Here is a 113,410-nt window from a genome sequence, read left to right on the forward strand (position 1 = left end):
TGCAGTTACATAAGGTCCTTTCATGTTGTTCCCCATTTGCTTCCCCTGTAAAAATTAGCTTGTGTCAAGTAATATAAGAAGTGATGGAGAACTGGAAAAGATTCAGTGCAATGCAGCTGAGCGTCAGAGGTGTGGATTTGGACAAAAACATCTGTGGACAAAGGCTTTGGCCTTTTAAAGAATATTTCTTCCTGCAAATGTTCTGAAGACAGTTTTTATTGTCGCTCTTTTCCAGCCAAAATGAAAAAACTTTGCAGCTTGCTCAGTGCTTCTGAAGGGAATCCCTGGGCAGGTGGGTGTCACAGAGTTAATGTCTCTCCCAGGGACACTCAGTGACCTCCCTGAGATTTATGAGGCACAAAACTAAATGAACTTTGGAGGAAAACAGAGGTGATAAGTAATGTGATATTTTAAAGGGCTATTAATAACAAGCCCTGCTGAATTGCAATGACAGTCATACCTAGGAACTGTCATGAATCACAAAAGGGACTGCTGCTTTGCAATAAACATCTTTTACCGTTAAGAAAGGAGCAGACCTTTGATCATTTACAACTAAACTGTTCACCTATCTCTGTTCAAGTCTGTTTTACATCAGAAGCAGGGAACAGGCTAGTCCCTTTGCGAATGCTCCAGGTCAGTGACAGGACCTCACTGCACAAGCATCCTTCAAACCTTACTCCCACCTGCACACACACGACTCAGCAGTGCATGTATCTGGCGTGTTCATTCTCAGCTGAAATTTGGGCCAGCCAAAACTCAATTAATTACAGCAACAAGTGCATAAAGCATCCTGGATGTGCACTTTACTCCCTTTCCTGATTCTGCCCAGTGTAGTTTCACATTGGAGGAAGACTGCTACAATTACTGGGTCCAATGCCAATTCTGCTGGCAGAAGGTTGTGTCTCCACTTTTAAGGTACGTTGATGTTCCTTCTCTTGGAAAACGTCCAGTGACACTTAGGCGTTCTCTTGTATTGCCAGTAAGCTACTGAGTAGCTGCAGATATTTCATGGCATCCAGAAGATTTTGTTATTGATATCTGAGCTGCCCTTGAATGTCATAGCAAGACTCTCTCCTGGGTACAGTGACACCAGTCTTAGGGGAACTGAGTAGTTTTCCCTAACTAACATTGCGTTAACCCTTCCTCACGTGCTGGTTCCTCAGTGACCACTTTGGAAAGCAGTTTCTGCGAAGAATAGCTGTTTGGTTCACCTTTGCTACCCAGCCAAGGGCACAGCTCAGCCTGGTGGGCTCCATCCTTCTGGACTTCTCTGTCTGCAGGGGATTCTCTCAGCAGCTCAGCAGGGCTCAGTGTGCCTGTCAGCATCTGTGCTGGTGGGACGAGGGCTGAGGGGATGGAGCAGGGCATGCCCTGGCTGCGGCACTTTCCCTCAGTACACCCTCAGTGGTACATCCCACCAACATAATGGCATGTCACTCTCGTTGCCTGAGCATACCCGAGTCTGTCTGTCAGATCACTTTAAGGTGTTTTGCAGACAGACTTTTTCAGTTTTGAGGGGATCGGAGCAGGGAGCAAGCAAGCATGCAGTTCTGCTGCTGGAGACGAGTACATGCAAATAGTGGCAGCATGGTAGCTCACCAGGGTGACATCTGTACACCAAGAACCTAAATGGGACTGTATACGGGCTCTAGCATCGTCCCACATCCACACTTCCTAATCTTTACCAGTCTCCCTGACTGCTTTGCCTGATTGCCATTGGCACAGTCCTCACGACACTCAGGTGTGTTTGGAGCAGTGGCACTGGCTGCAGGCTGTCGCAGGTGGGCAGAAGAGAAGAGATCACCCTGGCTGGGGATGGTGCAATACAGATGTAAGCCACACCGTGCCACACACCTCCAGCAAGAAAAAATGGCCCTGCCCATTTTATTTATTAGCGTGGGTGCAGCACAACATCAATTGATGCACAACGTGTAACGGCAGCCAGAGGAGCAGGGTGAACAAAGCCCGAGCTACTCTGCTAGCAAAGGCTATCTGAGCCTCCAGTGGAAGAACCATGTTGCCCTGCAGCGGCAGGTCCATGAAACAAACCATCAGCTGTGACAGCTTTACTGTGTATAATCAGTAATCTCTTCAGTTTACAGCAGTGAAACATTACCATGCCTGCTTTACAATCAGCCTTCCAAAAGATGTGTTAAGTGTTCCTGTACTCTGACCTTCCTGAGCTTTAGCAGTATGCTCGCAGGGCTGGGTGAAATGGGAATGAAGCAAAGGCTAAAATTCTGCTCTAAAATATTATGGATGCAAATGCAAGGCAGGTCTAATTCATCCATAATAATAATGCATACTGATAATTACAGCATATATAAACAACACTTTGTTACCAAACAATAGCCATGACTTTCAAAGATCTGAAAGCATCTTCTTAGTCCTGAAGGCCAAGAAACTGAGGCAGAGAGATGTAACAGGCTAGCTCTTCTGAGAGCTTAGTTTTCAGGTCTTTGAGGCTAAAATGATTTACTAGAGGTGAGCTAGGCATTTCCACTGAGGTGCCTCCTAAGGTGTTCTCCTGAAAGTCTTCTTGCATGAGTAATATTATTGTGCTGAATTTCTTCTCTTGAGTCACTCTTTCATTCATATCAGGTAGTAATGATTTTGGTGAGGCATTTTGCTGTATGTGTAGGCCTTATCGCAACTCTCTTTCCTGTGAGTATAGCAAGGACATAAGCATTTAACAGTGAGCTATAGGCATGGTGCTGCGTGCCAGAATCACAAGCTGCCATGGACCCAAGGAGGAAATACCACGTTCACAGGAAAGCCGTAGAGTCACTGCAAGCCTCCAAACGGTGAGCTGTACTCCCGCTGGGGTTCATGGCTTGAGCACTTGGGTGCAGGTATATGAGGCAGGGAGAGCCAGTCCGAGCTGTTGGTGTGAAGGTCCCCATCACTCCCCATCCCCTTTCCATGCCCAGTTCTGGCACTCGCTGGCCCTGTGCTCCATGAGTGGAGCCAACTCGCAAACTAGGTGAAGGCCGATCCTTGTAGCTGTCCTTGCAGTTTTGCCCTGCAGTAGTTGGTCACAGGGGCTCAGCAAAGGGCTGAGGAGGTGCAGAGTCAGTGCAAGGGAAGGGCCAGGACCGCATGGCTGGGAGCTGCTGCGAGGGGAAGGCTGGGACCAGGAGGGGAAAAACAGGATGTCCTCCTTGTGGTGAGATAGCTTCAGCTTTCGGCAGGGCTTCACCTCAGCTAACTTCAGCCAGGAAAATGCTGAGCATCTGGTCTGAGCCAGTTGGTCCATGCCAGTTGGTCCATGAGCATCTGGTCCATGCCAGTTGCCCAGGATGCTCCAGGTATCTCCAGATATGTATATCCAGGTGTATGGCAGGAAGTTCAGTGGTGGCTGACAGCAGAGGTCAGCACCCAGAGCTGTCAGTAGCAGTTGGAGCACCAAGCAGCATGTATTTAACCCAGATGAGGTGCTGACACATGCAGGCATGTCTGGCAAATTAACCAGGGCATGAAGTGCTGAGCTCACGGTGGGGCTGCACTGTTATGCTGACTGTGGGCATCCAGGCAGCACCTGCTCTGGTCTGACTCCTGCTGGGAGAAAGGTGCATGTCAAAAATGGTTAAGCAAGTTTGGGCTGCCCAGGAGTCTGTAGTCCACCAGTGCCTGGCATGATGGGATCTCGATTTTTCAGACCCAGCAGTGGGAGCTACATATCTAAAAGCTAGGAGCTGGCTATAGAGGGAGCCTACACACTTTGTTTTAGGCTGCTTAAGTTATTAGAAGCAACACGTGTTAGTACTTGGTATTTATTTGCACCATGAGAAAGTATTTTATAACTTAGAGAAACAAGATGTACCTTACAGTTGGCTCACGTACTAATAACATATTTTTCTTAGATGATAATCACACTATATCTGGCAAACTCCTCTAGCTTTGGATTATTTGCCTTTAGATCCAAAAGTCACAGCTTGAGCTCATTTCCTCATTGAACACTAATTACCACCTAGTATTGTGCAACCTGGGAGTAGCTCTGCCAGTGACAAAGACAACTCAGCACCCAGTACTCACTCTTTGGCGTCTGCTGCAGCATGGAACATGACGTGTTGCTGGAGTTTGCTCTCTGCACATAGCACTTCTGCACTTGTGCAGGGGCATGGCTTTTGCCAGGGCCGGAAGCGCTCCTGAGGTACTCTGCCACCAGCACTAGGGTGCACGGGCCACCCGTGGTTGGGTGGAGGGATGCTTGTGCTGCCTGTGGAGAGGGAAGCAGCCCTAGGGCGTTGTGAACCTGTGCCATGGGGTCCTGTTGCTTTGCCCTGAGTCACCAAGGAGATGGCAAGGTCACCCTGCAATGTGCTTGGGGTGTGTGCAGCCGCTCTTATCAAGTGGGGCAGTGATAGCGGGTTACTGAGGGGAGCAAAGGAGCCCAGACAGTGCTGCAACTACTGGTACAGAGTCTGGAGGGCATGCTTGGCACTGGAGGAAAAATACATGGTTGTTCTTTAGATGGTGATTTTTTTTTTTCCTCACAACTACCTGCCTATCTAGTCACACAATTTCTACACATGCCTGGAGCATGGGCTGTCTGCAGTTATCCTCATCTTTCAACCCATCCTGCCATCCACAGGACACAGGTTCTGGAGCTTCAGCCTCATGGTGAGCATCCAATTATGGCTGGAAATTACAAGTCCCTTCCCCAAAAAGCTTGCAGTCTAAGTCCCAGTTCTATTTCCCTTGTGTATGTGAACTGCTGGCACCTGCTCTAAAGGGAGCAGGACTTGGCATGAGACGAGCAGTGCAAACACTACAGGAAATATTACAAAGATAGATCCTGCACAAAAAACTTGATAAACAAGTGAGGATGGAGTGAACCTGGGGAGACAGCAACATAACATAGTTTTTTGCTGGTGGCAAAGGTAGCCTGCACCACTTGCGCTGTCAGAGGCAATGTGCTGGGTAATTGCACCCTTTGGTACACGGCATGCTGAGGCAGCATCTCTCTCACAGTTCTCAGCCTGGGCATCATTACTCCTGGGTAGTTTAAACACATTGATTCCTTCTCTCCTTCCTATAAGAAGGAAGAGGAGGGTTAAATAGGTTTCAGACAAAGCACAGCCCAAAGGAAGCATGTGAATTTGTAAGTGAAGAGAAAAAACATAGGAGAAAGCAAACAGCAGCAATGCAGCAAGTAGGTTTGCTGTCAGGAGAGACAAAAGATACATTTCTACAAGGGCTGAGAACTGGCCCTGTTCAGCAAGACTTAAATACACAGTCAATTGCAAGCATTTAATTTTGTAGTAAGTTCTCGAGTGTGTGAGTGCCTAATTAGTTCCTACATTACATATATTAGTCATGTGCTTGTCTCTGCTCAGGCAGGGTATTACAGCTGTAGAGCATGATGTGAGGCTTGGACGTGCCCCAGGCACCTCACACCAGCTCAGGGGCAAACCAGGGGGGGAAGGCTGCCCTGCCCATAGGGATCAGAGTGGGGATGCCTCCTTCCCACCGCGGGGCTCTGCTCCCAGCGCATCCCACCTCTACTTCCAGTGGCAGTGAGACCCCACCCCCTGCTTCTGGAGCTCTGCTCAGCCCAACCTCAGCATCATCACTGGAGCAACACATCCTGACCCATGGAACACAGAGAGGAACAGGAGGGCATGGGGAGAGACTGCTGCTGTCCTCCAAGACCAATTGGTCCTCTTTAGAGACCCTAACTCACCTCTCTGCCCTGCCTCAACCACTGGCAACTCCTGCAGCCCTTGTCCTGAGCATCCAGCTGAAATCCCTTGGGATCTTCAAGGCGGCAGTATACAGGAGTGCTGGGCTGTCTCGGACCCTAACAGAGAAAAAAGTGGTATAGCACTATGAGACCTGATTTTCTGAATTTCTGAATTTCTGACAACCCTGCTCCTGGCATATCACAGAGCAGCTGCTAAGGTGGCTGAAAGACTGTATTAAAAGACTTTCCAGCCTCTGATTTTTTTTTTTTTTTTTTTTTTTTTTGTGGGTGCAAAAGCAGTTCAAATACATTCTGCTATTTTGAATCTTTGGGGAAGTAAATATCAGACACACACAGCTGTGATGTAGCTTGCCAGTGTTTGTTTACAAACACAGATGCTATTAGCCCTGGTATTTGTCCCCATAAAAGGGCTTTCTGCAAAGTAGCAGATGAAGCTATTGCTTCTGTTCAAACTGCTTGTAAAACCCGCCTTTTTGGAGTTGAGAAAAGGCACATTTATAGGTGAGGTTCAGTGCTCGACTCTGGTCTGCTGCCTCTAGCACAGTATGGGTGCAAGGGAGTTGCTGTCCCTGTAGAAGGGACTGTCTAACCCTGCGTCTCATGGTAGGTGCTCTTCTGGACCTTCTTCTCTTCTGGAGACGCTGAGAGCTCCTGCTCTTTAATTTTATTTACATATCTTATCTTGTGTTGTAGGTTTTTGGGGTTTGATATCCTGTAGTTTGGCTTCACGAACATTTGGACATCCATCTGCACTTCGGGGAGATAATAAAACACACCAATGACACAGGGCCAGCTGCAACTACAAATGAGATAAGGTAAATTCAATCCCACTGGGTCTGCAAGAATAAAGAAAGCTGCCAAGGACCAATGGCCAGTAACTTAACTCCAGAAGGGACAACAGTCACTGGGCTGGATCCATCGCGAATGCAGACAGTCCTCCCTCACTTTATCCCCAGACTCCTGTAACTGCAGTGGGACTTTACTAGACTAAAGAGGCTGGTCAGAGAACTTGGGGTTGTCCAGGCTGAAGGGCAAGGGAACTTGCTAGCAGGCAGCATTGAAGGGAAATATACTGTCTGGAATAGGGCTTAGAAAATCGCAACCAATTTTGGGGGGTTTTGTACAAGTGAACTGTAAATCCACAGCGGGGCCACTCCGGGGCTGGAGTGGGTCTGCTCTCAGGCTAGGAGGACCTGGGCAGCTGAAGGCAGGGGAGCTCCCAGTGGAGCAGCCTCTTGGTGGCCTGGAGCTGAGGTGCCGAGTCAAGCACATTAGCTGAGTGACTGCGAAAGCTTGGCCTCCAAGTCAAATAAAGATAAAAGAAAGGACAAAGTGCAGGAAGTGTTCACAAAAGGAGCCACAGATTCAAGTATGGCAACAACGGTGTGTCACTGCGAGTGCATGGGAGCAGCGTGTGCACAGGGAGGATCTTGTGTTACCAAGCTGGTGGTGGACAAACAGCCGCCCCTGGCCAGCAGGCACTGACATCCGAACGCCCACATCCCTCTGGGCCCATGGTGGCTTTCCCAGGTGGAGGTGGTAAAACCAGCAGCACAGACGGTTTTACAGAGCACAAACTGTTCTGCAAAAAGGTATTTCGGACTGAGTGACCTTGTAAAATGTGTGCCCTGACAGTCCTATTGAGCAAGCCATCCATCCATCCTTTACAAGAGGTTCCCAATGACTTTCTCAATTATTGGGCTATTCCCATGGGGATTAAACACAAAAGTAGGTGGACTGTGAGTGCACCAGGAAATTAGGAGTCTGAACTCAATGTATCTCCATGAGTCCATAAGACTGGCAGTGGGTGGCCAAGGCAGTGAGTCATGCTGTGGGGAGCAACCAGGTCACTGACTGTTCACAATGATATATGTGATGAAGACTGTGTTACTACATCCTTCATGGGGTGTGGGACGGGTGGTGGGTGGGTGGGGAGGCAGCCTATAGCTACATTACAGTGATGTCAATATGTAACTACAGCTGTTCCTTGGTGGCAGCAGCAGATGCCACGATCTCAACTTTTCCTCCCGATCTCAGGGTATGTATGCCTCCACTGTGGCCTGCAGCAGAACCGAGCACACCAGTAACACCAGTGCTGGTTCCCAGGTCACACAGCACACTGTGCTGACCTGAATTGCCTCTGGGTAAACGCATGCCTCTGTTGAATTAGTGCACATGATGTAGGGTCTGTGCCAACTTTCTGCTTTTACATGGGTCTTAATGCCAGCCCCAGGATGACAGCATAACATGAGGGACATCAGCCAGAAGGTCTCTTCAATACTTTCTGGGAGAACCATTATCAGCTGAGCAAGCTCATGCCCACTCAATGTTTGGCATCAATTTTACCCAGCGATAGGAGCCTTACAACCATACTTATGAGAGCCTCCAGGTCTGCCATTGCTCCCAGCAGTGCATAAATACTCATCAGACACGTCTGGTGTCTGGGATATATGTGGCTTAAGTTCATGAGAAACATTGTTTTCTTGAACTCTACAGACATAAGAGGAATAGCAGATAGAAATACATCTATCAAGGACCAGGCAAAGTAGGAGACAGCATCTTCTTCAGTGAGTTTGGGCGGGGTAGATGCAGCTGGGTATGCAAACCTCAGCACAGAGCTGTACCTGGTTCAAAACAAATCTGACAGCTACCAAGCAGGGAAAAAATACATTGCAGGCTCCCAAACTTTGATCTTATCAAGAACTTACTGTAACAGTTGTATGTGCTCTTAGATAACTGCAGGAGGCAAGTGTTCACAGAAAAGCTTTTAAGACAGATGATAGCACACAAGAACTTTGTTTAAACTTCTGCCTTTCTGTGGTTATTTTGGGGTTTCCAGGCACAGTGAACTCTATGAAAAAATAATCTTAAAAAAAGTGCATCTAGAGCTGCTAAATAAAACTGTTGGATAGCAAGCGAGAAGCTGAAGAATGTCTGGAAAGGCCATAGGTGACTAAAAAGCTAAATGAGCTCCATGAAAATGAGCTAAGTTTCCCAAGCAGGCACTGGGGGTGGCCAGTGATATGGGCTGAGTGAGTGCAGGGAAAAACCACGTCCCTGTGGACATTTGAGGTGGTAATACCATTACTTCTGCATTAGCAGTCACAGGTGCTGTTTTTCAGCACTGACAACCCCCCCAGGAGCGAGAGCCACCTGTGAAGCAGCAGCTCCCCTCTCTCCCAGCACCCTGGCTGCCCCTGGGAGCTACCTGTGACACCTTGCCAGGGCCTGGCCTGGCCACCACCGGCTGCCACCGACAGCCACCAGTGTGGTGCCACCGAACCTCACCAAGCTTCAGCCAAAGGTGTGCACACCTCAGTGTTTTCCCCCTGGGTCAGCGACTCCTTCAGGCTGCTGCTGTCCTGCTGACGATGAGGAGGAGCACATGCAGGAGCACTGACAGCCCTTCTGCTCAACTGGCGCAGGCACGATCAAGGTGGTGCCAGCAGCTGTGCTGATGTATACGTGGAAATCATGTGGTAACACTGTTGTTTTCATTTATCAAACAAAACTGAAGTAAGCCCCTTCTGCTTTTCTTCAGCTATCATTTTGCTAAAAATGCTGTATGAACTAATCATCTAAACTGCATTTAAATAAAGTTCAAGTTTGGGCGAGGCTCCTAAATCTGAGTTTGAAGGATCTGGCTGTTAGTCCAGTAACTGCTTGCTCACCGAGGCGGTCCATCCCTGCCTCCTCATCTCAGTGCAGAGGAGCAGATGGGCAGGACTGGAAGTACTGGCTGCCCTCCAGGCCTCAGGGTGGGCCTGTCCCCAGGGAAGGCCACGTGCCATGATGGTATTGCCCCAGGGTTTCCATCACCTCGCAGGGGTCCTTCCCTGCTTCCCTATTCCACTGCAACTGGCCAGCGTGGAGCTGGGCTGGAGATGTGGTCCCAACCCTTACCCATGGCTGTTGGTGTCCCTTCACCATTTGGTAGCCCCAGCATCTGCCATCTGCATTATTTTGTCTGGTCCATCATCCAAAGGTGTAGGTGTTAGACTTTCCATCCTGTCACTGCAGGACTTTTTCATAGGAAAATGGATGGGAATGCTGCAGCTTTTCAGAAATACTCAGCTTGAACTGCCCTTTGTTTCAGCTCATCTGCTTGCTCAGTTTTTCGGGACCTCAGACCAATGTAAACAGTTCCTTTTCCGCCTTGATTTTTAATGTTTGTTGAATCAGCCTTGCTTTGGGTCTCCACACCATTCATTTACATCTTTGTATTTTTTCTTCAGTATGCTCAGAAACACTTACTAGGGAAAGGAAAATAAAATAAATCCTGTGTAATGAATGTACTGACATTTAAAAGCAAATAAGTATTAAAACAACAGAAAGTACAGAGTAATTGGAATACGCTGTGGTAGGTCCACACATCTAAAGATGCCCATTTTGAGTAGCACACAAGGTGCTGGATCATTAACAGTGAGGGTGTATGCCCAGCTAAACAGCCTGATGGAAGTGGCTTGGTCCCTCTTCCTATTAATAAAGCATGCTCATCAAGCAAGGGGTGAGAACCCCGCTGTAAAGAATTCTTTCTGGTTAGTATTGTGCAGTTAGGACAAAGGACACTGTGTTACAGGAGAGATAAACTACAAAAACAAAGTCAACTATAAATAGATTGTTACCACTAAGAGCTTCCAAAAACAACTACATGGAGATTAGAGGAAGGTGTTGAAGAATTACTTGTTCCCATCTATCCTTCCAGGATGATTCCAGCTTTTGCTGATGGAGCGCGTTGAGTCCCTGCTGCTGCTCTGAACTTACCCTGCTCAGGCAGCCTTTTGTATTTTCTGCAGGGCTGTATCTTGGGTCTTTCTCAGTGGTGGCTTTAAAAAAAAAAAAAAAAAAAGGTATCTCAAAAAAGGCAGAAACAAAGACTAAGGTTTTGTTTGTTTTGTTTGTTTTTGCTGTGTTTGTTTTCGCCTTTTGTTTTGTTTGGTTTGGTTTGTTAGTTTTCGTAAGTATGAGATGTATATTAATTCTCCTGTGTTGATTTTGATCAGCTAGATATTCAGGCTCGTTGGGTGTTTTGAAGCTCAGTTACTCTCTATACTGAGTCATGCTTCTTCTACATAACGCTGTCCATAAGATGAGCAGTGGTGATCTCTACGGAAGCGCTCTATTACCTTCCCTGAAATGTACGACTGTCAGCTTTCTGGTTACACTCACCAGCTGAGTGGTTTTCCAAGATCCTAAGTGTTCTCGGAAAGAGAGATTATGCAATAGAAAGATCACCAAAAAAAAGGCTCATTGGCAATTTTTGATAAAACTGCAACTGAGAAATGGTACAGAAGTATATTAAAAATACTAATGCTAGAAACTTTGCAAGGGTTTTTGTGCTTTTGTGTGTGTGTGTGTGTGTGAAGTTACACTTCACAAACAGCTAGAGAAGCAGGCAGCTATTGAGTGGCAGCCCTGGAAATCCAAATTACACTGACACCATCCTTGATGTAATGTAAATATCTAACCTTTATTGTCACAAAACTGGGCTGGAAACTTTCACGCACAGCCCTTTTCTTAGTATTGAGAAATACTTGCTTCCAGACTGGATGGAAACAGAATCAGAGGGGAGGGGTGTGCAACAGTAAAAAAAACACAAGCAAAAACGATGTAATTTCCCCGTCTTTCTAGGCAGGAGATGAGGCAGGGGTAGCTGAGAGAGAACAAAAACTTGTGTTTGACAGCTGTCTGATAACAGGAGGATACATTGTTTTTTTTTTTTTTTTTTTTTAAGCAGGACTTTACACCCATCTCTGGAGAAGCCCTTGTACATTCCATTGTGTAAAATAGCCTTTGTTAAACTCGGGCTGTCTTGTGACTGAAATGCTCGGTTATTCAAAGTCATTGTCAAGGGTCCTGACGAATGTCCTCTAGGATCGTGGCATATTTATCTGAACAGGAAGGTAGTGCAGCCTCTCTGCGTATCTCCAGAGTGACCGGATGAAGTGGAAAAGGACAAGGGAAGCCACTTACTGACTGTAAAAATGCATGTGCAGGAATCCCTTTTCCTCTGGCTGTACTTTCTTCCGCTGGTCACGGAGAAGCTGTGATGCTTTTTGTTCCCTCACAAAAGTAGGATTAAAGCCAGTGGTTATAGGTTCACCCTATCCATGGGCACCTGGATGCCCAGCGCCTGATCTTCTCCGGCAGGCAAAGAGGAACAGCATGCAGCCGCCCTGGCATGCCTCGTGCAGCAGGGAGGGAGCCCTTGCCACTGCCAGCAGCAGGGACGAGATCCCCTGGAGTTTTGGTACCTAAACCCCTTGGCCTCCCACCCTCTGCACCAAGGTGGCAGGAGGAAAAGCTACGGGTGTAGGAGTGAGTGCTGGCTGGGGGGTAGAGGATGGCTTCCTCCCCTGCTGTAACTTCGGTCCATATGTGCTCAAGGTGACAGAAATACAGGCTGTCTCAGTTGTGGTCACTGCTGCTCTCTCTCTCTCTTCCCCCCCTCCTGTGTGCTCCTCATCGCTTCTGTTTTGCTTTTCCCTTTACGCTTTGTTTTTTCTTTCTTGTTTGGGCTTTCCCTTTTCTCCCTGTGTCCCCATTTTTCTCTGCTGTTTCAGCTGCTGTCCTAGTGATGAGTACAGATCCCCCTGGTTGTTGTACTCTACAGTTCCTAGAACTACATTTATTTATATTTGTTCTTGGAACCAAGATGGTAAAAATAGCCTAAAGGCCATGGAAATAGTGAGGGAGGGGAGTATAGTGCGTTGTGCACTGCTTTCATGGATTGCCAAAAGGTGGAAACCCCGTTGTTTGGAACTGACTTTTCCCATGTCTCACAGTTAGCCTGAAGATAGCTAAGTTGATCCTGGAGGCCTGGGAAAGAACATACTCCATTTAATAGATTTGCACCTCTTGGAAAGAAAAAGGAAATCTTGAAGGGAAAGAATGGGGAGATAAAAGAAGGAGGTGAAAGTTTTGCACTTCAGCATGGAATAAAAATGCTTTCTGTACAGAACAGCCAGACCCATGGGATGCAGCTAGTTCTCAGAGCTGGAGGTGAACTGAGTGGACAAGAACAAAAAATGGCCCTGCCATCTTCTGCTTTGAACCAAACTTTGTCAGTAAGATCTTCTCAACATACCTTGAGCTACTACTGCCCGGTTTGTTGCGGTGGTCTCTGCTGTGGGGTCACCAGGGAGTGGAGGCTCAGACAATCCCGAAATGCAGGGTTGTGGTCCAGTAGAAAGGCAGCCCCTTCTCCTGGCATGGAGGGCTGAAGAAAGACTGGTGTAGGCAGTCTCCTGGCCCTAGGAGGATGTAACACGGACTGGTTTTCACCCCTCCTGCTTAGGACTGTCTAGCCTGTAGCAAACTTGTCTCGAAGACAAAAATTTGGTGCAAAATGAAGCAGCATCAAGCAGTCACATAACATGAAGGGTAGTAGACGACTGCACAGTCTCGCTCCCAGGCCTTCTTTTATTTAGCAAGAGGCATATGTCCGTAGGACATCTAAACTTAGGTTGTGCTTTTCTGTGTAATTTTATCATGGAAATGATGCTATAATCTTGGGTGGTGTCTGCAAATTGATTGATGTCACTGCCTCACTGTTTATGTTGTCCAAAAGAAGAACATTGAGGTTTTTAATTGTTTCTCTGAAGTACTGGTAACAATTATCCATAGTGTTGCACTAAAACTGGAACTTTCCAGGATTTGATTGGGGTAGCTCTCCAGGCTAGTATAAACAGTAGTCTACTGCCATGAGTAGACAGGGAGCGTATGTCTTCTCCTTTAGACTACGCAGTTTTCATTCTGGTTTTGGAATAGTTGTGACATTTAGGGGTCCAAAAACAGCTCCAAAGATGTTTATATTTGTAATCTAGTTGTTCTTCTATATCTCTTTCTCCTCTGCTCCCCTTTCATGGCTCCTTCTGCCTCTACTCTTTCCCTGGCTTGCTGCCTTTCCACTCTTCCCCTTCCCTCTTTCTGTTCACTTCTCTTCATCTATTTTTACTGCTTCTATCTTCTTCACCAGTCAACATCTTCCTTAGCTATTTCTTCCCTTGCTTATCTCCCAGTATCAAAGAGCATAATTTTTTACTGTACGCCTAGGATAAAATGCTTAGAATTATGGTTTGACCCCAAGATCTGTCCTCAAAAGCATTTTTTCAAGAGGCTACAGTTGCAGGCTTTGTATACAAACCCATCATCTTTCCGTTCTCAGATGTGTTCATCTCTCGCAGCACGCAAAGTTCAGCTTCCAGGAAAGCCTCAGCAAAAATGGGAGTTGCTTGCTGTAGAGTAACAGTAATACATAATCTCATGCACCTCTCACTGGGATATTTAAATTTCTTTCACAAACCAGAGTCCTGCGACACATTGATATGGTGGCAAATACTGATAAGCCGTTTTTGGAGCAAGAAATGAAAACACTAGTGAACACTACGGACTTAAGGTCACTTTGACACTGTCTATACCAGACAATTGAACTGACTTTACTGAATGAACCTTCACATCTCCCAGGAGCAATTCCAGTGGGGAATGTTAGGAACATTCCCAGATTTCCACTGCTGTGACATCAGCGCTGATCTCCCTCAGCTGCTAATTTTCTGGCAGGCTGTGGTGCACATGTCGTGCCTAACTGGAGCATAATGGGTGAGATCCATGAAATTTTGAGATCCAGCTACTAGACCATACGTACTTTGGGGAAAGAAAGTAGCTCCAGAAGCAATGCTTAAATATTGGACCAAATTCTCACCCAACTGTGTCTGGTCTAGCTCCACCGATTAACTGGAAACTGATGGTTTCTTAAACAGGTAAAAAGCTGAGCGTGGCTGTGGTGTTACATGGCTGACAGGGGACCAGCACTCGAGGTGCAGAACTGAGCCAATACCTGAGAGGGTTAAAAGCCACATTTGTTGTTGGGGAAAGGCTTGAGAAGCCATGGATGTTTGATACACCCTCAAGTGGAGCTGTGAGGGTAGTGCACAGGCTGCGCTGACACCTGCATCAGGCTCTGTCCCCATTTGTTTGTCTTTGTGGAGGTCCCTGCAGAGACGACCTCCTCCCTGGTCACTGCGAGCTGTCAGAATAAGCCACCTCACCTTTGACATCCCAGCATGATCAACCCTCAGTTGGGATAAAACAGCTTCTCCTGTTTGAAACCAGCCATCAGGCTGTGTCCCTTTTCCTTAGACACAGACCTGGACCCAACAGTGATGTGTTCATGACCTCTAAGTTTGACTGCTGCAAAACAGCATAACCAGGAGCCAAACAAAATTCCCTTGAAAGCATCTTCTGATGTAAACACAGCAGCTCTTCTCCCTACAACACACATCTTTGCCAGGCTCACACCACAGCGCTGGTCTTCATGGTGGTTACAAAATCCATGTCAGATAGTCTGTACAGTGATCAAAGCCTTCCTTAGATGGGATCTAACGGTTCTGGAAATTCTAGTTCTACCCAAAACCATAGACATCCATGGTCAAAGCTACAGGCAACAAGAGACAAGGGATTTCTGGAGATGTCTTTCATCAGTGCTGGCCCTGTGTTCCTTCCTGCAAGGGAAGAGGAGGGTTGTGGACCTTAAAATCCCGAGCAAAGTGCAAAATACCCGTTGTTGCCACTGATCTCATTCAGGGCGACAAGATGTGCCCATGAGCACACAAAATAAACCCCAGCCTTGGATCTCCTTTCCCTTCTCCCCCGACTCAAAAAAACAGCAGAACAGAAAAGTGAAATAACTTGTTTTCCATTCATTTCTGAGGGAGAGAAGGGGAAACTCATAATTTATCTTTTAAATATTTGGGAGATTTTGTGAAAATAAAATGAACGAGGTCATATAGAAGCCTTTTCTGAATAGGTGTAGCCAACTTAAAAAAATATATTCCTGTATTTTGGACAGGAGTAGTTTGTGAGCCTCGCTTTAATTACACTTTAAAAAGGAAAGACTTTCAAATTAAATCTGTGGGGGAGGTGAAGGAGTGAAGTAGAGCTCTGGCAAAGTAAATAAACATCGCCGCAGTACTTCCTTCTACTTGCCGAAGGAAAGGCTTTGTGGCTCACGTTGAGACAACTTTCCTTCTGCCCCTGCTGCCCCGCAGAGCAGCTGCATCCCTCACCGCTGCTTTCAGCAGCAGCCCCTGGACTCCTTCCCACTCAGCTCTCTGCTTTGCCCTTGCACCCGTGTACTTACCGCAGCCGGGGTGGCAGCGGGCATTAGCGCCTCACCCACCCCTAAGGAGTTAACAGGTTTTATTACACGATCTGTTTAACATGCTGGATAAAAAGGAAACGCACGCCCCTCCTCTCCTTCAATATGCTCGTGCACTTTAAATCGCGCTGCTCGCAGGCTGCCTGCGAGCCCCAGGCCGCCTGGCACGCCACGAGTGGCCGGCTGGGCGTGCTCGGGGACGTGGGCGCACCCGTGGGTGCTGCCTCACCCTGCCACGGCTCCGCTCGTGGTGCTGGGGCTGCGCACATGAGTGGCGAGGACACACGCACGGCCGTGGGGAGCCAGCACCGGCTGCCACCGCGAGGCGTGGGAGAGAGCCCTGCCACCCCTCCGGGCACGTCAGGCTGCCTCGCACCATGCCCTCATTCGACGAGGTGTTGAAGGAAGCTGGGGAATTTGGACGGTTTCAGAAAAGAGTCTTTTTCCTCCTTTGCCAGACCGGCGTCACTTTTTCCTTCCTATTCGCCAGTGTGGTTTTCCTGGGGCAGGCGCCGGGCAACTACTGGTGCAGAATCCCTGGGGCAGCCGAATTAAGTAAAAGATGCGACTGGTCACTCGAAGAGGAGCAGAACTTCACCCTGCTGCACCTGCGCCTGGCGAACGGCTCGGCCAGCGGGCAGTGCGAGCGGCTGGATATATCCTGGGACACCTCCACCAGCTGTGCCAGCCCCCTCGCCCACCGCCCCAATGTCAGCACGGGCAGCCCACGGCTCGCAGCCTGCCAGGGCAGCTGGGTGTACCACCAGCCCCACTCGTCCATTGTCAGCGAGGTAAGGAGAAGCCCTGTCCTCCCGTCAACGCCTCTGTCCCAGGGCAGGATGGAGGCAGGGGAACGGGGCTGCTGCTGTAAGGCATGGGGAAGGGTCTCTGCTTCGCGCGCTGCTGCTTTTTCTTAGCGGGTGTGCTCTGGTCCAAACCACAGACAGATGGGGAGAATGAATAAGATCAAGTGTCAGCATCAGGCTTCTAGGGAAAGGTGAGCTGAGCCTCACGGTGCCTCTCTCACTGGCTCTGCCAGCCAAACACCCCACGCAGAGATCGCCCTGTCACTGGGGGGAAGTCAGGTTAAAACTGTGATGCCCTTGCAGCTGAGGCTAATAATGAAAACTGGTGGCTGGCTACCCTTCTGAGGTCTGACAGGAGCCAGTGGAGATGGTTGTGCTTTCTGAAGAAGAAAAACACACATTTGTGCCCAAAGCCATTGCTCTGCTTTTCCTGAAACGTCTCACTCAGAGTACTGCAGGCTGCCTGTTACCACTGGCGGTAGGTGCTGGCAGACGTGATGGCTTTTTATAAGGCACCAAAAGGCCATGAAGATGCTGACCTAAGAGGTAACCAGTACAGGCTGCAATCAGGCAGTGGCTGTGCTGTGGTGTAGCTCCAGCGCATGGTCTGCTCTCCAGCAGCGCGTGCTTTAAGGTCATCCTGACAGTAACTGTGCCACAGGTGTGGTGCTGAAAAACCAGAAGTGTGTTTCGAAGGGTTGGGTCGGAAACAATCCAGGTACTCTGCAAACTGAGTCAGCACAGCCACGGGCTCCGGCTCCTGCTTGTCTCATGAGCCTCCCGCACTAGCTTTTAACTTGGTGCTTGCACTGGAGCCGTGCCCTCCAAGACACAGAGCAGGGCACAGCAGACGAAGCCCTGAGCAAACACTAAGCAGAATGCGGTGCCTGTCCCCAGGACATCCAGCCAGGACACCCCTGCTCGCAGCCTGCAGGTTCTTCAGAGCAGAAACTTCATGCCCTGAGCACTGCACCTGATCTGAGCAGCTTTTAGCAGGCTCTATGCATAAATAAGAGCAACTAGCTGGCCCTGGAGTAAAGTGCCTGCACTGGTTTTTGTGTGCCATTGCCGAAATCTGGGCTGCTCTGAGGGCTGTAAGAGTCTCGTGGGGAGCTGGTGTCAAACTTTGGTCCCTGGGAGGGCAAATGCTGGTGGGGTCATGGCGAGGAGGTTGTGCTGCTGCCTGCCAAAAACTCTGCTGGGGTCAGGGGGGTTTAGGTCCTGGTGTCTTTTACCTGGGTGAGCTGTGGTAGACATTCCCTTCACAGCTTAAAAAAAAAAAAAAAAAAGGCGATTCTTTTACTTTTTTTTTTCTTTCAATTTTTCCCCTTCAGCCTTGCTGTGGCTGGAAGCATGTAAGTTGCACCCAAAGTGTTGTGCTCACTGTCTTTTATGGCAGCTGTTCGTGCATCTAACAGTCACTGTGATTTCCCAGCAGCACTGAGCCTCTGGGTATGGCTTAGAGAAAACGAAACCAGTGCTTGTGTTGCTGTAGTGAATGGGAGTGAAGGACTGAGTGTTCACTGGATTTTGTCCAGCTGCACCTCCCTTTCCTTGTCCCAGGAGATGCTCCAGGGCCACGTGGAGGGGAGGCGAGATGCGGGGATACTTGGGGAAGTGCTCCCCACCTCTGCTCCCAAAGGGGCATGTTGGCAAAGCCAGAAAGGACCGGGCTGTGAGGGTAGGACTGCCTGTCCCCTGCACCAGGGCAGCAGGTCCCCCATCAGTGTCACTGCTGCTCCTGGAGGGGCTCTGGCTGACCGGGGTGGCAGGGACATCTCGGCCTGTGGCACTTGGGATCGTTCACAGTTGTGCAACATTTGTCAGACAAATTCCATCCCATGAGGCTCGGTTCTTTTATGTAAAAAGGAAACATGTGGCACACGCATCCCAGTTCAGTTGCTTTGAAATCAGCTATTGAAAGGAACTCAATATCTGATAATGTGTTATTAATGCAGATCTGCGCTCTGCTTAATCAGATCACCAAACTAGTCTTCTCTTTTCCCAAGTGTCTGCTCGCAAATGCATCATTTTGTCCATGTGTGTGCAGAAATGTTTCTGTTTCTTTCAATTATCTCAAGATTTCTGGCACTTTATGTCTGTCAGAATTAACAGTGCAAGTGACCAAAGAGAGAAAGGTAGAAGGAAGGATGAGTTACATGGAAATCTGAAGAGCACATGTTCAGGGAGAGAGAGGAAAAAAAAAAAAAAAAAAAGGAGGCGATACTGAAGGAGATCTTCCAGGCTTGTGGCCAGCACAGCTCTGGTGTGGATTTGCAGCACGGCAGGGGAGGCAGAGGGCAATTGCAGGCATGTGAAACCTTCACTGGAAGAAGATGTCACTTCACAGCACAGATCCTGCAGCCAAAGCACAAGCTATTGCAGTCCTGAGCTCCCCAAAGAAGCTAGATCTTATGGCTGCAGGGACAGACTTATAAGGAGATGTGAAATGAATGATATTGCAGTACCTGACGTCACTGCTCTGATTTCTGTGTAACCGGAGGATGCTGCTCACTAGCAGCTATCTCATCTTAGATGGCTATCTGTCAGCAGGTGCTTACAATACCATCATCAGAAGAGAATAGAGGAAAAAGGGGGAACATAGACTGATTAAAAAGCCCCTGCTGCTTTGTCAGCAGTACCTGAGACACCTGTGGATGCGGGGGCCCTGAGTCTTAGTGATGGGGTACAGCGGGGTGCTGGGAGCATACCAAGGCTTTCCTTCTTCCTCATTTGAGAAGAGCAAAATCTGTTAAGAAATTATTATAGGAGCATTGCTTGGCAAAGCCAGTTAGCTAGGTCTAGTGACAGGAGAGAGAGAGCAACGCTAAAGGGTTCCTCTTAAAATCCTCTGATGTCCAATGGGCCCTGAGAGCAAGTCCTTACTTCTGCACCCAGATCAGGGTGGGAGTCACCCGCTGGCACTGCAGTGCCTGAAGTAGAGTTGAGCAAACTGGAGCTTGGATGATTTAAAGGTTCTGAGATATCAGCAAAGGCTACGCTATGTGTGAAACTTGGCAGAGATCCCTCCAATGCGGTGCTGTCACTGGTGGTGGGTCTGAGCAGAAGACTGAGCCCAGTTGGCCCCCTGCTCTCATTTAACTTGGTGGGGTCTGGTGCAGCTCCCCATAAAACTAGGAGATGTCACTGCATCCATCAGTGTCCTGGTTTTGGCTGGGATAGAGTTAATTTTCTTTGTAGAGGCTGGTATGATGCAACATTTTGGGTTTTTGATGAAAATAGTGGTGATAACACCCCGATGTTTCAGCTGTTGCAGAGCTGTGCTCACACAGAGCCCAGGACTCTTCTGCTCCTGGTGCTGCCCTGCCAGCGAGGAGGCTGGGGGTGCACCAGGAGCTGGGGGGGACACGGCCAGGACAAGCTGGGCTGGCCAGAGGGATGTCCAACACCACAGGGCACCATGCTCAACAATAACAGCTGGGGCAAAGGAGGAGGAAGGGGTGAAGTTGGGAGTGATGGCGTTTGTCCCTCTGAGGAGCTGCTCGGTGTGCTGAGCCCTGCTGGCCTGGGAGCGGCCAAACCCCTGCCTGCTGATGGGAAGCAGCGAGGGGATCCCTTGCTTGGCTTTGCTTGTGAGCCCAGCTCTTGCTTTACCTGGTGGACTGTCCTCCTCTCAGCCCATGAGTTCTCGCACTTTTACCTTTCTGATCCTCTCTCCCCATCCCTCCTGGGGACAGTGAGTGAGCGGCCCAGCTCACCCCCTGACCCGATAACACCTGAAGGGTGCTTCCTGCCATCCCCTGCCAGGTGAGCCTTGTGGTGCTCGATGACGAGCATCCCCACTGCCTCAGAGAAGGTTTACTACCTTTGTGAGCTGTCATACTGTTTGGCATTCAGTGCAGCTCATTTGATCAAAACCAGCCAGTCATTGCAAGACTTGCAGTGAAAGGCCGCATGTACACAGGACACACAGAAGTCAATAAGCCTAATTCCTCCAGGAAACTGTGCTGAGTTGTTGACCTTTAATACTGCCGGGCTTTGGCACTGTGCACTTTAGTCCTAGCAGGGAATATCAAGCACTCTGCAAAAGGTAAGAGTCTGCAAAGTGGTGGGTATTTTATTCAGACGCTTTCTGGCGACGATGACTCGTGCAGGCATGCGCATGAATTACAGTCACACCTGCAGGCTGGGTTGTCTGGCTGGGCGGAAGATAGATCGGATGAGGAAAGTCTATGCGCTCATCAGCAGCTCCAGCACAGCTGGCATAGTTGGGGCTTATTAGCAGCTCGGCTGGCAGGAGCTCAGCAGAAGGGACCAATTCCAACATGCCCTGTCTGCAGCAAGTCTCCACACTGCAGATGATGTCATTTGGAGACCTGGCGATGATTTATTGCTGAAGTGTGAGGTCTGAGGTGGACAAATGATCATCCAAACATATCCTGTTGCACCTGTTGTGAATAAATCTTCTCACTTCTCTGCTTGCCAGCTGTCTCAGAAAACGACGGTCAGCCAACATTTGCAGAAGAACCTGCAAGCAGAGCAGTAATGTTTGTCTCAGAGTTCTTGCAGTCCCTCAGAGCAGGGGATACTGTGGCAGTGCTGCTCAGGGTGGATAAAGCACAGCTGGTCCTTTTGCTCTCCTCCTCTGACACAATAAACACCACAATTCACCCTCAACGCACTGATCTAGTATGATAATTGTCATTGGCAGAGCGGGACCCTGCCTTATTTCTACCGTCATGGAGGGAGTACTATTAAGCGGTAAAGGGAAGGGGAAAAGGGCAGACAGATGAGCAGAGAGAGAAGCAATTGCTAAATTCCTTATGAAACTCTAAGCTTCCGTGTATGAGAGGGGCTGGAGTAGTTCCCTGCATGGGCTACGTCAGTGGGGTCATGTTTCTGTCACTGCACTTGAGCCAGCTGAGACTGGCTGAGGGTTTGAGCCTTGAGTTTTCTTATTGTATTTTGGAGAGCTGCTGTTTGTTTAGGAGATGATACATTTCTCCACCCCCTCTTGCTTTGGCCATGGGTAGAGAAAAGGGAAAGACACAGAAGGTTTTCTGTCCTAGGAGGCTCAATGATAACAAAAAATAACAATTTGACTGCCCAGAGGATGGAAGAGATGGGAGAAAAGTTGCTCAGCAACAAATAAACTACTGTGTGCATCTCCCCAGTTTTCCTTTAACAACGAACCCTGTCATAAAATCTTTGTCACTTGGAGTGGGATGATAAACTAGCCTCTGTTTGGCCACTTGTATGGATGCCACTCAACACGTGTGGGTTTTCCCTGTGCTGTTGGAACTGGGCTGATGGATCTCTGTGGATCTCTTTATTGAATAAAGAGTTTTACCCATCATTTTGAAATTTAATTGTGACAGTTAATAAAAGCTCTTCCAAACTCCTACTCAAAGGTGCAATGTTTGAGGAGCTTTCAATGACATGTTGTCTTTTAAGGCAATGAATTTCTGCAGGCAGAGGTGTGCTGAAGTATTCTGGGACTATCTCAGTGCATAAGTCCTCTCAAGTACAAGGAATTACAAATCTGCTGTTAGTCTGTATATCAAAGTGGAATGGAAAATGTTTGCTTCCAGCTAGAACTATGGGGAAGTGAGAGGTTGCCACAGCTGCTATATTTCCTGGTCATTAGTCATGTATGAGCATTTCTTCTGTTTCATCTTAACCACTTCCCACTCCTTTTATAAATACTGCTCCACTAATGAAATGGAGAGGCCCAGTGCAAAACCTCTTCCTTCTTGCAGAGAGATCTAGCTCAGGTGGTTTGCTGCTGCTTTGGAGATCAGCAAAGTGCACCAGTGTCACTCCTTCCAGTCACACCACAGGGTGGTGTGCCCTGGGATTTCATGTTAATGCTCAGGCCTCCAGTGGCACTGGGATGTCCTTCCGAGCACTGGATGCCGAGACAAGCTGTGGGCAGTGCTGTTCTGGGTGCGAGCACTTGTGCAGTGAGGCACCTAGCTGAGAGTAGGGAAATGCTGAGGAAGGAGACGTGCCCTTAGCTGGGCTAGCTGGCCGAGCTAGCTCACCTCTTGATTGCTGTGAGGAGATGGCAAGGCTTTAACAGGCTCTAGATGTAGCCAGTGCTACAACAGGCCACCAAGTAGGCTTCAGAGCAGGGGAAAATAACCTAAATCTTCCCTTCCCTTTCCCTTTCCCTTTCCCTTTCCCTTTCCCTTTCCCTTTCCCTTTCCCTTTCCCTTTCCCTTTCCCTTTCCCTTTCCCTTTCCCTTTCCCTTTCCCTTTCCCTTTCCCTTTCCCTTTCCCTTTCCCTTTCCCTTTCCCTTTCCCTTTCCCTTCCCTTCCCTTTCCCATTGCGGTAAATGTTTTTACGATTAAATTTCAAGTCTATGGAGCTAAGGGGACTGAATGCAGTACACGGTGACATACCCTTTCTGCTGCATTGTCCTGAGTGAGCTTGAATAAGGTGGTACAGGTTAGTGTGTCATCACTAATCTCTCCAGAAAGAGCACATAGCTTCCTATAAGTTTCCTGTATTTTCCTATTTCCCAGAATATTCAAAAAATTGACTATGTTGCTAGGCAAGAGCAGGTTTCAGCTGTCGCCTAAGTCATCTGAGACTAATGTTGAGATGAAAGAGTGTTCTCCAGTAAGCACATTTTTCCCTGTATGTTTCTGGCACGTGTTCTCCCACCCTCTTTCATGACTGCTTATTCACTGCCTGTTTATAGTGACGAGGGATCAAATTATTTAAAGACTAAAAATATACTTTGAAAAAGGATCAAAAGTACATGCTTCCAACACAGCTTTTAGGTGTTAGAAGTTTTGGGCTTGAAATTAACGACAGATTTTAAGTGTTTTTCAATGTTTTTATTTATGGATTTTGATGTCCATGTAAACATCATCTCACTTTGACATTGCTTTAGCAGTTCAGTTATAACATGAGTTTTTAATTTTGTTCTCACACTCGTTTATGGGTGTTTCTGGCAAGGCAGTAATGCTCTTAATTGGTTCCCTGCTTTCTCTTTGTTTTGACTTACGAGGGTGAATCTTCTCTCATGACCATCTTTTGTAGGAGCAATCAGAAGTGTCAGAGGACTTTTTGCTCTCTCACTCAGGCAAGCCTGTGAGGGCTCTTACATCTACTCCTGTATGAAGCCCTCTCTGCCAATCTCCCAGCCTGATATTTCTCTCCAAGGTCTTGATCTGACAAGGAGCTGATAAGAGGTTTGTGAGGTGCTGGAGTGATCTTAACCTTCAGGAGAGGCTACTTGCTCCACAGGCCACGAGCTCGATCTCTCTGTTTTTCCTGAGGATTGCCAGCAGAGATGTGTGAGGACTCCTCTCTGCCTCTCTTGGGGAATGGCACTTCCAGGCTGACTCCACAGGTTTCTGCTGGAAGGAGAATAAAGTAGTGCGAAGGTTCATGTGAAATCATGTTCAGAGCTGGAGCACAGGTGCAGACTGAGGTCCCATGAGAGCAGCGGCTGCATTGTGCCAAAGCTCAGCCGAGCAGCAGCATTCAGCTGCCAGCTCAAACACATTGCTGTGCTTGAAATGCAGGCCTGGCTGGCCAGAGGAGCTGTGCCAAGGCCCTGCTGACCTGGCGATATACACACATCTTCACATGTACAACAAGTCCAGCATCTGTCCAGATGGTCCCTATGGTGTGTAGATGGCAGTGCCAGCACGGGCCCTGGCTGGGGGTCCCACACTGGGCACACATCCTGTGAGGTTTCTGGCTTGGTACAGCTAGGTCAAAGAGGTTTCCTGGAGCTCATCTGAAGCCACTCTTCCTGTTTGCCCTCTCTGCCTACTTCTTCATGTGGTCATTTCCTTCCCTGTTACACTTCAGCAGCACACTTTTGAAGCCAGCACTTACTTGTTGCTAACTTTTAACCCTCTGGTAACCTTTGCAGGTGGCCTCAGATGCTCCTCTGAGAGTCTCAACATGTGCCGTCACAGTCAATTGCATTGCTGCTTTAATTTAGTGGTTATTCTTATCAACAAACTGTTTTACAAAGCCACATCCTTTAATGCTCTTTTCTAGGACTTTCATTGTTTCCAAAAAGCAAGAGGTTAAGCAGCATTTGAAGTCTGAATGTGCTGCTCTATGTCTAGGCTATTTTAGGAAAGCATTGCAATAGCTCTTGAATATGATAACTGAGAAGAGATTTCATTTCTCCCAGAGGAAGCTGAACTTTCTGCAGCCCCTGGTCGAGATTTACAGAAGTGGAAGCCAGATGCTAATGGCCTCACTTGCTGAGAGGTGCCTAGTCAGGCTCACCAGAGCACTGAGGCTGACACCAAAGCCATGACTTTGTGTACAGTAGGTGGGGCTGGGATATCCATCGGGTTGGGAACCTGTGGGTTTCCTTGGCCCAAGTTCCTGCTAGTTGTGAGAGCCAGCTGGAAGCTGCAGTTCTCAGTCACAAACTTCCCAGATCTGTGACTTCAAGAAAAGCAGAATCCCACAAGCAAACCCACGTCCTGGACTTCCAGTAGAATCATCATAACTAAAAACAGAAATCTGTTATAGTTACTGTCAGTGACAGTGCAAACACTACATTTGGCACCAAAACTAAGCCAGATTCAGGCTCAGTGAAACCTAAATCTGAGTGCCTGGTGTGTCCTTTGTGTAGGCACGTCTGAAATCCCAGGCCCATGTAGTACTCACTGGGCACCAAAACAGGCAAATGGGCTAGGACAGAGCTGGGGCTGGCACCAGGACATTTCAGAGTCTGGAGAATTGTGGGTGACAGAAGAGGCTCTTAATCTCTCCAAACACCCCATGGCCACCCTGCCCAGGCACAGAACTTGAGCTCTGTTGTTGAGGTATGCATCTTGCTGTGTACAAACGTGACACACTGCATGTGCTCCAACATTCAGCACTTTGTTAGTGACAGAAATATTTTTTTACAGCTCACGTATGAAAGCAAAAGTGGTGGCAGCTACTATTGTCTGTCGCTTCCCTTGGCTTGAAGCTGCACTGTTCCTATAAGGTTTCCTCAGGTATGGATCGAAACCTCCCAACTCCCATATGGACTGCAGAACTTGGCAGCCAGCAGTTGCTTTCTACTTATTCTCAACAAACCTCTAAAGTAATTTCAAACAACATGTTGTCTGGACAACATTTATTTTTAGTTTCACTTTTTTTTCACTTTTTTTTTTTTCACAGTTTTTCTTCCTAGTCTCTTTGTCTTCCTCCCTCTTCCCCACATCCCCCTGCACTCCACCCCTGCCCATCCCTATCCCTGCTAATGAATTCTTCAAACACGCACCAATCTAATGTTGTGTTAAAAAGTAAAAAGTGTGTAAAGTTATGCCTACTGCAGTATAATGAATATAAAAGTCAGGGAAAGCTACACCAAAAAAGCACATATTTAATATGCCCAAACTGACTGAGATCTGCTTTCAGTTTTCTCAGCAGCCACATGTTTTTGCTTTTATCCAAGAGGCAATAAGAAAAATAATTAAACCATTTCTATAAGCTGCAGTTTTTGTTAGCTATAGCTGTGCACCCTTATTCTGCACTAAACAAAGTTGTAGCTTTGCCTTTGCCTTGGCAAGTCTTAAGAGTGTTGTGTTTGGTTTGCATAAGAGCAATATTTTTTCTCTATCTGGACAACTGATGTACGAAATACAACATCCGTTTGGCAAGGAAGAGCTTTCCCTCGATCTTAACAATAGCTTGAAGAGTGCTGAAGCTTGCTAAGGCTGCTGCACTTCCCTGGTTCACTGGCGCTTGTTGAACAAACATGTTTGAAACAGCAGAGATGACCAGAAAGGGAGACAGGAGGGAGATAGTTGGGAAGGAGAAATGTTTGTCAGATACCCTCAGCCTCCTCTTCAGGGAGCTTAGACAATAACAAACCCCCCCCATTGCACCAAACCACCCAGTTCCTACATGTGAATCCACAGTGCCCACAACTCCAGTTCCAGTGGACCCCGTCCGTCTTTCCATCCTTTCCCTTCTTGCCTGGCCCTATGCAGTTTCTATACACCTTGTTCTGGGGGTGATGAATAACCTACCTGGGGTGCTTACGCCTCTCCCTTGTTCCCACAGTATAACCTTGTGTGCGGCCGCTCCTGGATGCTAGATCTCTCACAGGCTATCCTCAATCTGGGGTTTCTGGCTGGTGCATTCACCCTCGGCTACGCGGCAGACAGGTAAAGTATAAGCACTGCTGTCCTTCAGATTTTGGGAGATGAAGTCACTTGTAGTGACTTGCAGTAAGCATGTTTGACCACTTTGGAGATTTAGTTCATTTTGGGTGAATATCCCCAGTCTGAGATAAGAAAACTCAGCTAGTAATCTTCACTTCCTATGATGGAATCATACGCCGACCATCGAGTTCATGGCTCCATACTGTCCTTAGATGTGTCAGGGCTGGATGAATGCTAAGGAAAAGATGTGGATGATGATCAGGCTTGGGCAGCAACCCACTCCAGAGCTGGGAGCCTCCACTAGCCCTACCTTGCTCTTAAAGTGAAAGAAGGAGCCTGGCTTCTGCTTTGTGTTGGTGATTACTGACAGGCAAACGATGTGTTGGTTGAGAGCACCACTGATGATTTCACTGGCAGAGCATATTTCTTCATAAAATACATTCTATCTGACTGTTCTATTTTTCCTTGGTATTTGTGGTAATGATAATAATAACTTAAAGTATGATTTCTTTGTAAGAAGGAATGCTTATAGAATTATCCAGAATGTCATCTCAGATAACAAATTTTAAACTACCAAACAAAAATACTTTAAAGGAAAACCTGATTTTTCCAAGGGATATACGAGTAAGGAATATAGGAAGGTGGAAAAGATGCCATGGCACTGGCTAACTTTAGATATCTCTGCTCAGTGTCTGGCTGTGCAGTTATGATACTGGTACCTTAAGACTGTGTAAATGGAGAGATATTGTGGCTAATTATTAAAATAAGATATTATGTCTAGGAGTACCTGTGTATTAATGATAATGTAATTACAGTACAACTACGAACATTGTACCTTGATAGTAATCAGGGAATGTGCTACAGCCAGACCATTAGACACTCCTTGACAGCACTCAACAAAATTGACCTGACGGAAAATACCCTGGTCTTTGTCCCATATCAATTCTTCTCATAAAACCTTTAGAACAAAATGAACAAACCTATTCTCACTAATACTTTTTGATATGGTAAACAGCTACACCAGTTTTCACAATTTTTCACAATTTCTTCTTAAAACGGCAACAATAACAACAGCAGAAGAGATCAAGATGGAAATTCTAGTTGTATTCCAAGGACACAGTTGCTATACAATTGCAGGAAACAGGAAAGGTTTTTTTTTTTTTTCTTTTTTTTTTTTTTCTTCTTGGATTATGGCTTACCTTCAGCTCACCTGCTTATGACACGGTTTGCTGGAAGATGAGATTCCTGAAAATGCTAGGCAGACGTGAAAAACAGGTGGTCTTAACCCAAAACAAAACACTGGAAAATCAGATAAAGTAACTAAAGAAGAAATGGCTTGTTTTAACAGAGCTGGCTATACTTAAGATTAGGAGACTAATTTATGAAAGTAGAAATCTCCAACAAAATTTTCCTTCATTCAACGGTATCAAAATTATGAACTGAAATGTATAGGCCATAGTTCAGCTACAAAAATATAAACTGTTTTCTAAAATACAATGGGCATCACCAGTTTTAAAATCAGTGATGTCAAGACAGGGATAACTACCATAGGGAAAAGAGCTTCATATCCTGGGGCAAACAGTACAAAATTTCAGGCAGCCTCTATTTGGAACCAGGCAGGTCTCAAAAATGCACCTTGGGATCTAACATTAAAATGAGATGATAAGAAAAAATCTTTATCATGATTTTCACTTTCTTTTCCTTTTCTTCAACAGATATGGCAGAATCCTCATCTATCTGCTCTCCTGCCTTGGGGATGGGATATGTGGAATCATAGTAGCATTCGCTCCAAACTTTACTGTATTTTTGATCTTCCGTTTTCTCCAAGGTGTGTTTGCCAAGGGAACCTGGATGACATGCTATGTGATCGGTGAGAGCTGTTATCTTCCTTTTTTTTTTTTTTTTTTCCTGGTTAGGAAAAGCTGGGGACTGAGGGATGGAGGACAAAGAGTTGGCTACGTCTGCTCTTGATAATAATTTTTCCTTGGAACAAAGCACTGGCCCTGGGGGCAGCAGATGATGAATAACCCAAGTTCATCCTTTTCATGCACTATCCTGCAAGACAAGGTGACTGTATACAAAATGCAACTTGGCACGATCTTTGGTCTGGGCTCATGCCAGAACTCAGTATTTGGGGAAACAGGCACTGGCCTGAGTCCAAACCATGCCAGGGACCCCTCTAGCAGCTAAACAAGGTAGTTTCCTCGCCTGGCAATGTCTGCTCATTTACTAATACAGAAGTGGCCTCTGAGAACGGCTGCAAGTGCAAACTCTTTTCAGTACTGAGTACAGGTATGAGATAGATATGAGCAGCAATGTACTTGCCTGCCTGATCTCATGAGTTCCAATGGAGAAGAGTGAGGAAGAAGTAATGCACAAGGGCAGCCCAGCAAGAGTGCCACATCCTTCAGATCTGTCTTGGTTCTGCTCTCCTGAATATGACTGTGTGCAGCCGGTAGTAGGCAATTCAGCAGCAATACAATGCTTCTGTTGATGTTATCTGAGGGCTTTTATGGCTATCTAATCTATGGACTCCAATGGGGAGGGATAGGGTATTAACAAACAATTAAGAGGTGGAGGAGTGGAATGTGTGTATATAGAGTTGTTTATTATTATTATTATTTATTACATAGAAGATCACCAAGATTATCAAAATCCATGAAGTAAGCCCAGATTCAAACAGGATGTGCAAATACAGACATGGTTAACTTTGTCAGAGTCTGAACATCTTCCATAGATGCTCAGAGGCGTTAACTGCTCTTCCACGCTTGGAGGACAGACACCTAGGTGGCTGTTCATCATCCGTTAGCTGGGAGGCTTTGCTCTGTGCCAGGCTGAACGTACTGTCTACCAGGGTAAATATTAGAATTATTACCTCCTGAAAAGGGAGAAGGAAGGGAAGCTTTTTTATAAATAGCATCAAAACAGCAGGGATCCAGACTGTTTAGTAGGTTATAGTCATGGCTTAGCAATGAAGCTCCTTCATAACAAGCTGTTCATGAGAAAAGGGTATTGTTAAGGTGTTTTGATTGACTGCCAGGTTCAGAAAGGGAGACTTTCCAGCTCCTTTGCAGAACATGAAATAAGATGGCACCAAGGAAAGCATCCTACTAGAGGTGATGCATCAGATTTACTTAAAAAGAAGACCAGCCCTTCAATAATCTATTGTGATATTCCAAAACACAGTGGAAGCATCATTATATAGCTCAAAAATGTGTACCATCACTGTAGTCTGTGAGGCCTGGGATAGTATTTTAAAATGCCTGGATGTAGTCAGTGAGTGAGAACAGAATTGCAAACAGGTATAAAGGGTTACAGTGAGACCTGGGAACATCATGGGGACATGGGTACAAACATGCTTCCACCAAGCCCCTCAGCCCTCTCACCATCTAAAGTCCAGAAACACCTAAGTTTTCTGGGCAAAGTTTCACTGTCGAGCAGCTCAGGTTCAAAGTCTGGTGAAAGGTCCAGAATTTGCTTTCCCCTTCACTTTCAAGAACATTGTATCTAATTTTAAAGTGAGCTCCTATCCTACAACATTATTAAGAGCTCTAACCAGCAAAATGTTTTATGACATTGACTTCCTTGAAAGGGTCAAGTTTTACAAGAAAGGAACATCTCTTTCTTCATTTTGCAGTATTCAGATTAGACCACCAGACTTTAGGGAAATTTTCAGCCATAAATAAAACAAGCTGTGGGCCGTACCTCAGCCCTCAGAGCAAATAAGCATGGTAGGGCTAAACTCTTTCTGACAGAAGTCTTGCCCATATTAACTGTTGGGTGCAGCCCCTGCCACAGGATCCTCTTCTCTGGGGCATGGGCCAAAATAGTGCCAGGGAGATTGTTAAGAAATTTACCACTCAGCATGATGATAATGCGGTCTCAAACCCCTGTGCTGACCCTGTTTAATTAATTAGTTAACATGCAGTCAGAGACCTCTCTGTTTGAAGACCTGTGAGTGAGTTGATGGAGAAGTATAACCCATGCTTGCCCTAGACAACTTCAGTGACACACTTAAACAACTGAATGTAAGATGCTAGGCTAGACAGATTTGTGAGTTGATACAGTATTATCCTTTCCTATGTTCCACCACTAATATTCTTCTTTTGAGTTAGGCTTGTTTCTGTGTTGTTTATTTTGGCTTTCTATCTCTTCAGTAACAGAGATCGTCGGTTCTTCCCAGCGGATCATTGGGATCGTGATACAGATATTTTTCACCCTGGGAATTATGATTCTTCCTGGAATTGCCTACTTGGTTCCCACTTGGCAGGGGATCCAGCTGGCCATTTCACTGCCCAACTTCCTTTTCCTGGTCTACTACTGGTAACATTACAATCGTTGCTCTTGTTGCTATTACTGTTGCTATTTGAGCACCTTGAGATGCCCACAGTGGTCCAAAGTCTCTAGTGTGCAAGATGTAAATTAGGAAGAAGACACCTGTATGTTGTTGATTTTGTCTTTCTAAATGTTTTTTAGTGAATCACAGACACACACTTTCCTTTTTCTGCCCAGGGTCTGTCTCTGCCATCAGCCACAGCCAGTCCTTCCAAGAACCCTGCACTGCTGCTTCTTAGCCCAGGACTGGCTGTTTCTCTGTTTAACTTGCCCAGATCTCTTTAACTTGTCTGCTTTTCCCATCAGACATTGTTTCCACCTTTACTTCTAATTATGTACTCAGTTCAATCTTGCCCTGTAGGTCCCATGATTTGGGCAGTATGGGTAATAGAAAGCAGAGCACTATGCCTAGGTGACCATTCATCCCAGGGGACTCCAGCAATCCTGTGGGCTGAATGCAAAGAAACTAAGCCTCATATCCTCTTCTTGCACATAGTACTTCTTCTTCAAACGTTGCCTGTCATTGCCATGGCACTTTTAAACTGAGAGTCATCTTAACAGTGGGCTAGCAGAGACTGAAACAGAAGGGAGGGAAGTCTTTTACACCTGAGAAGTTTTCTCCCTTTTCCAACTTTGCAGAGCATTGATACAGTCTATTTTCTCCCTTCTGATCCTCAAGGATGAAATATTGTATGGGAGACTGGCTGGAAAAGAGTTTGGTCTCCAAAAGACTGAAAAATCGATGTGTTGGGTATAAAGGCTGGAAAAAGGCAAAGGATTTTCTTTACTTAAGGTAGTAATGTATGAAACCCCTGTTAATAACTTCTGTGTTCTTACAGGTTCGTTCCTGAATCTCCACGTTGGCTCCTGACACGCAAAAAGGGAGAGAAGGCATTAAAAATCATGCATGACATTGCAAAACACAATGGGAAATATCTCTCACCACATTACTCAGAGGTACTGTCATCTGTCTGAGCTAGAGTTTTCTCTAAGCTTTCCTAATCTTTTGAAGGTTCAGTTTGATTTGTGTGGTGGGCAAAACTCTTGTAGTGTCACACCAGAACAAGATTTTCAGTCCCATACCTACATTGTTATGTGCAAGAGGGTTAAAAGCATATTGGGTGGAAAGATACAGGCTAAAAAAGGGATTTTGCAAAACAGTGAGTTGAGTCTTTCATTTGCAACACTCCTACTTTAGAAAACCTTATGGAAATATGTGAAACTAGCCTGAGGTCCAATGGTATTTCACTGCAGCTACAGTTTAAACTGACAGAGTGAGTGGAGATGGAAGGATCCACTTCTCTGGCTCCTTTGCTATAACTTTCTTCTACAACCCAAACAGAAGATCATGTAGAAAACACGACTCTAAATATCAATTTGCTTCCATCCCTATTAGGGAAAACATGCTGAAAAATTCAAAATATGGGAAGCACTGTCACTGTTTAAAAATAGGAAAGTATATGTTACAATTAGAATCCTTTGAAAAGTGGTCTTGACAGAGCTGAAAGGACTGATGCATTTCACATAACACTTTATGTCATTATAACATTTGCCTCGCTTTGTTGGGTAGCATAGCCTGTAGAAACATGTAGAACATGTTTCCCGTTGTATTGGCCCCATGGACTAATGATAACAGATGTGAATGGGGTTTTGTTCCAGAAAAAAACAGGTTTAGAGATTAACTGCTATTAACAGTAATGTTTGAAATCATTATCTATAACAGGGAAAACACCGGCAGATTACTAGCCTGAAGGCGACTAGCTAAACACGCTTTTAGAAATTATTTTCATATTGAAAAGAAACTAGTTACAGAAAATGGCCATCTTTGAGTACACAGTAGTAGCATATGCATATAGCCTACATATTTGCATATGCGTATACATTCATTCTCACACATATACAAAATTACCAAGTGTGATTTTTAATTAGAGTGTCACTTAGTCTAAAGGAAAAGACTTTGGGTTGGCAGTGTTCAGAGAGGACTGGTGTGTCCTGTCAGGAAAGGACATCATGATGTCTATGCTTTGTAGCAGGTAGTTGGCAGCCTGGGTTCCCACAGCTTCATATCTTACCTAGTTCTTTCCCATTGCTCTTCTTTATCAAGGGAGACAGTAAGAATTTAGACCAGCTTATCATAAAAAAAAAAAAAAAAGTGGAAACGCTTCACCAAAATCCTAGAATAAAATTCTGGATGAACCCCAAGCAATAACGTTTGGAACTCTCTTCTTGAAACACCAGATAGCTGTTTCCAAATGCACAGAATTTTATTTATCTGGTAAGAAGAACGCTTCATAAATCAGGCACTCAGACTAAGCAGTTCTGCTCATTCAAGAACATTCTTGCTATAAATATAGACTCTGCATGAAGTGCACACAGGAAGAGGTATATGACAACAGAAGTATTATAGAAATGGACAGCTTATTTATACCAATATTCCATTATATTTTCACTTCATGAAGTGTATGTTAATGACAGTTAATAACAGCTCTGGCAAGTTAAACTTCATACAACAGGCTCTGTAGAGAAGCTGGGCCCTGACCTATGCTATACCTCCTAAGATAGGTGAATCTGGACTAATGATTTTGTAAAGTCAAAAGTCAAAACTACAAAGATCAATGAGACGATCTGTTCAAAAACTTCAAAAATGAAGGTTTTTTTGAACGTTATGTTGTTCAGGGTAGCAGGCAAAAGTTAACGATAGGGAGGAGTTGTCAGTGAAAAAGTTATATATTACTTCTTTAGCCAAGAAATGGGATATAAAGAATAAGACTGTTGTACATTAGTGAAGCATTGTGATAGAGTGAGCTTTGATGAGGAGTAATAGGCTGGGCCAGAAATTAGAGAGCCATTTCTCCTATTAACATCAGGGCATCACTGTGATACCAGACAAGGTCAGAAAATCACCCTCAGCTGTCCCACAAAACAGAATGAGCTGTGCTAGGCACGTCCGAGTAGCCTCTGGCACAACTGGAGGACTGCAGATTGAAATCAGTAAGAGAGAAACAAACTGAAGAGACTGACTAAAGAGAGAGAAATGGCTACATCTGCTCATTGTGCTAGAGGTTCACTGAGGTTCTCCTGTCCTGGTCAGCATTACCCGGTGCCCAAGAAATGTAGTGGGAAATTTGTGCTGCTGCAGCTCTCCCTTCATGTTCATCCCTGCACTCCTGCACCTGCTGCCTCACGCTAGACGTGAGCATTTTCTGAGCCTCACATCAGAATGGAGATGTGTCTTTCACTACTTATTGCTTAAAGTCATATTTAATTTCTTTTAGAAGCGTTCCACCTCATGCCCCTAAGCCCCTCACAGCTGCAGAAGATTAACCTCCACACACCCAGATTCACACTGGATCTCTTCCCAGGACCTTTTCAATACACAATGTCTGTCATCCTTGGTGCTGTGCCCAGAGGAGAGAGAGCATCTCCAGGAAGCGTGTTAGTGGGGGATCGAGTGTATTTCTTGCCTTAAGTCACGTCAGAGTTCTCTTTCATGTTGCAGCTCCAGAATTTCAGGCAGAGAGGTGCAGGTGTGGAGGGACAGTGAGAAGAGAGAGATGTTATCCTTCAGTGCATTTTGGCTAAGATTTTCCAGTACCTCTAGAACAGTTTCATTGGCTGGCTCCCTTGCGTGGCTCTGGACATAACAGCCTTGTGTTTTTATTGGCATGCAGAAGCCACAAATGACCTTTGTATAAAAACAGATAAACATTTCTTTATTTTGCTTTCTGAGTTACAACACTGGTACAGTTCAGCTCTGTACAGAACTCATTAACTTTTTTTTTTTTTGTATTTTATAAACTGTTTTTTTTTTTTTTTCCTAGTTGCTTGTAATTATCTCTTGGTCTCTGTCCAAAAGCAGACTGAGCTGTGGCCAGCTGAGTAAGGACTGCTCCTTGAGAGAGTTGTGGATCAAAAACCCCTCTCCCTTTACACATAGATATTTCTAGTATATATATTAATGTACATGCATAAATATTACACATATACATGCATGTACTCTCCTGTGCAGAGTTAAGGATGTGCAGAATTATCTGTCTGTGCTCTGGGGAACCTTTAAAAAATATTGCAGAAAAACTGAGATGTAATTTGATGGGACATAAAAATGTCATGGAAGTTATTTACAAAACTTCCTGCAGAGTCTCCAGATAGCGTATCTTGGAAACATGGGCTCTGTCTTAGAATTCCTGGCTGCAGTGATGTGAATAGCAAAGCTCTCCTTGACTTCAAGGAACAAAAAGAGGATTTTCTTCCCAACAAATCATTGACTCCACAGTGATTTTTTTTTCTTCATGTATAAAAAATGGTCAGTCATGCTTGGGGTTATTATGACTTTATTAAGACATAAAAATATATGGTAACAGCCATGTTGAGTTTATCTTCGGTCCTTTGGAGGACTAAAACCATATTTGCACAAAGGCACAGCTGATGGCTGGCAGCCTGCTCTTATAAACAAGTCATGGAAGCTTTATAACCATATTATGAGAGAGTCCAAGAGCAGTGCAGAAACCTGGCAACCTCAGCCTGTCCTACAAAGCGCTCTGGCATGCAACAGTAGTGGCAGTGCTTTGAAGAAAACTTCTGACTCTGGCTGCAAAAGAAAAGCAAGAGGGAGTAGAAAGGAAGTTCAAACAAATGTGGCATTTCTCTGTCCACTTTTTGTCCAAGTTTTGTGGCACTTAGTTATGAAAAAGTCATGCTTAAATTCAGCCAGCCAAATCTCACTGTGCTATCTTCTGATGTGAACAACACAGAAGAGCTGTGGGCATGGCTGAGGAGCCCCTCAGGAAATTCCTTGAGCTTTGCCTGTTGTCTCATCAATGATGTGTGTGATCCCACATACCTCTCTGTCTTCTCACCCTGTCTCCCCATGGGCTGGGATTGTGTCCTAGGGCTCCTGGCATAGGTGAAGGGCAGTGGGTGCTTTGGTTGCAGAGAAGGGGTTGCTCCTCCATCTGCTTTCTTAGGGCTCCTTGCAGGAGGGGGCAACAACTGGGAGTCCCAGCAACCAGGCTGCCTGGAGTTCTCCTCAAAATGACGCATCAGTTTTAACCCCATGTTTCCCACAGCTTCTCTGAGAGCTGATGGAAACCCCAGCTGTGGCTGCCAGTTCTTGGGCAGACCCATATTGGTCTCTGCCTAAAACCACCTGTGCCTTCTCTTCCTTGTCTTCCTCACCTGCAAAGTGAACATAACCAAAGGACTGCCAGCATGTGTATTAGTATTATTATGTATTGTAAATACCTATAGTAGTTGCTTGGGAAACAAATTAAGGGCAACATCTTTGACAGGAGTAGACTGATTCTTCCCCTTGTATGTTCCCCCAGTTGCTGGCCAGCTTGGGGAACCCCTTGGTCAGGGTGTCCCTTTGACCCATCATGGTTAAAACCTGCTGGCTGGGCATAACTCCTAGGCATATGAGAACTGTTAATTCATACTTTGTGGGATTTTTAGTTGTTTAGGGTAAAAGCCTTGCTCATGATAGTGCTTTTATATTTTAAGTGCCTCTGAATTTCACCAGTTAAGTTTTGAAGCGCCCAAGCCCCTTCATAGATCTGATTTTTCTCACACTTCTCTTTACTTTCTGCTGCCCAGGTGTATTACCAGCAGCCTTCTCACAACTCACTGCTTTGCCCATCCTGTGACATTCTCTACTCCAAGTGACCATGACATTGCAAAGGCCATTTATTGTCTTTCAAGGCATTCCAGGTCAATTTCTCTCAGTTTACTCTTAGGAAATCATTTTTCTACTCTCCAGTCAAGATTTGGGATTTCTTTCCAATTTTGGCATGGTCTTTGTTAAGGAAAACCAGCAGCTGTATTCAGCTGTAAGCTATTTCCCAGAACTGCACACTGCTCTGGAGTGCTAAAAGCAGCAAACCAACTCATCAACACCTTTGCTCGCTTGACTGAAATACTGCTGAGCACTGCATTTACTTAGAAACTCTGCTCCAGCGCCTGCCTGACATCTGACATCTCACTCTGCTGCTTGTCTTTCTCCTCAGATCACTGTTAGCAACGCAGAGGTCAGCAATCCCTCCTTTCTGGATCTGGTGAGGACACCTCAGATGAGGAGAAACACGCTTATCCTGATGTATGCCTGGTGAGTGCCCACCTCAGTGCTCCTTGTTACAAGGGTGAGGTGTTATCAAGAATAACCCCCTCACGACTTTTAGGGTCTTTTCAGCTGCTTGCAGTCATTTGTTTGCCTCTCAGTATTTTTTCCCTTTGCTGTCTAGGTTCACAAGTGCCCTGATCTACCAAGGGCTTGTCATGCGCCTAGGAATTGTTGGAGGAAACCTCTACCTGGACTTCTTCATTTCAGGAGCTGTTGAGCTGCCTGCTGCTCTCCTAATTTTAGTGACAATTGATCGCTTTGGCCGGCGACTTCCCTTCGCAATAAGCAACTTTGTGGCAGGAATTGCATGTCTCATTACTGCCTTCTTGCCAGAAGGTAATTTTCAACCCTTCCCAACATCAAGATCTTTAGGTCAATGTCTTCTTCCTGACCCCTTAAGCAAGGACAGGAGGCCACACAAGACAGTAGATAGAAGTAAAAGGTGGCTGGTGATGCAAACAACACCACAGTCATGGAACAATTCCTTATTTACTTATAGACTGTCCTGGGACATGTAATGGCCAGATCTCTGATGGGCAGTGAGCAACAGATGGGTGTAGTCCTGGAAAATATGTGTATAAAGGCCCTGTATTGTTTTGAAGGCTTATGCAAGGGAAGAATATACAAACATGAGGGGAAGATATATTCCCTGACTTGGAAGACACTTAACAATGGAAGAAATCAGTGATTTAGCTGAGGCACTGTTGGCTTCTCCTCATTCACAAACGAAATGATTCCTGGAAAAAAAAACATGGCCTAACCTCTCAAGACCTTCCTCTAGTGTCATGGCTCTCCCGGCACTGTCCGTTCATTCCAGCGGCACAGCAATGCCAGGCTGCAATGTGCTCTGCTCACCTTTATTCACCCCAGACCTTCCATCCCCATCCAAACCACAAGAGGGAGTAGGGGCTGCAGCAGGCAATAAGGACAGTTTCCCTGCCCTTACCCTCCCAGGGCTTTGGGCAATTCTGAAGTGGGTAGAGAAAAGGTATGACTTTCAATTACATCAGTCTTATCTGATTTCAAGGACAACCAAAGGGTCTGATATCGCTTGAAGGTTTCCTAGTACTCCTTTCTTTTCTTTAAATTGTTTTCCCTCCTGTGTAGCTGTTTTATTGTACCATCAAGTGTGTATCCCCAGAGAAGCATTTGAAGGTGCTCTGCACCCTGTGTTACCACTTCAGTGTGCTTTGCCTCAGTGTGGCTAGGGACTGGCAGCCAAACTGGCATTAGAGAGGCTCATTCCTCCCAGGGATGTTCCTGTCAAAGCAAGTGACAATCCTGGCTAGCCTTAGAGGTTTTAGCTCCAGATTTTATCATGGGACAATAGTTTTCCTTGAGAAGAGCCACAAGGAGCCACTTCAAGGTAAGACGTGTTGACAAGACCAGGCAGGTTTGCAGTGAGTGCAAAATAAAATACTTCAGAGAGGGGTTAGCTCACCTCCCTCAGCTAAGCTTCCTTCAAAGGGTTCCTCCAAAAGTACTTAAAATTGTATTGCATGTTTGAGGAGCTTCATTGCTTCAGTAGAAGTAGAAACGATGTGACAGGGATATGGAGCAGGAAGGTCAGCGGTCTGTTGTGGTGCTGGCACTGGCGGTTGTGAGACTGCACCCTGGGATGATGCAGTGTTGTCCTCACTTATTTGAGCTCCTCAGCTAGATCACTGAAGTCTGTGAATGCTGGCTCTGCTCTGCTGATGGATTTTGCCCATGACCACTCAGGTCCCCTCTGCTGTGAGCCTCTCTGACAAGCCACCAGGCTGTGAGTGGGTGCCTGCCAGCTCACCGCCGTGGGGCACTGCGATTCAGAAACAGAGGGCCCAGTCCAGGGGACTCACAAATGGGACACCTGAGGTCCAAGTCCTGCTTTCAAGAGAAGTGTTTGCACAGATGTGAGAAGATGCAGCGGCAGCTTGTGAGGGCTTGGTCACCCAGGGGTGCTCACACAGTTCAAGTCTCCCGGCAGAGGGAGGAGCCACACATGTGTCACCCTCACCTCAGGGGTCCGACAGGCTGAAGGGGTGCCAGGGCGACAATGTGAATTTGTTTTGTTCTTTCCAGCCTTTGCTTTTCTTGCAAGTGTTTGAAAACAGAGCTTTTCAGGGCAAAGGCAGTATCACAGCATGGGATGAAATTTGTTGGGGGGTTTGTTTGATTGTTTTGGAAGGGAAAAACATCCAAGCATCCATTTTCCATTTCAGAGCAAACTGAAATGTTTTCTTGTTCCTCCTATTGGAGTCATGAGAAAACACAGCCACTGCCAGAGCCCTTTCCAGTGGCAGAGCTCCCCTTCGTGTCAGTCTCAGGCTTGCTGTTTCACTAACCTCCCGGTCTGCACAGTCATGGTTATTTCATATGGCAGACTGTCGTCTTGCAAGGGCACTGCAGCAGTCCTCATTATGTTCCTCGTGGTTCTCTTCCAGAGGCCACCAGCTCTCCAGATAGGGCTGGAGGACTGCTGAGGTGTTGCATACAGCGAGGCAGGATGACTCTGCCCTGTGGTGCAGATGTGATGGTTGCAGAGCCTGAGCAGAGCAGGGAGAGCTGGTCAGAGTGACCCAGAGCTGGTTGTGCCAGGTACAATGCCATGCTCCAGGGAAGGGAAGAGGGAGGATACCTCAAATTAACATCATTAGGTGTGTGTCTAATGTGCAATGGCTAAACAAATAGTGAATTGTAGTTGGCCTGCTCTAAGGAGAACGGTGTTATGCCCCTTGAATCATTAGGCTGGAATTTATTTCTGATTCTCCAAAGCAGTCTCTTATGATGTCGGAAAGCAATAAATGTCAATATAGATTGATATCTACAGCAGTGGTTTTTCAGTCTGACTTGCGCTGATTCAGTGTTCCTGTGTTGTGGTTTTTGCTGACGGGGCTTGGGGCTTATTCTTTTAGGAGCAGGAGAATAGAAATGGCATGGCTGAGTGAGACCCGTGGTCCATCTAGCTCCATAACCAGCCTCTGACAAGCAGGGTGCGTGGTCACTCGGGCAGGCAGGCAGAGATGACTTGTTCTCCCACCTATCCCCCCACACAGTTTTTTTTAGTTTTCTCACCTTTGCTTGTGTTTTACTGTGGTCTGCACTTCACAGACAACTGGGCAGAGGCTTTCCTTGTGCCCCTATATCTGAGAAATGCTCTGCTGCAACCAATGCAGGTACCGGAGTAAAATCCCTGTAAGTGAGAGCTGGCTGGCAGCAGGCTGCGGGTGCAGTAAAGCACGGCTCACCAGGGTTTCTTTTTGAATGGACAGATATCCCATGGTTCAAAACCACGGTGGCCACGCTGGGAAGGCTGGGCATCACAATCGCTTTTGAAATCGTCTACCTTGTGAACTCTGAGTTATACCCAACAATACTGAGGTAAGTTGAAACTTTTCCCTCAGCTTTTCACCTATTTCACTGCTTTTCAGTAAAACTCACTTTTCCCCAGTTTCCTTACTGAATAGCAAGCTGCTCATCAGTGTGGATGGCATATACTGACAAGATAATTTTGGAGTTAATCCTACATTAATTTGGAGTTAATCCTTCTCAAACTGCTGCTCATCTGTTTGCTAAGCATCTCTCAAATATCTGGCACTGTATTTTTTTTTCCAGAAACTTTGGTGTTTCCCTGTGCTCGAGTTTGTGTGACCTAGGTGGGATCATAGCCCCATTCCTGCTTTTCCGATTAGCAGCTGTTTGGTTGGAGCTACCTCTAATTATTTTCAGTAAGAATTAATTTAAAATACACTTTTTGTTAATATATTTTTCACCTAGCTGAGCTTTTTTCTTAGGGCAAAAGTGTAGTGTGGGCCTCACCTCCTGCTCAAACCAGCCCCTCTCAACCTTCATGCCTAGCAGAAGAGTCTGACCAGCAAATGGGTGAGGTGTGGGTGGTTTCACAGCACATGATGGAAGATCTCAGGCCCCTTTGGTAACTTGGTTGAAAAACCATAGAAGTTACGTGAGGTGCTTCAAGACTGAGAAACGTTGCAGCTAAGTTCTGTAATTGCAGAGAAGTAAGCTCAATCTCTGGACCATGGACGTTGATGTCCTTTAAGAAATATTTGTTGTATTTTGTTTGTTTATTTGGTTGTTTTTTTTTGGTTGGTTTGTATATATGGTTATGACTGGATGTTATATTAGCCACAACTTCTTCTTCCTCTAAAATTCTTTTCCTCAGTTTAATTTTGGAGAAATGAGCCCTATGAAGTAAGTTTGTGGGAAAAAAAGTAGATTTTTTCCAACAAGGAAGTTGAAGTCTGCAAATAAACCAGACTTAGAGGAAGTACATATGGCTGGGTAAAAAGCAAAAGAGATAGGATAGAGTAAGAAGGGAAAATGGTGCTAATGACAAATTTAGCTTGAAAACAAAAATGGAAAAACAAAAGACATTTAAAAAATTACCATTATTCCAAGAATAGATGTTTATAGAAGTACTGTGTTCACATTATCTAATGCTAAAATTCTGCAGCTGGGGAAGGACATAACATTTTGATCTCTAAGATCTCCCTTTTGGGGTAATTCAGGCTGCAAATGAATCCATAGCCCTCAGGTGGTTTTGTTTATTTGCTTGGTGGGTTGGTTGGTTTGTTATTTTGTTGTTTTGTTTGTTTAATAGGTTAAAGTAATTTAGCATGAAGGTGCTCTTACAAGCAGGGTTAATCAGAAATACCTGTTGCACTTTAAATATCTCACTTTAGCCTTAATCTGAGTAAGACTTACTCAGCTGATAAACCCTGAAAATAAGAAACATAACGTTTTTATTGCTCTTTTGTTTCTTCCATGTCCATTGTAGGTATTCTCGCGGTTGTCTGTGGGATCCTAGTAATGCTTTTACCAGAGACAAGGGGAATCTCCTTACCAGAGACAGTGGAGGATGTAGAGCAGCTTTCAAGGTATGATATGTATTTTCTTACTTTTACCTGGGTGAGGTTTCCTTAGGGTGTCCTCCTCCAACCTTGCAGCTGTAATAAATTATTGATGTGTTTTGAGTGTCAAAGTAAATTCCCTAATCAGGATGATATAATGAGCATGTGATATTTTCCTTAATAGAACTTTTTAGTACCACTAAGTCAGGTTGTTAAAAAAACAGAAAACAAAAACCATGGGGACAGGTTCTGTAAATACAGAAAAAAATTCTCATAAGGGCACAAAGTTGTGTCTGCACAAAACCTGCAGGTCTCTGGTCAAGAAAACCAGCCCTTACCTCAGTCAAAGCATCATGTGAGGAAGGACCTTTGATAATGGGAGCTTTTCCACAGTTTGTGAAGCCATTGAAAGGTCACCTATGAGATGAATTTTGTAGCTGAAAAGATATAAACAGACTTTCCCCACTCCTAGCAAACAGCAAGCCAGATTCTTCACTGCACTGCAGGCATTCAGGGAACACACTGGCTTGCTTGGCGGTATTTTTCTTGAGGAGGTAGTGGCGTAGATTAGTGTTTCACAGAGTGTTTTTGGATCCTGCATCAGCAACTTTTTCCCACTTTGATACACAAACAAAAGAAAAAGGAAACTTTCTATGCCGATAATAAATGCGCCAGTACTGTAACTTGGCCTACAACTCTGTTTTCCCTTTTCTTCCACCTTTACGCCCCTCCTCTTCTGTTTCTTCAGTCCTTATGGTAAATGTGGCAAGAAAAGGAAACATCAGGACACCAACTCTTATATATGATCTTTGAAGGATGGCACTGAAGAAAGAATCATGTTCCCACACTGGTAATTTATTCTCCACTTGCCGCCACTTTGAAGTTTGCTGCAGAGTGTGGATAAAAACACATGTTCTTCTTCTAAGTGTAATGACATTCAGAACAAGCAGTGTATTTTTCTGTAAATATGGAATAAATTTGTTTTTTCTAAGTGCTGTTTCCAGAAAGGGAATATTCTTTGGTTTAGGTAGAACAGATCTGCTTAAAAAGATGCACTATCTAGCTCAGTGAGCTCTTATTTATTTCTTTGTATATTTGAGCCATTTGTTTATTTCTATTATTAGCATATACCCTTGGGTGAGGACAGCTGGAAATGATAAGATTTGGATGACTTTGGGGAAGAGAGGATGAGTATTTGAGCCCATTCTCCTTCACCCTTGGAGAATCTGGACAGAGAAGACATGACGTCTCATGAGGGAGGGTGCTGGTCAGGGCAGCCCTTTCTCAGGTCAGGAGGGATGGGACCAGGAGATCCTCACCCCAGTCTGCTCCTCTCTCCCAGTGACACTCTGTGACAAAAGCCCTGCCCATTGAAGGTCTTTCTTAAATGTGGCAGCACTCCTCTTCCTCCTCTCCTGTTATGTAGCTGTCACAGGGCATTAGCTCTGCAGGGCAGATCATCCAACTGCCCATCACCGCCTCCTCCCAGGCCCCGCTGGGGTTTGTGTGCCAGACATGCTGATTTTTTTTTCTGTTCTAAACTCTGCCCATTTCTGAAAACCAAATCACCTCACTCTGTAAAGGGCCAAGCTGACTCGCAGAGTTGCTCTTCTCCACATCATTGGCCACCTTTCTGCCTTGGGTATAAGTTATTTGAGATGCTGACAGAGATGTTTAGCTGTCTTGGGAAAATGAGCAGGGACAAGACAAGAGGTTTGGTTGTGGAGGGAAGTGTTAACTGGACCCAGTTGTTTGAAGCTGACCTGTAGCAAAAGTGTTTGGATCTGTGGCTCTGCAAGCAGACAGCTGGCACACCCTGCCTTTGTTTTGGTCCCTGTGAGCTTCTCCACCAAGTGTTGGGGCCTGGCCAGAGCCAGACTGTCAATACACTCCTTACAGTGAAGGACTTGAGAGTGGCATCCAAATGATGTACTGTTAACAATGGAGAATTAAACCACAAAAGAAAGACATTGAGCTGTTGTAGAGGGCTTTATCAGCTCAGAACAAAATATTTGGCATAGGAAAATATGGGAATGGGTTTTAAGGCTTTATAACACAAATGAGTGATGTTAACATTAAGGTCAGTGCAGCTGAATGACTACTGCTGCAGTCTAATCATCTTAAGAGCACAAGAAGACTGCTGTGCACAGGGATTTCCTATGGTGAGGAGTATAGCAGGCATTTCAACAGTTCCTGCCTTTTCCCAGCAACTGCCCATACCACCAACCATGCTGGAGGAAAACAGGATCTATATCAGTAATCTCAAATCAAAGTTTGCATGCTTTGAACAGTTAGCAATGAAGGTCTGTCTTTCAAGGCTATTCTTAATTTCCTCTAAGGCATAGTTGGAGGTCAATAGCATGCTTAGCAAAAGTCAGTAGTGATCGGAAGGTATGAAACTAAATGCATGTGTCATAACATCTGGCAAATTGGTGATTAGCATATGACCTGAAACTGGAGTTACTGCTGCGGGCGGGAAACTCCTCCTACACCAATGTGATCATCCTCTGGCAGCTGTAAGCTCCCCAGGGCTGGCTGGCAGAGACCAGCCCCGAACTGGAAGCCATGGTCTTGCACTGCCCTGGTGCAAACCCTGGGCAAACCCACTGCTGTGTCTCAGTGTGGGGTGGGAGCACAGAGCTCAGCCCTGGCTTCTTGGCAGCCAACCAGACCCCACTGGCCCTCGGGAGGCATGGGGAGGTGCACAGATGTGATGCTGGATGAGCTAAGCCTTCCCCTTCCCTTTAATGCTTCTCCTTCATGAATTTTGTTTCATTTTTAAACAGTTTCTTAGACACTGCAGCAGTCTGGGAAGGACGGTGAAGATCATTCAAAGCTATCATTCATTGACAAAGTAATGTCAATATTATTTGCCAGCTGTTGCTGTTTGTAGATGACTGAAAGGTGCTTGAGAAGTGAGAGGGGTGAAGGCTTGTTTTCAGCCTTTTGGATTGTGCTTTGTTTTGCATAGCACCATATGTTGCTTGGAAGAGGATACAGGTAAAATATTCCTGTACGTAAACTAACTAGGAGCAGTGTCAGAAGATTAAGTTTATTTATTTTATAAAAACTCATTATGTAGAGAACATCAGAAAAAAGGCTGTGTATGTGTTCTGACTTTAATACAATAACAATGAATGGCAACAGGAGGTCTAAATTCAGGACAAGTTTATATTCAGTAATGGCTCCTGTGCTAACTCTTACCCATAACAGGTAGATTTTATAAGATGGAGAATCCTGTGTCTGTGTGAATTTGGGCTGCCCCTTGAAGGTTGTGAAAAGGGTAGTAACCTGTTAGCACGACCAGGTGATGATGGGGTTACACAGCCATGGGTGAGTGGCAAACATTGCTAGCTTTAGTTGTCTTGCATGTGCTAGACACCTCATTCTAGAGGCTCAACGAATGATGTGATCTGCATAGCCACCAACAGATCGCCTTACCAATGCCAAAGACACAAGTTCAACATAACCACAGGAATCCGGGAGCTAACTTCTTCCTGTCTGCAAAATGTTTCCTTAGACCAACAAACAGGTGAATATGCTTTTTGGTCCAAATGTGTCCCTGTCCCCAAATTTGCCTTCATCTAGTAATGAAGTAACTTCATTCATCTAGTAACTTCTACTAGTTTCTACAAATGGTTAGTAATAAGTACAATTAGTGATAAGTGGTGATATATATTGCCATTGACACTCTCATAGAAGGAAAAGGTCACAATTTACATGCTTTAAAGAGTTATCATTTAGGTGGGTTGTGTGCAGCCTCTCAGGCATGTCTGGACATTTCTAGCCAGACTATAATCTCCCATTACAGTCTACAGGGAAAAAAAAACAAAACAAAACTGCTAGAATGCAACCAATCTCCTCCATGGGCACTTGTTCTTGGGGGAAGACATGGAAAATGTGAATGCATTTCTAGGGGGCAACATGATTCACAAACAGCAGCAACTTATTGGACAACTGAAATCAGTTCTTTTTATAGCATGTTTTGGAAGAAAAATCTCTTTTTAGACAACAGAAAACAGACAATAGATGAAGAACAAAGAAAAAATAATAAATGTAAAATGAAACATAAAATCCCCATAATGGAAGGAGAGGTAACTTCTGAAATGCTTCATGGTTCAGAAATTTGTCATTGCTTGGCAGAGAGACCAGGAGGGCTTTTTCCTCTAGTGTGTGTAATTGCACATGTATATTCAGCAGATCAGCACTGAATTTTGGGGGTCTTTTCTGGTCTTTTCTTTCAAACATCATGAAGAAATTTGCCATTATAACACCACATAGAAGTAGCTGTATTTTAAGAGATGTTGGTGTATGGGCACAGATTTCATTTCCTGTAACCACAAGCCTGTGTACTTCCTTTTCTTTTAGAGAAAAAAAAATACAAGTAACGATTATACAGTAAGACAAAGTTATATAGTGAAACAGGACTGGTACTGTGGACAATGAAAGTTTATAATATGTTACATGCATTGTCATTACTTGCTGTAATGATTGACATCAGCTATTTCTCTGTCTTCACTATGGACTAACTTTGTGGTCAGGGTTTTTTTTATTCACTGTTTTATATCTCTGATGGTACAGTTGTACTTCTGCTGACACATATTTATATGTCAATAAAAAATATGAAAATACAAACCAAATGTGTTTGCTTCTTTTTCTTCCGTTCTATGTATTTAATGCTATCAGAAATATCTAATAAAACTTCACAGGCATAAAAGACAAGTACAGTGAGTTTCTTCTTTGCTTTGTGTCACTGAATTGGTAAAAGGATGAAACAACTCATAGAAAATGAGAAGTATTCTCCTTTTTTTCCCTTGCTTGAGACACGACATCTTTGGAAATTCAACCTTAGAAGAAAAAGTCATTGTAGAGTCTCATATAAGATTGAAATGCAGGTGTCCAGTTCCAGTTGATGTTGTTTTTTTGACAAGTATTTCAAAGGTGGGTAGGTCTATTGTCAGACATAGCAAACCACAGAATATATAGAAGGAGGGTAACACACCATCAGTTGGGTTTCTTGGCAATAAACATTAACTTATAGCAATTTTAAATGGATGATCATATTTATTTTAGTTTTTTAAGGAATGATTGTAGCTTTAATATTGCACTTGGAATCTTGTATTTCTAATGTGCACACTGCTTGCCAGGAGAGGGCAGTCCATACCCAGTATCAGTTGTTTTCCATTACGCTCCTAATCCAAGGAATATAATTAGAAACTCGAACATAAACTCCAGGTTTCATGGGTTGGGCACAGCCAAGGCCCCAAGAAGTGACTCCATGTTGGACAAATTTATCTTGGTCCAGACAGACTAGAGGTCCTCCACTGTCCCCCTAAACAGAGTGAGAAAGAACAGGATGAAAGACCAGTATGCAGAGTGGCACTCTCACAGGAGGCACAGAAATAGAAATATCTCTTGCATGAGAGGTCTTCACATGTTATAAGAAGGCACTGGAGCTTTAACCAGAAAGGAACTTTCTAACACATGCTGTAAAGTTATCTCTTCTTGTCAACTCTTCTTGTCAAATAAATGTCAACATTTATTTTTGAAATAAGGGGATTTGTTGAGAAGGAATCGTATTGCCCTTAGTAACTGTTAATCCGTGCTTCCTTCCTCACTCTATTCTCTGAGGTGCTTACGGCTTCACGGTCAAAGACCAAGTGAGTGCATGCATTCAAGACATATTTATTAAGACATGAATGCACATCCCTCAATGGCTTGCTTGACCATCACCGTACTTGTGTATAGGGTAGCTGTGCTGTGTTGGCAGTGGTGTTGACTTGCCTACTGAGGCAGGCAATCTGCTGGTTTTGGACTTCTTTCCAGAGTCGTCTCTAGCTTTTCAGGGAGGAAAAGTGTTCATTTTGACTCAGTATGTTAAGCATTTCTAAGCCTTTTCATGAATTTAAATAAACCGAAGAACTAAATTTCAAAACATAGAATTTCGGAGAAGCCTTCATGCTGTGCTTGTGAGATATTGTGAGCTATTGCTAACCGTATTCTTCCTTTTCAGCAAAAGGAAAGTTCAGCATGAAGATTGCTTTGCATGGAGTGACTTGTACAGGCATTGACGCTTGGTAACTAGTTGTTCCTTTGGCCTTTGGTATGCTTAAATGGCAGACTCCTGTCTACTGATCCTTTACTGCTAACTGGGATGACTCGGATTGTTAACTGAGCTAGCTTTAGTATTGGAGCTAGTCTAACTGAGACAAACAAAGTGGTCTGGAAAAAACATCAGACCATTAGTCATTCTAGGCTGGTTTCCATACACCTGGCTCAGGCTGCCATGTATTTCCATGTGCTTTGTAGTTCAGAAGTATCTGAAAAATTACCTGCCCCACTTCCTAGCAGCAGATGAAGGAGCAAGGAAAGAATAGAATCCACATGCATTTTTCAGCTCTTAAACCAGGTGGTGTGGCAACATCATGAGGCTAATTTTAAGCCTCTAAAGCACAGAAGGCAATGCACTATTTGATCTGAATTCATTTACAATAAAAACTGATACTCACAGAATTTCTTACCTGGCAACTATCTGTGCCTCCATGAATATTCCCAGCACAGAGTTCATGATTTTTGACTTTCCCATTCAAAAATTCAGGGCGGTTGCATATTTTATTCTCAATTACAGGGAAACCAGTTTCTTTTAAGTAGCCATCACCCCCAGTTCCTTTGCAAATAATATATATTAAAATAATAATAAAAAAACAGCACAATGAATGACAAAGGTAAATGAGCATCTCTGCAAAACAACTTTGTGATAGGAATAAGCAGTAAAATAAGTGTAGTGTTTATGCACTATGCACGTACTTTCCATGCATAACATAGAGTGATTCCAAAGTCAGTAAGTGTTATCAGCATCATGGCACTTACAATCCTCTACCACCCACCAAAATCCGCATTGCACTGCTTGCCCTTACTGCTCCAACAGTAAATCCGTACGGATTCAGTATGCACTCTATCTGGGGGAGTCATTCCCAAGCCATTTTATTTGTCAGTATCTGAGAATTTCTCTCTGTGGAAGAAAGCAGGTAGGAAGTAGGCAGTTGAAAATGGCATGATGGGCAGAAGCAAGGAGACAGAAGATAAGATGCTCTTCTCAGACAAGACAAAGTAGGAGGTGTGAAAATGTGAGCATGTTTATATTTGACTGAGACCTTCTGAACAAGGCTGGTTGGGAGAAAAATCACTGGAGAGAATGAGCAAACTCACTTCATGTGATTAAGAAATAGCCTAAGTCTAGAAAAACTTTCCTTCTGACTGTGTAAAAGACCACTTAGGGGAAAAGCACAGTGAACTGAGAAATAAGAGTAAATATGCCCTTAGGTCTGATTCTTCTCTTTTAGTACTGGTTTAGGGAGTTTCAATTTACATCACTCTGAGTGATTTAGGAGAATCTAAATCAGGAGACACTGGAAAGAAAAGCAGTACCTGATGAATTGTGATGAAGCATCATAGAATTATAGAATCATCTAGGTTGGAAAATATGGACACCTACAAGCTTTTTTGAGTGTTTTTGGCACACAGTGAATATATTTTGGACACAAGTATATACCAGAAATGGAGCTTTCAGGTGTGTTAATTCTCTCTCACCTTTTGTATCTCCCCAACCTGTCACATAGCACTCCTCTCTTCCTCCTAACACAGAATTTTCTTTAGGCAAGCAAACTGGGATTACATGATTATTGATGATTGCTGGGCTGAAAGAAACAAACAAAACATTCATTCAGGAGCAATCATTAGAGCATTTATACTTCATACCACCTTCAGTTTTCTAAAGAGATTTTATACAGTCAGCCTTTTTTTTCCCTTGAAATCCTAAGCTTCAGGTAAGTGTTTTGTTTTGTTTTGTTTTCTTTTTTCTGAAGTGCAAAACCACCTTTATCTTAGGCTATAATCCCACAGAACATGATACACAAAAGGAAAAGATTTGAAATGGAGAACAGTTAACTTTAGACATTAAAATAAATAAATAAATAAATAAATAAATAAATCCAAGAGAATGTGTCTATGTAGGCTAATGAATAGATAACAAAGCCTAGCTAACTCTGCCTGCATCCAATCTGACTACTTATAAGTCACTTTCAAACTGGACACTGTTAGCATAAAGCAGAGTCCGAGTCCATCTGACTTACCTTTGGGTGCAGCTTGTTTGCTAGGCTCCATTAAGAAGCCACGCTAATTGTGCTATGTTTTGGATTTGCATTACACCCATGGAAATAAAAGCACAAGCACAACATGTTCATATCAGCTTGTAGCTGTATAGGTGTATTCCTCTTGATTGCACAGCATGTTAGAGAGAGTTTCATGCCAATGGAAACATATGCAAGCAGGGCCAACCAAGGGTATTGTATTAAAAGTTCATACTACTTGCCTGCACAGAGGACAACTACTGGAAGAAATCCCCTCACTCTATCATGGAAAAAGTATGGGTTTACACATATCAACATTGCAGCTTTCAATCCTCATTACCTTACCAAAGTAGAAGTGTGTAGGGAGAGACCAGAAGTGAAAGCTCTTCTAGGCACAACCTCCTTCTACTCTGCTGCCTCCACCTTGCCTCACAACAGCTGGCACCAAGCGCATTGCCAGCCTGTGTCACCATCCCTAGCCATCCTCCCCTCCCAAAGCAGCCCCTTCCCTTTCTGAAGCCCTGCAACTGAATTACCTTGGTTTCCACTGGAGTTTCTGCAGAAAGGGAAGAAAGAGAGGGCCACAACATGTAAAGAAATATACATTTCAATGACACCCACAACCAACCACTATTTAGTAAAAATAGAGGCACACCAAAACTGTCCTGGCAGAATGAAGGAATACTTCAGGTGAAACGATACCTCTTCAGTTTTAGTAGAGCAATGTCCACTCTGTGTGGCTCCTTGAACAATTTCTCAACATCTATTTTCTGCACCGATGGCTCTGATGCTGTTTCTCTGTGTAATCCAAGATATACTTTATATGCAGATGGCCGTGATGACCTATTGGAAATGATTGCACACAGTGAGCTGATGAATGCACACCCAGGATGTAGAACTCCTATGACATTGTTGGGCACCTTCTTCTATCAAAAAAAGAAAAGTAAAGCATAAGCTTAGTTTTGTAATCCCTTATTATGGCCCACAAAATCAAAGCTTGCTGGAGAAATGTATCACTTCTCACTCCTTGTTTTTCACTCAAAACTCTGCTTTAATGAATGACGAATAGCCTTGGCTCAATTCTTGTATGTGCAAGCTGTGCAGAGAGACAGCTCAGGTTGGTTATTGGGCCCATTTTGTTTCTCCTCTTATTTTCTATCTCATATTACTGAATTCTGATGCAGACTACAATGGATACTTACTTTTCTAGGCAGTGAGCAGCAGTAAGAACCCACTGTGGGTCTATCAGAGTTCCCCCACAGAAATGCAGGCCATAACTGTGATAGAGCAGAAAAGCATGAAAAAGGGATAGGTTTAAGGTGGGCAAGTCAATTGTACATCACTTCAGTTCATCAGTTAATCCTTCTAGCACAGCTGTTACAAACTAAAGATCTTATTCTGTGTTTTTATTAAGAATCAAGCACTTTACTTTCTTTGAACAATATTTCTTACAAGGACAGTAGTGTTGTGTAGACATTTTTATGAAAACAGCTTTTTTTTTGATTATTATTATTATTATTGACCAGTGTTTTTATTACTGGAAAGTCTTATGCACACAGATGTATACTTTTTTAGAGATCATGGCTTTTATCCAGCTCTGATCCCAGTCAGAAAGCTTTGGAACTGGCCTTGATTCCTAAGCAAGATCTGTAGTAGCCATAATTCAAACTGTTTCCTCACCTTGTAGGATACTGATTCTACAGCAGGATATAGTAAGAGATTTAACTTCTTTCTTCCTTTTAGTGAAATAACAGCATTTTTCAAATTAGCAGTTGTGTCTATTCTATAGGCATTTGTCACAAAAAAATTGTATTCTTGGATATCTAAATTACCTTCTAAAAGATTATCAAACAATCTCATTTAGAAGAAATGTATAGCCTAATAAAGTTTATTTTCAACTTTTAGTTTAGAGGCATTTAAGCCTTCTACAATTTTTAAATGCAAATTAAGTTTTCCCTTAGACTGTTGCAACCATGTACAATAACATCCCGTGAGATGCAAAAGTTCCTTGATTGTGAAGCCTAGTGTAATGGGGAATGGCTATACCTTGTCCGGAGACTGATTTGCCAGGGCCAGGAGTGTGGATGTGAAATACAACCAGCAACAATCCTTTGAGCACACAACTTTTGTCTGAACTTGGATTTCCCACACTCATACTGAGCAGGAGCTACAGAATAAGGAAAAAAAAAAAGAATTCCCTATGAGGAACTTTAGAGTATTTGCTGTATGTATTCACTCTGCACTCAGAAAACTAAAAGTTGAACCTCTTATACTTATCTCTTCAGGTTTTGATCTGCAGGCAGTTATGTACTACATACCATCTATGTTTTGTTAGGTTACCTTCACCTGCAACACTTAAAAAAGTCTGGTATTTTTTTTTCTCATACGCTTCTTGGTTTTCAGCAAAATACAAGATTAAAACTCCAATGAGGTAGAAGAAAAGGAGTGCAGGGAAGAAGAAAACAGAAAGAAGAAATAAACTCTCCCAACATCTTTAAATGTATTCTTACAAATGACAGCAATGAAAAAGCTGCAGAGCCAGCTGTATTCAAACTAAACTTAGTGGTACAGCACATGAAATTCAATCCCTGTCTCTGTGGAAAAAAATTCTGTCCACTCTTATGTCAGGCTTCAGATGTCTCTGAACTATTCAAAAATGGCAGATTTTATTTACTCATGGAAAACTGACTCTTAACAATATGGCATATAGATTTGTTTTTGTCAGCAAAAGGAACTAAATAATGAAGCTGAAGGAAAAAGCATGTTTCCTCTGCTTTTTAAGTGAACAAAAAAAAAAGTATTTTAAAAAGAAATTGGATCCTCAAAGTGAAGACAATAATCATGTGAAAATGTGTTTTTTCGCCTACGAGTCCCAGCCAAACACTTTCAAGGCAGCAGTACTTTTATAGTTACGTTATGTGCAAATTATAGAGCATCTTATTCTTTGTTCCATTTTGGGGTTTTGATCAGAGGTAAGTAAACATATAAGCATATTTTCTGTTGCTTGCAGCTGAGAGGATAAAGCGTCAAGAAAGTCACCCTTGTTTTGAGTGGGAACTACTTCCTGGCCTGGCTTTTGTTGTGATGGACATGAAAGGACTTGAAATCAAAATGCAGTAAAACATTATGACTACCTACGTTGTTACACCATCTCATTCAGAGTTCTGAACTGCTTTATTAAGAGTAAAAAAGACAAGGGAATTTGATTAAATATTGGGGGCCAGAAGAAGGACAATCTGTTTTACATCCAGGTCAGAACCAGTCACATGAGCAGGGGATGCAAAAATTTTGCTGAGATAAGAGTATCCCTTGTTCAGCGTGGCCACACACATCTTATGACTCAGTTGTGCCAGGTGACCAAGCAGGAGCAGGGACAATTTCTGCAGGACAGCCATATTTTGAAGTACCTGGCAAAACCCCCATGGGCTTCAGTGTGCTCCAGGAAAACCTTGTGCTCTGCTTGGGGATTTTGAGGAGTAAGCACTACTCTTAAGAATTCAGACACTGTTTTCAAGCATTACTTCCCCACAGCCTTAATATATCTAAAGCTCTTTCACTGTCTTAGAATAGTCTTTCAGATTAATCACTGAATGTTCTCCAGAGGTCATAAAAGATGGTCATATAAGAAAGAGAGACACTAGTCTTTAAAGGAATAATTACGGCACTTGGGAATGTCACAGTACTCCCAGGCTTTTCTTGGGTCTGTTGTGTAGCACCAAGGTCCATTCACATCTCCGTCAGGATTTCTGCAATACTGTAACAAAGAATGAAGATACCAGCTATTAACAAGAAGAGGAAGAAAAAAAAATACCAATGCATGTTTCAGAATAAAATCAAGTTAAATTTGGGAAATAAATTTCAATTCCTTACTGATAAATGGTTTATATTTCATTAAAAAAAAAAAAAAGAAGTTTCATTTTTCTATTTTCTCTGTGAGTTTTAAAAAAGATAGTAAAAACAAAATCTCTTCAACTGTCTCCTGGCAGCAAGCTTCTCTAGAGCAAGCTTGGATTTCTGACCTCTCAAGAAATGTAGATCTTGACCTAGAGGTTTTCTAAAGCACTAAATTGTCTACTCCTACTTCCACTGTGGTTAGCAGGAACAGCAGTGTCAGCTCTGAGGTCTTTTCACACCCACTCTGTTTTCATGATTGTGGGGTAAGTAGGTATTGTGTAAGGTGATCTTGCACAACTTAGTGATCCCTATGAGTCCCAGGGGCAGGGGTGTAGTGTTCATCCACACGTAGGGTGCTGGGTTAGCTGAATTACTGTGTAGGGTTCACAGGCTGTGCTGACTAATCTCCACTCAGCACAGATACATCATACAGTTGCAAGCTCTCACATGGAAGTGTGTGAATTTAGGCAGTGTCATCTCAAATCATGTCCCACCATCTGCACATGCCTTTATTGACCACCCTAAAAGACAGCAAGCAAGACCACTTGGCCCTGCAGCAGCATCTCACTCCTACAGGCTTAACACAATCCTGGTCTTCCAGAACATCTTCACCCTCTGTGCCCTGCCCAGAGCTAGTGGTCAGTAAGTAATGCAGAGAGGAGAGGAGAAGGGGTATAGACAAACACAGACTGCCACATTGCTCACAGAAGTTAGCAACAAGAAAAGAAAACAGTTTGAACTCCTGGTCTCTGATTTCCCAACGCAGTCTCCTCTCTATTTCAGAAATTCTACCAGATACTTTTCTAATTATAGAAGAAAATATACTCTGAATTATAACCCATGCCTTAGAAAAAAGGAGAGGATAATTGCTTTCCTTCTACAAGAGTCCCTACTAATTACTCTATGCAAGAGCCAAAAGGTTATGGTGAACAGCTTTTCATAGAGCATTCCCCCAATCTGAGCTGGAATTCAATACAGGCTATGTGATGCTATCAGAGAAATGGCTAAAACAAGCTCTAAAGTTATGTACCTGGAAAAACAAAACAAAACAAAACAACAAAAAACCAAGCCAAACTAAAAAAAAAATAATAACAAAAACAAGCTGGCAGCATTATGCAAGCTCTTTATATCGCATTCACAGCTAGCCACAACTGGACAAGTACTGTATGTGGGATGTTACAAGCTGGAAACATACAGCTGGAAACATAAGATCTTTTAATGGGTACACATGTTAAGACTAGAGATGAAGTTTAGAGACGGAAAATGAGTTACAGAATGGGTCAGAAGCATGTATGTCCTTGCATGATGGGCTGCAGCAGAAGTTGGAGGGCTTTGTAGGGGGAGGGAACTAGTAAAGGCTTAGGGCTGCAATCCATCATGTATATATCTCAAGGAATTTGGACTGAACAATGAATCCCCCACATCTCACCTGTCACTCTTGCTACTGAAACCTATGACCCTGGTGTATTTTTTTTGGCAGAGGAGGCAGAGGTACTGCCCACAAACCAACTCCAGATAATCCTCAGCAGTGGCAAGAAGCAAATGCTGATCTGAAGTCCTTTGACTATGCTGCAAAAGCATTTGATGTTGCTGCTGGGATCTCTGTGTGTTCCAATGAAGAAGAGACTGCTCATGTCAACACGAATTAATGTGATCGGGTTCTTGGATTAAACTGAGGAAAACAAATCAATTTGCAAAGACCTGGCATGAAATGCTTGCTCAGGGGCCACGAAAAAGAGGAAAAGCTCAATGACAGCAAGTATTAAATGAGCAGCTGCTTACATTGTTATCCAGGCCTGCTTCTGGATGAGTCAAGGGAGTGAAATAGTCATGGCTGTGTGGTCTCTGAGACCTCCAATCTTGACAAGTCCTGCCCCTTGCAGTTTTCGCTATCGTGCCACGATAATCTTTACCATTTCCATTAATGCATTCTGTGAAGAAAAAGGAAAAGGAAATGACTGTTACGATTGTCAGCTGTGAGCTATTGGGCCACATCCATTCTTGATGGTGGTGTAGCAGAAATAAATTTGAGGAAATGTTATTAGGACTTATATGTCCTACTTAATATGTGTACATGGAAAGAAGGACAAGGTAGTGTCAATGGTCTCTAGCAGTCACATTTTAATTTGCTTGCATTTGAAAAGCTTTCTTCATGATTATGAAAATTATAAATTAAAGAAGCTTAGATTCAGCTGACCCCTTCCGACTCCATAAGCCAGGACCACAAAGGCCATGCACTCATGAAGTCTTTTCCTTATAGGCACTGATACCAGTTCATCACCATGTTTTACAGTACGTAAAAGGCAGTAATACACAGTCAGCCAAAATTATTAGTTTTCAACCTGAAGAACAGGACAGAATAAAAAATGAAAGCTGGATACAACAAAGTTGTATCTGAACTGAATTCAAAAGGCCAGCTGTTGTCTGGTGGGAAATGGAGCTCTGGAGGTATGAATGCATGGCACAGGAAAAGATATTCTTGGAACAGTTTCCAGCAAAATGCCATGACCTCCATATTTATTGTCACTGCTAGTAGACCTCCCACCAGAGTGTAGAGACTATCAGCCATTTGTTTCCTTGTGTTTTCAATATTGCCTGATATCATAGATGAAAGATCCTATATTAATCTAAAACTGAATACAGAAAATATCCTATAAAATTCTGCAAGAAAGTTCATTAAGTGATGAGAGTGAATAAGGTATTATATTAAATTCTGTAATTATTTAGAATTCTCTTTCATTCTCACTAAATTCTATGACTTTTGCATAAAAAGCAACTTGCTTTTTACTGTTATTCCTGAGGGGAGCAGAAAGTATTCTCACCAGGATCTGGTTCCAGAGTTGTCTGAGGAGGTTTCGGTAGAGTGATTTGTAAATTGTCATCACACCTCTTCAGGTTGCAGTACTCCCATCTCACACCTGGGTCAGTGGTGTAGCACCACGGCCGGCTATCAGCATCTGGGTTTCTGCAATAATTCTGCTTCAGGTCCCTACAAATGCAAGCATATCACATGCCCATCCATGCCACAGGTCTGAGAAGAACTTGAAAGAATATTTTAGAAAGCAGGACTGGAACAGAGATAGTGTATCTTTTATCATGTACAATGTCTAATAGAAATCTTATTTCCAGCATAAAGAAATCAAGAAAAAAATAATTTTGAAATTAAAATTTAATTATGAAAGAAAATTTAATTATGACAAGTACTCATTCACTATTGAAGGCATATAGTACTAATACAAATCCAGATAAGAAAATGCAGATATGTATATTAAAGTTCTAATTCTTTTTACTTTTATAAATATAGTAATAGCTTTGAGGAAGACATACCTTTTTAAATTTCAGAATAAATAAATACTAAGTGTTAGGAATAAGAAAGTCACTCATCTGTTCCACAAAGCTCTAATGAACTGCAGACTAGGAAGCAAAGACTCAGGAATAAACTAATGTATAGAAATAGTTTGTTTCAGTGTAAGGGAAAGTTTATGAAAACTTTTTATTTCTTTAAAAGCAATATAGAAACAGTTAGTTAACATTCTAAAGCATAATAGTAACAACTGTGTTTTGTTTCAAGATTATATTAAAAGATAATCTTTCCACATTAAAAAAAAAAAAAGAAAAAAGAAAAAAAGGAAGGAATGATTTTTATCAAGTATGCTCCCTTGTCAACTTTAAAATCACTGTTGTGTAAAGGTGCTAAAAACAAAAATGTGTTTATGAGTGGTCATTCATGAAGGAAACATGGAAATGGGAAATACACATACGCATTTGGGAACCGATCTGACGTTTTATTGTGACGATGTGGTGACATTGAGTTCCAGGCTTGACATTTCTTTCCTGTGACAGTGAAAGACGTTGTGCCACGATAACTCACACCATTGCCTCGATAGCACTCCTCAGTAATTTGAGCTTGCTCAGGCCCATCAACAGCTGTAGTGAATAACAAAAATGCTTCCCTTGAATCTTTATACTTGGATATTTATATGTGAACACAGAAAGCCAACAGAAGACAGCAAGCCAGAATACTTCACTGACTGCCACAGCATGCTCCCTGTAAAAAAATCTTTCTCAAACTGTAGATCAAAAAGAAGACTTCCAAAATGTTTGTGAAATTTCATGATATGCTAGATTTAAAGCACTTGTACATCAATTATACTGTCACGCATGCATATTTATTTCAGCTAACAATCAAAATATTCACACATGGATCAAGATTTCTCCAGACTACGGGAATGTCTGTGACTACCACACATTTGCATGTGAAATAAGCGTACTTTCTGTAAGGAGAATATCTTTTTGATTGCTTTTAATGAAGCCTAGGTACAGTGCTTATAAATTACCTTAGGTTTTGCTTTGAACTCAATTTGTAATGAACTTGCATGTAAAGCTAATTAACTTTTTCATGGAACATTTAAAATTTAGAAGGGGAAGGAACCACCATCCAGTAAAAGACAAATAAGTCTGTTACTGTAATTTTTCCCAAGTTGGGTCAATAAGTGGCTTAATACTTTCTCTGCACTTCTCCATCAGACTGAACATACCAGCCCCGTCTCCACACCGGGTTCAGGAATTCAACTACTAGATAACATTATTGAGAGTTACAGCAATAATACAACTCAGCAGAGGGCCACCTAAGTTTGTTTTGCAAAAAAAACCTCAACAACACTTCACTTCCCTACTGCAGATGTCTCCCATTGTTCTTACCAGCAGTGTCTTGCTCTACTCCATCACAGGAGGGAATGGTGCAGTATTCCCACCGAGCAGTTCTGTTGGTGGTGTAACACCATGGCATCTTCTCACCATCAGGGTTTCTACAGTAGTTTTCCTCTAAATTCCTGAAACAGAAAACGTGGCCAGGAAAAGCCTCTCATGGAAACTTGATAAAGGTTATGAACAAGGAGGGAATGTATCTTGCTGCACAGTTTACTGCTGTATTTACATCTGGGTAACTGCTATAGTCATTTACTGATGCCATTTACTAGATGAATAATTGCAATGCACTGATGTTTTGGATGTGCTAAACCAGACACCTGCTGGATGGGTAGATGATTTGAGGATTATACTTCATGTAGTACTTTGAGGCCAAGAACAGTGCAGCAGAAACATAGAGTGAAAGTATCTAGCCATAAGCAAGTATCATAATAATTACTTTCTTATTTTACATAGTCTTGCTCAAGCAACAATACGGTAAAAGGATGAACTGAAGAGGGAAAAAGATAAATAAGCAGAGCTTTAAAGTCAGAAGAGGACATGCTAGTACCCAAAACCAAGAAGTGAATAAAAATAGGAAAACGTGTGAAAAAAACAACTGAAAAGATGATTGGCACTGGTGTAGCTTGAAAACTCTGCAACACAGTTGAAGAAAAATGAAGTCATTCTGTGCCTTGATACTTCTCATGGGCAGCGAATACAGGAGAGGTTTCACTTACTTGCAGGGATAGTTTTCAGGAGTGCGAGCATGTCTGTGAGGAGATTGAGCACTCCAGTGCTGACAGGTATTTCCTGATTCAGTAACAGAGATCGTGCCTCGATAGTCTTCTCCTCTTCCTGATAGGCACTGACGTCCTGGTGCAGGTTCTGGTGGGGGTGTTGCTATTGCAAAGTTAAACACAGAGTTTTATTAGGTCAGATTTATAGCTTTTTTGGCAGGTAAGGTTTAAAGACGAAAATGTGTGGGAAGTCCAAAATGTACAGAAAATATCTAAAAAGATTTTCTTATCTTTTCTGTCTTTGATTTTAACATTTTTACAAGCAGCCAGGAAACAACACAACAGAGTGTTAGCAGCCCCATCAGAACACATTTGGAAAGTGAGCAAATGGTAATATTGTGAAGAAAACTGGGGTGAAAGTGGCAGGCACATCAGATACAGGTGTTGGTGCAAACATAAAAGAGGTGTACTCTAACTGGTGAGAGTTAGGGGCGACAAGGATGAGGTCTGGTGAGAAGTCCCAGGGAAAAGTATGGTGGCAAGGCCAGGCCTTCAGGGGAAAAGGAAATTGAACCAGAAGTGAAAAACAAACAAACAAACAAATAAAACAACAAACATAAAAGTTTTTCAGAAAGAATGGAACTATCATCAAAAAGGGAACACAGAAGGAATACCTTTGACAGAAATCTCTACCCTCAGAAGAGCTATCAGAGGCTCGTTTCAAGGTAATTTCATTTTTTTTCCTTACTTTCCTGTTTTTTTGAGTTAAAAGTCAGTGTTTCTTATTCTTTCCTCTTTTTTGGGGGGTAGGGTGGGGGTGGCTCTTCTGTTTGTTCTAGCTTTTTGCACCACCCTGAACAGAAGGTGTCTAGATGTATTCGTGTCTAGAACTCTGTAAGTCAGACTCACTGCAACGAGGAATGTCACAAAATTCCCAGCGTTTATTCGGGTTGGTAGTGAAACACCAGGGCCGGGGTTCACCATCAGGATTACGGCAATAATTCATCTTCAGATCCTTCTCTGGAAAACTGAACAGGAAAAAAGAAATAATAAAGTCACTAATGGCTAGCTGTAACAATTAGCCTGTCTGGGGCAAAGTGGTCTTCAGGCTACCTTGATGATAAATGTCTCATCACAGAGTCTGACTCACTTTTCAGGGAGGTATCCGTGAGAGTGAGGTTGCTGGGAGTCCCAGCGCTGGCACTCAAGTCCAGATGTTGTTGTTGCAACTACTCCGTGATAGTTTTCTCCACTGCAGTGCATGCATTCCACTGTAGGAACAAGGCAGAACGAAGACAAGAGAAACAGAAAATTCCTGTGAACTGATCCATAAACATTCACACCCACTTCACTTGACAATCAAGTCTAGTCATAACCCATGGCTGAAAGTCAGCCTTTTTTGGCAAAGTAAAAGCTTCTTTTTCTAGGTGAGTTGACTTAAATTACTTGATTACTTTTAGAGTATTCCATTTAAAAAATACAATACAGACTATAGTTCTTGAAAGAGATGAATTAAAACTTCTGAGTTATAACTGAAAATCTATGCCTTGCTCCTATCATGTTTTATTGACTTTTGCATTAGCAACCATCATTTGCTTCAATTCTAGGATTAAGATATAAGAATATATTTTTATAACATTCTTTTGACTAAGTAAAAATTGTTTGTATAGCTATTTTGGCAGACTTTTGATATCTTTGTGGTTGCTGTTGAAAAACTTTATGGAAATTTCCAGGCTGAACTAACCTCAAATTTGGAACAAATCTTCAATTAAAAATAAAAGTGTCAGAATAAATTCAAAGTCTTGAACACATCTAACACATCTTCCAAAAAGGGGTAAAAATTTGTATACATATCCTGACCTTCACACTCTAGGATGTTACAGTAATCAAATCTCGTATTAGGATCTGTTGTGTAACACCAGGGTCCCTTTTCATCATTATCAGGGTTTCTGCAGTAATTTTCTTCCAGGCCTGCATTAGGGTGTTTTTCAGGTGTATAACTGAAAAAGAATTAAAATGGGATTAGAGAATAACGGAAATAACCCAATTGTTTATTTGAGGACTCTAGAAATGAAATCTGTATCTGATGACCATTATGAAGATGTCATTCATTAGAAGTCTCCTAACAGCTACTGAGTGCCTTAACTGAAGGGTTACCAGTGCCGTAGCTGTATAATTCAGGAAATGTGTTGTTTTTAAAGCCAGCAAAGTCTTTAATACTTGCATTCACTCCAGCTATCCAGTTTCCAGTAGTTTTTGCTCAGCCAAGGTACTTTTTAATACACAGAGAAAAGTCTTCTTTGGCACATGTTTCCAGGAGATACTATGAGAAGTACTTTGCTGAAATGTGAGAGCTCTCTCTGACCTGAATGCGTCAGTAGACGGTTGCTAAGTAAACCTGGTTGGTTGTTTTTCATTAAATACAATAAATACTGCCTTGTTGATTGTCTATGGATTCACCAATAGAATGATGTACTCAGTCTCATTTTATACCTTCAGCCAGGAGAAGAAATTGCCCTGCTGAGATTAATGAAAAATCCTTATTGAAGCAGAACCAACAGCTTCCCTGTCTATCATTTTGCTCATGTAATGACTACAAAATTAAACGCAACTGCCAAGACTGAAAAAGTCCCCTTTGATCATTCAGCCCCAATTGCAGGTGTCTGCGTTCCAATTCAGATTAAAGAAGAAAATTATTGTAGGAAATTATTTTATAAAAACTTGAACACCAAATGCAGTGCTTATAAGACTACTCAGCACATATAAATGGCTTAACAAAATTAAAGAAAAACATGAAAATACAAATATGAAAAGGCCATACTTAGGTTTATGGGGTATACTGTCAGACCACTTCTGGCATGGCACACCCTTCTGAGTTTTGGCTTCTGTTCCTCTGTAATTCACCCCTTTCCCCTCCTTGCATTCTAGAAGATAAACTGACATGACACATGCATAATTAATCAGTATCATCACATTTCTTTTGGAATTTAGCATATACAGAATCAATTTTTTCATTAAAGTTCAAAATTCAAGATAAAATACAAGATAAAATGGACAGTTGGTTGAAAGTGCACATTATACATGTTTTTGTACCCTTAGCTTTCAAAACTTAGTAGTCACTTCATAAAAAAAATAAATAAAAAAAGAAAAAAAAAAAGAAAAAGCAGAGAAAGAATTACCAATGAAACCCTGTCATTATAATAGTCAAGGGGAGTATTAATGTTGACATCAGCCTGATGTTTGCATTGGTATCCTTGAAAACATTAAATTCTTTTAAATTATTAACTTTTACATAAAATTGGACCTGAAATCTCGAGGTTGTCGCTTTTTTCCTGGCAGGAGGAGTGAGCAACCACAAATCTACTGCAGCCTTTAAGATTTCTCTGGGGGGTCTGAACAACCATCTTTCCAAGCAAAGAGCTGATGACTGTGACATGAGAGCTGGCATGCAAGCGGTGGCTCTGCCAAGGCACAGCAAAATGGACTTAGATGTCTGCAAGTTCCCTTGGAGCTTCTGCATCTGCAGTTTAGGGAGAGTCACTGCCAGGCAGTATGTCCTCTAGCTTGGAGAAAGAAGCAGGAAACTCAATAGCTTCTCTGCCCAAAGCAGTGGGTTACATGATGTGGTTCAGCAGCAATACTGACTTCAGGTATTCCTGGCTCCCCACTGCATCTTCTTTTCCCAAGGCTTTGTCACAGCATCTGCACAGCTGCATTAGTGCAACTGTTGACAGGGTCATGCTGTTAACAAGACCTAACGTGAAAGAAAACTTCCAAAAAAGCCTCACAGTCTATAGCGATAGAATATCCTCAGTGAAGTTATGGGGAAAAAAAGCAAAAGAGTGGGTGAGGAATATCACGCATCCATAGCAAAGCAGAACTTCAAACCCTCATTAATTTTCCCTAACACTGATTAGTGCACAATTCTTCCAAAATGTACTCTGTGCAGAACCCATCATTAAAATTAACGTATAAAAAAAATATGTCATAAAAAGTTGTTTCAAGCCTGGTCCACAGTGCAGACTCGTGCAGTCTCAGTGCTTGTACATTCACTGTCTCTGAGTTGAGAATAATGTCAACTTTGTTCTCTTCTCAAACAGCCAGTAAAGGTTAAATGGCAAAATCTATCAATAACCCTCCCCCCCCACCCCCCGACTTCCCCCAAGTCCAAACATGCTGGCCATGAGATTCCCAGATTTTTCTTAGTGCAATTACCTTTTGTGTTTATTAGCAGATGAAATAAATCATTTTTATTAGTCACTTATGTGTTTAGTTAAGACAGGCTTCATGAAGCATTTTTACTTTAAAAATATAGATTGCATTGAAACAACAACCTATTTTTTTATTTTTTATTTTATTCTATTCCCCCCCAACCGGAACTTTGGCATTCTTCACATCCCCCCCCCTTCAACATTTTTCTATGCACAGGATATGTTTCATCAGCCAGTTCCTCTCTTCTAGCTGCAATAAAGCAACTTCTCTTTTAGGTTGTGACCTGGCTCGTCTCAATCTCAATGTTTTTAAGCTACACCCAAATCAGATATTTGTGGAGATCCAGTTTTGCAACAGCTTTTCTCATCATTTGTTATTCCAAAGCTGATGTACAAGCACAAGATTAGCATACACCTGCAGAAAGACTGTCATTTTACACTGATCTGCCTTAACAAAAGTGAAAAGAACTGACACTTGAATCTGAAAATAGTTCCAGATCTTCTGTGGGCTGACAGGTAGTTTAGAACTAGATTTATGAGGCTACCTTTAGGCCTATCTTCACTTCAATGTATGTATATGGGCAAGTTTACTCTAGAAACTTTAGCTGGAAGCCATTTGGAACCCTCAAACAGTTTTGCAATAAATTAACATTAAAAACCTGAATAACTGAACATTGAATCAGTCAAACACTGACTCTTTCTGTTTGCATAAACTTTTGACCGTTTATATAACCTTTAAGTTTCTTTCTGTCTGATGACAAATAACTAACTTTGATCCCCAAACTCAACCCATGTTCCCTTGGGTTAACTATTTACAAACAGGTATGTGCATAGCAATCCCCAAACACTAGATTTAATTCTTATGACTCTTTCTATAACCCAGAGAAGGTTAAATTCCTGTTCTATACCACATGCCATAAGAAAAATAATTCTGAAAACTCTGTGATTATTGTTATTATTATTACTGTTATTATTAATAAAGGCTTCAGCAATTGTATTGCAAAAATATCTGGTCATGTGATAGGAATTTCCTTGAAGTATCCAGATGGCAGCAGGTCCTAGGGACAGTGAAATGGTCTGTCTAGGTAAAAGCTTCATTTTTCTTCTTCTTTTTTTTTTTTTTTTTTTTTTTTTTAACTGATTTAAATGATGTTATCATTAGAATGGACACATAATTAAGACCCTCTGGAATGAAGAGATGAGCAACAGAGAAACTATCTGACACATACACACCAAGGGCTACATTAACGCACTATCTAATATCTCAAAACTATCCAAGAAAGGATGTTTCACAGCTTTTCCCACAGCTTTACTGTACTTATGTGTATATACACAGTCATGCATATATATATGCGTAGTCAGGACTTTATTATGCTTTGTAGGAATCTTGGAGATGTCCCCCACCAGTAACCAAAAACTCATAAACCAGAAAACAGAACAACTGAAATGAAGCACATCTTTTGCTTTCTCTGGGTAGATGTGCAAATTTTTGACATTCTAGCTCAGTAAAACTGCATTTTTTTATATCAAGAAATTAAAATCCATGCCTATTATCACAGAAAGATACCATAACAGATTATCTCTGAATATTGCAGGACTGTTATCCAGGTTCTAGTGCCAGTGAATCCAAATGACGTCTCAAAAATGACAGGGTAAGCCAGAATCACAGTCTTCTGATCACAGTACTGAAACAAAATCACTAAGGAGTATTTCAAAGTAAGTTATTTGTTCAGTTTTTGAATTTTCTTACTTGCTAATAGATCCATTCTGTTTTCATTCTACAATAGCAGATTGTTTAGTATTCTGCAGCAGATCGTTTAGTATTACTTAATCATGGTTCTGGGAAATTCCCACCAGCTTCTGATGCTATAATAAAAGCATCTTATGTTCAAAACATCAAATTATCTATCAGTTATATATACAAAAAGGGAAACTGGCTATGGGCTTCAGAGCTTTATCTCTAGTTATTGCAGATGGTAAAAATAAATTCTCTGCCAAAAAAAATAATTCCTATATTGATCTGACCATTTAAAACATCAAAGATTTTCAAGCCAGGCAGTGAGTTAATAAAGGTAACTGAATATTACATTTCCTTTTTTTTAATTATAGTAGTTCTACTAAATATAGTAGTTCTGGGAGTTCTCCCTGAGCAGTCAAAACTGAATTATGAGTTGACATTAAAGTCAGAGAAAAAATCAAACATCTCCTCAAAGATTATAAAAACATGAGAAAAAATACATAGAATCATGTAAAATACTAGCCTGAAGAGGACCCTCATAGGTTTTGGCCCAAACCCCCACTCAGCTTCTGAGCTGGATGAGGCTGCTGAGAGCTTTGTGCAGTCAATACCTGTAGGGGTGGAGGCTCCACAGCCTCTCTGGGCAATGTGGTCCAGCGCTTTCCCACCTTCCTGTGAAAACTTATATCCACCATATCTGAATAAAATTTCATTTGGCTGCTCAGTTGCAACCCAGATAAAGTTATTAAATTACTGTGTAAAATCTGACTTGAGCTAATCACATAACATTACCTTATTTTTCAAGGCTTTGCAAGCCAACAGAGGAGTAAGAATGCAGTTTTGTGGAGCAAATTGATATTTACAGTCTAGTTATTGTGAGTCTTGACTTTTGCTAAGAAACTGGCTTATTGAGACCACTGGATGATTTGCACCACCTGAGAGACCAATTCATTTCCTTTCTTTGTTGAAGGGGGCCATATACGTGTTACCTACCACAGTTTCCAATTTCTGAACATTCTCAAATGTATTAATATATTTTTTTAAAATTTACAAATTGACAAACGGTGAAATGCAATGATGACAAAGTCATTTAACAGAGGGCATCACTGATTCTATTAAAAGGTTAGCTGATTATCTCACGTCTGGTTGATCAGTAAGGCTATTTTTGGTGCATTATTAAGTCAGAGAATGATACAATGAAACTTACATTAAAAATGAAATACATTCCTTCTTCCCTCTATATAGCAAGAGATCAGTGCTTGATTACATAAGTCAAAAATAGTCCTAGAACCCAATCATTTGTCTGCCTGTGGCATAAGGTGATAGATTTTTTTAAAGAGATGATAAAAAAATCGGATAGTTGCCATTTCTTAAAGACAGACTTAGCATTTGCCAGATAGAATAGGAAATCATATGCACTGTAGTCAAAAAATTTTAAATTATGACAAAACTGACAAAAAAAAAAAACATATACAAAAGGAGAATCCAAAATACCACCACATCAATTAATTATATCATACACATGAATAATTCTGAGAATGCATGAAACTAAAATAAAATTAATTTGAGTACCCCTGAGGTAAACTGTGATTATTTTAGAGATGCGTATGAAATTATTTGGTAGTTTCTGCCAGTTTTCCACTGGACAAAGGTCTGTCTTAGAAATCATTGCCAGTACAAGTAGCTCTTCCTAGTACCCTCAGCAGAGACAGAGAAGATGATAGTGGCAGAGAAGATAGGTTAGTGGCAGATTTAAAAGGAGAGAAGGGACCCTTATGCACCTCCTTTACTTCTAGCACTATCTGTGTTCTCAGAGCCACCAGTGTTTTTTTGTGTCCTGTGGATCCCCAGAATTTAGGGAAGAGGGAAGTTGCCGGAGCACTAATCTGGGAAAAGAAGCTGACACTTGCTTTTCCAGCAATGTGCCAGAAATGTGGTATTAGATAAGGGCTGATCTACCCACTTTGTGTGACCCAGTGAGGATGTGGCCCTAGCTACAATAGCGTTATGTTAGTCTCACTCAAAAAGGATATCTCAGAGAAATAATATCAAAATGTAAACTTACGTCTTTTTTCATAAAGAACTGCATTTGTTCTTCTGAATATCACTGCTGTTTTGGTGTTCTCAGCCAATGTTAAACACTGTTGGTCTTTACTGGTGAATAAGAAGGCCCTGTTGAAATTAAGAGGAGAGAGCAAAGTAAGAAACAGTAATTGAATGTGTGCATTATTTTCCTGAACACCCTTTCTAGTATTCAGTTATCATTTTGGAAGCACGGCACTTCAGCAATATTTAAGATCCAGCCACTGTTTCACAAATCACTTAGTACCCCATTTGCAGTGGTGATTTGACTCCTGAGTCTCCATATCAAAGTTAGGTTGAAAGGGAGCTATATGAAGAAATCATGTCTAGGGTAAAACAAAACAAAACAAAAAATCCCACCAACAGTTATAATGTACCAGAAATGCCAGAGAATATGTCAAAGAGGATACATGCACAAAGGACCTTGACCTTGTTTCAAAAATATTAGTGTTCATTCAAGAAGCAGAATATTCTACAGTATTCAGCAGTTACCAAGGAACAGGTGAAACACAACAAACCAACACCAAACCAACACTTGTGATAAATGTTTTAAGTCATCATTACTGCAGCAATGTAAGCACTTTGGAAAACAAAGCTATTTGTTCAGTAAGTGTCAAGGTTGTTAAGTCTGCAAAACTAGAGGGGATGGTGTAACCTTTACAACTGTATCTAAGAAAAACTCCTGGGAGGCTAAGTAATTTCTATTGTTGACTTTTCTGAACCAATGAAGAGCAATAGAAACATGGCATTAAGCAGGCAGGTCTACACTAGGAAATTAAACAATGACAAAGCTGCTCTGTAGCCCTGAGATCAACTGGCAGGGTCCAGGTGTGCCTGTACTTCTCAGTTCGCACAGCCTCTTCCCAGAGGAGTGAGATCACATCTGAACTTCCTTCTGAGTCCATGAGTTCTCTGAGAAGTACTGGTTGTTCTAGGTCAAAACTGAACTCAGTTCTTCCCCCTGATCCAAGCCGAGCTCTCAGTAATGCTAAATTTACATTAGGGTTGTAGTTTACAAGCATGGTCCAACACTCAGCTAAGGCAGAAGTACAAGACTGAAGTATTGGCCTGCATTCGTCTGTCTGAAGCACTGAGATGACTGTGCTGGCCTGGTCTTAAAGTTCTGCTTAACATTTACCTTTCTTATCCCAGACTCTTCCCTGCCAGATAGCACCTGTTCTCTGCTGATCTTAAGAGATCTCAATTAATCAGGGAGGCAAGGACAAAACACCCTAAAGTCATTCTACTGTCAGGTGATGGACCTGAGATAGAGGCTAAGGACCTGAGGTAGAAGCTAAGGAATGATATTGAGCCCAAAAGGGAGCAATAATTCCTTACAAATTGTAAATATATAATCTTAACATAGACTCCCATTCTCTCTGCCTTCATTCCTACCTGCCTGAGCTAAGTACTACTGAAGATTTGCCTTCTCTGTGTGGTTTTCAGAGAGGGAAATCAGATCAAAGGGAGTAAGTGAAACTTTATGCTGTCAGCAAACCTCTGTCATCCTTTAGGGTTATTACATCTCTTTAAAATAAGCATAATTTTCCCTTTTGCTGTCAGGTCCTCACCTTTTTCAGATTTAAAACACAAAGTTATAAAACACATGAAGCAGTCAGCACCAGGGTATCCCTGAATGATAAAAACCTGAAAAAGAACCAAGTGCTGGAAAGAGCGCTGCAGACAGTCAATATTCTGAGTTCAAAAAGATATCCTGCAGAAGTGGTAGATCAAGGGCTCATGATGATTAGAAGAGAAAATCTCCCTGCCTCACATGGGAGGACAGCCTCCAACCGCAGTCACGGTTCTCTCTCCTCATTACTCCAGTTGCCTGCTTTACAGCTGAGATAAAATGAATGGGCTCCTGAGGCTTAGGTGTGGAAGACTCAGAAGCCTTAGGCTCAAAGCAAGAGGCTCTGCTAAGACAGGATCCTGGGCAAAAGCTGGTGGTATAGACTGGTTAACATCTTTCATCCTTCCTAATCCCCTGGGCCTTGTTAAATGCAAATACAGAGAGAGTGCTTGGCCAGAAAAATGACTTAGGTTTAGATGCCTGTCTCCTTCTCACAGTAAATAGAAGTTACCCAAGTCCAAATTCTAGTAAAATTCAGAATAATGGACGTGTCTTCAGGATAATATGTAAGGCAATGAACATGAGCAATGTGATTATTGCTGCCATAGATTCCCAAGCAATTATTTATGACTCTATTGTAAAAAAGGAATGTAAGAGTCCTAATGAAACCATGTCAAGCTGGTTTTCAGAGTGTGAAGCTATACATCAAGAGATAATAATATTTTCCAATAAAAATCTGACATAATTTTCTTAATTGTTCTCTGTTTGTCTTTATCCATGTCTCTCAGGCATTGACTTTCTATATGCCTTCTGGTTTTCCAACAAACCTCAGAAGAGCATACTCCTAGGATATTCCTTTCAAGTTCAGTCAATAAATAAAGTAGACTACTCCATCATCTGTGCATGTGCATGTTTCCACCATCTGAAACATGTATATAGGAACCAGCAGAAATTACCTGCAAGTGAATTTAGTTTCAGTTTCACACTGCTCCGCACATTCTTCTTTAGTATTTGTCTTATAAATTTGCTTCTTTGGGTTAAGCAGCCAAGCTCCCTCTGTTCTCACATAGCTGTCTAGTATGCTTCCTTGCACTAAAAGGAAAGAGAAAAAAAGAGGTAAGAATGTGAATGCAGAAATGATAATTTCAAACCTCCATGTTAAATTCTTTGTCACCTTGGTGAGCAACATCATCATTTAGTTACAGTGAGAAATCAGTTAATGATGACATTAACAGAGTAATTAATTAAAAAAGGTTTTTCTTGCCTGGTATGGTATAGGGTGGTGTCACTAAAAACCCAGTGGAAAACAAGACAGAGATGTGGCTTGAACAGTGCTTTGTGTCATTCTGAAAGTCATTGCAAGTAACACAAACCTAATGTATAAAGTGAAGAGAACAAAGGAAAATGACAGAAAGAAAGTAGTGTGTTTTCAGAGACATAAAGAATATATTGGTTGTCCATACTCTGGAGAAAGTGTAGAAGTGGGACTCAGGAAGGATATGAAAGTGTTGTCTATTGCTGATCTCTACCCATATAGGACCATTTCAGTTTTATCAGTCACACCATAGTTACCTTTGTTTAAATTCTCTTGCAAGAAATGAGCCATCATTTTGGGGTTATCACTGTAGTCATGTTCAGTTTATCATTTTTTTTTTTAATAAGTCTGTATTTGATCTTACCTAATTATTAAGGTAGCAGATGTTGCTGTCTATTGCAATGAAAGAACACAGGACAATAAACCAGTAAATAAATTAATCTTACAGCTTCTGAGCTACAGCTGCATGATCCATATATGTGACACTAAAAGGTAGTCTTGTGTGAACCAATGAACACCAAAAATGCTCAGATAAAATCTTCTTGTAAAGGAGTTTGCCATTTAGTGCTTCTGTTGTTGTTGTTGTTTGTTTGTTTGTTTGTTTTTCCTATTACAGCTATGCAATTTCTGAATGCTTAGCTATAGTTGACCAGACTATGACTTTCATGACTCACAGCTGCAGGGTCATGGAGTTGCAGGAGTCTTGTGATTTTTTTACAGTTTCTTTATTGGATGAGCATATGATTCTACTGACAAACATTTGGCTCTGGCAGTTATCCATTCTGCATGGTTTCAACTTCAAACAGGCATTTGGCCCATGGTCTTTGCAGCACACCCCAGTCCTGCTCTGTGCGCTGTTCCGTGTTCTGATTTACACAGTTGCAGAATAAAAGGCATACAGGCTATGAATCATACCCTGGCTTCCCCCTCATGAGTGACAGACATGCTAAAGGAGAGGAACTTATTTCTTCATCATCTTCTAACCCTTTTCCTTCTGAGCCATTGCCCAATGGCAGCAGGATGGAGAGAAGGCAGCCTCCTCCCACTCAGACCTATAGACTCTGATCAAGGGACTTTACAGGACTATTTAATTATGTCTTTGATACTGAGGAAATTTCTTTCAGGCAACTACTTCATCCTTCCCTAAGAAATGCTCTTCTGTAGTGTGAAACAGGCTGGCATGACTCCTGGTACAGTTAAATTCCTTCAACTGAGTGCCTGCAGTTGAGTATTGCTCTTTCTGATAAATTTGCATCTACAATGTAGAGCTGATAACATGGACATAAGAGCTAGACTATACTTCCTCTCACCCCACTGCAAATCCAGAGAGGTTACTAGATGTTTTTTTCTGTGTGTATGCTATGGGACAGAGTGGCCCTAAGGGGTGACAGTTTAACAGTGTGCATGAAAGAAAAGCATAGTTAAAAATAAAATGAAGATAAAGTGGAAAAGGATACAATAAAAATTCACATGACAGGCACAGGACTCACAGATTCCACTAGGTATTTCAAAACAAAAATGACATTTAGATGAAGTCAATTGTGAATGAAAACATTAAACTAGGTTAAAAAAATAAAATGTCACAGTGGTGCTGTAATGCTCTCCACAACGTCAAGAGATTCAAGTGAAGAATCGAAGAATTCCCTCTATGGTGTAGCCTCCTTGCAACCTTAATTCTGTTCTGTTTTGACACTTTGACATAACATTATCATAATAATTACAGCATTTGATTTTTTTAAAATATTGATTGGGTCATAACTTGTTAGGAAGGGCATAACACTTTAAGAAAACAATGAAACTACATGCAACTACAATAAAAACATGATACATTTTCTTGCTATCACTTTCCCAAAGTCTATGGATTTTTTCAGTGTAAGAAAGATGTATTACTGCCTTTTTCAGAAATGCAAATATTTATAGCTATTCGATGAAAGGCTTGCAAGCAGAAATAGAGTATTGTAGACAAAAGTAAAAATCCTATATTTTCCACCTCCTTATATAATCCTTACTTATTTGAGAAGTGTATTTGATTTGAATTAGGGTGTTTTTGAAAAACGCAGTTTAGAAACTAGAATTTAAAAATGATTGTTCTTAACATTAAACAGTATCTAGAATTTGTTATTCTGGGACTTGCCTCTAATATTTCTAGTTGCTAAAATCTATTCATACATTTTTCTAACTGTGACCCCTTTTATATTTTCCAATTACACATGAAAAACACATGTCCTTGTAGAAGGCTACTTGCCAAAGGTGCCACCATTTCTGGCCATTTGGCATGTTGGCAAATGCTTGCCATTTGTTCCCATGCACACACCAAGGTTGTTGCTCTTCTCGTGCCTCTAACAAACACAACAGAGCAACCACAGCTCTCACTTTGTTCAACGGCAATTCTTGCTGGTGAGCAAGCCCCAAACCCACCATCATCCAGGTAAGTGGTGACACGTGGATTTGAGGACCCGTCTCCACAACATGGAGCTTGCAAGCATTTGGCCCCCATCTCACCCACACAAGTGGAAGGCAAAGGACTCTTACCTGAGCTGAGCACAAAAAGAAAGAGCAAGGCAGCTTTGCTAATTCCCATTTTGGCCCAGCTGGAAGGTGCTGGAAGTTGTGTGTGTCAGTGCACAAAGTTTTATTGACTTGCGCTGGAGTGAGGCGGCATCAAACAAACAAGGCAGGCAGATTAAGTTAATCATTCTCCCATGCTGTGACCCCCTTTGCCGTGGAGTGCACGTTCAAACAACCTTGAATTGGATATATTACCAAATCAGGCTCCGACATTTGTATTATTGGATGCTGGGAAATGTGAAGGCACTTTCCTGTTTTGTGAGACATGTTTTTGTTCTCAAATTGTTTGGTCTCACTTTGCTAGAGAATAGTCAAGAACAATGTTGCTGGGAAGCATGGGGAATTGTTTGTCCAGGCAGAACTTGTTTTTTCCTTAACACTAGAGTCCCAGTGGTAATTTCAGCCATGCACACTTATACTGGTGCGTAAGGACCAACTTCAATTTAATCTCAGGGTAAGCACTCAGGGTAATCTCAGGGTACTATCAGATTGAGACAATTTTAACACTTGAAAGATGGTTTAATATAACTTTTATTCTTTTTTTCTTTTTAATCAAATAATTCAAATAAGATTTTTTATTTTTATTTTTGGTGGTGGTGTTTTTTTTATGAGTAAGACTTACAGGTCATTTTGGTTCAATGTCTAGCATGTCATAACTTTATGTTTAAGACCCATAGATAGCTATTTAGTGTTCTTCCTTTCCAGACATTTAACCTCATATTGTATGCATAAACTCATCCAGTGAGGGTGTCAGACTTTGCTCATTATTATACTGATTTCAACATCAGCTCTTCTCTGCATATCCAAGTGGCCTTTGCCTTGGAAAAGTTACAATGCAGAACTGTTTAATGGCTTCTCTTGCATGTTAGGTCACTGGTGGAGCTTCAAAACAATTTGTGGTATCAAATATGCTAGTGACTCACCTGAGGCAGGATGGGATGCTGGATGAGGAAAACAGGCTTGAATGTGCACCACTGGGTCAAGAAGTTCAGACTTTTGCAATTGAAGGCAAAAAGTTCATAGAATCATGTACTGTACCTAAAAAATAGTGAGTCTATCCATGACCTTTTTTGCACCTACTTTAAGTCTAAACCACATTGTAGTGAGAGTCTGGGATAAGGTTAGGGATGAAGGAGTAAATGTGTATGAGAGCAGAACTGTAGTGTGGGTACCAGATTAGCTGCTATTTTACAAATGGGTACCAGATTAGCTGCTATTTTACACATTCTATGAAAAATCAAGAGCTGGTCCTGCTTGTAGTTTTGCGTAGGGTGCTGTAATACCGTGTTATCTATTTTTCTATGTTTGATGTTATTTTAATGTGACTTGTGAAATACAGCAAAGCGTGGGCCATCTGTAGAATCTTGGGAGACCAGCAGGGAACCAAAGCAGATGGGCCCAAGAGAGGAGGTGATGGGAGCTGGACTTAGCTGAGGAAAACTCTTGAAGAGCGATAGAGAGGAATTAGATGCTTTGCAATTATGTGGGATTGGGGTTACCAGTTTTAGGAACAATTAATCATTGGGAAAGAAGGATGAAATGAAGGAGCAGATCACAAAGTAAGCTTCGGTGGCAAACAGGCTTTGGAGAGCTACTGAAGGCTCATTTAGTCTCACATGATATTCACAATCTTAACCCCATTTTCCATTCTCACTCCAGATCCTGGTTTCCTCTCACCCATTCCATACCTCTGGTGCCCCAGCCACCATCTTGGCCCAGCCCAGCCAGTGTGCGTTCACCTATCCTCATGTCTTGTTAGCTTGCCTATGACCTTCCTGAAATTGCACTGCCACACACAGAGGGGGCAGCTGGCACCTTTGGTGGACACAGTGCTGCCCCACAGCCTTGGTGCAGTCTGGTTTGGCCACTTGGAGCTGCTGCATGGGCCCAATGCCTTGGTGGGACATGGCTGCTCTGTGGCTGCACTTTTCTCCTTCCTCCTCAGAACAGCCATGCCCTCCTCAGTGCCTCTGCCATCTTCCCCACTCCTCTGCATTCTCCATGTCCAGAGGTATTCTCTGGGTTGCCACATTACGGTGCCCATCTGGTGGTTAAGGTGTAAGAATAGAGCTATATATTCGGCTTAGATACGGCTGTTTCTCCTATGCACACTGGAGTTGATCCCCTCCTTTCCGGCCCTCCCAGCAGGGCCTTGGGGCCATCCTCAGTCCCCATCTTCCTGCCAGGGACTGATTCAGTGTCAGTTGTTCAGCTGCCTCTGTGCGCAGGAAGAGTTTGGAGAGGTGGGAATAGGGAGTTGCAAGTGCCTGTGGGATGAGTGCTGTGCCTGACACACCATGTTATATCATCTGGGCCTGACTTGAGGCTGCAGGTGGAGGACAACCCCTCCAAGTATCCATCTTGGGTGGCCCTCAAGAGCAAGTGTTGCAGGCCTGGCTCTGGTCTGCCCTTTGCTGGTGGTGAGACTGATGGTCTCAGGAGCAAGCTGTTTATACTGTCCATGACTCAGTTTGCTTGAGTTACAAACAAACAAACAAACAACAACAACAACAATTTATTTGGGAGAAGGGGGAGGATTTGAAAATCTTTTAAGCTGAGTTTGTAAAACATTGATAAACATAATGTTTTAGGAATTTTAGTCAGAAAAGCTTTTCCTAAAAGTTTTCAAAACCAAAAGAACTACTCGGTGTAGCCAAAGATGTGTTGCCACATCACTCCATCCAGGAGTCCATATGTTTGGGAACACTTGCAGGCACCATGCAAGCAAGCACTCTTTTGTAAACCTTCTTCATGTTAAAGGCCCACATATTGTCCTACGAGTTTGTAGCAGTTTCCTTTTTTAGGCTTGGGAGTAGCTCTTGTCTCAATTTCATTGCATTAAACCTGGTTAAAATGTGTCTACTTCAGTGCAGCTGAGAAAAGAAAATCTGGATTCCCATTTCTTTCAAGGATGATAATCCAGATTTGGAGAAAGATAATCTCTCTCTGTGTTAATGGATCTGGTACTGGAAAACTGGATATGGGAGTATTGTCAGAAATCTATTTTGGTATAATAATGCTTATTCTGTAAGTTCTCAATGTGAAAATGTCAAAATGCAAGGTTTCATCAGCCAGGCTGATGATCCTCACTGCTGTCTTGTGACAAGGAAGTGACCTCTCATGGCATCATGTTTAAAATGAGCTGTTTAAAACTGTTAGTCTGTCTACTTCTGTCTTTCCTCCTTTCCTCTTTTCTGTCATAAATTCCATATATTGTCTTAATCTTTCCCCAGTTTTGATCCTGTAGTGTTTGTTCTCGTTTATTTGACCACTGTGAGACCTACCATAGGTGGAAGTTTATCAGATCTTATTTCAGAGTCAGGGTACTTTAGTTAGCACAGTGGTTAAAATATAAACAACAGTAGAAGACTTTTTAAATAGAAGTTGACCCTTGAAATTGGGTTTACTGTAAGCTCAGAAAAATCCCCTGCAAAAGAAATTGCAAACAGCATCAGAACACGGGTCACAGCTTATTAAATAAAATCATATAGGCATACTTATCTATGTTTCAGAATCAGAAAAAGACAAAAAACAGCCACTCAAATATCCATTACTTGCTAATAGGAGAAAGGACCAAAGGGAAGATTTGGTTGTTTGGAGGGAAAAATATGAAAAGGCAGCTCTAAGGAAGGACACAGCTTTAAGACTGGGATGAGTGTTTAGTTTTAAAGGAGCTCATACAAGAGCTCAAAAGGGTAATACTATGGTATAGATTCATGAAGAGTTTGGGAAATAAAGAAGATATGTTTACTTTCTTTTGAAAGAAAAGCAGAACAAGTGACAAAAATCACTTGCCCTGAGTCACAGAGCCAAAGCATACTTTGGGCAGCAAACTCAGAAGATACCAAGTAAGAGGGCAAAATCATTCTCCATTTCCGAGACAGAGCACTTTGGAAAATCCATAGCTAGGTTAAAGAGTGGCATACAGCAGAGAGACCCAGTGGGCAGCTTTGAGTCCTGCCCGAGTGTCCCAACATGTGATGCCCACCAGTAGCACTGCTTTGGTGATCTGCTGTAGCCTACTGCACATTTCTGTGAGTGGGAGCATGTCTGCCTGCAACCTTCTTTTTTTTTAATTTTTTTTTATTTGTTATTTTACAAGAATACTATGCTGCCTGCAAGTAGTAGTCACTCCATAAGGTAGGGGTGCACAACAGAAACAGAGAAGCATCATATAATAGGGCCTGAAATTCAACTCGCATGCCTATATTTATTTTTAATTCTGTTTTCTTCTTGGAAAAGTCTATGAAGAAGAGAGTAACTGTTTGCACTTGGGCTCCTCAAAGACTAGTGTCCGGAGGGTCATGGCAACACTGTTTGGGGCTTAGCTGGCAAGTATTTCCTGTCTCTGCTGCCCCAAATCACAGGACCCAGCTGTGACTGCTGTTCTGGAGCTTGTGTGGAGGTAGGGTTGTTGAACTCTTATCAGTCCTTCCTCTCGCACATAACAGCAATGCTTAAGCCTTTGACCACTCTGTTCAAAATGGTTGCTGTTTCTGGTATTCCTTGGATGAGGGGTAGGGCTGTTTGAAAGTGGAATGTGGAAGAGAAAATGAAGGGGAGGAAAAAGAAAAAAAAGCATAACCACTCTTCCAATTCCAGAAAGAAAAGCAGAAGAGAGAATATGTGGGGAAAAAATTGGTAATGTGGTGAAGAAAGAGATTTTGCATTTTCCCCAACAATTGCAAAATTCTATCCAAGACCCAAGCAAATGTCTGCTATTTGTAAAGTGCTGTTTTGGTATTTTTCTACTCACACAACAATATTGAGTTGCTACGTTACACAATTATCCCTGTAGCAGTGTATTTTTAACAATGATTTCAGCATCTGAGTACTAATGATGAAATAAGCTGTCTAGAAACGTCACTGAAACAGGATGAATGTTTGTAACTCCTTGCTTTTACGACAGTCTCAGAAATGAGGAATAAGTTACCTCCATTTTTCATGCAATATATAAATATACTGAAATTGTCAGTGTGGTTTCTACTTGTCACTTACATGTAGGTTTATTTCCATGCTTGTTCTTGACTCGTTAACTTCCGTAAAGGAAGGACGTTCTCACTGGTTTAATCTAATTGAAATTAAGTGCTAACAGGTTATTAAATGATGTTATATTTCACTCAAGGTTTGTGTTGAGTGGGATCAGTTCAACCCACTTGAGTCAAGGAGACTTTTACCAGTATTTCAGTGGAGTAAAAATATTGCCTGCAGAATTAACTTAACTATTTTGGCTAGAAAAATGAACATTTTATGTGTGTGTGTCTGTGCACGTATGCGTATGAGCATGTGTGTTTATGTATGTGTGAATGTTTAAGAAAGAAATTGATTTTTGTCTGGGGTATTTGCACTGACACTTCTACATTCCTAGTCCAAGGTTGTGTTCCATGTGGTTTTCACAGATTCACACAATTACTCAGATTGGTGGGGACCCTGGGTGCTCCCAAATCCAACCTACTTTTCAAAGGAAGGTCAACAATGGAATTAGATTAGATTTTATCCCAATAGCTAATTATTTAGCCCTTATTATTTAAGAAAATGAACAACGTCATTCATTAGAGTCCTGTACTCTGTGTACCTGTGGAGGTCTGAAGTTATTTACAGAAGTCTGGAGGTTTAGGTTGGAAATGAGGAGACATTTCTTCTCAGAAAGAGCAGTCAGGCATTGGGATGGGTTGCCCAGGGAGGTGGTGGCATCACTGTCCCTGGAGGTGTTCAAGGAAAGGTTGGACCTGGTGCTTAGGGACATGGTTTGGTGGGTGACATTGGTGGTAGGGTGATGGTTGGACCAGATGATCTTGGAGGTCTTATCCAACCTTAATGATTCTATGATTCTATGATCCACCAATTAATGCCTCAAATTAATATGGTGTTTGCTAAACCATCAATGCAGAGGTACCTTCCAGTGCTAACACTAGCAGTAACATCTGTGTTTTTAAGCATTTTATAAAAACATTTATGATGGCTCCAGCTTAATACTTGTTATATAAAACTCTTCTATCCTTTGAGCACTACAAAAAGAAGGCCAAAATATATATAAAAAAAAAAATCAAAAAAAGATTCCATAATATGTATTTGCAGGAGGCAGCACAGGAAATGTTTTTTATTTTTTTTATTTTTTCCCCCCCTGACTTTCATGTGTAAAATTCTCAGCTAAGCTCAAGGAACTTTGCTTTAGAAATCATAGAAAAATTGCTGATCAGCTTTATCATTTCCTCCTATTATATTTTAATGTAAATTAAATTTCTGAAATATATGCCATTAACATATGCCATATGTCCAAAAGACTGTAGCATATTGTATTCTATTTTTGCCAGAAAAAGGGCAAAATTATAAGATTCATCACAAACAATGAGGTGGAAGGAGGATGAAAGTGGGGTGAAAACTTTAGTAGGTGATACTGTGAGCAACTGGAGTTATCTTCATACTTTTTTTTTCAAAACTTGCTTTCAAAGTCTGCAACACCTTCCCTAGTTAGCAATTGTCCATTAGTCATAACATTTTGTATACAATACCTTCTTCAAGAAAATGTACTCCTAGCAGTCAGGAAGGTTTGAAGTGCTGCTGTTGTCTACAAGCTTAGGATACAGGAGAAAACAAGACCCAGTGGTACATTTACAGGTATGACATAGTAAACATACAGTGCAACAAAGCAGTCACAAGAAGCATGGATGAAATAAAAAAGGGTGGTACTTGTGTGCTACGGATGTACTGTGCCATCTGATGGTAGTGCTGGTGTTGTTATCAGTTCTAGGGTCCGTGTTCCTAACTTCTGTGACAATGTATTGATCCTGTCTTAGTACTAATGTGTTGCACTGTAAATATAAAGTCATTTTCTCATCTGGAGAAAATAGTGCAGGATTTCCAGACTGTATCCTCATAAAAGCTAAACAACAACAACAAAAAACAAACAAAAACCCAACCAATCAAACATACAAACAACAACAAAAAAGCAACCAGCACCTCAGAAAATTCGATGTATGCAGTTATCAAGAATAAAAGACATCCAGAAAGGACTCAGCTGCAGAATGAAGATAAAGCATATTCAGAGAATATTGTAAAGTGAAAGCTAGGAAAAGGTTTCAGCCCCTGAAAGCATAGTGCAGAGATAGGATGAATTGCTAATGAATCTCATGGATTTCTGGGAAAGAAACCCAGTTTCCAAATGTAATGAATAGTCACATGAAAACGTCATATTTATTAGGGTGTTTAGGGAGAGCTACACTAACCCAAGTCACCCCAAATCTAACTAATTAGCATTGGGAGGTACTCCGATATGAGCTTCCAGGCAGAATGGCCTTTCTTAAACCTTGAAATCAAGGATAGCCTTTGGTTTATGTGAAACAACAGTAACATTTTAGTAACAAATAGACAGTGTTGTTGGGTTCCAAGTGGGGTATGCACAGGTCTGTTGTGCTGCAGTGATCTGCAAATTACTGTCAGACTGTCCAAAGCCTCTGCAAGCAATGCTATTGCTTAGGGAGGCAGACTACCAGCAGGCAGAGCTCAGCATATGTCAGCAAAAGATATCAAATATTCAAAACTTCCAACAGGCAATACCTACAGGCACTGAGGAATGGCTTACAGGCACCAGGAGAAACAGGAACAATTTCTAGGTCTGGCTAGTTATTACAGAGAATCTGTGCCAATGTTTTTTGAAGGAATAGCACTACTGGCAGAACTTACAAAAACACCAGTACATGGGGAATAGACAGCAAGTGCCAGATGGCAGGAAGCCTTTCATGTTCTCAAGGAAGGACTGCACTCAACAGATTCTGAAAGCATCCAAGTTTACTGAGCATATTTTGAACATACACCTCAAGAAATGTCTTAGGCTATATTCTCCTCTGGCTATATTACCAGAGGAGAACTATGTAGGGAAACACTGAGAACTATACTTAAAAAGAAAACTTTTGCCACTGGAGAGTGTGTTATGTTGGTGACAGAGTGAAACAAACTGTTCCTGGGGGGCACACTTCAAGTATTGGTCCAACCATGTCTTGTAGGTTGTTAAGTGAGGTAAACAGTAATGACAGGCTGCAGAAGTGGTTGTAGCCTGAAGTATGTTATCCTGTAACAGCTTGTCACATGCTCAGTTGATCACACAGAAGAAAAGTGAAAGAGAGCCACCACCATCTCCAGCTCCTCTTGGTCAGAACACAGAGGTTTGTGGCAGTGTGAGAAACTGCATGCTAGGGCCACATCCTTTAAAAAAGATGGCCTGTTCCTGTGGCCATGATGGGAGTACACAAACACAGGCAGACTGGATGGAAGGAGAGCAGGAGCTGGGAGAGGAAGACAATATTCAGAATCTGGAAGGAATCCAAGAAGATATTGTCAAGAAAGACTGTGTTAGAGAACAGTTACTCAAACAGTATCACAATGACCAATGGAAATTGCTGAGTTGGTCTTAATAGAAACCATGAGGAATTGATAGAAAACATCAAGGAGTGAGTAGAGAATCTGCAAATGTTTTTTTTTTTTTTTTTAACTTTTATTTTTTTTATCCCACAATGAAAAAAAGCCTCATCTCCAAAGAATTCTTTAGAGCAATAATAAAGTACCTAAGTACTGAATATAGACTTGTAGTATACTTCAAATCAGACACACAATGGAAAGACTAAAACATATAGAAATACGTGTTCAGATTACAGATCCACCAACAGGTGTACACTTCTGCTATTAGGACAGTACATAGTCTGCTTGGAAATGGCGTGTTTTAAACTGATACACAGAAAATTGGAACAACATATGCAAATGCTGGAACTAGCTTCAGTAACTGACTTGGAGTCAATGGGACAGGTGGGTTTCTGTTGCTCCTGGAACACGTCTCAGCGATTTCCTTTGGTTGCTGCTTGAAGAGACATTTTCTAGCCCAGGCTTTCTTGACAGCTTTAATAGGAGTCTTCTTCCGTAGCTCTGAGTGGCAACCAGGCCACGTCTCTTGGCTCTGGGAGGCTTGACTAACCTGCTGGTTCCCTTGCTTTCTTCACCTGCCTGCTGCAGAGCACACAGGAGCACGGGCTGCCAAGCCTAATGAGTCAAGCAGCAGTGCCCTGGTGCACAGCGTCCCTTGCCCAGCTTCCCTGCCCTCTGAGACATCCTTGCCTCTTCTGGAAATAAACTGAGAAAGAACAGCTAATTTTAATTCCCAAAGTCAATGTCAGGGATGAACTGTTGGTGTTGCAAGTGAAAACAGGGTTTCTGTGCAAGTGCCACACAAACATATTAGATGCCATCCAGCTCACCACTTTGCCCACTGGAATAGATGGTCATTTTTTCCATACGAATGTAAATCCAGGAAATTTAGGTGATTGCACTGCACAATTCAAAGCTCATCTAGGGTGGTGAGAATGGGGGTAATTAGCCCCAGGGAGAAGCAAAGCCACCAGCTCCTGGCAGCGTGGTCACAGTGTAGTCTGTCCTGTCCTTACCCAAGGTGGTGTCTGGGTTTGATTGTTACCTTCCCAGTCCTGGAGAAGCAGAAGAAAGGGGGACAGATGACAGTGGTGGGTACAGGAACATGCTTGTTTGGGAGGAGGTTTCTTGCACGGGTTTTTAGGAAGACCTAGTGTCTAGAAATAGGCCAGTTGCTTGCATATACAAAGCAGAAAGGTGGGTGTCTGAACAGAAAGGAAGTCATTTTCATGAGCTGGAGCATTTCTCAGAGGAGAGGTTTGAAGCAGGAACCTGACAGCCACTGCCACATGCAACATGGCTGACTTACCCATGCACAACACCGACATGCTGACAGACAGTAATAATTGGTCAACATAGCTATTGCTTTGTGATAACTACTTATTCTCAGCCAGTAACGATATTTATTTAAGATTCTTATGAATTATTTTGATTTTTAAACTATACTAGGAATGTCATTTCTGACACAGAAAAGCTAGCCTGCATCCAGATTCAGTGGGCAGCCATTACGTTCTTGACCCAAGAAAGAAAGCTAGGAATTTGGACAAAACCAGTAGGCTTTGATGGCTGGCTACAGTCTAGTCCCCAGGAGGTGACTCCATATTGGACAAATCTGTCTTTATTTTGGCAGACCAGAGGTCCTCCAACTTCAGCCTAGGGACAAGAAGAGAGAATAAGGTAAGTCTTCTAGTGATGACACTAGACATGCAAACAACAAAACACTGGCAGGAATAACATTGTGGTAACTCTGAAGGCCTTAGAATATAGCTGAGGTGAGGGCTGTAGAGAAAGGGAGAGTGTTTACCTATTGTAACAAAAATTTTGGGGAAAAGTTTTTTTTTCCAAGGACACCGGTCATGCCTTTGGTCTGAAGAAGAAAGACTCAAGTACCAGTCATGGATATAGGAATATCCCCAGATCTCTGTGAGGCCAATTACACAGCAAAAGGAAGTCTTTTAATTTTCCACATCCTCTGACCTAATTGTTTCCAGACAAAATTAATATAATCCTTATAATGCTATTTCTTAAAATCCAGGCATGGTAGGATATGAATACATTGTGCAGTAATTTATGTGCCTATCAGTGAATGTACCATCCATACTCTCAAAGATGGCATTTGTACTAGCACTGAATACCTGCTCAGACAGACTAGCGTTTACTTTCTGACTCTGTTACCAAGTAGTCAACAGCTTTTTATTGAAAAGTATCCAACATGATATCCTCTATTAAGAAAATCACATTTTAAAAGTCTTTTCAGATGCTTGTGAAAATTAGAAAGCTGGAAGCACTTTGAACATTAGCAATCAGGGGATTAAATAAAAATGTGGTACAATACCAGGTGGACACCTGAAGCATTCACTAGTTTTCCGTCTCTGTCTAGGAACAAAGGAAAGTGCAGGTAGTATATCACAGGCTTTATTTGTGCTGGTATGGGATATTCACAGTCCTGGTCTACTATCAGTAGGATATGTCAGGATGCCTTTTGGAGAGGAAGGAGAAATTACCCTATGCAATTTCCCAGCTACTCTGGTTGACAGTGTGAGGGAAGAAAAAATGCTCTGAAGAAAAAATACCTCAGGACTCATGCCTCATGCAGAGGCCTTGAAATGCTGAAGCTATTTCTGAGCATTGAAAACAAAAACTGACATTTGATGTGCTCACACTCAAAGCTAGATTATTCTTACCTCACAGTAACGTACGCTTCCAAAAGTAAATCCACCGCAAAATTCATGATTATTGATACTCCCATGTAAAAAGTCAGGGCGATGGCATATTCTGTTTTCAAGCACAGGGAATTCAATGTCTTTTAATGTCTTGCCTGCATTACCTTTGTGAAGAATAAGAAAATGCACCTGTAAATGGTAGCCTAGACACTGTGATGCAGGGAGGCCTGAGTAACGAAAGGACTGGGATCTGTCCCCAGCTCTACTCTAGATGCTGGGGTCCTGAAGTACCTTGATAAATCTCTTAAATTTTCTGTAATTGGATCATGCCTGCTCTCAATAAGCAGTGATTATTCTTCTTTGCAGAGAGTTTCAAAATACATAAAACCAGATGCTTAGTATGCAGAAACATACTGGATAGCCTGTTGTAGGCTTTCATTATTTCATGCTTATTTCAAAGGGGAAAGGCGTGGATTTACTTTGCATTAATTTGAATTCTTTCAAGCGTAAAGATAGTGTTTTCCAGATAAGCAAGTTTTTTTGAAACCAAGGTTGAATTTTCCCAAAGCAGAGCGTATTTAGATGTGGGACTCTAGCTCTGCTCCCCCTTTCAGAAACTAGTTGCGTGACATGGCAGGACCCTCTCCTACTGCTTAAAAGCAACAATGGTCTGTTGATTTTCCCACCCTAACGCACTACGAGAAAAAAATCTAGCCTGTACCATTTTCTTGTGGCTGTGATCACAAGAACATGGCAAGCAGCTGCCACCGTGTGGCAAGCTAAACAAAAGCAACAACAACAACAAAAAAAGTCCACACTGGAGAAAAGTGTTTCTCGATAATGCTGATGATAATGCTTCTTGATAATGCTGCAGCAAAAGTGAGTGGAAAATGGCTGGGTATTCTCAACCCTTGAGCACAGGTAGGGTGAGAGGTGGGCAACAGGAGTCCACATAGGTCAGTTTTTAACGCTAGTTTCTGAAACAAATTCAGATGAAGGTTTTACTGATATTAAAAACCTTCAGCTTGAATTCCTTTGCCTGTGTCCCAAAGGTAGCTGGGTCTGAGTAAGCTCTGACTGAAAGGAGCCACAGTTCCAGGGATGCTGTCTTGTTTCAGGAATAAGGCCTTAAGGTTGGTGCTTGCTTATATATCCTACCTGTCTGGAGTGAACATAGGTCCCTGCAGAAGACTCTGCAGACAGTAATGTTTAAACCAAAGGAAGGCAAGCACAATCTTCATTCATATGTTTAAAAAACTTATATCTGAACATCAAAGTTAAAGTCAAGGACGTTACTTGACTATTGTCCTTATTTGTGCAAATATAGCATACGTGTAAACTGAAGAAAGACCAAAAAAAAAAAAGAGATAAAAAGTAATAAAGTCTTAAGTCTCATTTACCTCTGTTTTCTCTTGTTTAACGAATTCAGTTAATGGGGGGGGAGGGAGTGGGGGGGGGCAGAGGAGGTGAAATCATGGTCTGAAAGAAAGAAATAGGACAAATAATGTTGCCCAGTGACTTCTGACTTAGTTAAATCTTACATAAAATTCATTTTTCCAGGCCCCCAAAGTACATATATTTTGGAATTTGGATTTGAAAACCCTCCTAAGTTTTCAGCCTCACTGAATATGCTTTACCTCTTGTTTTTCCAAAGGCAGTTAGAAAACATACTGAGTTTCTTTCCACCATCAGACTTGTTTCAGGCAAACAAACTGGTTTTACATGGTCACTAATTCTTACAGGACTGGAAAACAAACAAAGGAAAAAAAAGATGCTTATAAAAATGATCATCCACTTGTTCAGTCTTCTTATTCAGTAGGCTGTGCCAGGAAATGGGTAGATGGGGAAAGATGGACAAGATAACAGCATCTTAAAATTATATAGATGATTGTAAGGTGGTGGCTGGTCACTTACTGAAATAAGAGGTTACCTACCAGCAACCGAAAGTCTCTGAGATGTGTTTGTGGGCACAGTTACAATGTGAGTGTATTTGCAGCATAGCGCTAGCAAGCTGGTCTCTGGTTACCCAGGTAGTGTAATAGGAACATGTACAAGCCCAAGCACAGCCTTAGCACCCCTTGCAGGTGGGGTAAGCCTGACTTCTCTTAGATCCTCCCTGCCTCAGAGGCTGTGGATATTTCCAGAGACTTCATAAGAGGAGGGAAGGTTCAGTATAGCAAAGCTGCATCTGAAGAAGCTGTTAAATGAGATGTGCTGCTGTCAGGAACCATCCCTGCAAAGGTTGGTCCTGCTTTTTAAAGAGAGTAAAAGGACCTGAATGAACTCCAAATGCTGGGTCAGAGTAAAATGAGCCTTTATTTATATGGCCTCTTTTCAGGCCCAGAATGATTTTCAAAGTATATGACATGATAGCTGACGAGATCTCCAATGTCCAGTTAAAAGGAACTAATAAATCCCCCTGTTCCTAATCAGGCCGTGCCAGGGCCATGAACCCCATGAAGATACAGGAGAACAGATACTAAATGGAACTGACTCTGACCCATTTGAAAGTAAAAATTTATTCAAAACAATGATCTGAATGAAACAGTCCAGAAGGGTGGATGTTCACCAGCTCCTGTGCTAAAGCTACAGTTGTGCCAATGCCATTACCATCATTTTGAACTCTATCCTCCAGATCTCTGAAGTTCAAGATGGGAATTTCTAACCTCCACTCTCTCATAGTTCCATAAATTAATCCTGCATAATTCCTTATTCTTTTAGGAATGAAATTCAGTTCTGTAGTTTCCAAAACTTGTTCATTCACTTCTCAATAAATCCCGTTTTTTGTCAAAAAAAAAAAAAATCCTGAAAATTGGTGGGCAAGATAGGCAAGAGGAGAATAAAGTGAGAAAGCTCAGCTTGGTGGCTTCTCCCCCCAGTTTTCTATCACTCTTTGTCCAGTACCTTTATCTTCAAGGTTGTACTTAACACCTCAGGCCTAATTCCACTGTAGGTATGGTCCATATGATTTGGAAATAACGAGACCCACAAAGAAAGGTGAAGAAAAATGTAAAGGGAGGATTTAATGCAGTTGAAAATAAGCAAAGTTGATCCAAAGCCAGAAATTGATGGATCTGTGTCCATATCCATATCAGCTATTTATGGCATCTCACATGCAGAATGTGTTCAGATGGTGAGTGCTGCTGATGCAAAACTGACTGCAGTGCTATAGCATGCATGGATCTACAGTGAAAACATGCACAGAGCACACAATGGAAGAGGAAATGGATGAACTAACTACAAGCAAGGGCAAGAAGAAAACTGATGGAGCGCAAGTTTCTTATTCTCACCTGAAATTAGTGGAATTTTCATTAATCAAGCACCAGAGAACCTGAGTTGAAATTTTAGTGAAATTGTTCTAAATTCATTAAAGCTGAAAATGTTATGGTGAATGTTTTAAAGAGAAATGTCCTCTTGGGTCAAACACAAGCTTTTCATGCTCTTTAATCTATGTGTGGTGAGCATAAGAACAAGAGGAAAACTAATGACTAAGAAGAAAATTTGCTGGAGTATTCCAAAAAGAAACTAATAACATTGAAATAACTGCACAGATTTCAGAGCAGACTGCTCAAATGCCTAAGCAAGACACAAAAGAGGGCGTCAGGAAATTACAGTTATGCACAGGAATTTTCACTATATCACAAGTTGGGTCTGGTTTTACTGGGTTTTTGGCCACATCTGGTGCTCATGAAACATTCATATGACCTGGCCTGCAGCACTGGAAGGGAAACTGGACCTTTCCACTTGCTCCATGAAGAAGCTGTGTGCTTCTTGGCCAAAACTTCAGCTGGTGCTCACAGCCCTCATGGCCGAACAGAAAAAGCCTCCAAGGAGAAGATCCTCCAGCCACAACTTTGCTTTCGTTTACCTCCACACTCCCTGTTTCAGTGGAGACACCACTTAGAAGGTGGTGAGTGGAATCCCCCATGGCAATCCCTCCCATCCTAACTGGGGTTGTCTTTCCTAAACTGTGCAAGTAGCTCACACAGGCTCTGCCAGGGGGGTCTTTCAGGAGGACAGATGCTCAGTATTTGCCCTTGAACAGATGTGTAAGCTAATACTCAGAGGGACTCTCACACAAATCTGGGCTAAGGTAACTCATGACTTCAGAGTAAAGATGTAGAAAAGAAAGGAAAACTTGGGTTGAAATGGCACCTGTGAAGCTTTAGCAGGGCAATGTCAGCTCCACTTGGTTCCTTTAATAATTTCTGAACACTTCGGATTTGAAGGGATGGCTCTACTGCATTTAGATTCTGTATCCCAAGAAAGACCATATAGGAAGAGGGATCTGTTGACCTGGAAGAAATGACAGTGGCAAGGTTATACACCCATGCATAGAATCAGGAATGTCACTCATAAAATTTGCTGATTTCCTAGGAGAATTGCAATAAACAAGATGGCTAGGCTGCTGTTTGTAACCATGGATGTCCACATTTACTCTTAGGGAGGAGAAAAATGAGATCTTTTTAACAGTTTGATTTTTATAATAATGAAAAATCCCATGAGCTGTAAACAATGCCCCTTCTTGCAGTGTTCATAACTGCTGAAGCCCTGAGGGTCAGCTGCTAGCCACAATTTTTCCAAGTGCAATTAGCACCATCACAGCTGACTTTCAGCATGCTTTGGGGTGAGGGAGGCAGCAGACGGAGGAGGTAACCTCTGTTGTGCTCTGTGTCTATTTGACTGAGACAGAAACAGCAGACAAATCTACCTGCTGGCAAGAAAAGACACGAAGTAAGGCATAGGTTGGGAGGCTGTAGCAAGCAGCTGGAAATTTCTTGACACAAGCCCTGGTTCTGCTCTAGGCAGCCTCAGAGGGAAAGGCTTATTTCTCTTTGCATCACCAAAAGAATGATGGGACCAGTTAAACCACAGCTTTTAAAAGTAGTAAAAAGAAAAGGAAACAAAACAAGGACCCTGACCATACTACAGTGCTTGCAATGACATTAACTGTGCTATCAGGTAACTTACTACTTTGGATATGGCTTTGCTATTCTGTAAACTTCTCAAGTCTCAGTAGAATGTATTGTCTTTATCAGTCATCAGTGTTATTAAGGCTTTAACTTATTAAGTGATTCCCCAAGACACACAGTTGCTCACTTCAGACATGAGAGATGCTCCTTGCTTGTTTTAACATGCAGAGACTGTGCAGATGTTGCACAGGCCAAGGAACTGTCCTCCAAGGTCAGCAAGTAAAGTGCCTTTTCAGGTATATCTTGCACCTCTGTTGATTTTCTCATCCAGCTGTAAGGAATGCCTGTCACTCATTCTAGTGGATACTCACTCTTGCAAGCACTGAGCTGCAGTTAGGACCCACTGTGGATGTATCAGAGTGCCAGAACAATGGTGTGTGTTGGTACTAGAATAGAGAAGACAATAATCACATTAATCTAAGACTGCATGATCAATTCTCTACCACCTGTGCTGTGCACAATGGCAAACAAGCAATATGCTCCATATTGAAATCTTAACACTCAGAGATTGTCTCCTGCCAATCGCAAGAGAAATCAAATGCAGATTTTCAAAGGGCAAACTTCATCTGCTTCAGAACATGAGAGACATGGACAGAAATTTGGTACCCAGGTGACATTTTTGCGACAATGTTCCAGTTTAAGTGTGTACTCTTGCTTGCAGGAATTTAATAAAAGTAATTGCATTTCCTAAAAATTTCACTTGTGATGTAATGGGTTTGTCCTGATAAGCAATTAAGAAAAGGCTACATCCTGCTTATCTGTGGGGATGTCTTGGATTACTTCTTTATGTAAGTCTTGCTATGGACTCTCAACTTTTCTTGGGCTATTATTTTTTATGGTGATTGTCAACAATTCTATAGAAATTTTAATTAGCCTTTCTGTATGGACTTCTTCATGTCCTGTTCAGTCACCAGTCACTCTGTAGCTGTGGAAATGCTATGCATAATTTTTTTTTTTTTTTTTTTTTTTTTAATACAGAGAGACAGCGATCTTCACGAGACTTCTAGCACAACTAGCAAAGTCACAACAGCAATTTACGTTTGAACATTCTTGGGCTTACGTCCCCCATTGCAGAATGCAAATAACTGTCATTATTCTCAGTGGGAATTATTCCTTCCCCATTTCAGTAAATCAAAGCATGTTCAACGTCTGTGGTTCAAACTTGCTCTCTAGAGATTAGCGAGAAAGTAGAGAGTTTGGGGCTAATAACTAATAATAACTACCTGTCAACATTATGACAAAAAAAAAAAAAAAGAAAAGTTAATTTTAAATTTAAAGTTATCGTATGTAGAAACCAAGTCCAGTCTCCAGAAGCATATACATTGTTTCATACCAGTCTCTTCCTGATACCTGTTTCTTGTGAAACCCTGGTGCTCACTAATGGTGATACAGTCTGGAACATCAATACCTTGTCCTGAGACTGATGTGCCAAGGCCAAGACCCTGGAGATGCATCACACATGCCATATTGCTCACAGATTCGCCCACTTCTCATTGGAAATTTTCCACAGTCGTGATCAGAAGAAGCTACAGCATTGAGAAAAAAAAAAAAAAAGCTACAATGAAAGGTTTTAATGCACATCTGTAATGCCATTCACAGTGCAATCTGACGAAAGAGAAAGAGAGAAGGCATTTTTGTATCTTCTTTAGGCTTTCACTCTTTATGTTCTTTAATAGGAACTAAGAATAAAGAAACAACCAGACCCTTGGACTATATTATATTATCATTACCTTGAGCATTTTAACCTGGAGATAATACATCACCTTTGACATAAGACATTAATTTACCTAGCAAAAATTGTCAGCTATGTCAAGCACTTGGATGTCGTCAGATAATATAGGTAAAACTACAATGAGCCCTCCCCCAAAATGAAAATTTGGGGTGGAATTTGAAGGGAAAAGAGAGTTAAAGAAAGTAAGTTTATTGCCCAGATCAATTCAATATAATAAGAATTTCTAAAATCTTCAAAACATTACAGGCTATACACCTTGATCAAATTCAAACAAATCACTGGATTATAAATATAAGCAGATATTTTACCAGCTGTGGTGTCTGTTGTTTGTACACCATTCCTTAATTTTTTGCTGTGCAGCCCTTACATCTGCTTGGCAAAATTAATGTGTACAATCATAACAGATTTCTGCCTAGATGAACACACTAGATGGCCTGCACGAAGGATATCACATCTAATGGAGTGACCTGTATTATGTGTTGCTACACTGTCAGAGTAGAGACCTGACCTCTAGATGTTACTATAATACAATTCATACATGAAATGAAGACGAAATAGATTTTCCATATCTCCATCATATATATATATATGTATGTATATCTGTAAATACCTGTCAAAATTCAGGCAAAGAAGGAAAGAGCAAAGCAAGTGAGATGCCTCTAGCAGGTGCACCAAGTAGTGCTCTCAGTACATTACAGCTGTTACTGGTATCCATTGCCAGAACACCACAGAAGTTAAAACATCTTTTGCTGCTGAATTTTCAGCAAACAGCACATCCACTCAGTGTAATGCTTACTATTCCAGAATAGAATGAATGAAGGAAGGAAACCTGCATAAATATCCAGGACCAAATTCACTACCTTCCCCAAAAGAAAGGCAAAATGTCAAGGGACAAATTACTTTAACATCCAGATCAGAATAAAAATGATGTCAGTAAATGATAAAACGGATCTTCATTTAATCTCTGGTACTCTCAACTAACAGATAATTGTTTTAGTAGGTTCTCAAGGCATTAGTCCTGCCACAAAGTGCATGGAAAGACTAACATGCACAACAAGGGAACCCTCTCCTGTGTTTGAGGACTCCAGGGAAGGAACGCCTCTTTCCACAGCTTCACTGGATATTTCAAATTCATCTAGCAACTCTGAGTGCTTAGCTTCACTGATAATAAAGAGCATATGAATTGTTATCCATGAAATCTTATTGACGAATTTTGGCACCTCGCTATCTAAACTTTGGCTGAATATTACAGGCATCTGGTTTTGTCAAAATGCCATATCTAAATTCAAATCTAAAGCTACTGCCTACTACAGTTGTTTGTTGTTGGACTGAAAACTTTTTGTAACTACCATGATAGGTTATAGAAAGGGAAAACAGAGAAGTCTTTACGGATAATTACAGCAGCGCGGAATTTCACAGTACTCCCATTTTTTTTCTGGGTCTGTTGTGAAGCACCAAAGACCATTTACATCTCCATCAGGATTCCTGCAATACTGTAATGATTACAAAAACAAAGAATGAGGACTCCAAATGTTAGCCACAGAATAAAGAATTTATGTGTGCATGCTTTCTAAAAAGTGTTAATCAAAATTTTTCAGTTATTTCCCCCAACCATTCCTTCATTAGATGTTATGTGCTTTCTATTGCCACTAAAAACCACAAAATTCTAATTTTCTGTATCTCAAAACCAATAGTAAAATTATATAAATATGACAAAGCTGCTATAATTTTCTTCATCCACCAAGAGTCAGCCTAGCTCTAGTGCTTTTTAAGGTCTTCTGAGAAGTAAAGTTTGAAATGAGATGATTAAGTGCTTTGCACTAAAACAACTATTGTTGGCTTAATCCTTCTACTGAAGTCAGTGAAAGCAAATTAGGTCAGCCCTGAGAGTATGCCAGAAACCTGCTCAGTTGGTGACAAACAGCAAAACGCATTGCTCTGGTGCTTGCAGAAATAAGGAAAGCCCTGCATGATTTTTTCTGCATTGTTTGCATGTCATCATCAACCTTATGCTGTACATCTGTGCTTGAAATAACAACATCCTAGGTAATGTTAAATGCATCATTCCCTCTCCAGCACTGCTATAGGTCTAGGATATCAACATGGTGACTTCCAGGTACACTTAGGTTGGTCTATAGAGACTCAATATGAAGTGTTTACTGAGGGGTCTTGGAGAAAGGAGACAAGGTTCAATGACATCAGATGAATTAGCAGCTGTTTACATTTTTATCCAGGCCTGCTCTTGGATGAGTCAGAGGAGTGAAGTATTTGTGGCTATGAGGGCTCTGAGAACTCCACTCTTGACAAGTCCTGCCGTTTCCAGTTTTTGCAACTGTGCCACGATAGTCTTTACCATTGCCATTAATGCAGTCTGTGGAAAAAAATAATAAAAGAAATAAAAAAGAAATGATTGTTACCTGTTGAATCTATATATGGTGGTGATAAGCAGAACTAAGCCAGATTAAGTACTTTCAGGATTTACATGCTCTTTACTGTCTATAGTAGAAAGACAAAAATGTACCCTGGGATGTGATCTCTTAGTTTGTCAAGACAGATGTCTTCCTGGACATACAGAGTAACTCAACTGCAAAAAAAATCAAGGAACTTCGGGCTAAATATTTTCTGTAACATACTGCAAATATCTGAAAATACTCCAAGATCCTTGCTAACCTAGGATCAGTAAACACTTTTCAAGAGAAAAGCATGTTTAAGGGTCACCAGCCCATTACACTGAGAGAGCGGTTGCTGCTTCCAAGGGCATCGCTTCAGCTACTTTCTCCTGTTGCATGTGAGTAAGAGTACACAGTGCCATTTAGGAGTGAATCTTTTATCCAACCCCACCAAATTCCCTTGCAAAATAAATATTCAATGGAAAGCTCTACCAAACTGTCTGAAAAGTCACACTGCTTTGACCAACAGGGGCTATTAATTAAGGAAGAATTGATGAAAGACAGGGCAAAAGCCTTCCTCTGTTGGTGTATACATTTTGAATAACATGGTTGCCTATGAACAATACAGCAAGATAAGGGCAACATCCTAAAAACATAAAGCACAGCACAAATAAAATTCTCGTAACAACATTTAGTGTCATTTTATTTCAATAGTACACAACTACAGAAATTGTCGTCTATTTTCTTCTCAATCCCCTAGATGAAAAAGATACCCCACAGAAAGTACCGTAAAATGATACAAGCTACAGGATATAATCTGACAGCAGTACGGTTCTGAAAGCTGGAGGAGGGATATAACTCCTATGTTCTAGTACTACTCAAGAATAACTCTGGAAGATTGCTATTTGTTTTATCCACAGACTCTATGGGAGGTGACAGCTATAGCCATCTGTTACCAGACGTGGTGGGTGTAGTCAGGCCAACACTTTGTGCCTTCTGGTCATTTGATGTGGCCTCTTCTGTATGATCATCACATCTCCTGAGATTGCAGTACTCCCATATCTTGTTGGGGTCTGTGGTGAAACACCATGGGCGGTCATCACCGTCTGGGTTCCTACAATAGTTCTCCCTCAAATCCCTGCGAAAATAGGTACAAATATTCATGCCGCATGAGACTGAAAGTAATCATAGGAATACCTTGCCAAGAAGAATATGTACTACACAGAGATAAATACATTTATTAATTCTTTTACTATTGCCAGGTACCCTATTACCACCAAAAACATTAATGGCTGTGATACAACTGGAGAATTATATTTCCCATGTACATCAGAGTCATGAATATATTTATACATAAGGAAATGTAATTCAACCACTGGTTTAAATTCTGGCTGCAATATGTCAATGTGCTGAGTAGTTAAATAAATGCCTGATATGACAATAAATTTATTTCAAAGCACATATGTATGAGCATACACAATTGTGTGAATGTGCAAATTAGCAATAAATATGCTGGAAGATTATATATATATTTTTTAATGCTGGAGGGTTCTTTCTCATATGAAGAAGAATGAAAATTAAATACTCATGTAAATTATTAACTTTTTCTTTGTTCTTTTTTTTTCAAAACAAATAAACAAACAAACAAATAAAAACAAAACCACACAAACCCCACAACACTTAATTCAGTGAGAACACTCCCATGACTGAGCTTGCTGGGGCAGGGGGAATTAGAGTTCTTTTCTCCGACAATTTGCAGAGTTGCGGTATTTCCCCATCTTGAAAAAAAGCTGAAATGATTTTTGTTTGTTTTCAGATATGCCAGAATACACAAGTTCCACATTTTCACACGTAAATTTCATTTTTTTAAAATGTCTGTGAAAAAATATGCCTCCTCTGAGTATATTTCAATATGTTGTTATTTTTATGACAACAAAGGACAGAAAAACTCCGAATAAAATTATTTAGGGTGAAATTATTAAAAAGAAAAAAAAAAGGCAAAAAAATAGAAAAGTACTAAAGTTCCTGCCCATACTTGTAATCCACCAAGCAGTGATGGATTTCTTAGCAATTGTCTTGTTGCTTTTGTATGCTTATTAACAACTGGCACATTAGTAATTATGGTTAGATCTCTAAGTTGTTACTTATCCAATATTTTTACTCTGAATAAGAAAGTAAACAGATCAAGTGCAACAATTCTCTAAATGAAATTCTGGATGCCCAGTTACAACCACAAAGAACATCTAAAATGATAGTTCTAATCATAATGCACTTGTCTGTGTATTTTGCAACACAAATACTGTGTTTTCCCCAGATGAAACAAGTAGAAAGGCCCCCATGAACATCTCAAATTCTTAACAAAAGGCATTCAGTAGAAGCCCAAACTCTGGTTACAGGCCTCCCAGATTTGGTTACACCAGCTCAGGTTTATGAATAAAGGGTTACAGTGGTATTTTACTAAGAATTTAAATTAAAGGTAAACAAAGCTTTTAAAAATGAGGCTAACAGAAAACGTTTCTGTGTCTTGGTAAAATGATAGTGAAAGAAATTCTCTTTTATATGTACATTCCCTATCCATTTTTTAAAGCATAAATGTGCAAAGATAGCAAAATTTTCAGCAATGGTCACTGTCAGAGCAAAAAAAAAAAGTAAGATAAACATACGCGTTTGGGAATTTTTCCAGGATCTTTTCAAGATTGTGTGGGGACTTGGAGTTCCAGGCTTGGCATTTCCTTCCTGATTCAGTGATGGAAGTTGTGCCACGATAACTTAGGCCTTTGCCTTGATAGCACTCCTCCACCTGGGGAATCTGTGCAGGCACATCTGCAGCAAACAGCAGAAACCGGTCCCTTGCATCATGATTTTATGTTCATATTGAATAGGCACAAGAAAACATCAAACACACAAGAAGACAAAAAGGATTGACTCATGCATACAGAGGGCTTCCAGTGAGAACATCTTGGCCAGTGTGAAAAACAGAAGGGCATTTCTAAAGATATTTAGAGATTTCACAGATTACCCTTATATGTCAGATGCTGGCTGGTGGAAGGCGCATTTGTCAGTTTCATTTTGGAATTTGTGGAAATGTTTGAGTTGAAAATGAAAATCCTCAAAGGTTAGAGATGTTAGCTATTTTGTCTCTGAAATAATTTGAAAATGTAGATGATGTTAAACTCCTATTCTTCTGTTATTCTTTTGATTGCACTAACACTTTCTTGTTATTTTCTGTGCTTGAATGGATGGACGTTTCAGATGAGATTTTTATTATTGTTGGACTTTGGAAGCTACTGTCCTCTCTTCCATGGTTACTTTCCAAAGATAGGGCTCTCTTTTACTTAACACTTTTAAAAATCTCTTTAAAATTCTTTTTCATTCTTCAGTGAACTTGCAAGAAATGCCCCGCCTTTGGGGGAAAAAATAAAAGGAATAAAAAATAATATTTTTTTTGATACTGTAATTCTTCTGCTGGGTCAGCTGATGACTTAGAGCCTTCACTGCACTTCCTAACCATTGAAAGTCCAATATCTGGCAGGTTTTCTAAAATGCCAAGCAGAGCAACTGCATTAACAACAGTGAAAAAGTGACTGAAAAAGATTTGCCAGGAGAAACAAGAACTGAAATTACAATGAGAAACAAGAAGTGTCTCAGAGCTTTGAAATCTTTATCTCAAGCACACTCCAGTACTCATACCAGCGCTCCCTTGCTCTGTCCCATCACAACGGGGAATTGAACAGTATTCCCACCGAACACTGCTGTTGCTAGTGTAGCACCAAGGCCTCTTCTCTCCATCAGGGTTTCTGCAGTAGTTTTCCTCTAAGCCCCTGAAACAGAAACACTGGCTTTAAATTACTCATGGAAATCAAGAAGGGTTATGTGCAAGTCTTAACAATTACTGCAAGCAGAACTCAACTCAGAGGTTACATTTATTCTTTTTACAGATGTATTACCTCACCACTGTTCTGGGGCTAGCCAACAGCCTTTGAATTTCCTGTTTAAATGCTGATGTTATGTGAAGAGCTTTTACAATGCTTAAACTTTCTGCTCTTGTTTTTGAGGCCAACATAGGGCAGTAAAAGCTGATACTGAAACACAAGTCACAGAGTACCTGATCCTTACTGCAAGAACCAGGCAAGTCCGGATGTCACATGGTGCATGCTTCTCTCTGCTCTCAGCAGCCTTCTGCAGTGATGATGGACAGGGTTTCATATGCCCAGGAAAGCTTACAGAATCCATTTCACAACCCACAGGATCCAAATACAGAGCTAAAAGCTAAAAGCCTGGTCATTCCCAGCTACCCATGCCTATTGACAATGCTCTGTAGACCCAGCTCCTCTGACCTAGGAGCATTTTGGGCTTTGGAGCAATGCTCCTCAGAAGAGTAATATACTGAAAGTGTGTTAAAGCACAGAGTCAATATAAAAGCACACTGTTAATATAAAAGCAGTAAATACCTATAACTGTGCAGTGGGATGAGGAGGAGTGCAAGTACAGGTGAGACAAGTACATGAGATCAAAGCTGTTGGTTAAAAATAAAAAAGGAACGTAGAAAAAAAAAAAAAAAAGAGGAGCAAGACCTGAACAGCAATATGAAAGGTGACAAAAGGAGAGAAAATATCATCATAACTCAGAAAACCTGTGCTCCTCTTGCCTCTGCATCTGGTTTGCTAAGGGCTAACTATGTTCTTGGGTATTCATTAAAATGAGGAGTCTCAGCATACTTGCAGGGATATCTGTCAGGAATCCAGCCATGTTTGTGAGGAAACTGCATGTTCCAGTGCTGGCAAATGTTTCCCGATTCTGTGATAGCTATCCTGCCTCGATAGTCTTCTCCATGCCCTGAAATACACTGGGAACTCAGGCCAGAAACTGGTGGGCGCATAGCTGTAACAGGATTAAAAACAAAACAAAACAAAAAAAACCAACAACAAAAAAAACAGCTAATTAATGCCTTCAAATATATCAAAACACCTTTCATTTCTGTAATGGTGAACATGTATTTTTTTCTTTTAGCAGAGATGACATTGGTGAAAAGCCATTGCAAAGCCGAAGTGTATGTTATCACAAGAACTCAGGCTGCCAAATGGGTGTCCTGTGTCTGCCTCTTTACATCAGTCAGTAAATAAGTTTGCTGAGACAAACCAGATGCTGTGCCTGCAGTCCCTTGAGAGCAGAGCTAGAAAGGCAATAAGCAGTCCTTTATGGTCTTGTAAAAACAAGTGGGATGAAGGGAGAACATTAGTATATGTATAGGTAGGATAGAAGGGCAGAAAGGATAAAGATGAGGACTAAGAAGAAATGCTGAGAGAAAGCACAACAGTCTTCAGAGGTAAGGCTCCAGTATCAGTGGATTGGGAAAGTGAGGCAGAAGAAAGTGTGAAAGAAAATGAATTTGTCTGGTATGTGGGGAACATCAAAGTAAGAGTAATGATTAGAGCCACAGAACCTGCAGAAGCCAAAGAGAAAATGAACTTACAATGCATGCCTATTGCATATACATTGTATGTGTAATTTCCAGAGCAGACAAATAGGACTCTAATAGCTCCTATTTAAACTTTATGTTTTAAGCACAAAATGGAGATGCTATGGTATCTTTCACAATCTACTTCATCATGCAGAAATCTATATACTTATTCTTCCATCTATAATTGTTTATGCTGAAGTGAACTACTTCTAGCAAACACATGCTGCTGCTTAGAACACTGTCAAGAGCAGATGTTAAGAAAGCAAGCTCTAGAGATAGAAATGCATTTTTTTTTCTCAAAGTGCTGTACGGTTCTACTAATGGCAGTGCTAATCTCATTATTCAGTCCTTGGAAATGTCCAGATCTAGTGTGCTCAACTTAATGCGTTAAGCTAGCTCAGTGATAAATCAGATTTTCTCCTGAGGTCTGAACTTTTTTCTCAGGATTTATCTCTCACTAAGAAAAAGACAGTGTTGGCTGTGCTGGCCAAATTCAGGTAAAATATCACAGTATGGCCATGGTGGCTTATGTATTTTCCATGAGTCAGCAATTCAACTGAAAACTACCACCTGAGATTTAAGCTGAATGCTCTGCCTTCTCAGATAAATTGAAAAATAAGGTGGTTGAAGACAAATTCTGTTTTCCATAACACCTCTGGCATTGTTGCACTTTGTGACACCTGCACTCTCAGTGACCTTACATGATTTTATGCAACAGAAACACAGTGAGTGGTTCTGCTCATTAACGTATAATTTGCCTGATTCACATGGATTTCCTCAGGATACTCACAGCTGTCATTTCTTGCCTTTCCCCTCCCTGCATAATTTTAATTAGAAGAGCTACCCTGTGGAGTGATCTCAAGAAGTCAGACTCACTGCAACGAGGAATGTTGCAATACTCCCAGCGTTTAGTGGGGCTGGTGGTGAAACACCAAGGCCGAAGTTCACCATCAGGATTACGGCAATAATTCATCTTCAGATCCTTCCCTGGAAAGCTGCACATTGAAAATGGAGGATAGATTTGTGAGTCAGCCTAGCTGTAGCAACTAGGCTGTCTGCAGGCAGGATCTCCGTGGAAATGAGTGGGGGCAGCTCAGCACTGGGTATGACTCACTGTTTCAGTGTGTATCCATGCATATGAGGTTCTTGGGCATCCCAGCGCTGGCACTCAAGCCCAGACTCTGTTCTGGAAACATTTCCATGGTAGTCTTCACCATTACACATCATGCACTCCACTGTGGGACCTAGGCAGAATGAAAACAAAGCAAGGTTTGCACCAGCCCTTGAACTCTGACCCTGATCCACTCATGAAAGACTACATCAAAAGGAAAAGAGAAATAGAAAAAAAAAATAGAAAAAGAAATAGAAAAAGAAATAGAAAAAAAGAGAAAAGAGAAATGTTCTTTTAGAGGGTTTTGCTCCAGGTGATGATGAAAGGAATCCAGAAGACCATGAGTTACACCGTATCCAAATGAATTAAACTTTAGGGATATATATATCCCTAGAAGCTTTAGGGATATATATATATCTATATATCAGGGGGGAGCTTTGTCATGTATCTCTGTGTACTGATAGCAGGGGTTCAATATGTAACACAGCACTTGGGTCAATCTTTACTGTTGTTAAAATTTAAAAAAATTATTAGGGTTAAGAGCAGAACAAAACCAGCAAATTAGTACAAATGCTAATTTCTCCTATATTTATACATTTTTTTGAAACTGGAACCTGTTAGGAAAACAAGCTTTGTGTTGAGAAATTTTTACATTCCAGCTTGATCTAAATTCACATTTGAAACCAATTGGCAAGAATAAAGTAGGAGTAAATAGCAGGAATAATATTACCTACTTGAAAGCCCCTTCCCTGAAAAATAAACGCACCTTCTGCAGCTTCTGCTGTGTGCATGACCTGGCCCTCACACTCTGGGATGTTGCAGTAATCAAATCTGATCGTGGGATCTGCTGTATAACACCAGGGTCCATTTACATCGTCATCAGGATTTCTACAGTAGTTTTCCTCCAACCCTGCACTGGGGTATTTTTCAGGTGTAATACTGTAATAATATTAAAATTACATTTTAATTCAATCCAGTCAGAAGAGCAGAAGGGAAACACCCAGTTTTCTCAGCTATCTTTGGGCTCTATTCATTCGTAGTGAAAATGAGAGAAACAGATTCTCTGTTCTAACACAAATGAAATCTGATCACCATTTTGTAACTACCATTACTAGTAGCCTCTTCCTAGACCCCAGCTGCCACTAATGAATGATCTTGTAAGAACTATGCCAATCTCAAAGAAAATTATTGTCTTTAATACATGCATCCAGCTGATTAGTCAGCTAATTGCATCCTGGGGATCTGTGATGTATTTTTCCTAAGGCTACTACTTTAAAAGTGGAGTAAAGAGAGTCTATTGACCAAATGCAAGTGGACTCAAACTTTCAGAGACTTTGAAGCAAGTGACCCTATAGTTTTACCTATAGCAGTCCTCCCAAAGAAGACTAAAAGGTTTTTAAACAACAGACTTAAATAAGTGCTTCCAAGTTTCATTAGAATGAAGACTAGCAGGGGAGTCATAAAGCTGGATAGACACCACTGCTCATATTTTTCACACCTCATACAAAAGAGAGAAATTCTGGCCCCACTGTCGCCAATATAAATTTTTTTATCATGAATTGGTGGAAGCAGCATTTCACCTTCTTAAGAGCTCCAGCATATAGACAACACTTCTCTAGCTGAAAATGCAGCCTTTCTTTATACAGACCATTGCAGTTCTCTGACAGCAGAATGAAAAGAATGAAAAGAAACAAGACAGTTGAAGAGAAAATCGTGTCTTAAAAAGTCACCTGACATTCGGCTTTAATAATGTGCTATAAAGTTGTTTATGCACATGAAGTTGGAGAGGCTTGTAAAAGATTCAGAACAACATGAAGACAAATATAAATAAGGCCATACTTTGGATTGTGGGGTGTTTTTTCTGCCCACTTCTGGCATGGAATACCTCTCCAAGTTTTGGCTTCTGTTCCTCTGTAGTTCTTCCCAATTCCTCTTTTACATTGTAGAAGGTAAACTGAAATGGAATTGGCTTTGTTAATTCAGTGGTGTTACAACATTGCATATCTTGAATCTGAGAGTCTGCAGAATTAACTCTGAAATTAATCAGATTAGATTTACCCATGTTTTGAACCTCTTGTTCATTCAAACACAGAGATGTGATTCCATAAGATATCTTAAAACTAAATAGTTAGAAATGACTGAGCAACTAGAGAGGAAAATTCTTTTTCAAGAATAACAATTCAAAGAATAATAATTCAAAGAATGTTATGAAGCTAATAAAATCAAGTTAAGAAAGCAGATATAACAAGTTACTATATATATATTATTTATATATATATTTATATATTATATATTTATATTATATATATATATTATATAATATATATATTATATGTATGAAATACATTGTATATTATTATATTACGGGGATAAAAAAGGTCTTTCACCAACAGCTCAGGATTAATAGAAATGTATTGTTCGTAAGAACATTCACATTATGGGTATCATGCAACCATCCCTTCAAGCCAGAGAATTTTTAGTTATCTGAATATGTTTGTCACAGAAGTGACACCTTTGATTCCTCTTAGACTCAGACCCCAGATGCTTTCTGGTGGAATTCTGTGAAAGGGAGAATGCAAAGACCATTGATGATGCTTTTATTGACAACAGATACTGGAATATCTCCAGTCATTGGGACTGACCCTCATTTTCCCTTTCCTGTAATTTGTTTGCACATGGAGGGTCCCCCTAAATCCCCAAATGAAAAACAGAGATGATGGAACAATAATATGAGACCAACATAACAGGAAAAGCTGAGCCTTGTTTGGGCACCTTGCAATGGTTATTACCATCACAGTGTGTGGCTGGGCCTACAAATGATGGAATCATAGAAGATTCCAAGGTGGAAGGGACCCACAATAATCATTCAGTCCAACTCCTGGCTCCACGCAGGACCACCTAAAAATCAAACCGTATGTTTCAGAGCATTGTCCAAATGCTTCTCGAACTCCAGCAGGCTTGGTTCCATGACCACTGCTCTGGGGAGCCTGTTCCAGTGCCCGACCACCCTCTCAGTGGAGAACCTTTCCCTAATATCTAATCTGAACTTCCCCTGATGCAACTTCACGACATTCCCATGGGTCCACAAGAGATCTTTTCTTCTCCCTTCCAGGGAGAAGAAATCAGTGCCTTCCCCTCCACTCCCCTTCCTGAGGAAGCTGAAGGCTGTAATGAAATCATCCCTCAGCCTTCTCTTTTCCAATCTGAACAAACCAAGTGACCTCAGCCACTCGTCACACATCTTGCATCATCTGTGCTGCATGTCTTGCCAACTGTGCCACTTGTGAGAACTGCTGCCTGGTTGTCTGTGTACCCCTGGAATGCCCACAAGTCTTGTTACTGCCACTTCAACACTGATACTCCATTAGCAGGTTCCAGCATGACTGTCCAGATACTTCACAAAGATGGTGGCAGTGATTTTCATAAGATTACAGAAGTCAGGACATGAAGATAAGAGTATGAATCAGAGCTACTTGGGTTTATCTTCAAAGACAAGCTGGCAGAAAAGTTAAATATATCAGGCTATGCTATGGTAATATCACCTGATAAGTTTTTTTTTTTTTTTTTTTTTAATTTTTTTTATTTTTATTCCATTATGAAGATATCAGGTGTGCATAGACACACTGGGCTCATAAGGAAGTTCATGAGATATGCACACAAGCCGAGAGCGACATCTCAAATCCTTTGCTGCCTTCTATGTCTCCTTTGTGGTTCTCCATGGCTGAGACCGGGATGTTTGAAGGGAACTGCAGCTGAGACAGAGCTGCCTGCAGTATCTGCTGCACTGGGTGCCAACAGAAAATAGGATCTACCTGATAGATACAATAGATACAATATTTCAGTCAAACAAGTCTCAACTGAATTGTTACACAAAAATTAGGCAGGTGGGTACGCAGATAATCCCATAGCCTTGAAATTTTGTATGACCAAGGACTCTGCTAGCTCAAGGAAGCAGAGGACTTTAAATACTTAATGGTAAGAAAAAGGCATTATTTTTGCTTTGGAACATGTTTATTTTGCCTGGTCTCAGTGACGTGACTAAAGGAGATTGGAGTGAGTCCAGTCCAAGTCGAATGTAAGAATCCTTGATGCTGTATGGGAAATTCTCTGGCAGATTAACCCAGTTCATAATGAGTGCAAGCCCACCTCACTGAAATTGTCACTGCCTACAACTGTTTGCTCCAGCACTGAACGAGAGAATGCAAGGATGCAGTTAAAACAGGCTTAATGTGTAAATGTATAATGTTATATTACATACTTACTTCTCTTCTCATAGAGAACTGAATCTGTGCTGCTGAATGTCAGTGTTGTTTTGGTATTTTCAGCCAATGTTAAACACTGTAGCTTTTTCCTGGTGAATAGGAAGGCCCTGTTGAAATTGAGAAGAACACAGAACATAGGAAGCAATATTTTTAATTCATTTCAAATTGTGCAATTGGTAAGTCATTTTCTAGAAATTATTATTTTAATAGCACCTTCTTATATCCACTTACATCTTTCAGAGACTGTATTCAGTACTTGAGACACTAAGGGACAGTGACATTTTCTGCTGCTCTGAAGCGTCTGACTTTTTCAGGATGTAAATTATGTGAATAAGTTATTGTGTGGAAGCTAGCTAGTGCATTGGCAAAATATTACCAATGGCATTCTAGCTGCTCAGGTTAGTGCCTTTCCCTGCGATGAATTGAAAACATCTCTCCACTCTTTTGTGAAACAAGGCAGCATACAGCTAAAGAGGCATAAACAGCTCTCCAGTTAGCAATGAATAGGAGCGGGAAATTGGGCATTTACTACAGAAAGACTGATGCACTGTAAATCCACCCTTTATTTGACCTTGTGGTAATTTATGGGTGGAGAAAAGCCGCAAGCCAAAGGCACAGGCATGGGCAATGCTGCTGTAGGCAGAGCTGCAGCACCTGGCTCCTAACTTTGTCCTGGGTCACCAAGGGGTGCAGATGGTGCCATCAGCTCTTCGGGCAGCTCCTGTTGCCTGGGCGGTCACCTGTCCTGACCTATGGAGGAAAAAAGGTGGCTTTCCAGGAGCAGCTTCCCATGACCTGACACCCAGGTGACAGTGCCTTGTGTTCCCCAGGCACTCTGGACTTGTTTTACACAAATGTGTTCATGTAAATCCCATGCTGAAGTTCCCATCCTGGTTTCTGAGTAGCATGTTTCTGAGTTGGATGTGTAGAGCAAAAAGGCTGAAGAAGACTCAGTATTATTGTACTACAATGTTTCTTGGCAAAAATATGCCCCACTTCCCTATAAGTGCTGAAATTAAAAATAATAAAATAAAATAAAATAAAATAAGTAAAGTAAAATAAAATAAAATAAAATAAATAAAATAAATATTCATTTGCCTCTTCCAAATCTTCTCTTTCCAACTACATGTCCCAGTTATTCACCTTCTTAGCTTGTGTCTGTGTGTGTTTGTTGTTGTTGGCTTTTTTTGGTTTGGTTTGATTTGGTTTTGCTTTCCATCCAAATTTGAGTGTGCATGCTTACTTCTGAACAACAGTAGGAAGATGTCATTGATCAATTAGTCATCCACAAAGGCATAGCTTAAAGATTCAACAGAAATTACCTGCAATTAAAATTTCTTTCAGCTTCACATTTCTCTGCGCATTCTATTTCATTATTTGTCTCATAAAACTGCTTATTTCTAGTAAGGATCCAAACACCATCCGTTCTTAAATAGTCATCCAGTACATCTCCTTTCACTACAAGGGATGAAAAGGAACCAGGCATTAAAAATGAGAATGCTGCAGTTAAGATCTGTGACTTCAAGTCCCCTTTTCAACATAGCATTGACAGGTGAAGTCCTTATTTATTTTGCGTGATTCTGGGTGAAAAGCCATAAACTCTGAGGAAATTTCTGTTTCCAGACACAAACACAGCTGTATGGAACACATCATAGGAAACAAAACAAAACAAAACAAACAAACAAACAAACAAACAAAACACAGCAGAAGGAAGATATAGAAATGAAGCTCTGAATGGAGTTATGTATGGGTTTGAAACTGAGGAAAAGAAATGTGAAAAAACAGAGTAACGGGAAGCAGAGAGAGGGACCAGTCAGAGAACGATGGGAAGAGGTATCGATATTAAAGTTTTGGAGAAGCATGAATTAGGATGATGTGAGATTATGTCCTCCTATATGGAACCCACAATCACTACAGTTTTACTGGTCACCAAACAGCTGCTTGCCCTCAGCCGTCTTGCCCTGGAGCAAGAAATCTCAATCATAAGATGACTGCATAGCCTTTTACAATGGTCACCACGTTTTTTGTTGCAATGGCTCGACTAGACTTAATAATGAATCTGTAAGGCTGCATCTATGTTGCAACAAAGTAATCCGAGGTTATAAATTAGTAAATCAATTAGTATGATTATATCTGAAAGCCACATATGCATAAGATGTGTAGAAATACTTGATTATAGATTTAATGATTAACTCTAAAATATTTATGCTCATAAAGAAGTTTGCCACGTAATCATTTTTTTTTTCTTTTTATGTCTGTAAAGATTCTATGTTTCTGTACCTAATTTTAACAATAGTTTATTTCCATATCCAGCATTAGGCTACAGAGTTATATAAGAGATGCGATTAAATTATTTCATTTTTCAAGATCAGTTATAGACACAGGAAATTCGTAAGTGTTTTCTCTGGGGAACCCCAGCCCCTGCATCAGCAAAGGGGCTTTTCCCCACTTACATCCATTTTCTCCTTATGCTGATACTTAGTACGGCATTCTCACAGGCCATTTGTTCCCATGCACACACCAAGGTTGTTGCTCTTCTCGTGCCTCTAACAAACACAACAGAGCAACCACAGCTCTCACTTTGTTCAACAGCAATTCTTGCTGGTGAGCAAGCCCCAAACCCACCATCATCCAGGTAAGGGGTGACACGTGGATTTGAGGACCCGTCTCCACAACATGGAGCTTGCAAGCATTTGGCCCCCATCTCACCCACACAAGTGGAAGGCAAAGGACTCTTACCTGAGCTGAGCACAAAAAGAAAGAGCAAGGCAGCTTTGCTAATTCCCATTTTGGCCCAGCTGGAAGGTGCTGGAAGTTGTGTGTGTCAGTGCACAAAGTTTTATTGACTTGCGCTGGAGTGAGGCGGCATCAAACAAACAAGGCAGGCAGATTAAGTTAATCATTCTCCCATGCTGTGACCCCCTTTGCCGTGGAGTGCACGTTCAAACAACCTTGAATTGGATATATTACCAAATCAGGCTCCGACATTTGTATTATTGGATGCTGGGAAATGTGAAGGCAAGTTCCTGTTTTGTGAGACATGTTTTTGTTCTCAAATTGTTAGGTCTCACTTTGCTAAAGCAGAGATGGGGGTGATGGTGGTCAAAAATATGGGAACTATCTCCAGGCACACTTTAATTCTGCACAGTCCTGTGTATTCTGCCTCAGGTTGCAATGCCATTTTCAGTCACAAACTTGCACGGTTCAGGTTGGAACTGCTTCTGATTTACACTGGTTCGTAAGCCACATCCTAAAACCAGACACAGATAATGTTAACTTTTTCTCAGAATTTATTTCAACAATCTTCAGTTTCCTTCCTGAAGGGAAGAAGTTTGTTTCCCTCAGTTTTTTCACATTTATGGGTTGTTTTTGTTGTTGATTGTTCATGACTTGGGAGGCAGGGTTTGCTTATCATGTATTTTTATTCCCCAGGTAAAGCTCCTGAAATCTTAAGACTTCTTAGACCTCAAGGTGCATGCAGGATGTCCCACACAATTCAGCAACACATCCACCCCATGGGGCTCAGCCATGTCAAGCCAGACAATCCCATCCTGAGTGCCCTTGGGAGTTTCAACTGGTTTGCCAAGTGGATAAAGCCTTCAGCTGAGGGTGGCAGGGCAGGGGCAGAACAAAGCAAAGTTAAGAGCAAGGCAAGAATCCTTCCTATTCACCTCTGTGCTGGAAGAATGACATTTTTGGAAATGGCACATGCAGCAGCCGCATCCCTGTGAGCACTGCTGACTAGACTGGCCACCTGGGGTAAAAGAAGTGGTCAAAAGGTGAGCACAGGTGGGAAGGGAGTGGGGAGGTGGCATTTTTTCCTCAGTCCTGAGACAGTGCAAGGGGCTCTCAGTAGGAAGCCTGTGTGTAGCCTGCAGCTAGGATGGGCAGAAGAGACATCAGTAGGAAAATGGTTGTTATTGGTTAGCTGTTTTATGGACAGTTGTGTCCATGTACCAGCATGCCTATGGTTCATCCCCATCCCTTCCTCCACTGGCAGGTTTTAAGTACATCATTCAGCTTCCACCACACCTGGCAGAAATCTGACATTTCTACAAGGTTTCAGAAAAATCAATGGTTGGACAGAGAAAAGAAACCCAAATTAGTTCTCCACAAGGAGGCTCATCATGGAAACAAAGACCATTCATTTCTGCTTGGCCAGTCAGAAGGTCTGTGCCCAACCAGCAGGACAGTACCTCCATAGGTGAGTCCTGGGAACATCTGCCTTGTAGGCAGGCATGTGGAAGAATAGGCTGTCCTAACGGCAGATGAGAATGCATCATAGAGAAGTATGGGGACAGGGATGGGAAGAAGAAGGATTAGGGGACCATTTGTAGGTGAGGAAGTCTTGGAGGACCTAAAGGTTTTTCCGGTTTGATATAGGAGAGATCTGGGCTTGCCAAGAGATAGAGGGGAGACAATGGGCAGGGATATGAGCTACGCAGAGCCGAACCTTGTTTATTCTTCCACCAACAGTGTTACTTGCTGTTCTCTCAAAAGCAATTGCTACAGACTGTAAATGAGGAAGTCTGAAGCCACTCTAGATCTGCTGGCAAATATAACGGAAAAGCCTTTTCTCTTGGATTTAATTTAAACCTTGGGTCAATCAAATCCAGAGAGAGATTTTGCCCAGAGAGGTTGTGGATGCCCCACCCTCGGAAGTGTTCAAGGCCAGGCTGGATGGGGCTTTGAGCAACCTGGTCTTGTGGGAGGTGTCCCTGCCCATGGCAGGGGGGGCTGGAATTAGATGGTCTTTAAGGTGCCTTCCCATCCAAACCATTCTGTGATTTTGTGCACATTTTCTGTTAGAAGCAATGGAAGCCACATAACTGCTCACGAAAGCTATGATGTAATCTTACCTGATTTTGTTTGGGATTTTCTGAAGAATGTGCTGTCCTGGTAATGTCCAGAAGGGTGCAGCAGATGATACTTTTTTGGAAAAGTGGGTGACACTAAACGCATAGGCAAAGGTGTCAGATGTTTGTCCATACAACTGAAAAATTCTCAAGGGATTTATTATTTCCTTGTTTATCTCATAGAACTCATAAGGAAATCTGTCTAATGCAAATATGCTCTTATTTGCATTTTCAGTTCTTTCCCCCTCCCTTGCCACCACAATATATCAGTAGAATAGCAAGACAATGAAAAGGAATGGTAAGGAAAAGAGGAATAGATGATTCAAGACTGAAAGTTCAGCTGCTGATAGAAGAAGAGCATGAAAGTTTGTCATAAGATTTAACTGTGCAGCCCAGGGAGCGACTTGCAAACATGTCTGCCTTCAACCCCACCATATCACAGAAACTCTGCAGGCAAATTTATCCTTTTCCACCACCTCCACAGCTGTGCCCCTCCCTCCAAGGAGACTGAGGATCTCATACTGGCTTTTACAAGCCTTCAGCACTAGTCTGGATGCCAACAAAAGGAAGCTAACGGTATTGATAAGACGTTTGCTTTTTTTTTCCTGCAGACTACAAAACACACAATTTCAGTATTGCATTTTCTGTGTTTTTGAAAAAGATATTGATTGTTGAAATAAAAGAGGCTTAAAGTTGGTTGGTTTGAATATTTAATATTAGTAGGCTCAAAAGCTTCATTTTCTCAATGCTATATTCCCTCTATCAAAGACAGCATGCAAGCATGAAAAACAGAGAAAAAAATGAGTAAGAAAGAACAGTGGGGAAAAAAAGCCAAATGTAACATTATCACTGTAAGATATTAGAAAAACATAACAAAGATTAAGATGTGGTGAAAAATAAAGGCACCTATTTGAAACAACAACAACAAAAAATGAGGTAGAGTAGCAGATTTCACCTTAATTTGAAAAATTAGAAGGAGAAGGAAGATTTCCTTGAAAAGGAAAATAAATATGGGTAAAATGAACAAGTGGATTGTGAGTTGAGACTAATGTTTTTAGATTAATTTGGTAAGACAGCACTACAAAGCTACATAGTAATAAAAACAGAAAAAAATGAATGCTTAGTGTCAAATTGTAAAATCCTTTTATAAGGCTTTCAGCTTCAAGAAAGAGAGAGATTTGCACATGCTTGTTCGTTTTATACCTTCACTAAGAACATCATGCAGCTCTGCTGCACTGGCTTCCAGTTTACATTTTCTTAAGTGATGCACAGCAGACTTGTCCATTAACCAAAGACACACTTCCAGGCACTGATTCAGTAACCTCTGTCAGTGGCATAAAAATATTTCTGCTAACTTCAGAGGGCTTTTCAAGAGGCCCTGTGGGATTTGTAAATGTTAAAATTGAGTTAAAGACTCTCATAGGAAAACAAATCCAGGAACAGAAAGAGAATGAATGCATCTCCCAACAAGTGAGTGAGAAATCAAGCATCCATCATCAAGGACAGTTCCTTCTACAAGGAAATAATAACAGAGTAATTTCTCTGAAACCCATCTCTTTATACTTTCTTGAACCAAATGACGTGTGTCATGACCTCCACGAAATATGGATAAGTTATGGTTTTCCCATCAGATGCAAATACATTTTGAAGAACCAGTTTCTAAACTGCTTTGTACTTTCTCTAATCTCTAGTCATTCTTTCCTGGTAAAGATGCATTAATTGGAGCAGCAAGTGAAAAATCAGCTACAAGAAGTCATTGAGTGGATAGTGAGTGGTGGGCACAGCTTTTGTATTTACTGGCCATTTTTTTTTTGTTGTTTTTCAGTTTTATATTCAGCTGTCTAGTCACAGCAGCAGCATTCTCAACCCCTGTCTGGTTTCCAAGGGGAGCTAATGCAGCATCCTCTAACTTTCTTTAGTGGTTTCCTGCTTGACAGCAATCTTTTCCATTGACACAAAACTGAATCAAGGGGGCTATCAGGGCACTGTTCAGATAGACTAAACACAAAGCAGGACCTAGCTCCATTCATCAACTATACGTGAAAGACATTTTTATAATGTTGGTACCTTATTTTTGGAGAGGTCTATTGCTAATCATTTGTTTGTTCTAGTGGATACTTAACATTTTTGCTAGAGGATACTAGTGATGATGGTGATTGTTATTAATATCAGAGCCTCCACCTGAAATCAAAGTAAAACACTAAGTGCTACAGATAGATAGGAGAGTGTCTCAGCCCTGGAGAGTTTACTCCATAAGCAGGCAAGGGGTGAATAAATGTAATGTCATGGAACAGGCAGTGGCATGGTCACACTGATGCTGCCTGCCCCAGTAATTGTTGGATGTAAGCTCTTGGCTCCACACACAACAACCTGGTGCTTGCCTTTCTAACTAAAGGAGGGAGTGGCTGTGAGAAAGGAGATGAGGAGAAGGCAAGAAGCTAGTTTTCCCTGCCAGGGGAAATGGTTCTGCTTAACGTGTACCAGGAGCTCAAGAATGTTTCTGAGGCACCTGCATGTTAACGCCTGTCCCATCGATGATGTCTCCTGGACAAAACACTGCAGCAAGTTTCCTATTTATAAAACAGAGACATGCTTCACTGCCTCTCTGTTGTGAGGACAGGTAAATCCAGGCTTATTTTGGAGACAAAAGGAAAAAATTGCATAAGTGGTAAGCATAATCCTTTTACCAGGCTAGAAGGTAGGTAAGGTTCAAAATCTACAGGTTGTATAAATATTTAGGTTGCGTAAATAAGGCTGACACAAGGCCTGATCTGTACACCTGAAAAATCAAATGAGTGTCTGTCACAGCAACACCTTCCTCCTCCCAACTTAAACAACTCTTCAGATTAAACAGAACTTGCTGGGAACCTGTGTGGGGTAAATTGGAGAAAAGGAGAAAGGATAAAAAAGAGTCAGTTGTTTTGGCCAGAGTTTATATCACAAGAGGAATACAGAAGAACCTTCAAATACAGATGTATAAATATACATCTATTTTAACATATGTATGCTTATATATAAAATGAATACTGCAAAGAAGTGTAGTTAATCAGTTCATCATAAATGCGGAGAATAAGGCAAGCAGTATGGATTTAAATATACAAAAGAAATTTAAGATCAAGATTTGAAAAAAAATAAATCTCTTTGACACTATGGAGAGTAAAGCATTGAAATTTTGCCTGGGGAGGTTGTGGCATATTTGTCACTGGAAGTTTCAAGAACAGGTTTGATAAACAGTTGACAGACATTTCAAATCTCCCCATGTTCCTACCCCACTATGGTTGAACTAAGTAATCCTTTTTGTTGTCCTTTTCCTCTAATTCCTCTAATTCTGTGAATCAGATTTAGGACCCCAAAAATCCTCAAAACAGCTGTGATACCACTCTCCACAAGCCACTGGCAGTAATCCTTCTCTTTTTTTTCTGTAGGATGTCTTTGCACTTGCTCACTGCCTTTTTTCTCCACTGCTCTCCTGTCACAGATTGAAGACATGAAAAGAGGAAATTAAATTCCAGGCGTCCACAGAAATTCCTAGATTTACATAATTAAGTTCCTGCTGCCACTGTCCCCGTTAACCACCCCTGTTATTTCCACATTCCTTGCTCAGTTCGCAGGCTGCAGTTCAGTGCTGCAGCTCACCTGTTAGAGCATTTTAGTTTCCTTCAGAAAGAGTACAATACACAGAATCCCTGCCTGAGGAAGACTTCTTGAGCAGAATAACTCTCTTTAAAGAAAGATCTCTTCTTTTCCAAACTGCCCAGGGAACGTCCAGAAATCTCCTTTCTCAAAATGTCTCCAGCATAAAACTTTGAGCATCTTTCCATTCAAGTAAGAGCTCCCCCTGCCCCAGGGCACGCAGAGCACAGTTGGTTTGCCCCTGCTTTTCACAACATAATTTTGACTGCTGGTTTTGCCTCACCTTGATAGTTCAATTGTTTTTAGCAGGAGTGCCCCCCAGCTGTGACGAGAAATACATGCAAGTCAGACTTGTTGAGGCCCGATCTCCTGGCCTTTGCCAGTTCTCCCGCAGCTGGTGAGGGAGAGTTTCTTTCCTCCCAGCACCCACCAAACTGGGGCTCTGGCTCCCACCCAGTCACTGCTCTCCTGCCTCAGGCTCCCATGTAGCCAGCCTCTCTCAGCATCAGCAGCACAGGTGTTATCTGCACACTGTCAGTGCTACTCCTGCTCAGAACTCTTTACCTGGAACAGCCAGATAATGAACTATCAGATAGTAAAAGACTTCAGAAAAATATCTTTACTAAAATGGCCTCACTAAATAAGAAACTGACACTCACTTTAGCCTGCATGAGCTGCAATCATTTTACTAGACAATTGAGACCCACCTGAAAGACAGAGCACTCTGATGGAGCATACTCAGCAGAATGATGGCCCCATTAATAGTCAGAAACAGTTGGTTATCTAGGTCTAACTCCTTCCAAAATAATATGTCTTTGTAGCTTGCTGCCTTTGAGGCACAGATCTAGAGTACATCTCCTCCTGCAGTTGTTTGGTACCATCTTCCCTTCTACTGTATGTGGATA

General features: G+C 41.9%; 3 protein-coding genes across 3 annotated transcripts; 1 reads left to right on the forward strand and 2 right to left on the reverse strand.

The window, feature by feature from the left end:
• Window positions 1-15,963: 15,963 nt before the first annotated feature.
• Window positions 15,964-43,259, forward strand: SLC22A3 (solute carrier family 22 member 3). Its single transcript, XM_040552547.1, has 11 exons — window positions 15,964-16,654; window positions 26,673-26,776; window positions 28,489-28,643; window positions 30,931-31,096; window positions 31,948-32,065; window positions 37,111-37,208; window positions 37,345-37,559; window positions 40,475-40,583; window positions 40,818-40,930; window positions 42,001-42,100; window positions 42,822-43,259. Exons 1-11 carry the CDS (start codon window positions 16,241-16,243, stop codon window positions 42,877-42,879), a joined length of 1,650 nt encoding a protein of 549 aa, XP_040408481.1. The 5' UTR covers window positions 15,964-16,240; the 3' UTR covers window positions 42,880-43,259.
• Window positions 43,260-43,361: 102 nt separating this feature from the next.
• PLG (plasminogen) lies at window positions 43,362-73,022 on the reverse strand. The gene is made up of 19 exons (XM_040552545.1): window positions 72,974-73,022; window positions 70,083-70,218; window positions 67,537-67,643; window positions 62,344-62,458; window positions 61,383-61,522; window positions 60,673-60,793; window positions 60,432-60,550; window positions 59,523-59,685; window positions 58,798-58,928; window positions 57,858-58,023; window positions 56,919-57,085; window positions 55,879-56,027; window positions 53,863-53,956; window positions 52,249-52,369; window positions 51,405-51,479; window positions 50,905-51,045; window positions 49,664-49,770; window positions 48,595-48,740; window positions 43,362-47,405 (listed from the first exon to the last, which is right to left on the reverse strand). The coding sequence occupies exons 1-19, from the start codon at window positions 73,020-73,022 to the stop codon at window positions 47,244-47,246; spliced, it is 2,409 nt and encodes an 802-aa protein (XP_040408479.1). The 3' UTR covers window positions 43,362-47,243.
• Window positions 73,023-82,915: 9,893 nt separating this feature from the next.
• LOC121067710 (plasminogen-like) lies at window positions 82,916-106,804 on the reverse strand. Its single transcript, XM_040552546.1, has 19 exons — window positions 106,756-106,804; window positions 105,339-105,474; window positions 104,017-104,123; window positions 101,594-101,708; window positions 100,521-100,693; window positions 99,758-99,887; window positions 99,520-99,638; window positions 97,901-98,063; window positions 96,873-97,003; window positions 95,846-96,005; window positions 94,139-94,320; window positions 93,015-93,163; window positions 92,192-92,285; window positions 90,469-90,586; window positions 89,372-89,446; window positions 88,243-88,383; window positions 85,725-85,831; window positions 84,109-84,251; window positions 82,916-83,077 (listed from the first exon to the last, which is right to left on the reverse strand). The coding sequence occupies exons 1-19, from the start codon at window positions 106,802-106,804 to the stop codon at window positions 82,916-82,918; spliced, it is 2,454 nt and encodes an 817-aa protein (XP_040408480.1).
• Window positions 106,805-113,410: the final 6,606 nt, after the last annotated feature.

This window comes from Cygnus olor, chromosome 3 (assembly GCF_009769625.2).
Source record: "Cygnus olor isolate bCygOlo1 chromosome 3, bCygOlo1.pri.v2, whole genome shotgun sequence".
NCBI lineage: Eukaryota > Metazoa > Chordata > Aves > Anseriformes > Anatidae > Cygnus > Cygnus olor.

Coding starts and splice junctions, on each gene's coding strand:
- SLC22A3 (XM_040552547.1), top strand. CDS start 16,241: ATGCCCTCATTCGACGAGGTGTTGAAGGAAGCTGGGGAATTTGGACGG. Junction 26,777..28,488: donor CTCGGCTACGCGGCAGACAG/GTAAAGTATAAG, acceptor TTTCTTCAACAG/ATATGGCAGAATCCTCATCT. Junction 40,931..42,000: donor GCTACCTCTAATTATTTTCA/GTAAGAATTAAT, acceptor TGTCCATTGTAG/GTATTCTCGCGGTTGTCTGT.
- PLG (XM_040552545.1), bottom strand. CDS start 73,022: ATGGGAATTAGCAAAGCTGCCTTGCTCTTTCTTTTTGTGCTCAGCTCA. Junction 62,459..67,536: donor AGTTCTTTATGAAAAAAGAC/GTAAGTTTACAT, acceptor GTGTCATGTCAG/TTTATCTTCTAGAATGCAAG. Junction 58,929..59,522: donor CCTGAAAACTATCCCTGCAA/GTAAGTGAAACC, acceptor TTTCTGTTTCAG/GAATTTAGAGGAAAACTACT.
- LOC121067710 (XM_040552546.1), bottom strand. CDS start 106,804: ATGGGAATTAGCAAAGCTGCCTTGCTCTTTCTTTTTGTGCTCAGCTCA. Junction 105,475..106,755: donor TCTTTTTGTGCTCAGCTCAG/GTAAGAGTCCTT, acceptor CATCCCTTGTAG/TGAAAGGAGATGTACTGGAT. Junction 100,694..101,593: donor AAAACACCCCACAATCCAAA/GTATGGCCTTAT, acceptor ATATTATTACAG/TATTACACCTGAAAAATACC.